A 144,179-nucleotide genomic window follows, 5' to 3' on the forward strand; every position below is an offset into this window, starting at 1 on the left:
GTTTTCTTCATTTCTATGAAATTTTCACGATTTTTAGGTTAAGGTACCAATAACTGATGCCAAAATGATATGGATAAGTAAAAATACGGTTATGACTATGGCGTTAGGGGTAAGCAAGCTTAATTGGCCCTTTAGGTTGAGTGATGCGTTACAGTATGAGCAGTGAAAAGAGTAATGATCTTCCAGCAGCGGTTCGACTACAAAAAGCCCTTTCTAGAGATCACAGAAATGTAATTGGCACATTGAAAAAAAACAGATGGAAGCTACACCACGCGGCCGGAAGAAACGAGCAAACTATTACTCGAAACATACTTCCCTGACTGCACAGCAGGCTATCAATCACCATCTATAATGGCAGATTTGCCAACCATCAGTGGTAATGAAAAAAGCCTATCAACAAAGCTCACCACTGGTAAACGAGTGCAATGGGCTCTGTCTAATTTCAGCCCATTCAAGTCACCAGATGGGGTCTACCCTTGTTTGTTACAGCAAGGGATAAAGCATATAGCCCCAGTCCTTTCCACTTTATATAATGCATCACTACTGCTCGGCCATATCCCGGGCAGGTGGGCAGAAGTTAAGGTAGTATTCTTACCAAAGCCAGGGAAACCCGAGCAACTGCCCTCGTCTTACCGACCAATAAGCCTGAGCTCGTTTCTCCTAACAGGTATGGGGAAAATCTTAGACCAGCATATCAGGGAGGTCAATATAAATAAACTCCCTCTGTGTACGAATCAGTCCGCCTACCAGTCAGGGAAATCCACGGAGACGGCTATTCATAGTCTCACGATAAAAATCGAAAAGGCTCTAGAGTCAAAAAATATAGCTCTCTGCGTTTTTATTGATATATAAGGGGCTTTCGATAACACAACACATCAAGCTATCGAACAAGCTATGATTGACAAGAACATAAGCCCTATAATAATACGATGGGTGCTGTCTATATTAAAGAGTAGAAAAATCCATTTGGAACTGGGAGGGACAACTGAATCAATTTCGGCCACAAGAGGCTGCCCACAAGGAGGTGTGCTCTCCCCTCTTCTGTGGACCCTGGTCATTGATGACCTCCTTCAGTTAATGAAGACCAAGGGATTTGAAACACAAGGATATGCAGATGACCTAGTTATTTGCATCACAGGGATGGACGAAGATGCAATATCAGATCGCATGCAACAAGCCATTTGCATCATAGAGACGTGGTGCGATACCAAAGGATTGTCTATAAATCCTAAAAAAACTGTTATAGTGCCTTTCACCCGGAGAAGCAAAGTACCCATCCCAGAACCATCCCTGGGTGGTACAAAAATACAATTCTCAATGGAGGCTAAATATCTACGGGTCACACTGGATAGAACCCCCACGTGGAATGCTCATTTGCATGCTATGCTAAAGAAGGCAACAAGAGCTTTCTTCGCCTGTATTCGTCTCTACGGCAAAAGATGGGAGATTTGTCCAAAAATGGTATATTGGCCATTTAATACTGTCGTAAGGCCAATAGTCACCTATGCTTCTCTAGTTTGGTGGCAGAAGGCCACGCAAAGAAAGGCAACGGCTAGACTAAGCAAACTGCATCGGTTAGTTTGCGCTGGCATAACGGGTGCGATGAGAACCGCCCCTGCTGACGCACTTAGTGCTTTAGTGGGAATACCTTCCTTCCCTATTCTGATAGAGAAAGAGGCAACACTAGGTGCACTAAGACTTCCAAATATTTCTGAATTGAAGGAAGGAAATATGATAGGGCATATGAAAGTAGTAAGAAAATTCATAGGAAATCCGTCATTACAACTGCGTGAAGTAATGCCCCCTAAGTTCAGAATCTCACGTAACTTTGAAGTGTCCATTGTGGACAGGACCTACTGGGAAACAGGTAATCCTTATAAGGACCCTGACTCAGAGGTCTAGTAGACGGATGGATCGAAATTCGATGACGGAAGAACGGGAGCTGGCATCTATGGGCCAAACTTCAAAAAATCAATACCAATGGGATGTTACCCTAGCATATTTCAGGCAGAAATTCATGCAATAGAGGTCTGTGGTAGAGAATGTCTGCGGAGAGGGGGCACTGCGTGCCTTGCAATCCTACACAGTTACATCTAAGCTAGTGTATGAATGCACTGAAATCCTTAATGCCCTGGGAGCCAGAAACAAGGTTTTGTTGGGGTGGGTTCCCGGACATCAGGGACATGAAGGTAATGAAAATGCAGATTGCCTAGCAAAGCAGTGTTCTACATTAGCATTCTATGGTCCAGAGCCCTTTTGTGGACTCACAAAAGCACACACCAGGGAAACTATAAGTAACTGGGAAACTAAACAATTCAGACAGCACTGGATTCATTGCCCAGGGCAAAGGCAGGCCAAACTGTTTATACATCCGGCAACGAAAGTATCAGCCAAACTCATTAACCTAAGCAGGGAGGACCTAAGAACTATTACTGGGTACTACATGGGACACTGCGGTCTACGATATCACCTAAGTAAATAAAATCTATCTGTTGCCCAAATTTGTCGTTTCTGTGAGATGGATGATGAAACACCGGTTAACATTCTCTGCGAATGCGTCGCTCTAGCTATGGAGAGACCATGATGTAATAACGACAAAGTGGTCTATGTAGTCACAGCTCATTTTGAAAACTCCCATACAATACGAATGATGAGAGAAAGGGGAAGAATAGAAGGCGCCGTTTTGTAAAATAGTATTAAATTTGGTACTTTTTTGTATAAAAGTATTCAAATAAAATTGGCGAAGAAACTGATTTTGTTTTCATTTGTTTATGAAAATTCCAATCATATTAAAATGCCTTGAGACAGAGGAAAGCTATTTCTTATAAAATATAAACCAAGTTAAATTGATTAAAATTCTTCAAGTTGCAGTTTTTATTTATAGGTATTCATCATATACTTTTTGCAATACTTTCTCTCAATTAATTAAATAAACGAAACATGATAATTGACATATATTGTAGAACATATTAAAAAAAAAAAAAAAACAAAGAACATTATGGAGTTATTTTGATTATTTACATTTATGCGAATTTCACTACTTATTTTTCATTGCTTTGTTAAAGCTTTTTATGCGAAAATACATTCGACTTTAAAAAAAAAATCTTTTTACTTCGATTTCGCAGTCGCAACCCTCACTTTTTTTTATTAAACCTTCAATAAATTTGCTCTTTGTCTTTATTATTGCTCCATTATTTTGATAAAAAAATTGTTTCCAACTCCATTATTTTATTTAAAAATTGACGACAAGGCTTTATTAAACCACCTTTGGATAACAAATCCATATATGAAGAGAAGCTTTCCTCACTCACATGCTGAGAGGTGGTTTCTTTACTGACATAATGAGAGAGTACCAACTTTCTTATTATGTAGCCTGCTACATATTCCAGACCATCCTCGTGCAAGCCTTCGATTTTAATAAGTTGTGATTCTGGAATCGTGCAGTTGACATCTTCGTGCTCAATGCTCTCATTATAAAATAACAATTCGTTGTCCAGATCGAAATCTAACCATTCCGTTTCGTCTATCTCAACGTTTCCAAGTGCAGCCAACGTCTCTGTATTTCGTGCTGTAATGTTATTAAAATTTGTATATATCAATATACGAGTAGATACCAAAATAAGTGATATTTTACCTAATAAATATTTTCGTAATCTGTATTTGAATTGCATCGCTGTTGGATGATCATATAAACCACCTTTCGCGCGCATTGCCGAAAAAATTTTTTCCACAATGTCCTGATTCAACCGGTATGTCAAAATGTTTTGCATACCAAAATATTCCTTAACATAAATGTATAAACCCCGTAGCGAACTGTTTGTAACTAAGACCCCTTTCTGAGAAGGCAACAACTTCTTATTTGTCCCATTGTGTATATTCCTAATATACTAGTCCATTTTCGAAAGAATAGCCAGCTGCTCCTCATAATTCATTCCAAAAGGTCGCTTTGATGGTAAAGTCTGCATGGTGGAAAGTTTGGAGTTCAAGAGGTCGAACCAGTCATTTACTGTATAAAAAAGCTCCGCAGTTCCATTAGCATTACAAACATCAAATCCCCATTCCTCACAGTGACGCAAAGCACTTGCTGTGCTGTGAGAAAACAATTGCGCTGCCGGTTTTACTTTTTGGTGCTCTGCATTGCGTACTGTTAGGTGGCGCTCCGACAGTCGATATACTATAGAAACGTCGGACACAGATGTATGTTTCAGTACGTCAGCAATACTCCACGGTGTCAAAAAGTCGTCTTGAATTTTCAGACCGGTGTTCAAATAATGGTTCCGAATGAGCTTTAGCAGATGTGGTGCATCAGCGATAACAAAAACTTTTCCACTATTCACCGGATTTGCAACCACGTTTGGTCTAATAAGAAAATAGAGCTATGTCAATAAAATGCACATTAATTCTAAGTTGAATTTTACCGATTTAAATATTCAGCTCTTTCCAGAGGCCTTGATTTTCAGGTCCCATATCCGAAACAACTCCAACAACGGTATACCCTGTTCCGTCTAGGATAGTAACTAAGTTCTCTAATATTGATTTGCTTATTTTACAATCATACGCGCAAAAGACAGGTTGCTTCCAGGATCGCCTGAGACCGCGAGCAATTACCACTTGCTGGGCGCTTTCATTGTATCCGTGTGTGAGTCATATTCATATGCAGGCTCTAAGTGCATTTCGTCGAACGAAAGGATGCATATCTTGTCTTCCACATCCATGTCCTGTACACTTCTCATTGCTTCGATCGAAAAATCCAAAACACCGTCCTCGAACTTCACTTTCTGTATCCATTTTGCTACATCGGACTCGCATGGAAGAGGATATCCAGTCTTTAATAAATGCCTGTACGCTTTAGGTCCAGCCGCATGAAGAGTTACATAAATGTATCCACACCCCTAATCCTACATATACTTACAGTATTAATACATAATTTACCTACTTACCGTCTTTGCATTCATTACCCTACAATTTCTAATTTCTTAATATACTATTCATTTCTTACTTACTATATAATATTTATCCTCTCATCAGACTTTGCTTATAAATTCCCTTTCTTCTTAGCTTTAATATTTATTACACTCTCAATCAGCTTACCAAATATGAATACATAGTTTTAACTCTTACCTTAGTTTTAAGAACAAGCACTAATAAATCAATGTTTAACTATTAACCTGTGCGGATCGTTTTGTAAAAATCAAAAATTTAAGCAATTAAAATATCTATTAAAAAAAACGTTAAAAAGTGAATTTTAAATAAACAAACAATATTTAACAGAAACAAAACTTTTCTTTGTGATTTAATTTATTTATGAATGTATGTATGTGTACAAACATCGTACACATGCATCAAACTGGCGCAGTCGGTTCTTGAACCTTGAAAATTGAAAACCATCAAAAAGAATAAATAGTGCTACCTATACAAACATTAATGTGTAGCTAAATATAAAAATAAGACAATTTTTTAATATCAAATGTGAAAAAATATTGTCATATACGAAACATTAACTTTTTATTTGAAGAAAATCTGTGCAAAAAAGTAACGGATAAAATTTTTTCCATATACGGTATACAATAATTAAGAGATCAAGCAAAATAAATTGTGACTTGTGCTAAATTTTAATTGAGCAGTCATCTTCTCTTAAGTACATATTTGCATCAAGTAGTTGCAATGCACTCATAGCTGCATTGAGTAGCTCAACACAACTCACTCATGAGATTAACATAAACAAAGAGCGGAAGCAAAAAGGTAACACAAACAAAAATATATAGAACAAGAGAGACTTTGTGAGCGTGATTAAAGAAAGCACAAACAAAAAAAAAAAACAATAATTATACCTATATATGTAATAACAAAAACAACAAACAACGTTTAAGAAAAATTCATCGACTAAAGAAAGCAAAAATAAAAACAATAGTCAACAATATATATGCAATAACAAAACTACAAAAAACTAGTAAAGCATTATTCATCAACGAACGTGGTAGTGAACCAGAAATAATCAACATGTCTCGACTCACAGTATTTGACTTATTAGCAGATGTTGAAGAATTCGGAGGAAAACCAGAAGAGCTGTCTCTATTTATCATAAACATTGACGAGTTAGGTGACATAACAATTTCAGCTGATCCGAATTTCTTAAGTTTATTTGATTTAAGGGTAAGATCTAAAATTAAGGATAGGGCAAACGTGGTGCTTATAAATAACAATAACCCTGTAGATTGGCAGAGCATAAAAACAATTTTACAAACTAATTTCAATATAAATGAAAGCTTCGAAACCCTTGTAAATAAAATTAAAATGGCTGAAATAAGGTCTAGTATTAGTGATTTGTTTGAGTACGTTACAGATCTTTTAACAAAGCTAAATTTAAAGTCGCAAGTCGAAGAAAATAGTTGGTACAGATGCGAAACCAATAAAAAAATGGTTTTGAAAATATTTAGTAGTAAATTACCCAGCGATGCAAAATTAGTGCTTCAAGCTAGAAATCCCAATAATTTACTGAAAGCTAAAGAAATGTTAATTGAAACCGAATATTTCTATAAAAACTTAAATTTAAGAAATACAAGAACTTCTGGTGCTTTCCAACAGAATTTGGCCAACAATAAGGAAAATTTAGCAATTAGTAAATATAATAGTACAGCAAGTACTAATAACTCTGCGAGAAATAGTAATAATAATCAAACTTTTACGGAGCGATGTTTAGGTAATCCCAGAGGCTCTGTGCAAACCAACATGAGAGGCTATAACTCACAAGCGACAGGCACCAATAGTAGTGCGCGCATGCCATCTAATATGACTAGGCAGCCTAGTATTTCCAACAGAACCGCCCCAATGGAAATAGATACCATTGAAATCGAAACGCAGCAAAATTTTCAATCAACAGCCACAGAAGTCTTCCCCATATAGTGGTCAGAACTCAGTCAATACCACTTAAACTTTTAATTGACTCCGGTGCAGATACATCATTAATAAAAAAAATCTTTTTCATTCTTCTTTTAGTTCAAAAATAGATCAACCTATTACAGTTACAACAATTAATTCAAAATCAACTCTAAACAGTAAAGTAACTATTCCCCTATTCAAAGAGTTTAACAACCCTAATATTAAAATAGAAATGCTAGAAGCAGACTTAAATACTGATTTCCACGGCATAATTGGTTGCAATATGTTAAGCCCCCTTAAAAGCTAAAATTGATTTTGATAAACAACAATTGATTACAAAGAATGCTACGATTAATTTAATTTTCTCAAACCCTAATAGTGAAATAAAATATCTTTCTAATGAGGATATTCTCAGTTTTAGTTCAAATGTATCAGATATAAAATTTATTAAGCCAGATATACAAATAATACAGGAGAAATTAATCACAGATGACCTGAATAAAGAAGAGGACGAAAAACTTACCGCGTTATTAAAAAAATTTAATTCAGTGTTTTATCACGAAGGTGAAAAATTATCTGTTATCAGTAAATACCAGCATAAAATCCCAGCTTTTAATAACACCCCGATTTATTCGAAAATATATAGATTAGCAGAGGTCCATAAAAAAGAAGTAGAAACGTAGATAAATGAGATGCTATACTCTGGAATTATTGTAAAATCCTCCAGTCCTTATAATGCCCCCATTTGGGTTGTACCCAAGAAATTAGATAATTCAAAAATCGAGAAATGGCGCTTGGTTATTGATTATCGAAACCTCAATACCGTAACAATTGAAGACAAATTTCCAATGCCGAATATGGAGGATATGTTTTCCAAATTAGGCAATTCTCAGTATTTTACTACCCTGGACTTGGCTAAAGGGTTCCACCAAATCCCCATAGCTCTTGAAGATAGGCATAAAAATGCTTTCTCAACCTCAACGGATCACTTCGAATTCACAAGAATGCCTTTCGGCTTAAAAAACGCCCCGGCATCATTTCAGCGGATGATGAACGAGGTCTTACATGATTACATTAATACGATTTGCGTAGTTTATCTAGATGATATCCTTATATTTTCAACGTCACTCAATAACTAGTTTGGTCAACAAAATATTTTAGGCCGTATCTCTTTGGCAGAAAGTTTCAAATACAAACTGATCACCGTCCGTAAGTTTGGCTAAGCTCACTGAAAGAACCAAATATGAAAATGCAACGATGGAAGTTTGAATGAATATGATTTCGATATACAATATATCAAAGGGAAATCCAATTGCGTTGCAGATTGTTTGAGCAGGATTGAAGTAAACGCTTTTGATAATGATTGTGGTGTACGAAGTGACTTAGCAACTATCTACAGTGGGCATGAAAATCTTGATGACCATGTTTATATAACCGAATCACCAGTAAATATTTAAAAACACCAAATTTTAATAGAAAAGGGAAAATCTAATAGCTATTTAAAAAAGATTATTTTTCAAAGAAGAATTAGGCATATAATAAAAATCGAAAATTACGAAGAGTGCTATGTATTAAGCGTTTTAAAAGATATATTCCCAATAAAAGGAACTGTTGGGGTATTTTGCGATGATTTCGACGTTTTTAAATTACTTCAAAAGACTTAAGTTAAATATTTCTCAAATATTGCAGGCATGCGTATTTTAAAATGTTGTAAATATTTAACGGACATTTGTGAAAAAGACCGTCTTCTTGAAGAAATTGAAAAATATCATTTAGGAAAAAATCATAGAGGAATCGAGGAAACATATGAGGAAATGAAAAACACAATATACTATCCAAATTTAAAACTAGAAATCCATAAATTTATTAATAATTGTATAATTTGTAATATGTGCAAATTTGATAGAAGTCCCAATAAGTTAAAATTATGTCTTACGGAAACCCCATCTGACTCTAATGAAGTATGTTATATCGATATATGGTATTTAAATAAAGTTAAAATGTTTTTAACGTGCATTGACAAGCTAACAAAAGACGTTTCTATTCACACACTTTCTGATCGAAATTCGATAACTATTGTAGACTCTCTTAATGAAAGATTTGCTATATTAGGTAAGCCTAAAAAAATTGTTGCAGACAATGAATTTAACACAGCTTTAATAAAAAATTTTCTTAGCTCTGAAAATGTGGAATATCACTTTACATCACCCAATACTCATACTGGAAATTCAGACATTGAGAGGTTTCTCCTAACCCTCAATGAACACATACGTATTTTTAGATTGAGCAAAATGCACACCGATCTAGATGATAAAACGCTTGTGTTAAAAGCTGTTCAAATATACAATAACACGATCCATTCGACGACTAAACAGAAGCCATTCGATCTGTTGCATAATCACGTTGACAAATCTGCTTGGAAAGAGTTAAAAGAAATTATTCATATTAAAAAAGAAAAATATATAGATAAAATTAACAAGAATAGAGCCGGCTCTATAGAATTTGGAGATCGCGAGCTTGTAAAAAATTTGGGATTTCAAAATTTGAAACAAAAACCGAAGTATATAATAAAGACTGTAAAGGAAAAACGAGTCACTAATTTTCTGTACAAAAAAGGGCTCAAAAGAGACAGACAAATTGTTAAAAGAAAATATAAGCATCAAAATGAAGTTGAAAATGTAAATTTTGATAGAAAAATTACTGGAAGAAATAGATCAAAGCGAAAATAAAATTTATTATTAAGAATATTTTATATACCTAAATAACTTAATTAACCAAAGTTTTTAAATTCCGTCAAATGCAGTATTTTTAGTTTTAAACATATTTATCGTTTACTAAATAGAAAAAAAAAACAATGTATATATTCAACATTCCAGGAGTAATGTTAATCAAAGATGGGGGAGTTACAGAAATGTATCCACACCCCTAATCCTACATATACTTACAGTACTAATACATAATTTACCAACTTACCGTCTTTGCATTTATTACCCTACAATTTCTAATTTCTTAATATACTATTCATTTATTAGTTACTATATAACAGTTATCCTCTCATCAGACTTTGCATATAAATACCCTTTCTTCTTAGCTTTAATATTTATTACACTCTCAATCAGCTTACCAAATATGAATACATAGTTTTAACTCTTACCTTAGTTTTAAGAACAAGCACTAATCAATCAATGTTTAACTATTAACCTGTGCGGATCGTTTTGTAACAATCAACAATTTAAGCAATTAAAATATCTATTAAAAAAACGTTAAAAAGTGAATTTTAAATAAACAAACAATATTTAACAGAAACAAAACGTTTCTTTGTGATTTAATTTATTTATGAATGTATGTATGTGTACAAACATCGTACACATGCATCAAACTGAAGGGCTATAGCCGATGACATGTCTTTCCACTTCCAATGTATTGTTCTAGAAGGATTATCAATATTCTTGAGCTGACCTTCAGTAAAATGCGCATAGAGGCTTTTCCGAAGGTTGTCTATTTCTTTTGCTGACCCCTCCAAGACTTTGAATCGAGCTTCAAGGAGCTCTTCGCGGTTCGTATTGGATCTAAATGGAACTTATGTGTAAAAATATTAAAAGCTTCACAAAACATGGCAAACTTACTCAGTTTGAGTTGATGCCTCAAGAAATTGTTGGTCATCATACACGAAATCAACTTTCCTGGGTATCGCATCACCGCAAAATTTAATGCGTTTGCGATCAGAGCTATACGTGAAATCTTCTATGGAAAAATTCTTTTTATAATGTTTTTAGGAACGTGATGTATCTTGAAACCTTCGTATTTCCAAGTTTTATGGCCTAGAGCACAACTTGCTTTAGGCATCTTGCAAACTAAAAACGTATATAATTTTATAAATCGGAGAGTGAAGAATTTGGGTATTTTCCTTGAAAATTTAATACTTAAACAATTTGTGTTGGCTTCAGTTATTTTTTAGTTAGAGTGTAAACAATCCCTGGAAAGAATAGGGATAAGCCGGAGCATACATCTGAGACTGCTGCTATATGAGTGATACAGCTGTCAGATTTAGAAGCAGGAAGTGGCATAGGTCCTAGAAAATTTCTACTATTTGCGAAGAGGATGGGGTTTGGCAGTATGGTCATTAAAACAACTTCTGGTAACACTCAGGTCTCGTTCAATCTATGTGAGGTGCTCACGTAGCTGCAAGCTCAACCTTACCTAATCTACTAGCACTCTCATTCTTACTCCACTCCCTCTACCTTTCTCTCCTGAATGTCCTCATTCATGGAATCTCTACACCAAACATGAAATATCTTTGTTTTTATAAATCACTAAAACTACATATATGAAATTAACGCGGTATAATTTCTAGAATCGTATTCATCTTTACATATAAGATATAGATATATAATTGAAACGTTCTCCTGTCCTATAATATTTCTCTATGGGATGTGTATACTTCCTCAGTAAACAAAGATATTTATCATATTGCAAAAAAAATGTGTATCTTCTTTCCTCGCGTTTTGCTCTCTTCTGTGCCAACTGGAGCCAATTGGTCACACCAAGGGAGTTTCGATCGTTTTTCCCCTGCCTTGTCCTCTTCTGCTCCCACTTAATTCCCAAACTTCCTGTTTTTATGTATCATCTTCCGTTCTCTAGGTCTCCCCTTCTTATCTTTCCCACCTTTTCTCCATTTCCTACTCCTAATTTATTTCTTCTCCGTCAACCTCTCTCCATTTTCATTCCTATCACTCTTCTCTTTCCCCTCCTTTGCCAAATCCCATTCCAATCTGTGATTTTCTTTTTCTCTTTTTAGCTTATGGCTTTTTGTATAACTCTCCATTTCCCTCTCGATCTTTTTCTTAGCCAAATAAAATTTTATAATAGGTCAACTCCTGGTCCTTTTCCCGGAAAGAATAGTTTATCAAATATTAACTTGGTCGATGAGTTGCACCTGTACCGGATTTTGAGCAAATTGAGTCATAACTTAGTTTTTTTGGAAGGGGTCGGCCCCTGGTTCACTTTTCAGAAAGATAAAAAGAAAACGGACCAAATTGTGAATCTAATGCATCCTCGAATCCCTTAAACACGTACACACAAAATTGCATCAAAATAGGTGTAGTCTTTAAGGATCAGTTCAGTCATATGCACACATACAAAAGAAATATCTATATTAAGATGTGTAATAAGTTGCCTTCATTTATTGAAAGATAATTTATTTCTCATTTAAAAATTTCATTAAATAATTTTATATTTATTCGAGTAAAATTCAAAAAACAGATTTGGAAGATTTATACTGTAGAAGAAGGGAGTCATTGCATTCTTAACAGTTGCGCAATCCTATTGTAATGATGCACCTACTCATAAATCTTAGAATATTATACGTTGTTCTTGTAACAGGTCCACCTAAATGCATATACAGTGTGTGTGCAGCGCATTGTGTACAAGTAAAAGTGTGTTGACTGACAGGCACTCGCTTAAGTGAGCATAACGGGAAAATCTGGGTTGCCATTGTTGTTTTGGTTGAAAACGGTTAATTAGGGTTCTGTGCAGAGACGTAAAGGATTGAAACAGGGTTTATGAAGTCAGAAAAGTGTTGCTCCTGTTCCAAAGCATTTTAATTTTATATCATGGCGAAAAGTGTTCAGTTCAGAGTTATTGATTTTCATTTAAACTTTAATTTATTACGGAGGGTTGCTCCTTTAAGTGTAAAAAGCAGAGAAAACGTAGAGTTTTTCAAATTGTTGTGAAAAACTTTTTATTTTTGAATGTCTGTACTCAAGTTTACTATATTTGTGTAACAAAAGAATCTGGTGGTCAATTCCTTAACTATGAAAAACTGAAAAATGTACACTTATTGAAAACTCATTTGCACACACAATCTACACTTTGAATTTAGTTGTGTTTTTATGCACAAAATTTTGAAACTAAAAACAAAATTTTCATTTGTCAGAAAAAATAAAGAAAAAAACGGCCTAATGGCAAAAAACCCTATCGAAATTCAAACTGGCTTGTTTGTTTTTAATGAACTACGTTGCATTTTTCTTGTATTTCGTTAGTTTTTTCAAATATAGTTCACACACTTACACCAGGGGCCCTATTCGCTAACTGTGAGTTTTAAAATGTACACAAGAGATTGTGTAAACTTTGAAATTCTGATTCTGTAAAGCAAAACTGTGAACAAAAAAACTCACTGTTAAAAACTTCGTTAGTTTTCTTGGCAACCAGTGTACACTATTCTGACATTCAAAACTCATACGCACTGTTGCAGAATGACTTTTTTGTTTTCATGGCGTTTGATGAGTATTTTCTCACTGACATAAGACTTTTACATTCAGCGCTCATTCAGCAAAACAATGTATACAATAATTTACAGAATCGCATGGAATTTTAAAGTGTAAATTGTGTGTGCAAATGAGTTTTCAATGAGTGTACATTTTTCAGTTTTTCACAGTTACGGAATTGACCCTCAGGGGCCCTATTCGCTAACTGTGAGTTTTAAAGTGTACACAAGAAATTGTGTAAACTTTGAAATTCTGATTCTGTAAAGCAAAACTCTGAACAAAAAAACTCACTGATAAAGACTTCGTGAGTTTTCTTGGCAGCCAGTGTACACTATTCTGACATTCAAAACTCATGCGCACTTTTGCAGAATGACTTTTTTGTTTTCATGGCGTTTGATGAGTATTTTCTCACTGACATAAGACTTTTACATTCAGCGCTCATTCAGCAAAACAATGTACACAATAATTTACAGAATCGCATGGTATTTTAAAGTGTAAATTGTGTGTGCAAATGAGTTTTCAATGAGTGTACATTTTTCAGTTTTTCACATTTACGGAATTGACCCTCAGGGGCCCTATTCGCTAACTGTGAGTTTTAAAGTGTACACAAGAAATTGTGTAAACTTTGAAATTCTGATTCTGTAAAGCAAAACTCTGAACAAAAAAACTCACTGATAAAGACTTCGTGAGTTTTCTTGGCAGCCAGTGTACACTATTCTGACATTCAAAACTCATACGCACTTTTGCAGAATGACTTTTTTGTTTTCATGGCGTTTGATGAATATTTTCTCACTGACATACGACTTTTTACATTCAGCGCTCATTCAACAAAACAATGTACACAATAATTTACAGAATCGCATGAAAATTTTAAGTGTAAATTGTGTGTGCAAATGAGTTTTCCATGAGTGTACATTTTTCAGTTCTTCACAGTTACAGAATTGACCCCCAGTACTGAAACCTTATTGGCTCCCTCGACAAAAAATTTAAGAGAAAATACAAGAAAAATACAGCGAAAATAAAGTAGTGTCATATAGGAGTTTGATTTGTTTGCACTTACAGCACCATTTTATTTGCAGGAGACTCACAGCTACAAAAATTAAGGCGGATTTACACAGACGCTTTGGTTTTGTTGCATTCATTAATTCATCTGCCGGGCGAAGTATTGAAAAATTTACATAAATGCTTTGGTTGCGTGCCTACGCTTTGACAACGCCACACGAAAAACAATGGAACGCCGTACGTTATCTTTGCTTTGAAGCGACCAAAGCGTTTATATAATTTTGCCCTTATGCATTGGTGTAAACGGCCTTAGAAGTGAAATTTTTCCATGTTACAGGTGTGGCGCTTTATATTTTGACTGTAATTTAAATAAATTTTGCTTTCCGTATGTTTCCGCATTGTTGGAAGCTACAAATCTTCTAGTATTCTTATTTCTGCGGAAATATATGCAACTATTTCATTTGTAAATACTACAAAGTTTTATTAAACTATCAAATGCAACTCAGCTTGGAGTACTCTTACGTACCAAAAATGCAACTCTAGACCTGAGATTTGCATCAGGTGAGCGAGACTGTTTGTAGTTTTGACGTTTATCGCTTAGTTGACACACCTGTATAGGCACACTATGGTGCAGCGTCTCATTTATTTATGTACAAAATCGTTTTCGCGTTGTATAACTTTGTAAGCACAAAATTAACTTACCACGAATGTACAAATGTTGAATTTGATGAACCTTTATAGAAGAGATTGCTGATATATACCGGAAGGGACTCAAACGATGGAAAAGCAGTAGCAAACAAACTTAAATAAAAAATTAAAGACATTATTTAGGATGCAATTTTCCCAAAAATTTAATTTACTAACACTTTTTATCATAGTTCACTCACCATAGGTTTAAAGGTAGAAATGTTGAAAACTCCACAGATTCGATAGGTTCAAATCTATGGATATATATATATATATAAATATTTAGCTATTTTACTAAAGATTTGATGGAGCTGATATTTTTAGAGAAATTTGGTAATTCTTTACTTTAGCTCAGAACTGCTAAAACTCGTTCAAAATATCGGAAGAAGTCATCACATCAGTATGAATAATCGGAAAAATGTTAGTGCGTTCAAAAGAAAAATTACTCCGGGACCCTCCGAAACCGGGTGGGATCCAAATTAAATCTATGCAAATCTCTTTGTACACAAAATTGTTTCCTGTGTAAAACATTACAACAACCACTTCAAAATTGCCAACTTTTTCAATTTCTGCTTTCGGATTCGTGGTCCTGGGTCCAAAGCGCGTCTTTTGACAACTCTCTATTTTGTTTACGCGTTTTAGAAGTTCTTATAATTTTTTGTAGAAAATCTATGTAAAAATAAAAGTAGTTTCGCAAAGAGGCAAATTGAATTTAAAAGTGGGAGTTCAAGATGGCGGATTAGAAAGAGAAGCTGCCAACGTCAGTCACCTTGTAATTACATCATGGGGAGAGACTATCCCATCTAGGTGGTGGCACTTTTAATCCCTATGTGATATGGAGTAAAAAGCCTGAAGAGGTATTTAGATACATCAAGAGCTTCCAGATACAGATCTGCACAAAGTTCGCAGTGCTTCCAGACCTATCAATAATAATAATAATACATTATGAGCTGCGGCTACTTTTTTCATACGTGGGAAAGCTTTCTAGTGCCAGTGTAGATTACTCGGTAGAGGTTTACGTCGATAGCTATATCGGCGGCGGCGATGTGGTCGACGCGCTACCCAAGGCAGTTGGTTCTATGTACCGGAGCGACTCGGGATTTTTCCCGACCAAGAACTGTCATTTCAATGTAACCCCATTTAATTCGTTATGTCCTTCCCACAAATTATCATCCATCCAGCAGCTCCTCGCAGCGGGACTGCTCCATACTCTCCTGCTCAGGGCAGGTATCGAACTCAATCCGGGTCCGTCTCCTGACCCCGGACCTGAGAAATGGTTTTGCTGCGTTTGCCGGAATATAATCTTTTTAGGACGGTCATACTCTTGTCAGTGTGTCTCGTGCAAGGGATGGTTGCACCGGAAAGGTTGTTCAAGGCTACACCCTAAAACCAGACGTCCCCGTAATTTCTATAAATCTTTTGTGGCTCCCTGCTGTTCACGCCCAATGGCGTCCCGTAGTCTGCGCCTTAGCGCCCCCCTCCCTCCTCCCCACCACTACATTCCAGCAGCTCCGCTGCTCAGCAAGCCACTATTAGTTCCCCCAGCTGCTCGCGCCCTATGGTGCCTCCAGCTCATACGGCCCCTCCAACTCATAACTACAATCTCCGTAGCAGAGTGGGCAGCAATGTGGGTATATCAGCCCCCGCACCCGTCTTCTTCCCCTTCTTTTCCGGCAGCAATCGTGTAGGTCAGGGAAACATACTCTTAGTCCCTACCACCTTTTGCACTGTCTGCAAGCACAGAATATATATGTTTGCGACATCCGCCCAATGCAGCTACTGCCGCAGTGCACTTCAGAATTCTGCAGTTAAACTGTAATGGATTAACTGGTAAGATCACGGAGAAAGTCGACTTCATGAAGCGGCACAACATCCACATTGCTGCGATTCAAGAGACTAAACTCACAGCAAGATCTGCTTTGCAGACCTGTTCTGGGTACAAGTCCACAGAAAAGATAGCAAGAGCGGGAATGGAGGCGGTCTCGCGTTTATCATACCCACTCAGTGCAATATCATATATTTGATCCGGACATCGGCCGCAGGGACAATGTCCTGGAACGTCATGGCTTATCTGTCCGGTCAGGCGATGTAAACTCAGAAATCATCAACATCTACATCCCTCCAGCTACCTGCTTCCTCAGTGGATACCGCCCTAATATTGGTGCGTTACTCACTGGCGACAATCGTATTATCTTAGGCGATTTCAATGCCCACCACGACCTATGGCATTCAAACTTGCAGGCGGACAGCAGAGGTAAGATGTTGGCGGGTCAAATAGAAGAAACGACGTTCTGCACAATAAACGGGGCCGCACCCACTCGTATGGTAGGAAGCTGTCACAGTTCGCTAGATATATCAATCGTGAGCGCAGGAATCGTAAATTGCGTCAACTGGCAGCCGATGGTAACTCTGGCATCCGATCACCTGCCAATACTCATTTCGCTCAAGAGTACCGCCGACTTCATCGTCTTTGAAAAGCGCAATTTCATAAACTTTAAAAAAGGAAAGTGGGAAGAATATAAATCCTTTACAGACAGCCGCTTTGCTGCCCTCCTTATCCCGACTGATGCTCCCTAAGGGGAGCGTGCTTCTCGCAAGCTAATTGAATCCGCCTCGGCTCGCTTTATTCCCTCTGGAAGAGTTCCCGAAATTCGGCCTCACTTTCCGCCGGAGGCCGCAAATTTAGCGAGAGAACGTGACCTTATAAGACAGCTCGAACACGGCGACCCCCAAATAAGGGACATAAACCAATACGTCAGATTGCTTGTGGATGAACACAAATGGGAGGAGCTTCTAAGAAGCTGTAACCTCTCTGCCGGTGTGGGTAAGCTTTGGTCCACCGTAAAGTCCCTATCGAATCCGTCCAAGCACAACGACAAAATTTCCATCCCTTTGGCAATAAAGTGCTGTCAGATGCGAACAAATGGGCGAGCGCATTTTGCCGGCAATATATAATGCATTCTACGGTTGACGAAGTTAGATTGAGGACCAACAGACACGCGCAGAAACATAAATTCAGCGCGTCCCCAATTACCATCACCGCCAAAGAGGTTGAGGATGCTATTGGTCAAGCTAAACCATCTAAAGCGGTGGGCCCTGACGGCATAGCCATGCCGATGCTTAAAAGCCTAGGAAATGGGGATTTGCTATATGCACATCTCTTCAACCTGTCTCTTTCCACCTTTGTCATTCCCGAAAAATGGAAAATGGCCAAGGCGGTCCCGCTACTAAAGCCTGGGAAACCAGCTAACATAGGAGATTCATATCGCCCGATATCTCTCCTATCGCCAGTAGCTAAGACGCTTGAAGCCATTTTACTGCCCCATTTCAAGGCAAATTTGCCACTAGCCTCTCATCAGCATAGCTTTAGAAAACTACACAGCATTACCACCGCGCTAAATGCCATTATCACCCAAATAAATTGCGGTTTAAATCAAAACCCCCACCAAAGAATAGTACTCGTTGCGCTAGACCTGTCAAAAGCTTTTGATGCGGTCAACCATGGCACGATACTGCAAGACCTGGAAGGGTCTACCCTTCCCCCAAGTCTTAAAAGGTGGACCGCAAATTATCTGGGTGGTCAGCAGGCATCGGTGCAATTTCGAAACGAAATATCTAAACCAAGGAGAGTTAAACAAGGGGTGCCACAGGGTGGTGTCCTCTCCCCACTTTTGTTTAACTTCTACATATCAAAGCTACCTTCGCCACCAGAAGGAGATACTATCGTTTCCTACGCCGATGACTGCACAATAATGGCCACAGGCCCATGCCTACAGATCGATGAGCTATGCAACAAAATAAACGGCTACCTCCCTGATCTTTCCAGTTTCTTCACCATGCGAAACCTGACAATATCACCGACTAAATCATCGGCGACCTTATTTACAACATGGACGTCCCAAATGTCGACCATTTTGAACGCCCACGTCAATGGCACTACGCTACCGACTGTCTTACACCCCAAAATCTTGGGTGTGACGTTCGATCAGGATCTACATTTTGGTGAGCATGCTGCCGCAATTGTACCGAAAATCCAGAGCCGTAATAAAATCCTCAGATCTCTTGCTGGCAGTACTTGGGGAAAAGCTAAAGAAACGCTCAATACCACTTACAAAGCAATTGGCCAGCCGATTGCATGCTTCGCGTCCCCGATATGGTCGTCAAGCCTAAAAATTACCCACTGACGCCCTAGCCAACCTTCGATCTGGATACGTATCAGGTTAAACTCTTACCTATCCAGAATCAACCCGACATACAAAATGTATGCCCAGCTTGCAATGTGTACCCATCTCTTCAATTGTAATATGGAACCAACGCCTCTAACACCCCTCTCATTATGGTCCACCCCTGTTGAAACAGCAAGTTTCCTCGGACTCCCGTTAGAGGACTTTGATGACAATTTGTGATCGGTCAGACCTGTTTGATGGGGCGAAGCACTGCTACAACAACAACAACAAGGCTGCATAATCTAGCACCTCAGCTCAACTAAAACTTAAATCCACACAACATAAATCAGATATCTTTCGAACCGTTAACACGGCACTATGTATCTAAAAACGGGGGATTTGGGACAATTACCAGCATCTATACAAGAACATTAACCCTAATGGAAAAGCAGCCATATACCCACGCAATATTCCCAAAAGATACGTTCAAAAATACTGTCGGATACGTTTGGGTCAAACGCGACTCACCCATTCCCACATATTTTCCCGAACATCACCTCTGATATGCAACCTCTGCGACCAAGCACAATTAACTGTACCACATCTAATATTTGATTGCAATACAATCTCTAACATTTGTACACTGAAAAAAGACTGGTAAAATGAACCGAAATACGGGTCAAATCAACTGAAGTTTCTGTCGATTATTATCCATCGCAACAAGATGTTGAATCAACTGCGCACAAATCGTTGATCCGTAATTGACCGTTTTAGTAGTCAAATGAACAAAAAAAGTTGTTGCGACAGCTTTTTACGAAAGTACCTATGTTGCCATATACACACATACGTAAATATTTGATACATAAATACGCATGCTTTCTACATATACATACATATGTACGCACTTACTAACCGAACTTCAATTGGGCGTACATCAAATATGCTGGCACACATTAAACATTATACACTTTATTATTTTCTTTTATTAAACGCATTTTCACAATATTTTATATTTTATAATTTATTTAATTTATAGTTTTGAACTTCGCTTTGCAAATAGAAATGAAAATATTAGTCAGAAACTGATTCTCAATTCTTTCAGTTGCAGCTCAGCTCATTCTCAATTTCTTCTCTCGCATGTATTTGCCATACTTAATTGTTTCGAACAAAACTTGTGGTATAAATGTTTGACATAACATTTTAAATAGAAAGCTTGTAAGTTATAGAAAAGTAAAGAAATAAATCGCAGGAAGGTAATTCATCATTGGAGTAATTTTACATGTAATTCGGCAAGTTTTATTTTCGTAACACTTTATGTTGAAACGATTCCAAAACTACTCAAACTTTTATGTTGTCGGAAACATCAACATTAAAAAAGGATGTTTTTTATTATCTTATTATATTCGTTCGCGTGAGTGAAAATTTGTAAAAACTTGAACAAAATATTACTAACTTTGGAAAAATCCTGTTCGTTCAAATAAAACTTTTGCAACAAGAAGGCGCAATTTTGCATTTCGCTTGGAGTAGAAGTTGCAAAATTGTACCCGATAAATAGGTGTCCCGTTATCTCATAAGTAAATTCAAAAAAGGGATTTTCGTTTTGTATTGATAACTAAAAAACTATTTTTTTTTTGTTTCCCCATTTTGTGTGTTTTTCGATTTGGTGGTTTTCTTATTTTGGTTTGTTTTTTTTTTAACAAGTGGTACCATCGTCATAAGTACAAAGCAGAGAGCACAATGAGCGTAAAATTCTCTTTGAAATTTGCTCATGTATTGACCGTTGATCGCTGTTGAAATGACCAGTGAGATCAGTTGTGTTAACAGAAAAATCAGTTAGATTGATTAGGAATCTGTCAATTTTACAATATTTTGTTAACTTAAGAGCGTCAATTTCTCTTCTGTTGAAATTACTAAACTAATTTGTTCGCTTGACAAAGAACTCGGTCGAATTAATCATAATTCGATCAATTTCACCGAATCTCCGTTAAGTCAAGAACAACAGAACCGATTTGTTGATTTTACTAGCACCATTCCTTTCAGTGTAATAACCACAATAAAACCATGGCAGAACTATTAACAATTACATCTGAAGAAAATATTAAAATTATTAAAAAATTACTGAGAACTTGTCAACTATATTTTGATATCTGACTTTTATAATTGCAGGCTGAAAACCTTGGTTTTTAGTGCCTAGCTTTAAGTTTATTGTATAATTTATTATGCAAAAAATAAATAATAATAATAATAATAACAATAATAATAATAATAATAATGTTCATTGTACAGACCTCGACCTTTTACAAATTTATTATACATTCATATGTTTAGATAATACCCCTAAACCACATTTTGACCTACATATATCTCGAAAAGGGGTTGATATATCGCAAAATAAACAAAGAAATTGTTAAAGCCCTCAGCAGCTGCCTTTATTTACTTTCAGTATTGAATATATACATTTGAAAAATATCCGAGACATCAACATAGTCCAGCGAATTAAAACGCAGCGGATGCGCGGGCTGGCGTTATGCGAATGAAAGGTGACGCTCCGGCCAAGAAAGTGTTTCTATCGGAACGCGCATATGGAAGCAGAGGTAGAGGGCGGCCCCACTCCGTTGGGAGGACCAGATGGAAAACGATTTAAACTCCCTTGGTGTGACCAATTGGCGCCGGTTGGCAGAGAGAAGGAGCGACTGGCGCGTCTTGTTGCACGGCCACAACCGTTTATACGGTTAAGCGCCAATTAAGTAAGTAATGTTTTTTGTTTCAAGTCCCCAGAGATCTATTGGTTTGGAATGTATCCTTAAGTTTAAGTTAGGCCTCGGCTGATGCAACAGTTGGTGTTTACTTGTATAAAAATGCATCTGAAAAATACCCAGGTCCGTTATTAGTATCCTAAGTTTTAACGCGTGATGAGTTGTCATGTCCTGCACGAGGTGTCCCTGCTTCGACTGATAATGGCGGGTCTAGATAGGATGACTCTATAAAAGCCGCAACCCTGAGCCATTGTGTCGAGTTCAGGGGAGGGAGGACTTTGTTAAGTTCAAAATCAGCACACAACTAGCGTGGCCAAATGTCCCGTATTGGACGGGACATCCCGTACTTTTCACAAATTTTAAAGTGTCCCTCCGGGAAATGTTATGTCCAGGCATTTCCATAATATCAAAATTATAATCTGCTATGAAACAAGGCCATTTTTGCGGCTTCGATTGTATTCAGGTCATTAGCATATTGCATGCAACTCTGAAAAGAAGAAAAGTTCATCCCGACTGTGGTTCTTAATATTGTCTATGTGTGATATTTCGCACACCTAAATATTTATTTTGCAAGGCAAGTGTTGTGTTGTGTTGTAAAATACCGTTTGCAAAATGAAACAGTAAACGTATTGCTCCCTAAATTCGTTACAATATTAATTGTTAGCCTGTTTCATAAAAATATTTGTTATAAATAAATGAGTTTAAAAAGTTTAATTCCATCTAAAAATTACTTACTTACTTAATTGGCGCTTATCCGTCTAAACGGTTATGGCCGTCCAACAAGCCGCGCCAGTCGCTCCTTCGTTCCGGCAACCGGCGCCAATTGGTCACACCAAGGGAGTTTAAATCGTTTTCCACCTGGTCCTTCCAACGGAGTGGGGGCCGCCCTCTACCTCTGCTTCCATAGGCGGGTTCCGATAGAAACACTTTCTTGGCCGGAGCATCATATTTCATTCGCATAACATGGCCTAGCCAGCGCAGCCGCTGCGTTTTAATTCGCTGGACTATGTTGATGTCTGCGTATAGCTCGTACAGCTCATCATTAAACCTTCTTCGGTACTCGCCATCGCCAACGCTTAGAGGTCCATAAATCTTTCGAAGAACTTTTCTCTCGAACACTCCCAAAGCCACTTCATCTGCTGTTGTCATGGTCCATGCTTCTGCCCCATATAGCAGGGCGGGTATGATATGTGACTGTGTATGATTTTCGTTCGACGAGAGAGGACTTTACTTTTCAATTGCCTACCTAGTCCAAAGTAGCATTTATTGGAAAGATTGATTCTTCGCTGGATTTCAGTTCTGATGTTGTTGCTAGTGTTGATTATGGTTCCCAAATAAACGAAGTATTTTACTATTTCGAAATTATGGCTGCCAGCAGTAGCGTGGTTGCCAAGGCGCGTATGCGCTGCCTCTTTGCTGGATGACAGCAGTACTTCGTTTTGTCCTCATTCACCATCAAACCCATCTTTACCGCTTCTTTTTCCAGTTTGGAGTAAGCAGAACTAACAGCGCGGGTGTTTAGGCCGATGATATCAATGTCATCAGCATATGCCAGTAATTGCACGCTTTTATAGTATATTGTTCCAGAGCGGTTAAGTTAAAGAATCGCACGAAACCTCGTTTAGTTTCGAACGGCTCGGAGAGGTCCTTCCCAATTCTGGCGGAGCTGATGGTGTTGCTCAACGTCATTTTGCACAGCCGTATAAGTTTTGCGGGGAAACCAAATTCAGACATAGCGGCATATTGGCAGCTCCTTTTCGTGCTGTCGAAGGCGGCTTTAAAGTCGACGAAGAGGTGATGTGTGTCGATTCTCTTTTCACGGGTTTTTTTTTCCAAGATTTGGCGCATTGTGAAAATCTGGTAGATGGTAGATTTACCAGGTCTGAAGCCGCACTGATAAGGTCCAATCAGGACCTTATATGCGACATTAAGAAGGCTGATTCCACGATAGTTGGTGCATTTTGCAGTATCCCCCTTCTTGTGGACTGGGCAAATAACACTTAGATTCCAACCGTCGGGCATGCACTCGTCCGCCCATATTTTGCTAAGAAGCTGCTACATGCGCCTTACCAACTCCTCGCCGCCGTACTTGAATAGCTCCGCGGGCAATCCATCAGCGCCCACGGCCTTGTTGTTTTTCAATCTGGTTATTGCTATTCTAACTTCGTTATAATCGGGCGGGGGGACATATATTCCATCATCATCGATTGCGGGATTGGGTTCTTCATCTCTGCGCGGTGAATTGCTGCCTCCATTTAGGAGAGCAGAGAAGTATTCCCTCCATAATCTAAGCACTCTCTGCACATCAGTTACAAGGTCGCGATTTTTATTCCTACAGGAGTTTGCCCCGGTCTTAAAACCTTCCGTCTGTCGCCGTATTTTTTGGTAGAATTTTCGGGCGTTATTCCTGTTGGCTAGCAGCTCAAGCTCCTCGCACTCACGCCTTTCTGCTTCTGCTTTTTTCTTCCTGAAAAGGCGTCTCGCTTCCCTTTTCAACTCACGGTAGCGTTCACACACTCCTCTTGTCGCGCTCGCTTTTAACGTAGGCCTGTATGCAGCGTATTTTCTTTCGGTTGCAACGCGGCATTCTTCATCGTACCAGTTGTTTTTTCGTGGCCGCCGGTAACCAATTTTTTCCTCGACGGCAGTACGAAGTGCTTTGGAGATATGCTCCCACTGCTCCTGTATTCCTTCAGGATGAGTTGTGCTCTCAGAGAGCACGTGTGAGAGTCGAGTTGCGAAATCGTTGGCAGTCTGTTGTGATTGAAGTTTTTCGACGTCTAGCTTTCCTTGTGTTTTTTGTTCCTTGGTTTTAGCCAATTTGAGGCGGGTGCCTATTTTGGCTGCAACGAGATAATGGTTCTCGGATCGTGCGCACATCTAAAACACTGGAGGCATGCCGTCCATCTATCACAACCTGATCGATCTGATTGCGAGTATTTCGATCTGGAGACAGCCATGTAGCTTGATGTATCTTTTTAGGCATGAACCTCGTGCTGGATATGACCATGTTTGGAGCACCGGCAAATCAATCAGCCTCAGTCCGTTAGGAGAAGTTTCATTGTGTAGGCTGAACTTTCCTACTGTAGGGCCAAAAACACCTTCTTTGCCCACCCTGGCGTTAAAGTCGCCAAGCACGACTTTTATATCATGACGGGGGCAGCGCTCGTATGTGCGTTCTAATTATTCATAAAAACTGTCTTTCACCTCATCGTCTTTCTCCTCTGTCGGCGCATGGGCGCAGATGAATGATATAATAAAAAAAAATTGCTTTTATTCGAATAGCGGCGAGACGCTCGTCCACAGGCGTGAACGCCAGCACTTCGCGACAAAGTCTCTCTCCCACCACGAATCCGACGCCGAAACTGTGCTTATTCGTATGGCCACTCCAATAGATGTCACAATTTTTGATCTTCTTTATTCCTTGCTTCGTCCAATGCATTTCTTGGATGGCGGTGATGTCAGATTTTGCTTTGACGAGGACATCAACCAGCCGGGCATCTGCACCAATCCCATTCAGGGAGCGGACGTTCCAGGTGCACGCCCTCAATTCATTTTCCTTCAAACGTTTGCCATGGTCGTCATCAATAGAGAGTGTATTTATCCGAGGCTTGTTGTTAAATTTCATTGGAGTATGGTTTTACGTGGCGGGTCCCAAGCCCAGCGCACAACCCGCTCAGCGGGGGTGTAAATATTACTTGCACGTTTATATAGCGAAACGCTTGCTCCAAGAAAGACGCCCACTTGCAGCCGCACCTAGAGGTGTACAGACGCTGCCGATGAGATCTCCCCCGGCTAGCCCTTAAACCGATTATGTCAGAGTGGCCTAGCCAGGTTGTCGCCTTCTCGCATTAGCTCACCTTTAAACGAATGTTTAGCGGCTACCCAGAGGATACTTGGCCGCAGGCGACCGGCAGTAGTGAGCTGATTGAACCGCATGCAAAAGAATCGATCTGGCCATTCCCAGGTGAATGGCGGTCAGAATTTCCCCACTTTCGTGGACTTCTACACACGGCTCCACCCTCCATCTAAAAGTTATTTCGCCGAAATGAGCAACCCATACAAATATATAGGTGTTTCTTATTTTTCAAATGTCCCGGAAAATTTTTAAAAATCCCGGAAATTTGGCTCAAATATGAGGTTTGTCCCGGGAACCCGAAATAAAAATCTGGCAACCCTACACACAACGGTGACTAACTGACGTGACACGGATTTGATTTTCATTTCGTTTTTTACTTGTTTACTTTTGGCTGGCAGGTGAGGTATTCTGCCACCTCAGTAGGTTGGGGTGAAACCCTATCAAAATGGCTGGTAGGTAAGGTAAAAAAATTACAATTTATAATAAAAAAAGAGGCAAAGGAACAATACCGAGGGTTGTGTATAAATCGGCACACCCTATTGTACCCGGTGTCAGACATATACTTTGCTTCTATTCGAAAATATTGTCATATATCTTATTTCGTGAATTAGCAAATAGATATGCATGTATGTAAAAAAGATACAAAGAGGACAAAATTAACATGAATCCCTGACCTGGGTTAAGATATTATGTGCATACATAGGTGTAAAGGGATCAATAAATGCATATGTATATATATATATATATATATATATGTATGAATATGTAAAGAGGACACAGACGGTATCGCGGCTAGCTACCTATTATGCTTATGAGTTTTGGTATTACTTAGTTAGTTTTAGTATGACAAGTGTACCACATTAGGTTAGGTTAGGTTGGGTGGTAGCTTCTCTGATAGGGGAAGCTCACTTGGACAACATGAAGGTCCGTTGTGATACCACATATCTATAAATCTTATAAAATAAAGTCGCTAAATGCCATGTACGCACATAACTTCACACAGAATACTCCGATTTTAAAACGGTTTTTTGTATTTGAAAGCTTAGCTACGTGAGATGGTACAGTTAATATAATTTGAAGGTATATGTTATAGGGGCGTGGCAAATTGCCAAAACGTAGTAAAAAATCATAAAATTTTTGTTTACACAGCTATAACTCATAAACGGATGGTTGGATTTAAAAAATTCTACTTTTCAGTAAAACTTTGAAATATTCACCTTCGACCTGCATAGAAAAAAATACTTGATTCCTTTCTTATATCAGTCAAATTGTTTAAACAAAAGTAACTTTTTAACAAAAAATGCGTGTGTGTGTTTGTTCGCTATGAGCTGTCCGCGCTAATTGCTTTTGAGTGAGGCTTGATGCGACACATACATACGAAAAATATATAGCATTTGCTGCGTTATTTAACTTCGGGCGTGGGTTTACAGGTATGTACTACTACATAGTATAAAACAAAGTCGCTTTTTCTGTGCCTATGTCCCTTTGAATGCTTTAACCTTTAAAAATACGCATCAAATTTTGATGTGCTTTTTTTAATAGATAAAGAGTGATTGAAGAGGAAGGAACGGATGAACATATTTGGCTGAAAATTGGTGGAGGGGTAGCTTAGAACCAGGAGACAGACATAGGCTAATTTTTATTCCGTTCTGGCTAGGGTCTTGAGATCAAAACGTGGACCTAGGTAATCCTGGGATATGTTTGTACAATATGGGTATCAAATGGAAGCTGTTTATGATTACTTTGATATGGGGTATGGGGTGGCTAGGATTTCGAAATATAAACGAAAACGTGGACGCGGGTACCCCTAGAATGTGCTTATAGAATATGGATATCAAATGAAAGCTGCTGATGAGTGCTTTAATACAGAGTAATTTTTATACCGCTGGGTGACTAGGGTCTCAATACATACGCCAAACCTGGACCCCTAGAATGTGCGTGTAATATGGATATCAAATGAAAGCTGTTGCTGAGAGCTTTAAAGTAATTTTCATTGTGATATTCGATTTATTCGCAAAAACCTGGCAAAACTGATAAATATGCATGCGAAGCCGAAATAAAGACATGAATTAATAATACCCACATACCTATTTACATACGTCCTATTCGAGTCGCCTGATGATGAAAAAGAATTGGAAAAACTTGAGAGAAGAGAAAAGAGGGAAAGAGAAGGAGACTGACAAAGAGATAGAGAGAGACGAAGATAGAGATAGATGAAGCGAAATGACGGAGGGAGGAGTGAATAAAAGGATTAAGAAAAAGTGTGGTGGGGGGAGGGGAAGGGGGGCAGAGTTAGACGGAAAACGCTTATCAAAATGTATGCAAATAGACCAAATTTAGGGCAGAACAACGTCTGCTAGTAATATACTAAAATAACGGTGACGTAGATACAACTACTTAGATAATCGTTGGATAGCAACGATAAAGTTCCGAATGATCCTGATCTCAACCTTGGATAGCTCCTCTGGAGATCCAAGTGAGTCGCGACCGAAATACTTTCGCCTAGTTCTGGCAAAACCTGGGCAATCACGCATAAAGTGATTTGGTGATTTCATCTCATCATCATCCATACAGCTGCAGCAGGATGGAGTTTCCAATATATTGAGACGTACCGCATGGATACCCATGGGACAGTGCCCTGTCAAAACCCCAATGACCATTGATAGGTAAGCCTTAGTGAACCCAATTATTTCAGCAGACCCCCAGCCATCCACTTTCGGCCAGAAAGATCTTGCTACCCTGCAAGACGCAGTGTCCGCCCAACGTTTGCTGAGCTGACTCGAGGCCCAGCTAAGGAGGAGCTATCCATAAGTGGCTAGCAGAATCCCGAAATCCCTACAGCCATCTTCATCCGGTTCAGTTGTACCGATTCGGGCTAAGAGATCCACTTGACAGTTTCCCGGAATGTCACTATGGCCCGGGACCCAGATAATGTTAATTGTAAAATAATTCGATGCAATCGCAAGTGAGGTCAGGCACTCCCAGACCACCCTCGAACGCACTGTAGTTGAGATCAAGGCCTTTATAACCGCTTGGCTATCAGAGTAGATGTTAAATTCCCTAACCGTAGTAGCACTGAATAGCATTACATCCACCGCAGCAACTTCCGCTTGGAATACCATGCAGTGATCAGCCAACTTAAACTTGCGGCTTACATTTATCTTTTGACAGAAGACCCCCCCCCCCCCTCGCCAACCTTTCCGTCCAACTTCGACCCAGCTGTGAACAAGTTATCCGGTCCCATGCCCCAGATAATTCCTCTTCCCCACTCCTCCCTCGGGGGATTGACTGGGGTGAAGGGTGCATAGGGAGCAGTTATCGACATGCAATAGTCCGTCCTGTCCGGGATAAAGTCGAAACTAGTAAGAAGGCTAGAGTATCCGAAGTCAGAAAGCCCATAACCCATATCACGAAGCCTGGCGAACGACAGGGCCGCGGCTGCCTTTCCCGCAATATCTACTGGATTTATGTTCAGCATGACATTCAGTGCCAAGGTAGGTGTTGTTCTCAGAGCGCCACTGATACCAATCGGCCTCGTCCATTGCACTGACACTAATATTTTGGAGGTGCTCACCATGTCCAGTGATTTCCACAAGTCCAGCACCACATAGAGCAGAATCGGTTTGACCACCATCTCATAAAGCCAGTGTACTACTCCTGGCGAGAGCCCCATTTCTTTCCGATAGCCCCCCTGCAGCAGTACAAGGCAACCGCGGCCTTTCTGGCCCTATCTTCCACATTGGATCTCCAGGACAGCTTCTTTTCCAGAACAATCCCCAAATATTTAACGCTGTCAGAAAGTACCAACGGTAACCCTCAAATCGAGGGAGTTCTGAAGTCGGGTATCTAATATCTCCTTGTAAAAAGAACCAATTCTGTTTTTCCCGGGTTGACCGCCAATCCATATGATTCAGCCCACTTAGCCACAATATCCAGGCAGCCCTGCAGAACATCGCGCAGGGTGTCCAGTAATTTGCCTGTGACTTGGATAGCGAAGTCATCTGCATAGGCAACCATCCTACAGCCATTGGCTTCCAGCTCTAGAAGAAGCTCGTTGACTACAACAACCCAGAGCAGAGGAGGTAGGACAACCACCTGTGGCGTGCCCCTGCACAGCTTCCTCTCAGTTATGGCCCCTCCCCACTTAGCTGCGAAAATTCTGCTGCATAGAAGTTTGCTAATAAATTCAACCAGAGCCGCCTCAACTGCTAAACCCACCAGAGCTCTTTCGATTGCTCCTGTGAAGACATTGTTAAAAGCCGCCTCGATGTCTAGAAAGGCACCCGGAGCAAACTCTTTGTGTTCTAGGGACCCCTCTATTTGCTCTACAATCGAATGGAGAGCCGTTTCCGTCGATATGCCCTTACAGTAGGCATGTTGTGTAGCCGACAGTAACCCCCGAGGAATCCTTTACCTTAGGTACAGGTCAATCAACCGCTCAAACGTCTTAAGAGGAAACGACGAGAGACTGATTGGCCTGAAATCCTTAGGTGATACATGAGAATTCCTGCCGGCCTTCGGAATGAAGATGACCCTAACCGTGTGCCACAATTTAGGGATACAGTTAAGCCTGAGGCAGTTAGTGTAGATGATGGCCAACTAGCGGCAGGAAATCCCTAATGACTTTTGAAGTTGCGCAGGAATGATGCCATCCGGGCCGGTAGACTTATAGGGCTTGAACGAACTTACAGCCCAGGATATTTGACTTTCCCGTAGTGGAAAGGCCGACATTTCTGAATGGCCAGCGACAGCGGACCATGCAGGCGAAGTTCCCTGCGCAGCTGGGACATCGGGAATATGATTGTCCAGTAAAAGCCTTAGGGACTCCTCGCTACTCATCGACCAGTCCCCACCATCATCTCTCAGATACCCCCGAGGAGCGGGATTCCTAGAGATTATTTTTCTAAGCCTCGCGGATTAATTGCAGCCTTCGCAGAAGATTCGCCATGAATCTCGTTTGGCTATCCTTATTTCATATTTATAAATCCTGGACGCTCTTAGGTCGTCAGGAGAATCAGACCACCAGGGCGGCTTGCCCTTCCCCCTGTAAATTTTCAATGAACAGGACATTGAAAGGCGCTATTGCTTGTCGAGGTGAAGTTTTCCACCAGACCGTCTATCTAAGAATCGGTCACGTCCGAACCAACGATAGGCACCTCAGAGAATAGGTCTCCCAGCTTCCTACAATACAAGTCCCAGTTGGTACTTTTAGTGTTCCTAAAATATATTTTACCGGTTCGTTCTTCGTTCACCGAGAACTGGATATATCGTTGATCAGAGAAGGAGTGCTCGTTTAGAACCCTCCAGCCAGATATCCGAACTTCCAGTTCTCTGCTAACCAGGGTGAGGTCCAGGACCTCCTCCCTTACCGCAGGAATAAAACTCGGGTCATTCCCCCTATTACATATACAAAGTCCCTCATCTAAAATAAAAGTAAATAAAGACCAAGCACTGTCATTTCAGAGTAACCCCATTTAATTCGTTATGTCCTTCCCACAAATTGTCATCCCTCCAGCAGCTCCTCGCAGCGGGTCTGCTCTATACTTTCCTGGTCCGTGCAGGTATCGAACCCAATCCGGGTCCGTCTCCTGACCCCGGACCTGAGAAATGGTTTTGCTGCGTTTGCCGGAAAAGAATCTTTTTAGGACGGTCATACTCTTGTCAGTGTGTCTCGTGCAAGGGATGGTTTCACCGGACAGGTTGTTCAGGGCTAGACCCTAAAACCAGACATCCCCGTAATTTCTATAAATCTTTTGTGGTTTCCTGCTGTTCACGCCCAAGGGCGTCCCGTAGTCTGCGCCCCCCTCCACCTCCACGACATTTCAGCAGCTCCGATGCTCAGCAAGCTACTACTAGTTCCCCCAACTGCTCGCGCCCTATGGTGCCTCCAGCTCATACGGCCCCTCCCACTCATAACTACAATCTCCGTAGCAGAGTGGGCAACGATGCCGTTTATCAGCCCCCGCCCCCGTCTTCTTCCCCTTCGTTTCCGGCAGCAATCGTGTAGGTCAGGGAAACATACTCCTAGTCCCTACCACCTTTTGCACTGTCTGCAAGCACAGAATATATATGTTTGCGATATCCGCCCAATGCAGCTCTTGCCGCGGTCAGTGCCACTTTCCTAGATGTACTGGTCTTCGCTACGGAAACCCCACGACGGGCTTTCCAGGTCACACCGTGCACCCCAATGCTTACCGAGGGACGATCAGTTCCAGGGCCACAACAGCAATTGCGTCCTAGCATCTCACAACCCAGGCGTAGTCACCCGTCACTTACTCCTAGAGTGACGACGTCTCCCCCATTGCACTTCAGAATTTTGCAGTTAAACTGTAATGGATTAACTGGTAAGATCACGGAGATATTCGACTTCATGAAGCGGCACAACGTCCGCATTGCTGCGATTCAAGAGACTAAACTCACACCAAGATCTGCTCTGCAGACCTGTTCTGGGTACAAGGTCCACAAAAAAGATCGCGAGAGCGGGAATGGAGGCGGTCTCGCGTTTATCATACCCACTCAGTGCAATATCATATATTTGATCCAGACATCGGCCGCAGGGACTATGTCCTGGAACGTCATGGCTTATCTGTCCGGTCAGGCGATGTAAACCTAGAAATCATCAACATCTACATCCCTCCTGCCACCTGCTTCCCCAGTGGATACCGCCCTAATATTGGTGCGTTACTCACTGGCGACAATCGCATTATCTTAGGCGATTTCAATTCCCACCACGACATATGGCATTCAAACTTGCAGGCGGACAGCAGAGGTGAGATGTTGGCGGATCAAATAGAAGAAACGACGTTCTGCACAATAAACGGAGACGCCCCCACTCGTATGCTAGGAAGCTGTCACAGTTCGCCAGATATATCAATCGTGAGCGCAGGACTCGTAAATTGCGTCAACTGGCAGCCAATGGTAACATTGGCATCCGACCACCTGCCAATACTCATCTCGCTCGAGCGTACCGCCGACTTCATCGTCTTTGAAAAATGCACTTTCATAAACTGTAAAAAAGGAAAGTGGGAAGAATATAAATCCTTTGCAGACAGCCGCTTTGCTGCCCTCCTTATCCCGACTGATGCTCGCCAAGGGGAGCGTGCTTTCCGCAAGCTAATTGAATCCGCCTCGGCTCGCTTTATTCCCTCCGGAAGAGTTCCCAAATTCGGCCCCACTTTCCGCCGGAGGCCGCAAACTTAGCGAGAGAACGTGACCTTATAAGACAGCTCGAACACGGCGACCCCCAAATAAGGGACATAAACCAACACGTCAGATTGCTTGTGGATGAACACAAATGGGAGGCGCTTCTAAGAAGCTGTAACCTCTCTGCCGGTGTGGGTAAGTTTTGGTCCACCGTAAAGTCCCTATCGAATCCGTCCAAGCACAACGACAAAATTTCCATCACCTTTGGCGATAAAGTGCTGTCGGATGCGAAAAAATGCGCGGGCGCCTTTTGCCGCATTTGCATTATATATGCATTCTACGGTTGACAAAGCTAGACGGAGGACCATTAGATACGCGCACAAACATAAATTCAGCGCATCCCCAATTACAATCACCGCGAAAGAGGTTGAGGATGCCATCGGTCAAGCTAAACCATCTAAAGCGGTGGGCCCTGACGGCATAGCCATGCCGATGCTTAAAAGCCTAGGAAATGAGGATTTGCTATATGCACATGTCTTCAACCTGTCTCTTTCCGCCTTTGTCATTCCCGAAAAATGGAAAATGGGCGAGGTGGTCCCGCTTCTAAAGCCTGGGAAACCAGCTAACATAGGAGAGTCATATCGCCCGATATCTCTCCTATCGCCAGTAGCTAAGACGCTTGAAGCCATTTTACTGCCCCATTTCAAGGCAAATTTGCCACTAGCCTCTCATCAGCATAGCTTTAGAAAACTACACAGCATTACCACCGCGCTAAATGCCATTATCACCCAAATAAATTGCGGTTTAAATCAAAACCCCCACCAAAGAACAGTACTCGTTGCGCTAGATCTATCAAAAGCTTTTGATACGGTCAACCATGGCACGTTACTACAAGACCTGGAAGGGTCTATCCTTCCCCCAAGTCTTAAAAGGTGGACCGCAAATTACCTGGGTGGACTACAGGCATCGGTGTAATTTCGAAACGAAACATCTAAACCAAGGAGATTTAAACAAGGGTGCCACAGGGTGGTGTCCTATCCCCACTTTTGTTTAACTTCTACATGTCAAAGCTACCTTCGCCACCAGAAGGAGATACTATCGTTTCCTACGCCGATGACTGCACATTAATGGCCACAGACCCAGGCCCACAGATCGATGAGCTATGCAACAAAATAAACGGCTACCTCCCTGATCTCTCCAGTTTCTTCACCATGCGAAACCTGACATTATCACCGACTAAATCATCGGTGACCTTATTTACAACATGAACGTCCCAAACGTCGACCATTTTGAACGTCCACTTCAATGGCACTGCGCTACCGACTGTCTTCCACCCCAAAACCAAGGGTGTGACGTTCGATCAGGATCTACATTTTGGTGAGCATGCTGCCGCAATTGTACCGAAAATACAGAGCCGTAAAAAAATCCTCAGATCTCTTGCTGGCAGTACTTGGGGAAAAGATTAAGAAACGCTCATTACCATTTACAAAGCAATTGGCCAGCCGATTCCATGCTTCGCGTCCCCGATACGGTAGCCAAGCCTAAAGATTACCCACTGACACCCTAAAAACGCGAGTCACTCTAGCCCAACTTCGATCTGGATACTGTATCAGGTTAAACTCTTACCTATCCGGAATCAACCCCGACATACAAAATGTATGCCCTGCTTGCAATGTGTCCCCACATGACACCAACCATCTCTTTAATTGTAATGTGGAACCAACGCCTCTAACACCCTCTCATTATGGTCATACAAAATTTATGCCCTGCGTGCAATGCGTCCCAACATGACACCAACCATCTCTTCAATTGTAATGTGGAACCAACGCCTCTAACACCCCTCTCATTATGGTCCACCCCTGTTGAAACAGCATGTTTCCTCGAACTCCCGTTAGAGGACTTTGATGACAATTTGTGATCGGTCGGACCTAACGGATGGGCGAAACACTGCTACAAAAACAACAACAAGGCTGCAAAATCTAGTACCTCAGCTCCACTAAAACTTAAATCCACACAGCATAGATCAGATATCCTTCGAACTGTTAACACGGCACTGTGTACCTACAAACGGGGGATTTGGGACAATTACCAGCTTCTATACAAAAATATTAACCCTAATGGAAAAGCAGCCATATACCCACGCAATATTACCAAAAGAGACCTTCAAAATACTGTCGGATACGTTTGGGTCATACACGACCCACCCATTCGCATATATTTTCCCGAACATCACCGCTGATATGCAACCTCTGCGACCAAGCACAATTAACTGCACCAGATCTAATATTTGATTGCAATACAATCTCTAACATTTGTACACTGAAAAAAAAAAGACTGGCAAAATCAACCGAAATACGGGTCAAATCAACGAAAATTTCTGTAAATTTGTATCCATCGCAACAAGATGTTGAATCAACTGCGCACAAATCGTTGATTCGTAAGTGACCGTTTTAGTAGTCAAATGAAAAAAAAAAGTTGTTGCGACAGCTTTGTACGAAAGTGCCTATGTTGCCACATACACACGTAAGTAAATGTGTGAATACATAAATACGCATGCTTGCTACATACACATACATATGTACGCTTTTACTAACCGAACTTCAATTGGGCGTACATCAAATATGCTGGCACACATTAAACATTATACACTTTATTATTTTCTTTTATTAAACGCATTTTAACAAAATTTTATATTTTATAATTTATTTAATTTATAGTTTTGAACTTCGCTTTGCAAATAGAAATGAAAATAGTAGTCAGAAACTGATTCTCTTTCAGTTGTAGCTCAGCTCACTATCAATTTTTTCTCTCGCATGTAGTTGCCATACTTGATTGTTTCGAACAAAACTTGTAGTATAAATGTTTGACATAACATTTTAAATATAGAGCTTGTATGTTATAGAAAAGTAAAGAAACAAATCGCAGGAAGGTAATTCACTACTGGAGTAATTTTACATGTAATTCGGCAAGTTTAATTTTCGTAACACTTTAAGTTCAACTGATTCCAAAACAAATCAAACTTTTATGTTTGCGGAAACATCAACATTAAAAAAGGATGCTTTTTATTATCTTATTAGGTTCGTTCGCGTGAGTGAAAATTCGTAAAAACTTGAACAAAATATTACTAACTTTGGAAAAATCCTGTTCATTCAAACAAAACTTTTGCAACAAGAAGGCGCAATTTTGCATTTCGCTTGGAGGAGAAGTTGCAAAATTGTATCCGATAAATAGGTGTCCCGTTATCTCATAATTTTTTGCACAGTAAATTCAAAAAAGGGTTTTTCGTTTTGTATTGATAACTGAAAAACTATTTTTTTTGTTTTCCCATTTTGTGTGTTTTTTCGATTTGGTGGTTTTCTTAGTTTGTTTTTTTTTTTAACAAGTGGTACCATCGTCGTAAGTACAAAGCAGAGAGCGCAGTGAGCGTAAAATTCTCTTTGAAATTTGCTCATGTATTGGCCGTTGATCGCTGTTGAAATGACAAGTGCGATCAGTTGTGTTAACAGAAAAATCAGTTAGATTGGTTAGGAATTTGTCAATTTTACAATATTTTGTAAAACAAAAAATTTCTCTTCTGTTGAAATTACTAAACTAATTTGTTCGCTTGACAAAGAACTCGGTCGAATTAATCATAATTCGATCAATTTCACCGAATCTCCGTTAAGTCAAGAACAACAGAACCGATTTATTGATTTTACTAGCACCATTCCTTTCAGTGTAATAACCACAATAAAACCATGGCAGAACTATTAACAATTACATCTGAAGAAAATATTAAAATTATTAAAAAATTACTGAGAACTTGTCAACTATATTTTGATATCTGACTTTTATAATTGCAGGCTGAAAACCTTGGTTTTTAGTGCCTAGCTTTAAGTTTATTGTATAATTTATTATGCAAAAAATAAATAATAATAATAATAATAACAATAATAATAATAATAATAATGTTCATTGTACAGACATCGACCTTTTACAAATTTATTATACATTAATATGTTTAGATAATACTCCTGAACCACATGTTGACCTACATATATCTCGAAAAGGGGTTGATATATCGCAAAATAAAAAAAGAAATTGTTAAAGCCCTCAGCAGCTGCCTTTATTTATTTTCAGTATTGAATATATACATGAATATATACATAGTGTTATGCGAATGAAAGATGACGCTTTGGCCAACAAAGTGTTTCTATCGGAACCCGCCTATGGAAGCAGAGGTAGAGGGCTTCCCCACTCCGTTGGGAGGACTAGGTGGAAAATGATTTAAACTCCCTTGGTATGACCAAGTGGCGCCGGTTGGCAGAGAGAAGGAGCGACTGGCGCGTCTTGTTGGACGGCCACAACCGTTTATACGGTTAAGCGCCAATTAAGTAAGTAATGTTTTTTTGTTTCAAGTAAGTTTGCATCCTTAAGTTTAAGTGAGGCCTCGGCTGATGCAAAACTTGGTGTTTACTTGTATAAAAATGCATTTGAAAAATACCCGGGTCCATTATTAGTATCCTAAGTTTTAAGTTAGACCGCTGCTGATGTAACCGTCAAAGTTGTACTCAATTCTATGGAGTGGTTTTTGAGTGATGCGAGTACAAACATGCAGACAGGCATACAAAATTTTTACAAACTGCTGATTTGGGCTCAGAGAGTCCATTAACGACCTCACCCGTAAATTTTTCCGAAATATTTTCAATGTACAGACGTCGACCTATTAGAATTTTACTATGGGTAATATAATACCCCCCGAGGGGTAAAATGCTCGGCTTGGATTGGACTGTTATCAGTCTTAGACCGACCATAGTGACGAATTGTCACGCGTGATCAGTTGTCACGTCCTGCACGAGGTGTCCCTGCTTCGACTGATAATGGCGGGTCTAGATAGGATGACTCTATAAAAGCCGCAACCCTGAGGGGGGTGCGGGTTCAAACCCTCCCCGTAGGACTCGATTTTTTATGGAAAAAGACAAAAAAAGGCAATTTTACTGGCAAGAGAACTCTTTGAAAGCCAAATACCACCAAATACCACGCAAATGCTCTTTCGAAACAACAAATTGTTCCATATGGATCACATTGTTATTAAATTTTCATGTTAAATGTTCATCCGTCAGTGGCGCCACTTTCTGTATTAGAACAACAACGCAACGCAGTGCAGCTTTATACAGAAATATAGCCCGGCTACATTCAAAACGACGACTGCGAACGACAACGGCGAAAAACTGAAGCTTGACGATAATTGCCGCCAAGCACCGACGACTGATTATAATGAAAGCGACAACGGCAGTTCTGCATTAGCTCAAACAACAACAAAAAATTAAGAAAAAAGTATTGCATGTGTTAAAAAAATTTATAACAAATCAATTTCAACACATATTTAAGGCTATTTGCATTTATTTTGATTTTTATTCACAAAAAGAAAAAAGGACGCCACGACCGTCGCCTGTCAAAATAGAAATAGATCTAATCTAGCGACAGCGGCATTCATGATTAATTGCCGCTTTGTCGTGTCGTACCCAAAAAATTCCTCCCCATAAGAACATGTGTAAAAATAATTTGACAGATGCCGCACCGTCGTTGTCGTCTTGAATCTGTTTTCCCTAATACGCTAGCTTTTTCCAAATAAAAACAATTTGATAATATTAGGCCAACTGATTTGGTGGCGTTTCTTATTAATAGAAAAAAATTTCTACATAACTGTTCGTTCAAATAAGACGTGCACGGATTATTATTCTTGAGTTGTCGGGTTTTTCATTTCGAAAATGTCAGTGGAACTAAGAAGCAATAAAAACAGTATATTTATGGTGGGTGAGATTAATCACCAAATAACAGGCGCAAAATTACCGTCGAATCGTCAAATTCTTGCGGTTCTGTTTTTCAACATTCGCGAAATAAAGTTAAATATTAAAGTGCAAATCTTGTGGCTCGGGAGTGCATTATATTCTGGGAAAAAGCTAGAATACCCACCAGAGCTTTCCCTAATTGTGTTAAAAAAATTGTGGATCTTTATCAGTTCTGGCGAGAGCTGCAAAAAAATTGTAAAAAGATACCGGATTTTTATAAACGTCGCGAGGAGGAGTTTCAACAGGATTTGGATAATTTATTCGATATCGCACATGCTGATGCTCTCAACAGAATTAAAATAGAAGAAGATAAAGTATTCTTACGTAAACAGAGAGAGCCAGGCCGCCCAGGTTGCTTAATGGGTGTAGACGAAAAGTTGGCTGTAATTGAAGAAAAGGCAAGGTTAAGACAACTAGCAAAAGAGAAATATAGATTAAAACAAATGCCCTCAGATGCCGTATCGACATCTGTTGCTGCTTACAAGGATATGACACATACAGAATTACATGACCAATCTGCAAGCTCTGAAGAAAGTCTGAACGAACCGGCTCCTTCCACTTCTCAATCAATTCGTTCTTTAAGTGCAGTAGCAAAAAGAGGAAGAAAAAATTTCATCACGCCAAAATTGGTTGCGACTTTAGACAGATGTCAACTCAGCATTCGAGATTCTGTTTATGTAGTTCAAGCTGTAGTGGAAGCACTAGGTCTTAACTGTGACGATTACCCAATCAACAAATCCTCTATTCAACGCATTCGAACGCAATTGAGAAAACATAGAGCAGAATCCATTAAATCTGGTTTTCAGAATAACATACACGAAGTTGTTGCTGTTCATTGGGATGGAAAACTGTTACCTAGTCTCAACGTAAAAAGCTCTAAAGAAGAACGCTTGCCAATCGTTATTTCGTTTGAAGAGAAAGAACAAATTCTTGCAGTCCCGAAATTAGAGAGCTCTTCCGGCAAAAATCAAGCAAATGCAGTACTAAATACGCTAAATGATTGGAACCTTAATGATAAGGTACAAATAATGTGCTGTGATACGACAGCATCTAATACAGGTCGCTTGAATGGAGCTTGTGTGCTTTTGGAGCAAGCATTAGAAAGAGAATTGTTACTTTTTGCTTGTCGTCATCATGTTTACGAACTTGTGCTCAAAAGTGTATTTCAAACTAAAATCCAAGAGGACAGTACCAGTCCCGAGATTCCACTATTTAAAAAGTTCAAAGATAACTGGAAGAATATTAATCCTAATGCTATCGAACCCTGCTCTAATTTCGTAAAACAACACTTTTGTGAGACGATGATAAATGAATTGGTGGAGTTTTATTACAACGAACTGGAGAAGTCAATTGTACGAGATGATTATCGGGAACTGATTGAACAAGCTATTATTTTTTTGGGAGGAAACTCTGAGAATAAAATTAAAATCAGACCTCCAGGCACATTGCATCAAGCTCGGTGGATGGCAAGAGCTATTTACTCTATAAATATATGTTTGTTGCAGTCTCAATTTAAAATGAGCGTCAAGGACGAACAAGCGCTTAGAGATATTTCTTTATTCATTGTGACAGTTTATGTTAAGCCCTGGCTAAGATGCAGTTTAGCAGTAAAAGCGCCGAATCAAGACTTACTCTTTTTAAAGACCCTGAAGGATTACGAAAGATTTGACAAGTTGATTTCCAAAGCAGCTTTGGGAAAATTCAGTCACCACCTGTGGTATTTATCAGAAGAAATAACCCTGCTATCAATTTTTGACGAAGACGTTGATGAACAAACCAAGAAGAACATTGTAATTAACTTAAAAAGAGAAAGCTTTGATGATTCCGGAAAGAGATACGTTCCATCGAAGGATGAAACGTCGATATCTTTATATGTTGAATATTTATTCATATGTATTAAGCTATGCTCACTATTTACTAAACGCTAAACTTTTGTTCTTGTTTTAGAAAAATCTTTGAGTGATTTCATCACTATTAGAAGCAAAAATATATTTTCGAGGCTAAAAGTTGACTGCAGTTTCCTTCAGGAAAATATATCTTCGTGGGAAGAAAACGTGGCCTATATAGAAGCAAAAAAGAAGATTTTGTGCTTAAAAGCCGTTAATGACACAGCTGAAAGAGCTGTTAAACTTATGCAAGACTTTCATGGTTTGATAACCGCAGAAGAAGAACAAAAGCAGTTCCTTTTACGCTGTGTGCAAGAACATAGAGATATGTATCCAGATTGTAAAAAACAGACTTTAAAAAGAAAATGTTCTGAGTTATCCTATTAACAATATTTAAATTAAACAATCTTTAATACAAATTTCTATTATTAAACAAAGCAATGAACATTTTCGTTGATCTAGCTACTAGATGAAGAAAGAAACTGCTATTTTTGAGGCCCTGTCGGCACGGGTTAAAGTTTACGTGGAAAGTTAAAATTTGTTATTTAAACAGAGGTTTGTATACTGAACCGAATTAGAGGGTATGCGTTTTGATAATTGCAAAACGAAATATTTCGTTCATATAAGGGACACCCTAATGTATATACATATATATATATATATATATATATATATATATATATATATATATGTATGTATATGTAAAGAGAAGAGTATAATTTTTTTCTCACTCACCTGATCTCAGCACATCAGCATTGTAGGTGCCTTCAAGCTGTGAGGGAGGGAAATTTATATACACATGTCTTTTCCTACTCATACAAATACCAACATGTTTTTTAAGGTTTCCCGAAGTAGATATTTTGCTTACTAAATGCTGATTATTTGTTTACAAAACGTTTGAAAGGAAACGTAAAAATAATCGAAATGGAACTTTGGTTAGGAGCTTAAAAATCGTTAACAAACCTTCGGCAACCATAATATAATTTAAAAAAAATTAAATTGCTTAAATATTGAAAGCGTTTAACCATCGCTTATTATATAAACTTACTTCAAGCTATTTCCAAAAACAAAAAACATTTACAGAAATGCCTGTTGGTAACTGGGTTGAAAGTGTATGATGAATATGACCATGATGTAATAACGACAAGGTGGTCTATGTAGTGACAGCTCATTTTGAAAGCTCCCAATTAATACGAATGATGAGAGAAAGGGGAAGAACAGAAGAGGCCGCTTTGTGAAACAGTATTAAATCGAGTACTTTTTTTATAGCAAAGCACTTAATCCAAAATAGTAACAAAACTAATATCTTGTCGTTTGTTTATAAAAATTAAAAAGTGAATATGAGTCACTGCGACTTCCGCCATGTATAGGCGTGTTTACCATAAAGAAATTGTGGAAGCCAGCTCAAAATACTTTAGAAACAATTTTTTTCTTTTTTTACTTAACGGATTGGTTCTCGCGGTAAATGAAGACAATACGAAGTACTTGCTGTCACCCAAGGAAGAATCTGCCCATTTGCACCTTGATAGCCACGTCACTGTTGACGGGTATAATTTCGACACTGTAAAGGATTTCGTCTATTTTGAAACCAGCATTAACAGAAAAAAACAATGTCAGATTAGAAATCAATCGGAAAATGCCTTAAGCAAACAAGTGCTACTTTGAACTGAGTAGGTATTTGAAAAGTAAAGTCCCATCCCGACGAACAAAAATCACTCTGTATAAGTCACTCATCATGCCTGTCGTGCTCTATGGCTAGGGAATCATTGACGGTGTCGAGAGAAGGTGGCTCTTGGAGTGTTGAGAGGCGTTTTCCGGAAGATTTATGGTCGGGCACGTGATGCCGACGGCGAGTGTCGAAGGATAATCCAGCGGGATAGGGGGTTAGAATATACCCGCGGTAGGTATGCCTGTCGTATGAGGCGACTAAAATACCAAATAGATTCAAGGGGTTGTATAGCGCAACCATTTCAAGGGGTTGCCAGCGTAATATATAGCTTCTCCAAACCCAATTGTCAACCTCACCTATACGTGGCCAATCCTGTTTCATTAACAGCCGAGGCTCTGGCGACCCCGGATTCCTCATAGATCTAGGGGATGGGAGGGCGGAATGGCCTAGAAGGTCCCATGTGCTCATAACAAATCGTTCCCGAGGTGGTACCGGAACGTACAGGATCTGCATCCGGCAAAGGACCATTAACATCGATAGCACTCCCCAAGGCCTTCGGGGAGTGTCCTTATCACTACAACAACATACGAAAAAGGTATTGTGATGACTTGTATGAGCTTTAACACTTTTTCATGCCGAGCGAGTTTTGAGCTGCATAGGCAACTGTTACATAAAAACACATTTGTACTGAATTAAAGAATTATTAAAGGATGCGATGGAAGCAGCATCATGCGATGTTTATTGCAGTGTGCATGAAAGGAATTGTTCTGGTGCAGATAGTGTGATTCCTGGCTCTATTTGAATGTTTCGCTATAAAGAGGTGAAATGTGTACATTGTTCTTCAATGTTGTGTTCATCTGCGCCGCCAAACATCAGGCATATAAAACAACACAGCCAGATCGACCATGTCGCGACACGCGAAAGGCACATGCTTTAATTCTTTTTGATATGCGCAGGATTCGAGAATCAAAATCAAAACGGGTCACTATCTCGTCATAGCCAAAGTCAGCCCTTGCTATTGAGCTGCAAAACGTGCATCCTGAAACAGCAGTTAAGCAGAAACATAAAATAGTTAAAACATGTATTAGAATTATTATTAGAAAATATCTTGCTATTATTTTCGACGGAAATATTAAAATTCAAACAATTTCGTTAAATATAAAATGTTTTATATAAAAATTTTACGCATTTGAGTTATAGAAAAGTCAACTCAAAATAGAATTGGAGAAAAAAGTGATGTCTTTGCATACTTTTCAAGGAAAATTGATTTGAATGGTTTTTACTACAATTTTTCCTCTGAATGAAAAAGTAGTTTCGCAAAGAGGCAAATTGAGTTTCAGAGTTGGAGTTCAAGATGGCGGATTAGAAAGAGAAGCTGCCAACGTCAGTCACCTTGTAATTGCATCATGGAATATGACTACACCAAAAAAATTTTACTCACAAAAAATTACTAAACTAAAAAGTTGCTTATAAGCACAAAAAATGCAGTTATGTAACTAAGAAAGATTGTGTAAAGTACGTGTGTGTATATATGCGATAAACAACAAAAATTTTCAAAAGCAAATATATCTCAGAGAAAGTATGATACGTGTTTTATATGCATAAACAATACTTAGTAACACAAAAAAAATACATGTTATGTGATAAGGTTGTTCTGCGTCGGCGTTACTGATGGTGACCTCGCTGATTCAATTCAATTCAATTTTATTAAACATTTTGCTTACACCTATGTACATAGTGAATCAAATTCCAAAAAACAAAAGTAAAAACAATATTACAGCGAATATAAAAATACTATAGGTATAAGAAAAGTTCAGGCATTTTATATGTTAAGCTTAACATAACGCTAAATGCCAATATCTACTAGTTAAAAAAATACAGTGGGGTGGCTTTAAAAAGTTAAATAAATTGTAAAATTAAAATTAAAATTTAAAGTAAAAAAAGAAGGAAAAACAAACTTAAAAATAAAAAATTAAAAATGACGTGCTGCTGAGTGCAGGCCGTGATTGTTCGCTCTTGCCTGGAATTCTCTCTCTCTCTATGAAATTCCACAACAATCCAGTGCGCTACATATGTCGTCGGAACATACATATGTGTTCTGATATTTCCAATTACTCCCTTTAACATTTACGTAAATACGGGTAGGTGCGGTTTTAGCTCCTTCCTAGGTCCTGCCCCAAAAATCTAGAAAAGCAAGAAACAGAAAAAAACGAAAAACTTTCTAGAACCTGCATCTGACAAATCTAGTCGATTCCTTTATTGCTTCATGTACATATGTATGCACAGACATGCCCCATACATAGCTTTCCAATTCCATTTCAGTATGGATTTACATACATATGTGCATGAAATGACAAAAACCTTTAAACATGTTCTTCCTTTTTCTCTTGACTTCACTTTAATTTTAACTTAAATATGTTTAGTTTTATTTTATTTCAACCAGGCCCTTTACTTAAACCCTATTATAATTTTATTTTGCGTAAGTAAGATTAGAAATGAACTCTTTAGTGTGTATTTTTAAGCTAGTTCGATCTAACTGGGTTGAGTGCAAATAAAACGAGTTCTTTCACCTTACTATAATCAGTTGAGCAGAGCTCATAGAGTATATTAAGTTTGATTGGATAACGGTTCGTTGTACATATATAAAGGAATCGAGATAGATATAGACTTCCATATATCAAAACAATCAGGATCGAAAAAAAATTTGATTGAGCCATGTCCGTCCGTCCGTTAACACGATAACTTGAGTAAATTTTGAGGTATCTTGATGAAATTTGGTATGTATGTTCCTGAGCATCTTGTAACCAATCACAAATAGGAAGGATACAGAAACTACAAAACAAATGTATGAGATCAATAATAAAATGCCACAAATACACCCCAATAAGTCACATGCTTGAAACATTGAAATGGCTAAATATTGAGCAAAAACTGATGCTCAATACACTAATAATGATTTTTAAAATTAAACAGAACAGGGCGCCGATGTATTTAACAAGTTGCATTCAGTATGTTAGAGATACACACCAATATGCTGTGCGGAATGCGAATGACTTTCGACTAGAATTACAGCGGACTACTGCAGCCCAAAACACATTATTATATAAGGGCCTTAACATATTTAACTCGTTACCTGATTATATCAAACGAGAGAATAATATTATGAATTTTAAACGGCTATGTATAGATCTTATTCGAGGCTAAAATACTTTTTATTACTTTTTACTTTTTATTACTTAATATATATATATATATCATACACGTCTGTGAATTGAAAATGAATTTGTGATATTTAAAATTTATTGTGAAATCAAAAAATATGTAAACATATTAATAATAAATATCAATCTATCTATCTATCTAGCACTCATCTCTGCTCGCTATTTAAAATGAACAATATCGGACTATAACCACGCCCACTTTTTCGATATCGAAAATTTCGAAAAACCGAAAAAGTGCGATAATTCATTACAAACGACAGATAAAGCGACGAAACTTGGTAGATGAGTTGAACTTATGACGCAGAATAGAAAGTTAGTAAAATTTTGGACAATGGGCGTGGCACCACCCACTTTTAAAAGAAGGTAATTTAAAATTTTTGCAAGCTGTAATTTGGCAGTCGTTGAAGATATCATGATGAAATTTGGCAGGAACGTTACTCCTATTACTATATGTACGCTTAATAAAAATTAGCAAAATCGGAGAAGGACCACGCCTACTTAAAAAAAAATTTTTTTTTTAAGTAAAATTTTAACAAAAAATTTAATATCTTTACAGTATATAAGTAAATTATATCAACATTCAATTCCAGTAATGATATGGTGCAACAAAATACAAAAATAAAACAAAATTTCAAAATGGGAGTGGCTCCGCCCTTTTTCATTTAATTTGTCTAGGATACTTTTAACGCCATAAGTCGAACACAAATTAACCAATCCTTTTGAAATTTGGTAGGGGCATAGATTTTATGACGTTAACTGTTTTCTGTGAAAATGGGCGAAAGCGGTTGATGCCATGCCCAGTTTTTATACACAGTATTCCGTCTGTCCTTCCGCATGGTCGTTAACACGATAACTTGAGCAAAAATCGACATATCTTTAATGCACTTAGTCCACGTTCTTACTGCAAAAAGAACGAAATCCGCCTATGACCGCGCCCACTTTTTCGATATCGAAAATTACGAAAAATGAAAAAATTCCATAATTCTATACCAAATACAAAAAAAGGGATGAAACATGGTATTTGGATTAGTTTATTGACGCAAAATATAACTTTAGAAAAAACTTTGTAAAATGGGTGTGACACCTACCATATTAAGTAGAAGAAAATGAAAAAGTTCTGCAGGGCGAAATAAAAAAAACCCTTAAAATCTTGGCAGGTATTACTTATATAAATAAATTAGCGGTATCCAACAGATGATGTTCTGGGTCACCCTGGTCCACATTTTGGTCGATATCTGGAAAACGCCTTCACATATACAACTACCACCACTCCCTTTTAAAACTCTAAAACCCTTAAAATCTTGGCAGGTATTACTTATATAAATAAATTAGCGGTATCCAACAGGCGTCCACCTATAGAACTAAGGCCCAATCCCTTTTAAAATACTCATTAACTCCTTTCGTTTGATACCCATATTGCAAAAACGAATTCTAGAGTCACCCCTGGCCCACCTTTATGGCGATATCTCGAAACGGCGTCCACCTATGGAACTAAGGATTACTCCCTTTTAAAATACTCATTAACGCCTTTCATTTGATACCCATATCGTACAAACACATTCTAGAGTCACCCCTGGTCCACCTTTATGGCGATATTTCGAAACGGCATCCACCTATAGAACTAAGGCCCACTCCCTTTTAAAATACTCATTAACACCATTCGTTTGATGCCCATATTGTACAAACAAATTCTAGGGTCACCCCTGGTCCACCTTTGTGGCGATATCTCGAAACGGCGTCCACCTATGGAACTAAGGATTACTCCCTTTTAAAATACTCATTAACGCCTTTCATTTGATACCCATATCGTGCAAACGCATTCTAGAGTCACCCCTGGTCCACCTTTATGGCGATATCTCGAAACGGCGTCCACCTATGGAACTAAGGATTACTCCCTTTTAAGATACTCATTAACGCCTTTCATTTGATACCCATATCGTACAAACGCATTCTAGAGTCACCCCTGGTCCACCTTTATGGCGATATCTCGAAACGGCGTCCACCTATGGAACTAAGGATTACTCCCTTTTAAGATACTCATTAACGCCTTTCATTTGATACCCATATCGTACAAACGCATTCTAGAGTCACCCCTGGTCCACCTTTATGGCGATATCTCGAAAAGGCGACCACCTATACAACAACCACCACTCCCTTTTAAAACCCTCATTAATACCTTTAATTTGATACCCATATCGTACAAACACATTCTAGAGTCACCCCTGGTCCACCTTTATGGCGATATCTCGAAACGGCGTCCACCTATGGAACTAAGGATTACTCCCTTTTAAAATACTCATTAACACCTTTCTTTTGATACCCATATTGTACAAACAAATTCTAGGGTCAACCCTGGTCCACCTTTATGGCGATATCTCGAAACGGCGTCCATCTATGGAACTAAGGATTACTCCCTTTTAAAATAATCATTAGCACCTCTCATTTGATACCCATATCGTACAAACGCATTCTAGAGTCACCCCTGGTCCACCTTTATGGCGATATCTCGAAACGGCGTCCACCTATGGAACTAAGGATTACTCCCTTTTAAGATACTCATTAACGCCTTTCATTTGATACCCATATCGTACAAACGCATTCTAGAGTCACCCCTGGTCCACCTTTATGGCGATATCTCGAAAAGGCGACCACCTATACAACAACCACCACTCCCTTTTAAAACCCGCATTAATACCTTTAATTTGATAACCATATCGTACAAACACATTCTAGAGTCACATCTGGTCCACCTTTATGGCGATATCTCGAAACGGCGTCCACCTATGGAACTAAGGATTACTCCCTTTTAAAATACTCATTAACGCCTTTCATTTGATACCCATATCGTACAAACGCAATCTAGAGTCACCCCTGGTCCACCTTTATGGCGGTATCTCGAAAAGGCGACCACCTATACAACAACCACCACTCCCTTTTAAAACCCTCATTAATACCTTTAATTTGATACCCATATCGTACAAACACATTCTAGAGTCACCCCTGGTCCACCTTTATGGCGATATTTCGAAACGGCATCCACCTATAGTACTAAGGGCCACTCCCTTTTAAAATACTCATTAACACCATTCGTTTGATGCCCATATTGTACAAACAAATTCTAGGGTCACCCCTGGTCCACCTTTGTGGCGATATCTCAAAACGGCATCCACCTATAGAACTAAGGCCCACTCCCTTTTCAAATACTCATTAGCTCCTTTCGTTTGATACCCATATTGCAAAAACGAATTCTAGAGTCACCCCTGGCCCACCTTTATGGCGATATCTCGAAACGGGGTCCACCTATGGAAATAAGGATTACTCCCTTTTAAAATACTCATTAACACCTTTCTTTTTATACCCATATCGTACAAACAAATTCTAGGGTCACCCCTGGTCCACCTTTATGGCAATATCTCGAAAATGCGACCACCTATACAACAACCACCACTCCCTTTTAAAACCCTTATTAATACCTTTAATTTGATACCCATATCATACAAACGCATTCTAGATTCACCCCTGGTCCACCTTTATGGCGATATCTCGAAAAGGCGACCAACTATACAACAACCACAACTCCCTTTTAAAACCCCCATTAATACCTTTAATTTGATACCCATATCGTACAAACACATTCTAGAGTCTCCCCTGGTCCACCTTTATGGCGGTATTTCGAAACGGCATCCACTCCCTTTTAAAATACTCATTAACACCATTCGTTTGATGCCCATATTGTACAAACAAATTCTAGGGTCACCCCTGGTCCACCTTTGTGGCGATATCTCGAAACGGCATCCACCTATAGAACTAAGGCCCACTCCCTTTTCAAATACTCATTAACACCATTCGTTTGATGCCCATATCGTACAAACGCATTCTAGAGTCAACCCTGATCCACCTTTATGGCTATATCCCTAAATGGCGTCCACCTATAGAACTATGGCCCACTCCCTCATAAAATACTCTTTAATGCCTTTAATTTGATACACATGTCATACAAACACATTCCAGGGTTTCCCTCGGTTCATTTTCCTACATGGTTATTTTCCCTTATGTTGTCACCATAGCTCTCAACTGAGTATGTAATGTTCGGTTACACCCGAACTTAACCTTCCTTACTTGTTAACAATAAAATATACCAAACAACAACAGTTAATGATTCAAATAATCACGAAAAAACATAATTTCATACACCAATAAATTAATATTTAAACATTGAAGGTAAAATACGAATTTAGACATTGATTTTTGTTATTAAACTAAACAAACAGATTTTTACAATTAAAAACGATACTAACTAATGTGGTACACTTGTCATACTAAAACTAACTAAGGAATATTCAAACTCATAAGCATAATATGTAGCTAGCCGCGATACCGTCTGTGTCCTCCTTCTTATTCATCGTTTCATCTCTGATTTGCAAAATCCGTAAGCTCTCTAATGTGTATCGTGTTTTTTATTTGGCTTCCTTGTCTATAATTTTTGTGTTTGCAAAATCAGTCATATGCTTGTGTGTTGTTACGTGTTGTGAGAGGGCTGTATTTTGTTTTTGCTTCCTAATATCAGCTTCATATTCGGCTATTCGTGTGCCCAATGCGCGCTTAGTTGTGCTTATGTAAACTTTATTGCAATTTTCATTGTTGTTTCCTTTACATTCTATTTCATAAACCACGTTGTTTTGTTGTTCTAAATTGAGTGGGGTTTTTGTTTTTGTAAAACATCTCGATAACGTTTGGTTAGATCGGTAGGCTATTGTGATATTTTGCTGTTTAATCATGTCTTGTGTGAAAATAGAATGTAAAGGAAACAACGATGAAAATTGCAATAAAATTTACATAGGCACAACTAAACGCGCATTGGGCACACGAATAGCCGAACATGAAGCTGATATTAGGAAGCAAAAACAAAACACAGCTCTCTCACAACACGCAACAAAACACATACATATGACTGGTTTTGCAAACACAAAAATTATAGATAAGGAAGCCAAAGAAAAACAAGTAAGGAAGGCTAAGTTCGGGTGTAACCGAACATTACATACTCAGTTGCGAGCTATGGAGACAAAATAAGGAAAATGAACCTGGGGTAACCCTGGAATGTGGTTGTATGACATGTGTATCAAATGAAAGGTATTAAAGATTATTTTAAGAGAGAGTAGGCCATAGTTCTATGAATGGACGCCATTTAGGGATATCGCCATAAAGGTGGACCAGAGCTGACTCTAGAATTTGTTTGTACGATATGGGTATCAAATGAAAGGTGTTACTGAGCATTTTAAGAGGGAGTGGGCCTTAGATCTATCGGTGGACGCCTTTTCGAGATATCCCCATTAAGGTGGACCAGGGGTGACTCTAGAATGTGTTTGTACGATATGGGTATCAAATGAAAGGTGGTAATGAGTATTTTAAAAGGGAATGGGCTTTAGTTCTATCGGTGAACGCCTTTTCGAGAAATCGCCATAAAGGTGGACCAGGGGTGACTCTAGAATATGTTTGTACGATATGGGTATCAAATGAAAGCTGTTAATGAGTATTTTGAAAAGGAGTGATCCTTAGTTCCATAGGTGGACGCCGTTTCGAGATATCGCCATAAAGGTGGACCAGGGGTGTCTCTAGAATGTGTTTGTACGATATGGGTATCAAACGAAAAGTTTTACTGAGCATTTTAAGAGGGAGTGGGCATTAGGTCTATAGGTGGACGCCTTTTCGAAATGTCGACATTAGGGTGGGCCAGGGGTGACTCTAGAATGTGTTTGTATGATATGGGTATCAAATGAAAGATGGTAATGAGTATTTTAAAAGGGAGTAATCCTTAGTTCTATAGGTGGACGCCTTTTCGAGATATCGCCATAAAGGTGGACCAAGGGTGACTCTAGAATGTTTGTACGATATGGGTATCAAACGAAAGGTGTTACTGAGCATTTTAAGAGGGAGTGGGCATGAGGTCTATAGGTGGACGCCTTTTCGAGATATCGTCATTAGGGTGGGCCAGGGGTGACTCTAGAATGTGTTTGTACGATTCAAACGAAAGGTGTTACTGAGCATTTTAAGAGGGAGTGGGCACTAGGTCTATAGGTGGACCCCCTTTCGAGATTTCGCCATTAGGGTGGGCCAGGGGTGACTCTAGAATGTTTGTACGATATGGGTATCAAATGAAAGGTGTTACTGAGCATTTTGAGAGGGAGTGGGCATTAGGTCTATAGGTGGACGCCCTTTCGAGATATCGGCATTAGGGTGGGCCAGGGGTGACTCTAGAATGTTTGTACGATATGGGTATCAAACGAAAGGTGTTACTGAGCATTTTAAGAGGGAGTGGCCATTAGGTCTATAGGTGGACGCCTTTTCGAGATATCGCCATTAGGGTGGGCCAGCGTGACTCTAGAATGTGTTTGTACGATATGGGTATCAAATGAAAGGTGGTAATGAGTATTTTAAAAGGGAGTAATCATTAGTTCTATAGGTGGACGCCTTTTCGAGATATCGCCATAAAGGTGGACCAAGGGTGACTCTAGAATGTTTGTACGATATGGGTATCAAACGAAAGGTGTTACTGAGCATTTTAAGAGGGAGTGGGAATTAGGTCTATAGGTGGACGCCTTTTCGAGATATCGCCATTAGGGTGGGCCAGGTGTGACTCTAGAATGTTTGTACGATATGGGTATCCAACGAAAGGTGTTACTGAGCATTTTAAGAGGGAGTGGGCATTAGGTCTATAGGTGGACGCCTTTTCGAGATATCGCCATTAGGGTGGGCCAGGGGTGACTATAAAATGTTTGTACGATATGGGTATCAAACGAAAGGTGTTACTGAGCATTTTAAGAGGGAGTGGGTATTAGGTATATAGGTGGACGCCTTTTCGAGATATCGCCATTAGGGTGGGACAGGGGTGGCTCTAGTATGTGTTTGTACGATATGGATATCAAATTAAAGGTATTAATGAGGGTTTTAAAAGCGAGTGGCCCTTAGATGTATATGTGAAGGCGTTCTCGCGATATCGACCAAAATGTGGACCAGGTGATCCAGAAAATCATCTGTCGGGTACTGCTAATTTATTTATATATGCAATACCACTAACAGTATTCCTGCCAAGATTCCAAGGGCTGTTGATTTCGCCTTGTAGAACTTTTTCATTTTCTTCTACTTAAGTGGTAGGTGTCACACCCATTTTACAAAGTTTTTTCCAAAGTTATATTTTGCGTCAATAAACCAATCCAGTTACCATGTTTCATCCCTTTTTTCGTATTTGGTATAGAATTATGGCATTTTTTCATTTTTCGTAATTTTCGATATCGATAAAATGGGCGTGGTTATGGTCGGATTTCGGCAATTTTTCGTACCAAGATAAAGTGAGTTCAGATAAGTACGTGGGCTTAGTTTAGTAAAGATATATCGGATTTTGCTCAAGTTATTGTGTTAACGGCCGAGCGGAAGGACAGACGGTGGACTGTGTATAAAAACTGGGCGTGACTTCCACCGATTTCGCCCATTTTCACAGAGAACAGTTACCGTCATAGAATCTATGCTCTTACCAAATTTGAGAAGGATTGGTAAATTTTTGTTCGACTTATGGCAATAAAAGTATTCTAGACAAACTAAATGAAAATGGGCGGAGCCACGCCCATTTTGAAATTTTCTTTTATTTTTGTATTTTGTTGCATCATATCATTACTGGAGTTGAATTTTGACTTAATTTACTTATATACAGTAAAGATATTGAATTTTTTGTTAAAATTTGAATTTAAAAAAATTTTTTTTTAAAAAGTGGGCGTGTTCTTCATCCAATTTTGCTAATTTTTATTTAGAACATATATAGTAATAGTAGTAACGTTCCTGCTAAATTTCATCATGATATCTTGAACGACTGCCAAATTACAGCTTGCAAAACTTTTAAATTACCTTCTTGTAAAAGTGGGCGGTGCCACGCCCATTGTCCAAACTCTTACTAATTTTCTATTCTACGTCATAACGTCAACCCATCTACTAAGTTTCGTCGCTTTATCTGTCTTTCGTAATGAATTATCGCACTTTTTCGGTTTTCGAAATTTTCGATATCGAAAAAGTGGGCGTGGTTATAGTCCGATATCGTTCATTTTAAATAGCGATCTGAGATGAGTACTCAGGAACCTACATACCAAATTTCATCAAGATACCTCAAAATTTACTCAAGTTATCGTGTTAACGGACGGACGGACGGACGGACATGGCTCAATCAAATTTTTTTTCGATCCTGATTATTTTGATATATGGAAGTCTATATCTATCTCGATTCCTTTATATATGTACAACCAACCGTTATCCAATCAAACTTAATATACTCTGTGAGCTCTGCTCAACTGAGTATAAATACGATACACGTTGGAGAGCTTACGGATTTTGCAAATCAGAGATAAAACGATGAACAAGAAGGAAGACACATACGGTATCGCGGATAGCTACCTATTATGCTTATGAGTTTTAATATTACTGAGTTAGTTTTAGTATGACAAGTGTACCACATTAGGTTAGGTTGGGTGGTAGCTTCTCTGATAGGGGAAGCTCACTAGGACAACATGAAGGTCCGTTGTGATACCACATATAATATAATAAAATAACGGTAACGTAGATATAGCTACTTAGAGAATCGTTGGAGAGCAACGATAAATTTCCTAATGATCCCGATCTCAACCTTGGATAGCTCCTCGGGAGATACAAGTGAGTTGCGACCGAAATAATTTCGCCTAATTCTGGCAAAAGCTGGGTAATCACGCATAAAGTGATTTGGTGATTCCACCTCATCATCCTCCATACAGCTGCAGCAGGATGGAGTTTCCAATATATGGGACAGTGCCCTGTCAAAACCCAAATGACCATTGATAGGTGAGCCTTAGTGAACCCAATTATTTCAGCAGACCTCCTGCCATCCACTTTCGGCCAGAAATATCTTGCTACCCTGCAAGACGCAGTGTCCGCCCAACGTTTGCTGAGCTGACTCGAGGCCCAGCTATGGAATAGAAATCCACAGGTGGCCAGCGGGATCCCGAAATCCTTATATCCATCTTCATCCGGTTCAGTTGCACCGATTCGGGCTAAGATATAAGCTTGACAGTTTAACATTAATTGTAAAATAATTCGATGCAATCGCAAGTGAAGTTAGGCACTCCCAGACAACCCTCGATCGCACTGTAGTTGAGCTTAAGGCCTTTATAGCCGCTTGGCTATCAGAGTAGATGTGAAATTTCCTAAACGTAGTAACACTGGATAGCATTTCATCCATCCTTAATCGCAGCAACTTCCGCTTGAAATACACTGCAGTGATAAGCCAACTTAAACTTGCGACATTTAGCTCTTGACAAAAGACCCCCCGGCAAACTTTCCGTCCAACTTCGACCCATATGTGAACAATTTAACCGGCCCCATTTCCCAGATAATTCCTTTTCCCCACTCCTCCCTCGGTGGAATGATTGGGGTGAAGCTTGCATAGGGAGCGGTTATCGGAATACAATTGTCCGTCCTGTCCGGGATAAAGTCGAAAGTAGTAAGAAGGCTAGATTGTCCGAAATCAGAAAGCCCATAACCCATATCACGAAGCCTGACCAACGACAGAGCCGCGGCTGCTTTTCCCGCAATATCTACTGGATTTATGTTCAGCATGACATTCAGTGCCAAGATAGGTGTTGTTCTCAGAGCGCCACTGATACCAATCAGTGCCGTCCATTGCACTGACACTAATATTTTGGAGGTGCTCACCATTTCCAGTGATTTCCACAAGTTCAACAGTAGAGCAGAATCGGTTTGACCACCATCTCATAAAGCCAGTGTACTACTCCTGGCGAGAGCGCCCATCTCTTTCCGATACCCCCCCCTGCAGCAGTACAAGGCAACCACGGCCTTCCTGGCCCTATCTTCCACATTGGCTCTCCAGGACAGCTTCTTGCCCAGATCAATCCCCAAACATTTAATCCTGTCAGAAAGTACCAACGGGACCCCTCCAATCGAGGGAGTTCTGAAGTCGGGTATCTTATATCTCCTTGTAAAAAGAACCAATTATGTTTTTCCTTGTTGACCGCCAATCCATATTGTGAGGACCCAAATCCACCGGCTTTGGGGCCCACACATTCGAACCTATACAAATTTGTCAGAACTCATTTGAGCACGTATAAATCATATTTGAATTACAAATTCTACATAATTTTTCGAAACACCCTAATGTATATGACAATGAGTTCATATCAGCGCATTAAGCATGTAAAACATATAAACCTGAATTATATAAATTGAATTTACACACATAAAATAATCATTTTTCTGAAACACCCTAATATACACTTATATATTTATTATTTCGCAGAAACATAATTTTCTCTGCCCGCATATGGCAAATATTTTGGTTGGATATTATATTTTGCATAGAGATCAAACGGGAAAAACTTTGGCTTTGCATTGAGATCAACGAACCGGCTGGAATTCTAAATAACGAAGGGAATACAGAAACGCAATAAACAACACACATAAGCTCCCACTGCAAGAGCACCAAAAACGTACAAACATACGTATACAAAGCAATTGCGACCAAGCACAGCTGGCATTGAAGCGAACCGTCAAGGCGGACATCGCACAAAGAGGAAACAAAAAAAATGCAATGTACTAGAAAGACGTCACCTCAGCATACTAACAACACAGCGTGGATACTAGGCAGCCATAAACATTACACTTGCATGTTATTTACGAAGGGCAACCGACTCGTTGACAACAACAAGACACAATAAGCAGGCAGCAGAGGGAAATTGAAAGTAACTATGCTAACTAACTGGAGATGCGTACCAATGAACTCGCTTGCTAGGGGCAGTCCAAGGGGAATTACTATACATGTAATTTAGAAATAAATACTTATATGCAAGTAAATCATTGAATATGTGGGTAGAATAATACCGTTAAACGTAGGATACCTTATGTAAATACATATAATAAGTAACATTTATTGTTGCAGGATAACTGTCCACCTGCGCGTAGACAAGTATAAAAGGGCTACAAATTTTGCGAATTTGAGTAGTAGCCAGCTAGGTATAGTAGCCTGCTAACGCCGCAACCTTCAGGCAGAGCAGGGTATCTTTAAGTTTTATACTCGGTGGGTGTTTTATCAACTCCACCGACTGGGAAGAAGTGGTGGCTCTCCACCTCCGCTTTGTTTGTGAATAGATTGAGATATTAGTTTAAGCGTAGTCCCGGTGGGGGTTTTCCCAACCCCATCGGCGTAGAACCGACGGTGGCTTCCCACCTCCGTCGCCGCAACCTTAGGGGTAGCTTTGCAATTTATTTGAATAAAGTGTTTATAACGTTTAACCAACAAACAGTATCTTTCTCTTTAAAAGGAGACCATAGGGATCCTTCTCTAGTCCCACAGGGATCCTGGACGGACTGAGCATACTCCGGCATAAGGAAAAGTCCGTCACAAATGGCGCCCGAGCAGGCACCCTGAATACATAGACTCAAGGTAAACAAGTAACAACACGAGGATAACTACAGAGGATAGGCAGGATATAAGCATACAGAAACCAACGAGGGACACATAGATACGATGGCAAGAGTCACGTGGGTATATTACCTCAACCGCGAGAAGCTGGTGAAGTACGCGGTAGAATTTGAACTAGAGAGCAGTGGAAAAGTGGATGAGTTACGAAAGAGCTTGGCGAGCTTCATCCAAAGCAAAGTAGCGAGTCAAACCTCGAAGCCCGTTTCATCGAATTAGAGACCCAACATCCAAGACCAACAACTCCAAGGCCTGGCGACCAGCTAACGTTACCAGGCAGCAGCGGCGTTTCAGCCGCGAATCAAACGATGGGGCAGAAGAAGAATCCGGTCGATACACCCATAAACGAGAAGCAGCAGATATACGCGATGTACCAACCAGCATCACATACAAATATAATGGATCGAGTACGTAAGTGGGGTCTGAAATATGACGGTGTTAAGGACCCGCTAGGTTTTATTGAACGGGTGGAGGAGCTGGCCGACAGTTACGAAGTTGGTCGCGATTCCATCCCACAAACGTTACCTGAGTTTATGAAGGACAAGGCCTTGGTGTGCTACCGGAACAACAACAGGCAGTGGCAAGAGTGGGACAGGCAGTGGCAAGAAGGACTTTCTAAAATTTTTCCTGAGCTCAAGGTATTTCGAGCAGCAAGATGATGAGATCCGGCAGCGTATGCAACGAGCAGGTGAGCAGTTTAAAGATTAAGTTTTACCGTTACAGGCGCTCATGCGTTACGCTGACTACAACGGCGAGCACAAGCTGAACCGGATTTACCGAAATTGTCGACGAGAATACCAGCTTACCATCAAACGGAACTGGAACTGGTAAGCATGGCCGAGGACTACGAGAACATCATATCGGAGAAAGAACCGCTGAAGCCAGCGGCGAAACATTTTGTGCCGCGACGGCCAGCCGAGAATTATCGCTATATGCACGAATATGAGAGACAAGGAGATCGGAGACCGGAGGCGCAACGAGCACGCCAGAGCTTGTGACGATACCACACCAAGGGCCCATCGATCCACGGAACGCATGCAGGCGATGCAGAGGAAGCGGACACTACGCACATGGGTGTCGCAACGAACGAAGAGATTTCTGCTGCCAGTGTGACCGAGTAGGTATACTAATGCGTGACTGCTGTCGTGGACAGCAGGGAAACGGGCAGAGACCTCATTGGTATCGAGGGGTGGCATCTCAACAAACTCAACCTGGTACTCAGTAAGCACATTTAGGCAGACTCAAGGGCGAATCTTGGCTGCAGTAAACCTGGATGGAGAAGAAGTCATGGCGTCAGTAGATACGGGGGTGACACGAAGTTTCGTCAGCGAGAAGACAGCGGCGAAAATAGTCGCAGGGAGGTTCAAGAAGATACATACACGAGTGGTGATGGGCGATGGCAGCACAGCATGGATAGCGGAGGCAGTAGACGCAGAGGTAAAACTGGTGGATCAAGCGCATCAGAGTGAGTTGTTAGTCCTGCCTGGGTTAGTCGACAGCGTGGTGATCGGGAAAGACTACCTGGCAAAGGCTGAATTTGAGCTGAGGTGTGGCAACGATACAATAACGCTACGAGCAGAAGAGAGAGCGCAGGAGATGGTAACGTGTACAACCATAATGGAGGACGAAGGTAGCGCAAGTATCGAGAAAGACGCGAGGAGTGACGTGGCGGTGAGTACCTTTCTAAAGCGTGAATTACAGATTTTCCAAGAGATGACAGGAATATCCAACGTTGCCACGCATAAGATAGTGATGCGAGATAACCGTTCTTCAAACAGCGGTATTTCCCTAAGAATCCAAAGATGCAGGAGATCATAAACAAGGAGATAGACGAGCTGATACAGAAAGGTTGAATCGAACCATCTCACAGCCCACACAGTACACCAATAGTTCTAGCCCGGCAGAAGAACGACAAATGGAGACTCTGCGTTTACTATCGGCAGCTCAACGCTCGCTCATTGCCAGATGCGTACCCACTCCGAAGAATACAACATATATTGGATAGACTACGTAGCGCGCGTTTTATCAGCAGTAAATGGTTATTGGCAAATCCCGATGGAAGAAGATAGCAAGAAGTATACAGCATTCACCGTGCCCTGCCGAGGGCTGTATCAATGGAAAGTGATGCCGTTCGGTCTACATTCAGCTCCGGCTACATTTCAGCGAGCACTCGACCGTGTTATTGGACCAGAGTTGGAACCAAATGCGTTTGCCTACCTGGATGATATCATCATCACCAGCACAACCTTTGAAGAGCACATAAAACACCGGCGGCTACGGAGAGCGAATCTGAAGATCAACCCAGAGAAATGTGAGTTTTTTAAGAAAAGTTTGAAATATCTAAGACACGTCGTCAGCGAGGAAGAAATACACGCGGATCCCGACAAAGTTGCGGCTATCAAGGAGCTGACGCCACCACACAACATACGAGAGTTAAGGCGATTTATGGGGATAGTTTCATGGTACCGGAGGTTCGTACCCGACTTTTCACAAGATGCGCACACTTTGACGTCATTGTTGAAGAATGAAGTAGGTGGAAATGGTCCGAAGAACAACAGTCGGCATTCAAAGCGTTGAAGAATGCACTAATACAAGCACTGGCACTAGCTTGCCCAGATTTTACTAAAATATTTCGATTACAGACGGACGCGAGCGATTATGGTCTCGGAGTAGTTCTCCCACAGGGGTTGCATGACGAGGAGCGAGTGATAGCGTATGCAAGCCGCCGGTTGAATAAAGCCGAGATGAACTACTCACCAACTGAGAAGGAATGTTTAGCAATCGTGTGGGCAATATGGAAAATGAGACCGTATTTAGAAGTGTACAATTTCACGGTGATCACCGATCACCTGGCTTTGAAATGGTTGAACGCGTTCGAAAGACCGTCAGGCCAGATTGCTAGATGGGCGCTCGAGTTACAGCAGTATTCGCTCGACGTACAGTATAGGAAGGGTAAGACGAACGTGGTCGCAGATGCATTGTCAAGGCAGCCACAAGAGGAACAGCTGGGTAGCCTTACGACACATGAAGACAGTTTGAGTTGCAAGTGGTACACGTCAAAGATGGCTGAAGTAACGAGGACACCAGAGAAGTTTCCCAAATACGTCATAGAGGAAGGAAGACTATACAGACGAATTGGAAGTCAAATGGATGGTAAGGATGCGGTACCGTGGAAGTTATGCGTGCCGACATTGTAGAGGCGAAAAGTGCTTAACGAGATTCACAACACACCAAGCTCAGTGCACATGGGGATACGGAAATCCATCGCGCGTGCAATGGTGCGGTATTACTGGCCAGGGATGTTCAGGGACGTACGGAAGTACGTGCAACAGTGCCACGCATGCCAAGTCTACAAACCCAGCTAGCAAAAAGCTGCAGGTAAGATGCTCACGCAGATTTCAGATGAACCTTTTGCTACCGTTTGTGCAGATTTCGCTGGACCACTCCCTCGTTCGGAGCATGGTGATACAATGGCATTAGTTTTCGTGGATCGATTCTCGAAATGGGTAGAGGTCATAGCAATACGGAAAGCAACGACGGATAATCTAATCAGGGGAATGAGAGAGAGGATCTTGGCACGATTTGGCGCACCAAAAGTTCTAATAACAGACAATGGAGCACAGTTCACGAGCAGGCATTTTAAGAATTTTTTACAAGCGGCTGGCATAAAGCACCAGCTAACGGCACCGTACACACCGCAAGAGAACCCGATGGAGAGAGCGAATCGTAACATCAAGAGGATGATAGCGCAGTTCACTGGGAAGGAGCATAAGGCATGGGATGAGTTGTTGCCAGAGATGACACTAGCACTGAATACAAGCGTATGCGAGTCAACAGGGTACAGCCCAGCATTCGTGGTACAGGGTAGGGAACCGAGGATCCTCAACGCCCTCTACGATGAGCAAACATTTAGCACAGGCGAGGAGAAGGTGGCTCTCAGTGAAAAGATGGCGAAGATGAAAGAGGTATATCAGATGGCACGTCGTAGACAACAGCAAGCATCAGCGGAGCAGGCAAGGCATTATAATTTACGTAGGAGACAGTGGCAACCGGCGGTGGGCGACTTGGTACTAGTAAAAGAGCATCAGCTGTCCAAGGCAGTGGCAACTTCGCAGCAAAGTTAGTCCCAAGGTACAGTGGGCCGTGTAACGAACTTCGTATCGCCCGTAATCGTCGAACTAGTCAAGGTGGATAACGGCAAAAGAAGAACGGCACATATAAGCGAGCTAAAAGCACACCATCAGGCGACAGTCGAAGAAGAAGCAAGTCCGGAAACATAAAGAAAAATACGTTCAACCCGCGAGCGTGGTAAGTCAAAAGCGCCTCGCCAAGCCCCGAATGGGAGCTTCACCGAAGTTCCCATCGGGAAACAAACGAGACGACCGACGACGATAGCAACAACACAACACGCACCATCATCAGCATCGTGTAGTAGAACCCCGAAACAACATTTCACCGAGATATCCACCGAGGAAAACACAGAGCAACTGGCCGTAGTAAGAGCAATGCCACGCGCGTCAACATCGCAAACAGTCCAGGTCACGGAAGAAGATCAGACGGATTACAGCACGGTAGCGATATATGGTTCACTAGCACTCGCCAATTCAGGTGCAAATGGTTCCAGAACCGAGCGCGCAGACATAAGCAACAATCAACAGGTGTTAGATGGAGACCGGAGTGGGTGGCACACAGCATAAGCGACAGCCCCAACCCTGGACAACGGGATCCAGACGGCGATGAACTACGCCAACCACATAGCTAGCCAACGCTATAACCTGATGACCGAATTCTGCATAACATTTCATTTTAGAACAAGGCCCAGATCGCGAGAGATTACCCCATAAAGAACGCAAGCATTGACCGCTACGAAAAATTGAATTTTAAAATGGTGAGAGTAAGTCACATTGCGGCAGGTGAGGGGGCAGTGTGAGGACCCAAATCCACCGGTTTTGGGGCCCACATATTCGAACCTATAAAAATTTGTCAGAACTCATTTGAGCACGTATAAATCATATTTGAATTACAAATTATACATAATTTTTCGAAACACCCTAATGTATATGACAATGAATTTATATCAGCGCATAAAGCATATAAAACATATAAACCTGAATTATATAAATTGAATTTACACACATAAAATAATCATTTTTCTGAAACACCCTAATATACACTTATATATTTATTATTTCGCAAAAACATAATTTTCTCTGCCCGCATATGGCAAATATTTTGGTTGGATATTATATTTTGCATAGAGATCAAACGGGAAAAATTTTGGCTTTGCATTGAGATCAACGAACCGGCTGGAATTCTAAATAACGATGGGAATACAGAAACGCAATAAACAACACACATAAGCTCCCACTGCAAGAGCACCAAAAACGTACAAACATACGTATACAAAGCAATTGCGACCAAGCCCAGCAGGCATTGAAGCGAACCGTCAAGGCGGACATCGCACAAAGAGGAAACAAAAAAAAAATGCTATGTACTAGAAAGACGTCACCTCAGCATACCAACAACACAGCGTGGATACTAGGCAGCCATAAACATTACACTTGCATGTTATTTATGAAGGGCAACCAACTCTTTGGCAACAACAAGACACAATAAGCAGGCAGCAGAGGGAAATTGAAAGTAACTATGCTAACTAACTGGAGATGCGTACCAATGAACTCGCTTGCTAGGGGGCAGTCCAAGGGGAATTAATACATATGTAATTTAGAAATAAATACTTAAATGCAAGTAAATCAATGAATATATGGGTAGAATAATACCGTTAAACGTAGGATACCTTATGTAAATACATATAATAAGCAAGATTTATTGTTGCAGGATAACTGTCCACCTGCGCGTGGACAAGTATTAAAGGGCTACAAATTTTGCGAATTTGAGTAGTAGCCAGCTAAGTGTAGTAGCCTGCTAACGCCTTGTTTAGCGGTGAATAGGACTCCTGGGATTTTTCCATACCACGAGTTATTTATTTTAGTAACTTTGGGGGTTTTTCCAACCCCATCGTTATAGGGATTGTGGTGGTTTTTCCACTTCCGCAACCTTCAGCAGAGCAGGGTATCTTTAAGTTTTATACTCGGAGGGGGTTTTACCAACTCCACCGACTGGGAGGGGAAGAAATGACGAGAGACTGATTGGCCTGAAATCCTTAGGTGATACATGAGAACTCCTGCCGGCCTTCGGAATGAAGATGACCCTAACCGTGTGCCACAACTTAGGGATATAGTTAAGCCTGAGGCAGTAAGTGTAGATGATGGCCAACCAGCGGCAGGAAATCCCTAAAGACTTTTGAAGTTGCGCAGTAATGATGCCATTCGGGCCGGGAGACTTATAGGGCTTGAACGAACTTACAGCCCAGGCTATTTGACTTTCCCCTAGTGGAATGGCCGTCATTTCTGAATGGCCAGCGACAGCCGACCATGCAGGCGAAGATCCCTGCTTAACTGGGACATCGGGAAAATGATTGTCCAGTAAAAGCCTTAGGGACTCCTCGCTACTCATCGACCAGTCCCCACCATCCTCTCACAGATACCCTCGAGGAGTGGGATTTCTAGAGAGTATTTTTCTAAGCCTCGCGGATTAATTGCAGCCTTCGAAGAAGCTTCGCCATGAATCTCGCTTGGCTATCCTTATTTCATATTTATACATCCTGGACGCTCTTAGGTCGTCAAGAGAATCAGACCACCAGGGCGTCTTGCCCTTCCCCCTGTAAATTTTCAATGAACAGGACAGTTGAAAGGCGCTGTTGCTTGTCGAGGTGAAGTTTTCCACCAGACCGTCTATCTCAGATTCGGACAGGTCCGAACGAACGATAGGCGCCTCAGGCAATAGCTCTCCCAGCTTCCTACAATACAAGTCCCAGTTGGTACTTTTAGGGTTCCTAAAATATATTTTTTACGGTGATCAGAGCAAGAGTGCTCGTTGACAACCCTCCAGCCAGATATCCGAACTTCCAGTTCTCTGCTAACCAGGGTGAGGTCCAGGACCTCCTCCCTTACCGCAGTAATAAAAGTCGCATCATTCCCCCTATTACATACACAAAGTCCCTTATCTACAATGAAAGTAAATGAAGACTCACATCTAATGTTCGTATCCGAGCTACCCCATATGCTATGGTGGGCATTAGCATCGGCACCTATGATTACGCCAACACCTCTCCGTCTTGCCTCAGTGGTTATTTAACCGAGTATCACAGGTGGCGGTCCCGTTATGTCCCCATGGGGCATGTACGCTGAGACCACCCATATTTCGTTACTGCCCCGCTCGAGGCAGACCGTTGTTAAGTCAGCATTGCTGAAATTAGAGAGAATAAAAGCTTTAAATTTCTTTTTAATAAGCATACAGGATCTAGGCCTACCTGCCTCCCCATGCACCAAGGTGTTGAATTTTCCCGTCCTTAATCCAGAAATTGTTCCGCCATTACTACTCAGCCACGGCTCCTGGAAAAGGACTATATCCAACCCGCCTTTTTCAAGAAAGCAACAAGTGTGCGGAAGCCGCCTTAGAATGCTGAGGATTGATTGGACGGATTTCCATCAACACCACTCTTCTTCTTCTGCACCCCATCCTTGGCGGATTCGCTCTCGGGACTAGGAGATCCTCCTCACCCCCAAACAGACGATTTACACTGATGAGGGATCCCGCCAGCGATGATCCGCCCTCGGAGGCGAGGACCTCCTCCTGTGCCCTATTAGCCAGACGACTAGCACTGATGACAGATATCGGAATTGACGGGACGTGAACAGCGCTTTCGCTGTCCAAATTAGTGGGTTCAGCATCCTGGCTACCCTGCGGACGCCTCCACCTCCCGAACAGTGTCTGGGGGAGAGGAACCATCTCCCCTGGAATCGGCGTCGTAGATTTTGAAAACCACACGCTCGAGACCATAGGAGATAACCCCCTCATGTCGGAGAGAGGACCGATGGTAGATGGTATCGTTTTTAATTGTAAAAATTATTTTTTTAGTTTAATGACAAAAATCAATGTCTAAATTCTTGTTCAATGTTTAAATATCAATGTAAGTGAATGGTTTTCAATTTATTGGTGTATGAAATTATGTTTTCCTCGTGAATATTTTAAACTGTTGTTAAAAATACAGACTCGCCCCTGAAGATGCCAAGGAAAGTTGGCGAAACGTTGGGCCGTAAAGTGAAATAACTCGTTTTATTTGCACTCAACCCATTTAGATCTAACTAGCTTAAAAATACCCAGAAAATCTACAAATCGATCGGAATCCAATATAAAATGAACTCTTTAGTTTAATTTATATTTGGGTAGCCTTTATTTTAATTACATTTTTATTTTAGCTGACTTTTATTTAAACTCGATTTTATTTCAAATTTGTTTTAAAGTGAAAATGCCATCCGTATTTGAGGGAATTTTTCATATAATTTGACTTTAAACAAATTTCGGATTTAATTAAATTTTTTTTTTTTATTTACATTTATATACTTTAATTTTTGAACACATTTTATCTTCGAATGCATTTCATCTCATTGAAACTTTATTAAATTTAATTAAAATATTTTTTTTGTTTTAAATAGGTTTCATTTGAATTCCTTTTGAGTAATTTTCATTTTTAATTTACCTGGATTTCTTATTAGTCATCCATATACTGTTAAATATTTTTTCAAGTAAATTTTATTTCATTTAACTTTTGTGTTTTTCCCCAAATTTCAGATTTATTTTTTTTGCTACATTTAATTTTATTGTTATTTTATCTAGAAGATTTTATTCTACCTCTTTTATTTCAACTTCAATGTAATTAAACGATTTTATTTAGCTTGACTTGACAGGCCGGCCGGCTGGCTGGCCGGCACGAATTTTGTAATTGAAATTTAAGTAACTTCCCGTTAATCTGGGGGCTAAGATACTTGGCTTGGATATCGTAAGTGGTTCCAGGCTCTGGATCAGGGACTGTTATCAGTCTTAGACCGGCCATAGTTACGAATGTCACGCGTGATTAGTTATCACGTCCTGCACGAGGTGTCCCTGCTTCTACTGATAATGGCGGATCTAGAGAGGACAACTCGATAAAACTCGCACCCATGAGTCATTGTGAGCTCAGGTGAGCGAGGACTCTTTAAGAGTCAAGATCGGTACAAAACGGTGACGAACTGGATTGTTTAGGGCTTTTGATTATTGATATTAAATTTTGAATTGATGACTTTTGGCTGGCCGGTGCGGTCTTCTGCCACCTTAGTAAGTCGGGGTGAAACCCTACCGAAATGGCTGGTAGGCTAATGCTGCACCTGCCCACGTTCCGTTAAAACCGTCGCCGTTAAATTGGTGGTGTAGGTGCGGTTGAAAATTTTCCCGCTTCGCGTCCGGCCTGGCTCTGAACGCATTACTCATAAGGTAATGCGTCAACCCTCGCGTGGCCTCCCTGCGTAGCATAGATAACCATGAGACCGTTGAAGGGCGTCTACACAATCGACTCCGGATAGCGGCCTTGAGGGGGGACTTTTTAGAATGGACACGACTAACACGAATCCGCCAAGGATGTGGTGCGGAAGAAGAGCGGTTTTGATGGAAATTCGTCAAATAAATCTTCAGCACTCTAAGGCCGCTTCCGCAAATTTGTTGCTCTGCCTTGAAAAAGGCGGAGTGGATATAGTCCTTGTCCAGGAGCCGTGGCTTAGTAGTAACGGCAGTAAGATTTCTGGATTAAGGACTGGAAAATTCAATACCTTGGTGCATGGGGAGGCAAGTAGGCCTATATTCTGTGTGCTTGTTAAAAAAGAGAATAAACTTTTATTCTCTCTAATTTCAGCAATGCTGACGTAACCACGGTCTGCCTCGAGCGAGGAAGTAATGAAATGTGGGTGGTCTCAGCGTACATGCCCCACGGGGACGTAGCGGGACCACCACCTGCGATACTGGGCGAAATAACCGCTGAAGCAAGGCGGAGAGGTGTTGGCGTTATCATCGGTGCCGATGCTAATGCCATCATAGCATCTGGGGAAGCTCAGATACCAACACTAGAGGGGAGTCTTTATTTACTTTTATTGTAGATGAGGGACTTTGTATATGTAATAGGGGAAATGACCCGACTTTTATTACTGCGGTAAGGGAGGAGGTCCTGGACCTCACCCTGGTTAGTAGAGAAATGGAAGGTAAGATATCTGGCTGGAGGATTCTCAACGAGCACTCCTTCTCGGATCACCGATATATTCAGTTCTCGGTGAACGAAGACTGTACTGGTAAAATATATTTTAGGAACCCTAAAAATACCAACTGGGACTTGTATTGTAGGAAGCTGGGAGAGCTATTGCCTGAGGCGCCTATCGTTGGTTCGGATCTGTCCGAATCTGTCCGAATCTGGGATAGACGGTCTGGTGGAAAACTTCACCTCGACAAGCAACAGCGCCTTTCAACTGTCCTGTTCATTGAAAATTTACAGGGGGAAGGGCAAGACGCCCTGGTGGTCTGATTCTCTTGACGACCTAAGAGCGTCCAGAATGTATAAATATGAAATAAGGGTAGCCAAGCGAGATTCATGGCGAAGCTTCTTCGAAGGCTGCAATTGATCCGCGAGGCTTAGAAAAATACTTTATAGGAATCCCGCTCCTCTGGGGTATCTGAGAGATGATGGTGGGGACTGGTCGTTGAGTAGCGAGGAGTCCCTAAAGCTTTTACTGGACAATCATTTTCCCGATGTCCAGGTTGCGCAGGCATCTTCGCCTGCATGGTCGGCGGTCGTTGGCCATGCAGAAGTGCCTGCCATTTCAATACGGGAAAGTCAAATAACCTGGGCTATAGAGTCGTTCATGCCCTATAAGTCTCCGGGCCCGGATGAAATCATTCCTGCGCAACTTCAAAAGTCTTTGGGGATTTCCTGCCGCTAGTTGGCCATCATCTATACTAACTGCCTCAGGCTTAACTATATACCGAAGTCTTGGCACACGGTTAGCGTTATTTTCATTCCGAAGGCCGGCAGAAGCTCTCATGTATCACCTAAGGATTTCAGGACAATCAGTCTCGTCGTTTCTTCTTAAGACGTTTGAGCGGTTGATTGACCTGAACCTACGGGAAAGGATACCTCGGGGGTTACTGTCGGCTTCACAGCATGCGCACTGCAATTGCATATCGACGGAAACGGCTCTCCATTCGATTGTAAGGCAAATAGAGCGGTCCCTAGGAAACAAAGAGTATGCCCTGGGTGCCTTTCTAGACATCGAGGGGGCTTTTAACAATGTCTTACGGGGGCAATCGAAAGAGCTCTGGTGGTTTTAGGAGCCGAATCGGCTCTGGTTGAATTTATTAGTGGGGAGGGGCCATAATTAAGAGGAAGATGTGCAGGTGCGCGCCAGAGGTGGGTGTCCTATCTCCTCTCCTCTGGGTTGTGGTTGTCACGAGCTACTTGTGGAGCTGGAAGCCAATGGTAGTCGGGTGGTTGCCTATGCAGATGACCTCGCTATCCTAGTCAGAGGCAAATTTCTGGACACCGTGCGCGATATGGGCTTTCTGACCGCGGACACTCTAGCTTTCTTACCAGTTTCTACTTTATCCCGGACAGAACGGACTATTGTATGCCGATAACTGCTCCTTATACAACCTTCACCTCAGTCATTCCACCGAGAGAGGAGTGGGGAAGAGGAATTATCTGGGGCATGGGACCGGTTAACTTGTTCACGGATGGTTCGAAGCTGGATGGAAAGTTTGGTGGAGGGGTCTTTTGTCAAGAGTAAATTTAAGCCGCAAGTTTAAGTTGGCTGATCACTGCAGTGTATTCCAAGCGGATTTACTGCGATTAAGGATGCGGTGGATGGAATGCTATCCAGTGCTACTACAGTTAGGGAATTTAACATCTACTCTGATAGCCGAGCGGCTATAAAGGCCTTGAGCTCAACTACAGTGCGATCGAGGGTGGTCTGGGAGTGCCTGACCTTGCTTGTGATTGCATCGAATTATTTTACAATTAAGATTATCTGGGTCCCGGGCCATAGTGATATCCCAGGTAACTGTCAAGCGGATCTCATAGCCCGCATCGGTACAACTGAACCGGATGAAGGTGGCTGTAGGGATTTCGGGATTCCGCTGGCCACGTGTGGATTGTTCCTCCATAGCTGGGCCTCGAGTCAGCTCAGCAAACGTTGGGCGGACACCACGTCTTGCAGGGTAGCAAGATCTTTCTGGTCGAAAGTGGATGGCAGGAGGTCTGCTGAAATAATTGGGTTCACTAAGGCTCACCTGGGTCATTGGGGGTTTGACATGGCACTGTCCCATGGGTATCCATGCGGTACATCTCAATATACTGGAAACTCCATCCTGCTGCAGATGTATGGAGGATAATAAAGTGGAATCACCAAATCACTTTATGCTTGATTGCCTAGCTTTTGCCAGAACTAGGCGAAAGTATTTCGGTTGCGACTCACTTGAATTTCCCGAGGATTTATCCAAAGTTGAGATCGGTATCATTCGGAGCTTTATCGTTGCTACCCAAAGATTCTCTGAGTAGCTAGATCTAAGTCACCGTTATTTTTGGTGTATGTGGTATCACAACGGACCTTCGTGTTGTAAAAGTGAGCTATCCTTATCAGGGCAGCTACCACCTAACCTAACCTAACCAACCCGATAAGCTACAAGCTTGAAACTTGGAAAAAGTTCAGAACCCGATGACAATGCAATAATAAGAAAAAAACTCCGATAGGTGGCGCATGGATCGAAATATTTCAAAAAATCATATATGTGGTCCGATTTGCTTCATATTTGGAACACATAATATATGCATGAATAGAAAGTGGCCTGTGAAAAAAATCGCCGCTAGGTGGCGCAAGGATCGAGATATTCAAAAAGATCGTATTTGTGGTCCGATTTGGTCCATATTTGGAACACATAATACATACATGAATAGAAAGCGACCTATGATGTCCGATTTAGCTCATATTTGGAACTAATATTACATACAGGTTGGTAGAAGTGACATCAAAATATTTTGGAGCTCGAGTAGGGACAAGTATACATGGCGCAAAGTCGGGTAAAGTGTTTGGAAGGATTATATTTTGAGAACAAATTTTCAGGAAAGAGTCCTTGTAATAATGAGTTACTAAATGTACTAAATAGAATGATAATTAGGTAGGTCCTAGGTACTAGTCATCACACTCCTCATCAATCTAGGGCAGGGATAGGCCTATTTTCGGCTCCCAAATCAGTTTCAGTGCCAGCGAGTGCTTGGTGAGACGTTTATGTGTTTTGGGGTGTTAGGGGAGAAAATACGTTGGAAATATCGTACGCTCCACCTTAAACGATATTCATCGCAAAAAGGTTGCGGAAATACTAAAAAACTGAAATGAAAATATTCTCTCTCAACCTCGAAAAGCAATTCCCAAACTGTGTTACAATAGTACGAAAACAAAAACATAAATTTTTTGACAAGAAATACGAAAAACGGAATAACCATAGACTGAAGTCGACTTTATGTCAGCAGCGCATTATTGACATTCATTTCGCCTTCACATACATTTAATTATATCCAAGCCGATTCATTTTGCAATATATACATAAAAGCATTTAAAAAAGTATTTTTAAAGTAGTAGCATGAGAGGAAGTAGTAGTAGAAAAACGTACTAATGCACGTTTCCTATGCAATCGTGGGAAAACGAAACCCTTTTCAGACTTGTTGACAGTGTTGCCGTGAGCCTAGAAAGAAATGTATCAGTTTAGAAATAAAAAAGGTACCATCGCATAAACAACGACTAATTTTACCAGTTTTATTATAAACATAACTGCTTTCATTTATAAATTTCAAATTATGGAGGAATTTTCAAATTTCTTCAGCTCACATACATATATCGTTAAATCCACACTGCAAAAATTGTTGCAGCATGTATTGCATGTATGTTTAATTTACGGCGACCATTTTTCTAATTTTAAAACTTGCTTTGTTGATGATTTGAATCATAAAGGAACTTTTAAAATTACAACTGAAAATTCAGTTCGAGTTGTGAATCACAAAAGCGACATTACATATTTGTGGCCTTTAGAGCGAGCTAAGCCGCTTATTAATTTGAACATAATAAGAGCGTTGGCAGCTCTATTTTCCACATGTGTATAAGGCCAAATACTCTCTCTTTATCAATCTTATGTGTGTTTGTATATTATTCTCTTCCTGTCTTCTTCGCCCCACATACCTGCACTTGATCGTCCCACACCAAGCACTTAAATGTGCAAAGCGTGCCCGTATGAGCAAAAGGCTCATATGAGCCATTTTGCCCATCGCTGATCTAGGGCGTTGATAAGACAATTAAATAAATGCATTGGACGCGTCAAATTTCTATTGATAGTCATATATAAGACCAACTGAATCTTAGTAAGGTTATGCTACGCCTCACATTTTTAGAAATTCCAGGCGCCTAACGCGTTTATTTAATTGTCTGATCAACGCCCTAGATTGATGAGGAGTGTGATGACTAGTACCTAGGACCTACCTAATTATTTTCTAGCTTTTAGTATTACTATTACTTTATGTAAGTATTGTTTTCAATAAACCCGTTTAACTTAAAAATTTTTTTAAATTATTTTTTGAATACATTTCATTACATTTCAATACAATTCCCTTTACAGATACAATGTCAAATATATCACAGAGCATGTTCTTTGCTACCACTGCCAGATAGCGACTACAAGTTTTTGCAAATTTATTTTATGGGCAATTCTCCACTAGAAATCAATATACGTTCTGCACATAATAATTTAGTGAAAAGGTCAATAGTTGGACAATTACAAAACTTATTTCACGAACACGATAAATTACTTATATTATTTAAAAGTGCAATGGATATGATGCCATCTGATGATCACAAAATTGTTATCCTGTGGTCCAACATGTAGGACTTTTTAATGCACCTACTATCGATGAAGTTGCCATTGTAGTAGTTGGAGAAAATTTGGAGTTACGTGATATTGTCTTACATCGTCAAAATAATCAATTACAACGTATTAAGGAAACACATCGCTTATATGATGCACTGCAATATCCCCTCAGAGTTTGGCAAGGTGAATATGGCTATAATTTCTCAATCAAGGTGATAAATCCCATTACAGGTAATTGAAATATTGTTCTATGAGATGAGTCGTCAACTACTATATAAAATACTAAATAGTTTAATTTGTTATTCAACTGTCATCATTACAACAAAATATATTTACAAGTTCTGAAATCAACAAAAGAGTTAGTTGAATTAACTTTTATTCATACCGTCTAATGATCAGAGAAAATGAAGATAATCATTTTTTGAAATTTCGGCGATTATGTCAGAGATATGTAGTACGTAAAGATTGAAACGGAGAGCTTAACATTCATCAGGTTGAATCAGACCAAACTTCGATCTGAAGAGTATATTCACCCTCGAGATGCAATTAATTTTGATGGAAATGCATACATGATGACTATTCTTCTAGCAACCTACATCGGAAGTCCCCGGCATATTCATGAATATGCTCAAGATGCCATGTCCTATTTTCGGCATTATGGCACAGAAGACATACTCATTACATTTACGTGCAATCCACAAAGGACAGAAACTAAACAAGCGTTATTCCCTGGCGATTCACCTATTGATCGTCATGACATTACAGCAAGAGTCCTCAGACAAACATTTAACTCTTTAATGGCTTTAATTGTTAAACATTGTGTGTTTGGTGAAACACGATGCTGGATGTATTCTGCAGAGTGGCAGAAACGTGGGTTGCCGCATGCCCATATTTTGATTTGGTTGGTTGAAAAAATTAGGCAAAATGAAGTTGGTGTAGTGATATCAGCTGAAATCCTTAATGAACAAGTTGATCCTGGCTTGCATGAGGTAGTTATCAAAAACATGTTACATGGTCCATGCGGAACACTTAATCAAAATGCACCGTGTATGGTAGATGGTAAATGTTCAAAGCGCTATCCACGGACATTAATATCGGAAAATATTACTGGAAATGATGATTATTCACTCTATCTTCTGCGATCTCTAGCAGGCAATGGAAGATCAACAGTTGTGAAAGTAAATCAACAAAATATTGAAATAGATAATCGGTGGATTGTTCCATATTCACCGATCTTATCAAAAACTTTCAAAGCGCACATCAATGTTGAATCTTGCCATTCAGTAAAATCTATTATAGTACATATGTAAATATGTAAACACAGGAAGTGATATGGCTGTGATTGGATTTGGAGTAGAGAATTCAAATGATGAAGTAGCCCAATACAAAATGGGCCGCTATGTGAGCAATAATGAAGCACTTTGGCGAATTTTTATTTTCCAAACCATGAAAGACACCCCCCCGCCATGCATTTGGAGAATGGAAAAATAGTGTATTCCGCAGCCCAGAATGCAGTACAGAGATCTCACCAGCGATTTTCTATTACCTTAACCAGTTTTTTTGAGACGTGCCAAAATAATCATACTCAATCAACAAAGAAACTTATGCGAAGGAAACAAGAAAACCCAGTTCCGGAATACCCAGGTATATATTCAACAGATGCAATAGGTCGAATTTATTCCGTTCATCCAAGCAACGATGAATGTTTTTATTTACGGCTACTATTAGTCAATGTACGTGGCCCAGCATCATACCAACATTTAAGAATAGTTGATGGTGAATTGTGTGGATCTTACAGAGAAGCATGTCATCGCTTACAGCTGTTAGAAAACAATGCACATTGGGATCAAACTCTCAATGATGCTGTAATTTTATCACAAGCTCATCAAATACCAACATTGTTTTCCATTATCATATGTACATGCTACCCATCAAAACCAATTGATTTGTAGATAAAATAAAAAGATTTAATAAACGAAATAGAACAGGGAATCCGAATTTACAAATAAGCGTAGAAATTTACAATTAAGCATTGACTTCCATTGTGAATATGTGCTTGATGATGTCAAACAAGCTATTCAGCCCAATTCTAAACAAAAATTCCTTGCGAGGTTTTCCTAAATAAAAATTCATTGTGAGTTCTTTCACTTCTCTCTTTCCTCTCATTCTGAACAATGTTCGAATAAGCAGAAACCGGTTATGGGAGAAAAGTAGGTATTATGAATGTGAGTGAGAGGGAGATTTCTCTGCCATTTGTTAGGAGCTTTTTCACTTTTTAAATTGAAGAGAATCCATCAAAATAGTTAAAGTAAATTGGTTCTTTTAAGAAAGAACACTTATTTGTGCAAATTTGTGCTAAAATCTGCACATTCTACCAAAATATTCTTTATTTTAAGTCGAAAAGTATATCATAAGCAACGGAAAAGCTCTTGGTATATTTGATGCAGCCATCCAGAAATTGTGCAAGGATTTTTTAAGATTTTTTAAAATAGATTTTGGCAAAGGACGAAAGACGAATTCAACTCGACTTGGCCGCACCAGAAAATTGCTTTGCTGAATGGAAGCAGTCAACTCCAGCGGACTTGTGTTATCCCGCCGTCTTCTTCTTCTTATGCTCCTCCGTTGATGTTGCTGTGGCACTAATTCATTAATCCTCATTTTAGTGAATACCATATGAAATGCAATACTGTGCATTGTTTATATTTTATTTCTCAATTTCAAAAAAATTTGCAACAATAATTAAACTTTTAAATTTTTGAAACAAAATAATATATGTGCAACGAAATTTCAATTGACAAAACAGCTGACTTCCAAATTTCGAAATTCCTATTCCACAATTATTTTTCTCCCTAGGACAAAAGAATTGGTGGAATTTTTCCGCGGGAATGAAAAATCCGCGAGAACAAAATTCCGAGGGAATATTTAGAATCGAGCTGTGCTATCAATTGGGGATGGTCGCACCCAATCGCCAAATACACGGTGCTTTTTATCAAGAGTTACAACGAGGAAAATCGTATGAGATAAATGCTTTGAAATAGGCGGTTCAAATAAATCTTCCACTATTAACGAAGAACAAAGGTATGTATTGATACTCTTATGAAAGTAATAAATGATGGAACTGGAGGGTAATTCTTGGACGTTCCTGGTGGTACAGGAAAACCTTTTTTGATTACTTTAATATTGAAAAAAATTTGGTAAAAAAATGAAATTGCTGTTGCTCTTGCTTCGTCGGGCATTGCAGCAAATTTGCGTGAAGGCGGTCGAACAGCCCATTCGGCTCTAAAATTGCCATTGAATATGCAAGGCAACGAAACTCCAACCTGCAGCATTTCTAAGAATTCTGCAGTGGCAAAGGTTTTGCAGCTACATATGTAAAGTAATAGTGTGGGATGAATGCACGATGGTGCATAAAAAATCTTTAGAGGTTTTAGATAGAACCTTAAAGAACTACGGAGCTCTAAACCAATTTGGTGGGGCAATGATTTTATTATCAGGATATTTTCGCCAAACGTTGCCAGTCGGTCCACGTTCAACGCCAGGTGATGAAATGAATTCATGTTTAAAGTCCTCAAGTTTTTTTGAAACATGTCGAGGTATTATATTTAAGACAGAATATGCGTGCAATGTTGCAAAATGATCAATCTGGAGACATATTATCTAAACAACTCATTGATATTGGTAATTGCAGATTTCCTACAGACGTGCTGACTGGCTGCATCACCTTTCCTGAGAATTTTTATCAGTTAACGAAAGCAAAAGCTGAACTCATTCAAAAAGTGTTTCCAAAAGTTGCACAAAATTACCTATTACATGATTGGTTGAGCTAACGAGCTATACTGGCTGCCAAAAATACTGATGTGAATAACTTAATTTTCAAAATTCATGATGATATTCCTGGCAAAATGAAAACAAACAACTAATGAAGATGATGTCGTGAACTATTCACCGGAATTTTTAAATTCATTAGATTTTCAAGGATTACCGCCTCACAATCTTCAACTAAAAGTTGGATCTGTAGTTATAATGTTGCGAAATATGAACCAACCACGACTTTGCAACGGCTCATGGTTAGCGATAAAAAAAATTACTGAATAACGTTATAGAAGCAACCATATTGAAGGGAAAGTATAAAGGAGAGGGCATTTTGATACCCCGCATCCCAATGATTCGAACTGACGTACCATTCAGTTTAAGCGACTGTAGTTTCAAATACGGCTTGCTTTCGCTATGACTATAAACAAATCACAGGGGCAGTCATTAAGTGTTTGTGGTATTAATCTAGAAAACCCGTGGTTCTCGCATGGTCAATTCTATGTTGCCTCTTCCCGTCTGCTCTGTTTGTTTTCGAGCCAGATAATCAAACAAAAAATATTGTGCACCGTAAAGTACTGCAATGAAAATGAAGCTTAAATTAGAATAAGTAAAAATAAAATAAAATATACTTAGTAAGTAGATATCATAATAAAAAATCTGAATGTGTAACTTTCATTGTGATTTTTTTAAATTTTTCACATAATATAATTCTTGACTTATTAGCTAACTTTTTTCTTTTTATTAGCTGACCCAATGTCCCGAATAACAGAAAATGTATTAAAACAAGTAAAGCTGTCTAAGTTCGGGTGTAACCGAACATTATATACTCAGAGTGAGCTTCAATTGTACATTTCCTTTCAGATAATTTACTTTTCTACATAGCACGTGGCACCGCCCGTTTAAATAAATGTCTCCCCATTTCCTCTAACAATAAAACTTGATAAGTAAAATATCATTGATTCAAAACTATTTTTTGCTAAGTTATAGCTTATTATTCTAGTCTAGTCTTTAAACTTGTTTTATATCTAATTTGCCGCGGTCTTTAACCGATCCCGTCCATATTTACTAGAAATATTTTCTGCTATAAGGAAAATATGTGTACACAATTTCATTACGATATGTTAATTTTTCTTCGAGTTATGGCTCCCGAAACACAGAAAATTGCTTAGTCATAAAAGGATCGGTGCCACAACCATTTTCAAAAATTTTAGTGTTTTCGAATTTAATGTTATAATTCAATTAACAAAGTACAATTCTATTGATACAAAGCTTTTGTTCGCTAAGATATAGCTTATTATTTTCGTCTACGACTGTTTAGGTCAGAACCTAAATATTTATATCTATTTTACACGGCCACCCCAATGCATAATTCATTTAGTTTCACATATGTATTTACATAAATACACTGTCATGTATTGCTAACACGCATGCATACACTCTCATATAGTCAGTCACACATATAAGCAGCATAACACGGGTAAATGAGTTTTCCATCGGATAACAAATATCCCTTGGAAAACCCCCACACGATATCTGGTCCGACACAACGGAGATAATTTTCTTGTTTTCTGTTCTATTTCAACCACGGAGGAAGAAAGTCGCTGCTGCTGTCACGCCACATCAAATATCAAAGGTAAAATATTGTACCATTTTAACATCAAATAAACAAATTATTGTCATCATTACTAATACAACTATTTGCCTTTTATTTCTTTTTCCATATCCACATATATATTCTCCGTGCTACCACGCACCGTGCGAGAATATACATTGGTTCTTTCTCACCGAGAAATTTTACAAGCGACCAGAACTTAAACCTACAGTCCACAATAAAGGCAAATCATTATAATTTTTGGGCACAACAAACAAGACCTTGGAGAACTTTTAATCCCAACACTCAAGAACTTCGAGATTTTTGGCAAAAACAACAAGACCTTCGAGAGTTTTAAAATTTTATTTCAACAAAAACCACCACCACAACAAAGAAAGTGGCAAAAGCAACGCAACAACAAAACAAGGTACGTGGTTACATATTCTAACGCACAGTGACAAATATTTTTTTAAAGTGAATTGTATTCATACGGCCTTTTTTCTATCAGCTATATCCCCCACCCGCGGTAAGGTATATCTGACACAGCTTAAGACGGGCCCATACACGACACAAAAACCATGCGCAAATATAAAACGACGAAATTTGTGCAAATGAAAATTTTGACATACACGGCTCAAAAACACTGTGCAATATTCATTTTTAAAGAAGCGCAACAAATGAAACATGTGTTTTAAATGTATAAAAAAGGCACTAACTGTATAAAGAATCACTAGTTATTTTCCACAGTGCTGGTAATTCACGGTATAAGTCGAAAAACTCGCACCAGAAGCGTTTATTTTCCATTGTACTTATAAAATATATATTTTAATTGCAAGACCAGCTCAACTTATTGCAGCACTGCGCAATATTAATTTTTCAACTAGCGCAACAAATGAAACATGTGTTCTAATTGTATTATTTTATATTATTAAATTTGTGTGAATGCCTGTTACAAGCTAGAGATGGTCCTTACGCCTTCGATATTAACATTTTTAAGCAATAATTACTGATGTTATATTATCAGGAACCACAGGTAAACTGTGTAAGATTCACCACACACGAAGAAAAAAGCATGTGCAATATTTGCAGACATGCGTAAATATCAAAATCGTTTTGATTTTAGCGCAGTTCTCTGCGCAAATAGCGCAACCAGTGCACACACCGGTCAAATCCTTGTGCAAATAGGTAATTGGCACAAGGATACTTGAGCCGTGTAACTGGCGTATAACGTAACATAGTGCAGTTTTTTCCAAGTAAATTTTCTTTTAATACTGCACTATTTTCTGATTCACATAACCGCACTTTCCTTTGGATACCTCACTTTTGTTTATTTTCAACAAAAACAGCGCCACACTTTATTTTATGTGCATATGTACCCAACAAAAAATTCACTGGTACTTGTAGCTATTGAATTTTTTCTTATATTTTTTTACACTTTCGCTTATTGTTCACTTTCGCATATTTTCTTTAATTTTGCCCATAAAATCACTAGAATAGCGATATATTTGTCACAATCGCTACGAAGTCTAGTTATTTTGTTGAAATATATATAAATACAAACAAATTCATTTATTCCTGTCAAATTTGGGTGGCGAACCTGCGTACATATTTAATTTACACTGAAACAAATAAAAGTTCATATTAGAAAAATTTTTCTCATTTATTACGGTGTTAATTAATTTGCGTTGGTCATATAGGTGGTTGCTATTTGTTTTGTTGCAAATTAAATTTAAAGTACACATTAAATTGCCTTAATTTCTGTATTTATAATGGAATTAAAATGGAATCTTTCATACAAAAAGCTGAAGCGATATTGGAATTCGAAACGGATTTCAATGATCAACCCACAGCTGACCACTCCATAATCGCCCTCAGTATTCAGCAGGGTGAATTTAAAATTATGTTGGAAAAGCTAAGGACTGCATATGAAGAAGCTACCTCAACTCAGGGGCTGCAAGCAAAAGAACTTTCTTCAATTAAAAAGAAATACAAATTTTCATACCAATCGTATGTACGATGCTTGACTGCAATGGGTAAGCTGTCTGACAAGTTTTCCATGGGCACCAAGTAGACTGAAGCTCCAACCACCCGAACACACAATATGCGTCTTCCTCCGTGCGATACAGCTGTTTTTAAGGGTGACTATTTATCGTGGCCAATATTCCGAGATATGTTCACGGCCATTTACATATCGAACAAGGACCTTGCCCCGATTGCGAAGCTATTCCATCTCAATCAAACAACTCAAGGGGAGGCGAACGATATTGTAAGCAATGCACCTGTCACTAATGAAGGTTTTGATATTGCCTGGAAGAGTTTAACTGAAAGGTATGAAAATAAGCGTAGTTTAGTGAAGGCTCAATTCGACACCGTCTTCGGCATAAAGCCCATAGAGTCTGATTGTGGTAAATCAATAAAGGATTTACAATTAAAATTGAATAATTGTATGACATCATTAAAAGGTCATAAAATAAATCTGTGGGACGCCCTCTTTGTATACCTGTGTGCTGAAAAATTGCCCGAAAGCAGCCTCTCGCTTTGGGAACAGTCTTTGGGGAACAAGACAGAGATAACTAAATGGGAGGACACGAATAAATTTCTTTCTGACCGATTTCTTGCTTTGGAAAACGTGTCTGGCCATAGATGCAATAAGACTTCAAAAAGTTTTATGCCTCATATTACAAAACCAACTCGTGAACTCCAACAAAAAAAGTTGGCAGCTTCCACACAAGCGTCAAGGAATTTAATTGTAAAATGTGTCACACAAATGAGTCATACAAAACTTTCACCTGCTCGTAGAGTCGATTTTATTAAGAGCAGTAATAGGTGCCTGAGTTGTTTATCTTCTGGATATACTGTGTCGAAATGTACAAGCTCATACAACTGCAGCACTTGTCATTCTCGACACAATATGCTCCTACATATACAAAAATTTCAACAAAAGGCAGCAGCGCATACAAAGCATTCGGATGATGATGCCCCATCAACATCAAAACAGGCAAGGGAGAGACAAAATTCAAAGTCCCATGAGAAGCAAGTCTCGAATGTGCAATCTTGTCATGCGCATACAACCACAGGTGTACTGCTAGGCACTGCTCGTGTTAACATTAATTACAATAATACCAATTTTTCAGCTAGAGCCCTAATTGACTCTGGTTCACCGAACGTCTCAAACGTCGAATTAACCTGTCATCCAAGAAAATTCGCGCTCAAGTTTCCGGTATTACCAACTCATTCTCTGCACAGATCAAAGAATCCTGTTCAATAGAGTTGCGGTCCCTAATTGACCCATTATTCTCTTTGAACGCAACGGTCCTTGTCCTGCCTCAACTAACAGGAAATCTTCCAACGTGCCAGATCAGTGCGATGACAAAGCAATCATTCCCAGATCTCGAGTTGGCAGAAAAAAGATTCTTTGTAAATGAGCAAGTGGATCTAGTTCTCGGAGGGGACATTTACCCTCAAATAATTCAGAACGGATTGCAGAAGAATGTGCTTGGTACACTCTTAGCACAAGAAACTGTTTTCGGATGGATTCTTACAGGCCGTGCAGATTCTCAAGAGCAAATAAATATAATAGTCTCTTACTACAGTGACGTATCATTGGATAAACAACTATCCGCCTTCTGGGAGCTCGAAGAACTCCCAAAAAACAAACGCCTAAATCCAGACGAACAATACTGCGAGGAATTGTATAGAAATACAACCACAGGGGATAATACGGGAAATATACTCTCTCACTACCATTTAAATGGGATCTTCCATCAAACATCTCTCTAGGACCATCTCTTAAAAGAGCCTGCTCTCAGTTCTTCCCGAACGAGACACGCCTCGCAAAAAATCCTACCCTACAAACGGAGTACAATCGAGTTGTGACCGAATACGAGGAATATAAGCACATATGTCAAGGATCAACAGCATCGTGCCACCCGCCTTCTCTGACCATTATTTCCTACCTCATCACGCCGTAATCAAAGAAGAAAGTATCTCCACTAAAGTTCGCGTCGTATTTAACGCATCTAGTCCGACTGCAAACGGAGTAAGCCTAAGCGACGTTCTTTATACGGGCCCTATCCTATAAGCGGACTTGACGATTCTCATTCTTCCCTGGAGACTATACAAGTACGTCTTCAACAGCGATATTGAGAAAATGTACCGACAAATTATGGTACATCCGAACTAAACAAAATATCAGCGCATAGTATTCCGTACTAGCCCTGAAAACCCCATAGGCATTTATGAACTGAAGACTGTGACATTCGGGGTAAACTGCGCTCCCTATCTCGCAATAAGGACGCTTTTACAATTGACAAAGGACGTCGAAGACACCTTTCCAATTGCATCCACAATACTAAGGGAATATATGTATGTTGATGATATTCTTGCTGGTGGACACTGCATCCAATCAGCAATTACTGCCAGAGATCAAATATCTCAAGCATTGCAATCAGCCAGCTTTCCACTACGAAAGTGGACTGCCAATTCCGACCAAATACTAAAGGATATCCCTAAACAACATCTCGTTAACAAAAATTTGCTGGAATTCAAAGACGCAAGTTCAGTGCAGGGACTAGGAATCAGGTGGAATGCACATAATGATGAGTTTTACTTCATCGCAAAACCAATGGAAAATTGCGACACTAACCAAAAGAGCGATCTTATCGGCAATCGCTAAATTGTTCGACCAATTAGGATGGCTTGCTCCAATAATAGTGGTAGCCAAAATAATCATGCAAAACATTTGGCTTGAAGGTACAAAATTGGATAAAGATGTATCACCAACTACTAGGGAACGTTGGAACACCTTTATGGAAAAGTATCAAGAAATTAATAAAATTCGGATACCGCGATGGACACACTTTTCCCCGCACAACAAAGTGGAAATTCACGGTTTTTGTGACGCCTCTAGAAAGCGTATTCCGCGGCGGTATACCTGCGAGTGGAAAACAACGACCAAGTTCTGACCAATTTTCTATTGGCAAAAACAAAAGTAGCTCCGGTAAAAGCTATCTCGCTTCCCCGACTGGAATTATGCCGAGCCGTACTACTCTCCGAAATGATGGAAACAATTCTAACAAATCTCAACTTAGGGAATCCAAAAACCTACTTATGGACCGATTCAACGATTGTACTGGCATGGATACGAAAACCCCCTTGTTCGGGGTCAAATTTCGTAGTGCACCGTATTACGAAAATCGTCAAAAAGGTTGGAAAGGATAACTGGCGCCATGTGGATTCGGGATCAAATCCAGCCGACATGGCTAGCAGAGGACTCGCAGCACATGAACTGGTCAAAAATTCGCTGTGGTGGCAGGACCTTCTTGGTTACAAAAAGACATCTCAAAATGGCCGATACAAGATACAAATTACAACACGGTGATAGAGGAAAAAAGGGTGCAAGCTCATACAGCACGACCAAAATGAATTGTGAAATTCTGGATAGATTTTCGAATCTACCCAGAGCTTTGAGGGTGATATCTTATGTCTTGAGATTCTTCGAAACAACTCATCCAAAGACAAAAGATTCCTTTAAGATGGCCTCATGTCTGGTTTAGAAATACAAACCACGACACAACTTTTGGTGAGATTATCTCAACTGCAATTTTTACTACAGAATATAAAAATCTCAAATCAGGTAAACCGGTCGATTCTAAAAGCGAAGCGCTTCCTCTTAACCCTTTCTTAGATAAGGATAACATCATAAGGACTGGTGGTCGCTTACGGGCGTCTCTTGACTTACCCTATAACGAACGCCATCCAATCATCTTACCATATAAATGCAAATTGCCTCGCCTTTTGGTTAAGTTTATCCAAGAAATCTCTTTGCATGGGGAAAATCAACTAATGTTTAAGCTTATTAGAACCCAATACTGGATTCCTAGTATTAAAAATATGATACAGTCCATTATTCATAGCTGTAAGGTCTGCAAGATCTATAAGAAACGGGTACAAACCCAACTTATGTGGAATCTTCCTCAGGAACGTACCACATTTTCACGACCATTTACCAACACCGGGGTAGATTTTGCAGGACCATTCGACATAAAAGTTATAGAGGTAGAGGGTGCGGTATTTCAAGAGGTTATGTCTGTCTGTTTGTCTGCTTTAGTACGAAAGCCACGACCGACCTCAGCACCCAATCCTTCCTTGCGGCATTCTCACCGTTCATTTCCAGGAGAGGATGCCCAAAAAATATCTATTCCGATAATATAACTAACTTTGACGGAGCTTCACCATCACTTAGATCTGAGTTTAGGGCATTTATAGCTGATTCGCGTGAGAACGTATTGTCTAAATATGCTCATCAACTTCTGCAATGGCATTTCATCCCTACTGCCTCTCCTCATATGGGAGGTCTGTGGGAAGCCGGAGTAAAAAGTTTCAAAAGCCACTTTCGAAAAGTGGCAGGTAGGGATAAATATACCTTTGAGGAATTCACAACCCTACCTTGTCGAATAGAGGCTTGCCTCAACTCGCGACCATTAAGTCCAGCGTCGAACGAATCGACCGACTTAGAACCCTTAACCCCTGGTCATTTCCTGGTAGGCGGACATCTTCTCGCTCCTCCAGAAATAGATTCCAATGAGAATCCTGCCTCCATAGTCAATAGGTGGCATAAATTAAAAGCTTTGAATCAAACGTTTTGCAAAAGATGGATATCTTAGAAAAGCAAAAGCGGGTTAAATGGAAACACCCGAAAGAAAACATCAAAATAGGGTATTTCGTCGTCGTGAAAGACGACAATGTAGCTCCAAACGAATGGAGACTTGGATGAGTGGTCAAACTCCACCCGGGAGCAGACGACCGTGTACAAGTTGTCGACATCACGACTGAAAAAGGTCAAATTACAAGGCCCTTGGCCAAGCTGGTTCTACTTCCACCAGCCAATGAAACAAGTGGAGAGGTATCCACCGATGACCAAACCGATCCTTAAATCAGGACATTCCACTTATTTAGAATAGGTAATGCCATTTCTAATTATCGGCGTACAAAGTAAACAACTTTTATTTCAAAATTAAAAAGCAAAGATAACAGGGTGCAGATACCAAGTCTATGAAAACTACAAACGATATCCCTGAAAAATAACCTATATCCCCAGCGGAAACATATATAAAATACATATATTCACTACAAAACTAACTACCAAACTAACTTCAAGCACATTACCACGTACAAACGTTCAGTAGCCGCAGGGAAATACATTCATTTAGTCACTTGGGATTCCTTCTTCGTTTCAAAATCCTTCTCAGCCACCTGTTCCTAAATATAACAAGTAAGGAAGGCTAAGTTCGGGTGTAACCGAACATTACATACTCAGTTGAGAGCTATGGAGACAAAATAAGGAAAATCACCATGTAGGAAAATGAACCTAGGGTAACCTTGGAATGTGGTTGTATGACATGTGTATCAAATGGAAGGTATTAAAGAGTATTTTAAGAGAGAGTAGGCCATAGTTCTATGGATGGAGGCCATTTAGGAATATCGCCATAAAGGTGGACCAGGGCTGACTCTAGAATTTGTTTGTACGATATGGGTATCAAATGAAAGGTGTTACTGAGCATTTTAAGAGGGAGTGGGCCTTAGGTCTATCGGTGGACGCCCTTTCGAGATATCGCCATTAAGGTGGACCAGGGGTGACTCTAGAATGTGTTTGTAGGATATGGGTATCAAATGAAAGGTGGTAATGAGTATTTTAAAAGGGAATGGGCTTTAGTTCTATAGGTGAACGCCTTTTCGAGAAATCGCCATAAAGGTGGACCAGGGGTGACTCTAGAATATGTTTGTACGATATGGGTATCAAAGGAAAGCTGTTAATGAGTATTTTGAAAAGGAGTGATCCTTAGTCCATAGGTGGCCGCCGTTTCGAGATATCGCCATAAAGGTGGACCAGGGGTGTCTCTAGAATGTGTTTGTACGATATGGGAATCAAATGAAAGGTGTTACTGAGCATTTTAAGACGGAGTGGGCATTAGGTCTATAGGTGGACGCCTTTTCGAGATATTGCCATTAGGGTGGGCCAGGGGTGACTCTAGAATGTTTGTACGATATGGGTATAAAACGAAAAGTGTTACTGAGCATTTTAAGAGGGAGTGGGCAATAGGTCTATAGGTGGACGCCTTTTCGAAATGTCGCCATTAGGGTGGGCCAGGGGTGACTCTAGAATGTGTTTGTATGATATGGGTATCAAATGAAAGATGGTAATGAGTATCTTAAAAGGGAGTAATCCTTAGTTCTATAGGTGGACGCCTTTTCGATATATCGCCATAAAGGTGGACCAAGGGTGACTCTAGAATGTTTGTACGATATGGGTATCAAACGAAAGGTGTTACTGAGCCTTTTAAGAGGGAGTGGGCATTAGGTCTATAAGTGGACGCCTTTTCGAGATATCGTCATTAGGGTGGGCCAGGGGTGACTCTAGAATGTGTTTGTACGATATGGGTATCAAACGAAAGGTGTTACTGAGCATTTTAAGAGGGAGTGGGCATTAGGTCTATAGGTGGACGTCTTTTCGAGATATCGCCATTAGTGTGGGCCAGGGGTGACTCTATAATGTTTGTGCGATATGGGTATCAAACGAAAGGTGTTACTGAGCATTTTAAGAGGGAGTGGGCATTAGGTCTATAGGTGGACGCCTTTTCGAGATATCGCCATTAGGGTGGGCCAGGGGTGACTCTAGAATGTGTTTGTACGATATGGGTATCAAATGAAAGGTGGTAATGAGTATTTTAAAAGGGAGTAATCCTTAGTTCTATATGTGGACGCCTTTTCGAGATATCGCCATAAAGGTGGACCAAGGGTGACTCTAGAATGTTTGTACGATATGGGTATCAAACGAAAGGTGTTACTGAGCATTTTAAGAGGGAGTGGGCATTAGGTCTATAGGTGGACGCCTTTTCGAGATATCGCCATAAAGGTGGACCAAGGGTGACTCTAGAATGTTTGTACGATATGGGTATCAAACGAAAGGTGTGACTGAGCATTTTAAGAGGGAGTGGGCATTAGGTCTATAGGTGGACGCCTTTTCGAGATATCGCCATTAGGGTGGGCCAGGGGGACTCTAGAATGTTTGTACGATATGGGTATCAAACGAAATGTGTTACTGAGCATTTTAAGAGGGAGTGGGCATTAGGTCTATAGGTGGCCTTTTCGAGACATCGCCAATAGGGTGGGCCAGGGGTGACTCTAGAATGTTTGTACGATATGGGTATCAAACGAAAGGTGTTACTGAGCATTTTAAGAGGGAGTGGACATTAGGTCTATAGGTGGACGCCTTTTCGAGATATCGCCATTAGGGTGGGCCAGAGGTGACTCTAGAATGTTTGTACGATATGGGTATCAAACGAAAGGTGTTACTGAGCATTTTAAGAGGGAGTGGGCATTAGGTCTATAGGTGGACGCCTTTTCGAGATATCGCCATTAGGGTGGGCCAGGGGTGACTCTAGAATGTGTTTGTACGATATGGATATCAAATTAAAGGTATTAATGAGGGTTTTAAAAGCGAGTGGCCCTTAGATGTATATGTGAAGGTGTTCTCGCGATATCGACCAAAATGTGGACCAGGTGATCCAGAAAATCATCTGTCGGGTACTGCTAATTTATTTATATATGCAATACCACTAACAGTATTCCTGCCAAGATTCCAAGGGCTGTTGATTTTGCCTTGTAGAACTTTTTCATTTTCTTCTACTTAATATGATAGGTGTCACACCCATTTTACAAAATTTTTTCCAAAGTTATATTTTGCGTCAATAAACCAATCCAGTTACCATGTTTCATCCCTTTTTTCGTATTTGGTATAGAATTATGGCATTTTTTTCATTTTTCGTAATTTTCGATATCGATAAAGTGGGCGTGGTTATGGTCGGATTTCGGCTATTTTTTATACCGAGATAAAGTGAGTTCAGATAAGTCGGTGGGCTAAGTTTAGTAAAGATATATCGGTTTTTGCTCAAGTTATTGTGTTAACAGCCGAGCGGAAGGACAGACGGTGGACTGTGTATAAAAACTGGGCGTGGCTTCCACCGATTTCGGCCATTTTCACAGAGAACAGTTACTGTCATAGAATCTATGTACCTACCAAATTTGAGAAGGATTGGTAAATTTTTGTTCGACTTATGGCATTAAAAGTATTCTAGACAAACTAAATGAAAATGGGCGGAGCCACGCCCATTTTGAAATTTTCTTTTATTTTTGTATTTTGTTGCATCATATCATTACAGGAGTTGAATTTTGACTTAATTTACTTATATACAGTAAAGATATTAAATTTTTTGTTAAAATTTGAATTAAAAAAATTTTTTTTTTTTAAAAAGTGGGCGTGTTCTTCATCCAATTTTGCTAATTTTTATTTAGCACATATATAGTAATAGTAGCAGCGTTCCTGCCAAATTTCATCATGATATCTTCAACGACTGCCAAATTACAGCTTGCAAAACTTTTAAATTACCTTCTTGTAAAAGTGGGCGGTGCCACGCCCATTGTCCAAAATCTTACTAATTTTCTATTCTGCGTCATAACGTCAACCCATCTGCCAAGTTTCATCGCTTTAATTGCCTTTGGCAATGAATTATCGCATTTTTTCGGTTTTTCGAAATGTTCGATATCGAAAAAGTGGGCGTGGTTATAGTCCGATATCGTTCATTTTAAATAGCGATCTGAGATGAGTGCTCAGGAATCTACATACCAAATTTCATCAAGATAGCTCAAAATTTACTCAAGTTATCGTGTTAACGGACGGACGGACGGACGAACGGACGGACGGACGGACGGACGGACGGACATGGCTCAATCAAATTTTTTTTCGATCCTGATTATTTTGATATATGGAACTCTATATCTATCTCGATTCCTTTATATATGTACAACCAACCGTTATCCAATCAAACTTAATATACTCTGTGAGCTCTGCTCAACTGAGTATAAAAAGGTTTAATATTGTTTCAGACAAATAACAGTCCAACTACAATAACTTGACAAAGCTTTGGTTAACACAACCTGCATAATTAATTACCACGTTAATTTATCATGTTAAGTCAAGTTGGTGTAATTGGACTAACTTCATAAGAAACCTAAACCGCAAAAACAAAAAATTCATATTATACCCATTAAAACTACTCAATAAGAGCATAAATTATGCCTTGCATTGCGTTTTGTACAATGGTGAGACAAAATAAGGGAAAATCACCATGTAGGAAAATGAACCTAGGGAAACCCTGGAATGTGTTTGTATGACATGTGTATCAAATGGGAGGTATTAAATAGTATTTTAAGAGGGAGTGGGCCATAGTTCTATAGGTGGACGCCATTTAGGGATATGGCCATAAAGGTGGACCAGGGCTGACTCTAGAATTTGTTTGTACGATATGGGTATCAAATGAAAGGTGTTAATCATTATTTTAAAAGGGAGTGGGCCTTAGTTCTATAGGTGGACACCTTTTCGAGATATCGTTGACTCTAGAATGCGTTTGTACCATATGGGTATCAAATGAAAGGTGTTAATGAGTATTTTAAAAGGGAGTGGGCCTTAGTTCTATAGGTGGACACCTTTTCTAGATATCGTTATAAAGGTGGAACAGGGGTGACTCTAGAATTTGTTTGTAAGATATGGGTATCAAATGGAAGGTGTTAATGAGTATCTTAAAAGGGAGTGGGCCTTGGTTCTATAGGTGGACGCCTTTTCGAGATATCGCCATAGAGATGGACCAGGGGTGACTCTAGAATTTGTTTGTACGATATGGGTATTATATGAAAGGTGTTAATGAGCATTTTAAAAGGGCGTAGGCCTTAGTTCTATAGGTGGACGCCTTTTCGAGATATCGCCATAAAGGTGGACAACGGGTGACTCCCGAATTTGTTTGTACGATATGGGTATCAAATGAAAAGTGTTAATGATTATTTTAAAAGGGAGTGGGCCTTAGTTCCATGGGTGGACGCCTTTTCGAGATATTGCCATAAAGGTGGCCCAGGAGTGACTCTAGAATTTGTTTGTATGATATGTTAATGAGTACTTTAAAAGGGAGTGGGCCTTAGTTCTATAGGTGGACGCCTTTTCGAGATATCGTTATAAAGGTGGACCAGGGTTGACTCTATAATGCGTTTGTACGATATGGGTATCAAATGAAAGGTGTTAATGAGTATTTTAAAAGGGAGTGGGCCTTAGTTCAATAGGTGGACACCTTTTCTAGATATCGTTATAAAGGTGGACCAGGGGTGACTCTATAATTTGTTTGTACGATATGGGTATCAAATGAAAGGTGTTAATGAGTATTTTAAAAGGGCGTGGGCCTTAGTTCTATAGGTGGACGCCTTTTCGAGATATCGCCATAAAGGTGGACGACTGGTGACTCTCGAATTTGTTTGTACGATATGGGTATCAAATGAAAGGTGTTAATGAGTATTTTAAAAGGGAGTGGGCCTTAGTTCTACAGGTGGATGCCTTTTCGGGATATCGCCATAAACGTGGACCAGACGTGACTCTAGAATGCGTTTGTACAATATGGGTATCAAATGAAAGCTATAATTTTGGGGTCTTCACAATGCGATGTTTATTGCTTATTTAAGCTGAAAAAATCTAAACATCCAGTTTTTACAGACCCACTAGAAATTTGTAGTGGTGTGTTCACCGCAAAGTGTATCGTTGACACTAACAATCCGATTTGGTAATCGTCACTGATGAGGTAAAATACGTAAGAAATTGTAACATAGTTACGGATGAAATCACCAACTATAACGTGTATAAAATCAATGATATTTCAAAAGATTCGAAAAGGTCAGATGAATTAAAATCAATTTTAGAAAAAAAAATGTCAAATTATGCCAAACCAAAAATTCTCGATTTATGTGACATGTTTGCACTAAAGACCGATCGAATGACGCTTAACAACTTTTATGAACAGAAATTACGATTGACAGATACAAATCCTGTTTACATAAAAAATTACCGCTTACCATATTGTCAGAGAGAGGAAATTAATAGACAAGTTGATAACTTATTACAAAATGATCTTATAGAACACAGTTATTCCAATTATAATAGCCCATTGATACTTGTGCCAAAGAAAAATCCAAATGGACAGAAATCCTACAGGATGTGTGTCGACTTTAGAGCCGTAAACAAAAAATTGATAGCAGACAAATTCCCACTTGCACGAATAGACAATATTCTTGATAATCTAGGCAGAGCCAAATATTTTTCTACATTGGATTTGTATTCAGGTTTCCACCAAATCCCATTAAATAAAGATTCTAGAGACATCACTTCATTCAGCACTGATCGTGGTGCTTTTCGATGGAAAGTTTTACCATTCGGTTTAAACGTAGCTCCGAATTCATTCTCAAGAATGATGTCAATTGCCTTTTCAGGAATTTCTCCAAACCAACCCTTTTTATATGTCGATGATCTTATAGTCATTGGGTGTAGCGAAGCTCACCATCTTAAAAATTTAGAACAAGTCTTTCAAACATGCAAAAAATTTAATTTGCGTCTAAATCCCGAAAAATGCAACTTCATGCGTTCAGAGGTCACTTTCCAAGGACACAAATGCTCATCAAAAGGTCTACTTCCCGACGATTCCAAAATAATTGCAATAAAGAAATATCCGAAACCTTGTGATAAAGATGCAGTAAGACGATTCGTGGCATTCGCCAATTACTATCGAAGGTTTATACCACATTTTGCTTCAATAGCAGCACCTTTAAATAAACTTAGCAGGAAAAGAGTAGAATTTAAATGGAATGAGTCATGTGATATAGCATTTGAAAAACTTCGAAAATCTTTAATTTCTCCTCAAATTCTCCAATACCCAGACTTCAAAAAGGAATTTATAATTACTGTCGACGCTTCAAAAATTGGTTGTGGTGCCATTTTAAGTCAAAATAAAGATGACATTGCCTTACCAATTTGTTTCGCGTCCAAATCATTTAATAATTTAGAACAAAATAAATCAATAAGCTTCTAGCTATATTTTTTGCAATAAAACAGTTCAGACCATACGTATATGGCACACACTTTACCGTCAAGTCCGATCATCGTCCATTAGTTTACTTGTTTAATATGAAAGATCCCTCTTCAAAACTTTCACGTATCAGACTTGAACTGGCAGAATACAACTTCACTATTGAATACATAAAAGGTAAAACGAAGGTAGGAGCAGATGCACTCTCTCGCATCACAATGGAAGAAATTAAAAATTCAGGCAAATCAATTTTAGCAGTACAGACAAGATCACAGACAAAACAAAAACAATTAACGCAACAACAAATAGTTAAAGAAGAAAAAGTAAAAGAAAACATAAAATTACAAGTTTATGATAATTTTTCAAACAGATTTTCAAAGAAAATACCCAGAGTAAAATCCCAAATAAATTATGATAAAAGTGGTAAAATTATGAATTTTGAGATAAATGCGCATTTAAAACACAAAAAAATTTAGTTAATTAAGGTTGCGTGTGCTAACAAAATAATACATTTAGATGAATTACTTTTGAAGCTCCAAAAAGAAGCAGGCAAACGCAATATTAATATAATCGAATTGCAAAAAAATGATAATCTTTTTAAATATTTTTCGATATCAGATCTGAAAACCACTGGGAATAAAATTTTAAAACGTTTAGAAATCATCCTAACCGAACCCGTAGAAACTGTGACAGACGAAGACAAAAAACAACAATTAATAACAATTTACCATGCCGACCCAATTTTAGGAGAACATTTCGGTAGCAAAAAAGTTTATGCAAAACTCAGAACCAAATATTATTGGAAAGGCATGACGCGCGATATAGCGAAATTTGTTAAAAACTGCGAAAAATGTCTTTTGAATAAGGTTAAGCCAAAAACAAAAGAAAATTTAGTCCTAACCGAAACATCCTGTAAGCCATTCGACATTGTTGTTATTGACACTATAGGACCTCTACCTCAGTCCGATAATGGTAACAAGTTCGCTGTAACCCAGGCATGCTTAACGAACGAAACGATATCATTTCGTTACGATAATCAACGTTAATAAACGAAACGAAGTCATTTCGTTCGAAATGATATCGTTTCGTTCGTTAAGCATGCCTGCTGTAACCATTATATGCGATCTTAGCAAATACTTAGTAACGGTTGCAATACCTGATAAAAGTGCGAAAACGGTTGCATCAGCTATTTTTGAAAATTTCATACTAACATATGGCATTATGAAAACAATTAAAACTGATTTAGGTACCGAATACAAAAATGAAATTTTTTCAGAGTTAACAAAATTATTAAAAATAGAACATAAATTTTCCACAGCGTACCATCATGAAACTCTTGGCACAGTAGAGCGAAACCACAGAGTTTTCAATGAATATTTAAGATCTTTTCTAAATCCCAATTTTTCCGACTGCGATGTTTACTTGAAATATTTCACTTTTCTTCATAACACAACAACAAACACAGTATTCGATAATAAATTCTCACCATATGAATTATTCTTTGGCAAAGCAGCTAATTTACCAAAGGAACTGCAAACCGATAAAATAGACCCGATTTACAACATAGAAAACTATTCGAAAGAAGTTAAACTTCGTTTTCAAAAAACTCACGAATTAGCAAATAAAACAGTTACAGAACACAAATTAAAAAATCAAACCGGATATAACAAAAGTTCACAACCAATATCTGTCAAGGTATTTGACAAGGTATTGCTTGAAAAAGAGCCCCGCGACAAGCATAGTAATATCTACACTCAGAAAAAAAATACAGTAGAATCAAGCGGATTACAGGTCAAAACAACAGATTTCACAGGTAAATCACATCCAAAGAATAAATCCGTTAAACCAACAAATGCTCATCTGTTGAAAATACGTTTACAGATTTGCTGTTGAATTTAAAAAATCTCCGTCAAATTAACTGTTCCCCATTCTGTTAATTTAATAAGGTATCTCTTATTAATAACAATGGATGTTGTTCTTTTACCTTATATTTCTGTTCATTAATAACCGATTCGAATGTTGTTTTGCCACATATTTATGTCAAAATTAATTGTTCAATCTGTTGACCCAACTACAAAATTACTGTTGGTTTAATAGAAAAGACAGTTTTGTTGACAGAGTAAACGCTATTATTTTTTTATTTCAGCAAATAAAAATACAGTTTTAAATACATTTTTGTAATTATTTATTTAATATATGTAAATTATAAGTAGAGGGAAATCTATGGCTTGAACATCCACACATGTGGATATCACATTAAATAAAAATTTATAATCCTGTCTCATCAATATCTACATAAAAAAAATATTCATTTTTACAAAGTTTCTTTACATATGCATATATAGTACATAGAAAGTGCTTTACAAATTCAGTCCTTTTTTGAACCATAATTAGTAAATAAAATTTAAGTACATAAAAAACTTCATTTTACAGAATTGTGTTCGTTTGTACATAAACATATACTCGTATTATTGTAGATCATTTGTACTAAAAGCATATGTTATTTATTCAGTTTACTTTTTTTTAACAATAAATTAAAGACGGCTAAAAATATCTGAAGTGAGCCGCTTTTTTTTGATAGTGATACTTTAACAATAAAAGTTACTAATGGTTTTTGTAATTGATATTAGAGAAAAATTGTAAGTTTACAAACGGCGATGGTTACTAGGACATGTTTCTGAATTTCACTTCTTCATCAGCTAGCTTTTCGGGAGCTGAGCGTTGAACTCGAGTCTCCAACATTCACATCAGTGCAAGCCTTTTTAGCTGCTACGCCATATGAATGTTCCGTTGTTCGCTGTACAATTGGTCTCTAAGAGTTGCCTTTTTTTTGTTTATATTCCTTTTGATCACCATGTAGGCACATACACTCTGTATGTAATTTATTCCTAATGGTGTGGATATGATTTTTAGGCGTGCTTTTGAAAGTTACTAAGCTGATGTGAATGTTGGAGACTCGAGTTCAACGCTCAGCTCCCGAAAAGCTAGCTGATGAAGAAGTGAAATTCAGAAACATGTCCTAGTAACCATCGCCGTTTGTAAACTTACAATTTTTCTCTAATATCAATTACAAAAACCATTGTATAAAGCAATATGAGCAAAGATCGCTAATTAAATACATATGAAAGTTACTAATGTTGTATATTTGGTGTAATCAATAAACAATAATCACATTAAGTAATAAGTTAAATAATTAGCTTTAAAGTAATTGGATTTTAAATATTGATTAATCAATATCTTATATAATAATAACTTTTTTTTCAAAAAATACTTTAGAATCTGATTTTGCAGTCCAAAATCTACAACACTAGTAACTATTGTTAAAGTAGGACTATAAAAAAATGGCTCACTTCAGATATTTTTAGCCAAACACCAAATTGAAATAGTTACAAAATTTTATTTCTTAGATAAACTAAACCGTCTGTCATACTATATATATGCATAGGAGGACTAGTGAAGAATTCAATTTTATTAAAACACATTTCCTTGGTATTAATTCCAACAACAAAGGATTGGTATTGTTCATCAAAATTGCTCAATTCGATTTTGGAAGAAACTATAAACAATTTATTTTGTTTATCAATTAAAAGTCCTTCGATTTTGAACAATTGTAAATTTTGCGATAATCTTGAGAGATAAAACTGCTTTTTATATACACTTCCCTTGAATGTCACTGAGTTAACCAAAGTGAAATTTTCTATTGCTAAGTTATATGACTGCAAGAAAAATTCAATTGTATGTGTGGTATCCTCACTGACTTGTTTTTTATGTGCGTTATGAATTAAAGATAGCCTTAGCTCGTTAAATTTTAAAATAAAATTAGGGAACTGATAAGAAGCTTTAACTGCCAATGAATAACAAATATTTTTGCGAGAATAACTAACTGACGTATATTTTTTCAAGTCCTTATGTTTCGCTTCAAATCTTAAACACCAAATATACTTTAAATGTCCAGAAGCCTTTATTGCTGTTCCATAGTGAACCAAGAAGTGATGTTTTGGCTTGAGTGGTCCAAATGTCTTTAAATAAAGATTGTGATGACGGAATATCGTATCTGTAAGAAGCTCAATGTCGTTTTCAGTGAACGACCAATATACACAAATATCTATGATTTTAATTAATAGCGTGACAAGCTTCCATACTTCATCATTTCGTGGCACTTTGTCTCCTATAATTAGTGGTAGAAAATGCGTGAAAGTTCGAGCTTCACTTGCAGACATTTTTAAGTTGAAGTTAAGAAGACTGTGCATTTGTAAAGGGCCTGAAAAATTACCTATTTCCGTTTCCCCGTACATAAAATTCTGTTTGCGTGTATTTAAAAACTCTAGAGAAAAGTACTTTTTCTTTATAAAGTATACGAGTGATTGAGATAATTCATAACGACAAACTACTTCAAAAATGTCATGCATTATATCAACGCTGAAATTATCAGTTACATGAAAAGTGCTGATATCATTAAATATGCTACTTTCAATTATTCCTGTGACCCTGTAATTTTTTAATTTAAGATCTTCTGAATAATTTTGAGTATTTCTAACACAATCGTTCACTTCTATGGCATCTTTTTGTAAATATACTTTGCCTCTTCTGCAAAGACGACAAAATCCTTCTATTCGAAATGATTTACAAAAGCCAAATATTGTTTTCAAGCCTAAGTTATCCCCTAGAACAAGTCCCAATGTAAAAAAAACATGATAGGTATTTCCGTCAGCATTTATTTTTAACCCCGTTTCTTCCAAAAATCGAATTTCTTCAATAAGGCCGTACAATGCTGAGTTACATCCAAAATCCTTCACATAACAAGATTTGACAAATGCGGCAACGAAAATAAATTCTAAACTAGACAACAAATATTGCGGCATAGTCGGAAAAGAATAATAGAATGCGCATATGGAGTCTTTTGCTGTATGACTTCCTAAAGGGTTGCTTGTTTCGAAATCATCAGAGTAAAGAAAATATGGGATAATTATTTTCCCTTTACCAATTCTTTGCTCCTTTGACTCAAAAATTGATCCATTTACAAAATTTGAATATTGCGTTTGATTTTGTAAGAATTTTATGTTTTCTAATGTCTCTCGATAAATAGAATTTAATTCGAAAATTTGTTAAATTGAAATCGTAATGACATAATATATGCCTTTGAATTACATTCAGCCAAAGAAGGATTTCCAAATCGAATACGTGGCACAATTTCATTGTTTATAGTATGTTCAGAAAAAGTGTGAAACAAATTTTTACAAAATTTATATTCAGTGTTTATTTGTTGCAATGGATCAGAGCATAATTCAAAAACTTCGCACATTTTTTTAGTAAAGGTAAAATCAATCTCATTCTTAAGACTATTTTTAATATTATTAACTAAGCTTTTACATATATTCAAAATATTCTTTTGGATAGTAAGAGCATCTCTTCGACTTAAATTGTTTTTTGAATATAGTTCACTTGAAAATATTACAGCAGATTCTATAGGTTTATAATTTTGACAACTCTCTGTTTCAAACATATTACTTTCTGTTTCACTACAGATATTTGATGACCGGCTATTGTGTTTGGAACTTTAAGAATTTGATTTTACAATATCTAAACTCAAGTTATAATCATTTACATCTTTTTCGTTCCTATGAAGGTGTTTGACAAATGACCTTTTACTTGAAAAATGCCTGAAGCAATTTTTTTGCTGGCATTTATAAACACCAAAATGTTTAAGCTTATGTTCACAACTAAAATGAGATGTTAACTTCTTAACCGAATCAATTTTGTATTCACAAACAAAACAAACATACATTATATTTTTTTAAATAACCTGTTTTTTAATTAAGGAATCCAAATGAGATATCAAGCCACTCACTTTGGGCTGAGGTTCATCGTATTTCGTGACAATTTCAAAAAAAAAAACTGTTGAATAAAAAGCCAAACACCGTTACAGTACTGAGGATAATGTGCATCAAAAACTTGAAAAATTTTAAAACATAAGTCCAATGCTGCCAAAAATGATGAGCACTTAAATTTTGTTCCATCCAAATATACAAAAAATTTTCTAACGACTTAATACTAGAACCAGGAGCTATTACAACAGGTTGCAAAGTATTATTCTCTTGTGAAAATCGTTCTTTTATTTTAACCAATGTTTCCTCTAAATTCGATGTCGAGTTTATATGGACTAAAAAACTGTCCATTCCCTCCTGAATGGTTACCTGTAGATGCGTTTTTCTTGTACCTTGCAACAGGTGTAATACCAGCATTTATCAGTATAGAAGTTATATAATTTCTGGTATCTGGAAATACAAACATACCCATTAATATATGCATATGTACTTCAAAATAAAAGTTTGTCATTTGTTTACCTGCAGTGATATTTTCATTTTCCAATTGATTCAATAACTCTCGACATAGTTTGTCCTTTATATTCGTCTTATAATAATTGTGTATTAATGGCAGAAAATCATCCCATTTTGTCAATAAATGTGTTCCTTTCTTAGGATAGAGTATTTCAAAGTCGCAATTGATCTGAAACATTGAAAAAATGTGCATAAAAATATTCAGGGCATTCACACATGTCTGTTAGTTCGTTAATCGGTAGTCGGTACTTTTTTCTTAATTGGGTTTTGCTTTTAATAAATTCAAATTCGACAATTTTATAAAAAAAAGTATATGTTAAAAATATCGACTACAAACTAACAAGAAAGCTGTGATATATTTATTAATATGTTTGTAGTCAGAAACAATAACTATGTGCGTCGACCTAGCGAAGGGGCGACTTTCATAAATTTTGTTTCTTTTGTTTGCAAATCTCGCAAGAACTCTTACTGAAGATAGTAGCGATTTAAAAAAAAATGCAGAAATTAAATGAATGTGCTTCATTTGCTAAGTCATTGTGACCACAAACATCCATATGCTGGTGGCCAACAAATTAGAAACAAAAATTATTATCAAACTGTACCCGTTGTTATTGACATAAAGATGTCGATAGTAAACAAAATAAAGACATATGTAAGTAGTAAAATCTTATAATATTTACATTTTGGTTATATTTTGTTGACCACCATTAGAAGTATTATTGAAAAACAAAAAAAAAAAAAATTTAAATTACAAGCTTTGGTCCAAGACGTAATGTTTGTACAAGGGCCATTCGTTCATAAATGAGGATATCGTTTCTCCTCTTTTCAATGAATTCTTGAGACTGAGTTTTCTATAAGGATGTGTAGTTTTCCACTTATCCTCAATTTCTTCTAGTGGGTTGCCGTTATATTTTAACCATATTTGCAGCTTTTTTGATAAAACTTCGTCCACTTCAGTATTTTCGCATATTGTATTATCGCCTCTTTGTGTGTTTGAACACGAAGTCAAAGTTTTTCCTTTTCGACTATTAAAATACCGATCATATAATTTACCACAGGGTCTTTTAAAATCTCCACGGCGACCAAAATAAGTTGCCTGAAGGTAGAAATCGGGTAGTTTAGCAATTAAGAATGCACCTTCCGTGGGCACTGTTCATACACGTTAAGTTTTATTTGGAAAGTTTTACGAGCACTTATTTATAGAAGTTATTCCCTTCTTTAATAATTTAATTAAAAATATAAAAACTAAATTCAGCGATGAATAAACAAGCCAAAGAGACCCGCATTAAATTCGGCTACTATTTTTATGAACAGTGCTGTGTTTAAAGTGGTGATTATGCTCCAACCCATGCACATAAAATATTCATCCGAATACTTACCGAACGCTCTCCAGGAAAGCATTTGCATATACTGTCAGCAATTTTGTCCAAATCGTTCAATGACAGCTTCTTTCTGGATGCCAAGTAGTGGTCAATAACACAGTTTGCTATGCTTTGCTGGTGGTAAGGTGTGAGCGTTTTTTGATCTTCATAATACTCCAGGGAATCTCTTCCTCGAGGATAATGTGGTAAGATGGTTTGAATATCACACTACAAGGATAAGTTATATAACGACATATATTATATACAAATATCAAAAATACACGGTGACACATATACTTACTTCAAATGAACACTGTGAACACGGTGTCTCAATAGAAGGCGAAGTAGAAGATTGATGTTTATCGTTATGCTTTAACCACTCATTCACTTTTTGGAGCGCTGCCGTCAGATCTTCACCTTCACCAAACTAATAATTAAGATGTGTGCACATCAAATTTGTTAATATATACATATCATATAACTATTACCTCGTCCTTTTTCCACAATTTAATTTTTTCACGCAATTTTGCTTTAGTGCCCACTACTGCTACGGAAGGAAATATTTGACAAAGGTCCGTTTCAGTGAGATATCGTAATTCTTCAATTCCAACGGTGGCATCTGTATATTTAAAAATAAGTGCATTAAAATAAAAGGAAAGGTATTATAGACCTTATGTACATATGCACATGCATACATATGTGCGTATGTATGTAGGCATACATATGTATATTGCTGGTGCAATATTATCCCCGCCAGTATTGAATTCAAATAAACCTTACATTTCACCACACCATTGATATTAATCCAATATTTTTGTAGTATTAATTCGATGTATATGTACTTACGTCTTAGTATAAGGTAAATTTTTTCCAAATCCCATTCCTTCAGCAACAATAGCAGTTTCTCGTCTTCCTCTACTTCTTTGCTTTGGTATACAAATATATCAAAATCACTATTTTCCGGGTCCATTTTATAGAAAAGTTACAGATATTTACCGGCACACACTTTATTTAGTGATTAAATTAAAAATTCATCAAATTACCAGCAACACGCAGCTTCAAAATTCATCAAATAGTTACGTTTACGTCATATATTTTTGAAATACGTGATTCGTAGTCATAGTTTTTACATGCAGACCACAAAAACCGTGAAGTTTTGCATCCTCACACAAAGTACCTACCTATTTTTATACCTTTCATGATAATTAAATGGTATATTAATTTCGTCACGAAACCCAAAATTGTAAGTCTTTAAAGGAAAATAGATAGACCCACCATTAAATATACCGAAATAATCAGGATGAAGAGCTTAGTTGATTTAGCCATGTCCGTCTGTCTGTTTGTATGCAAACTAGTCCCTCAATTTTTGAGATATCTTGATAAAATTTGGTGAGCAAGTGTATTTGGGTGTCCGATTAGACATTTGTCGGAACCGGCCGGATCGGACCACTATAGCATATATCCTCCATACAACCGATTTTTCAGAAAAAGAGGATTTTTGTCATATTATATTATATTACTCAATTTAACAGATTGAAGCTTCAAACTTCACCATATAATTTCGTATATTGTACATATTGTTGCCTGAAAAAATTTATGAGATCGGTCATATATATAGTATATATCCCCTACAACCGAATGTTCAGATAAGAAACTTTTCGTAATTACTGCCCTATTTTAAGAGCTAGAGGCTTTAAATTTAAACGAATGCTTACGCATATAGCATATATTGTTGTCTGAAAAAATCATGAAGATCGGTGGTATATATATTATATATGTGGTGGTATATATAGTACATATATATATTTTCGTAATTTTAGCCCCATTTTAACAGATAGAATTTTCAAATTTCACCGAATGCTTACGTATATAGCATATATTGTTGTCTGAAAAAATCATAGCGATCGGTTGTATATATAGTATATATCTCATACAACCGATTGTGCAGATAAGAAACTTTGCGCAATTTCTTCCCAATTTTAACAGCTAGAAGCTTCAAATTTCACCAAATGCTTACGTGTATAGCATATATTGTTGTCTGAAAAACTCATTGAGATCGGTGGTATATATAGTATATATCTCATACAACCGATTGTGCAGATAAGAAACTTTGCGCAATTTCTTCCCCATTTTAACAGCTAGAAGCTTCAAATTTCACCAAATGCTTACGTGTATAGCATATATTGTTGTCTGAAAATATCATTGAGATCGGTGGTATATATAGTATATATCTCATACAACCGATTGCTCAGATAAGAAACTTTGCGCAATTTCTGCCCCATTTTAACAGCTAGAAGCTTCAAATTTCACCAAATGCTTACGTATATAGCATATATTGTTGTCTGAAAAAATCATAGAGATTGGTGGTATATATATTATATACTTCATATAAAATATCATTTTTGCCCCTTTTTTACGGCTAGAAGCTTCAAAATTCATCAAATTTCATCAAATAGTTACGTTTACCTCATATATTGTTGAAATACGTGATTCGTAGTCATAGTTTTTACACGCAGACCACAAAAAACCTGAAACTTTGCATCCTCACACAAATTACCTACCTGTTTTTATACTCAGTTGAGCAGAGCTCACAGAGTATATTAACTTTGATTGGATAACGGTTGGTTGTACAGGTATAAAGGAATCGAGATAGATATACACTTCCATATATCAAAATCATCAGTATCGAAAAAAAATTCGATTGAGCCATGTCCGTCCGTCGTCTGTCCGTTAACACGATAACTTGAGTAAATTTTGAGGTATCTTGATGAAATTTGGTACGTAGGTTCCTGGCCGCTCATCTCAGATCGCTATTTAAAATGAACGATATCGGACTATAACCACGCCCACTTTTTCGATATGGAAAATTTCGAAAAATCGAAAAAGTGCGATAGTTCATTACCAAATACGGATTAAGCGATGAAACTTGCTAGGTGAGTTGAACTTATGACGTGGAATAGAAAAATAGTAAAATGTTGGACAATGGGCGTGGCACCGCCCACTTTAAAAAAAAGGTAATTTAGAAGTTTTGCAAGCTGTAACTTGGCAGTCGTTGAAGGTATCATGATGAAATTTGGCAGAAACGTTACTCTTATTACTATATGTATGCTTAATAAAAATTATCAAAATCGGAGAACGATCACGCCCACTTTTTAAAATAAAATTTTTTTAAGTCAAATTTTAAAAGAAAAGTTAATATCTTTACAGTATATAAGTAAATTATGTCAACATTTAACTCCAGTAATGATATGGTGCAACAAAATACAAAAATAAAAGAAAATTTCAAAATGGGCGCGGCTCCGCCCTTTTTCATTTAATTTGTCAAGGATACTTTTAATGCCATAAGTCGAACAAAAATTTACCAATCCTTGTAAAATTTGGTAGAGGCTTAGATTCTACGACGATAACTGTTTTCTGTGAAAAGGAGCGAAATCGGTTGAAGCCACGCCCAGTTTTAATACACAATCGACCGTAGTCCTTCCGCTCTGCCGTTAACACGATAACTTGAGCAAAAATCGATATATCTTTACTAAACTCAGTTCACGTACTTATCTGAACTCCCTTTGTATTGGTGTAAAAAATGGCCGAAATCAGACTATGACCACGCCCCCTTTTTCGATATCGAAAATTACGAAAAATGAAAAAAATGCCATAATTATATACCAAATACGAAAAAGGGATGAAACATGGTAATTGGATTGGTCTATTGACGCAAAATATAACTTTAGAAAAAAACTTTGTAAAATGGGTGCGACACCTACCATATTAAGTAGAAGAAAATGAAAAAGTTTTGCAGGGCGAAATCAAAAGGCCTTGGAATCTTGGAAGGAATACTATTCGTGGTATTACATATATAAATAAATTAGCGGTACCCGACAGATGATGTTTATGGGTCACCCTGGTCCACATTTTGGTCGATATCTCGAAAACGCCTTCACATATACAACTAAGGGCCACTCCCTTTTAAAACCCTCATAATACTTTTAATTTGATACCTATATCGTACAAACACATTCTAGGGTCACCCCTGGTCCACGTTTATGGCTATATCTCGAAAAGGCGTCCACTTATAGAACTAAGGCCCTCTCCCTTTTAAAATACTCAATACCTTTCATTTGATACCCATATCGTACAAAAAAATTCTAGAGTCACCCCTGGTCCACGTTTATGGCGATATCCCGAAAAGGCGTCCACTCATAGAACTATGGCTGACTCCCTTTTAAAATACTTATTAACACCTTTCATTTGATACTCATATTGTACAAACACATTCTAGATTCAACTCTGGTCCACCCTTATAACGATATTCCGCAAAGGCGTCCACCTATAGAACTAAGGCCCACTCCCTTTTAAAATGCTCATTAAAACCTTTCATTTGATACCCATATAGTACAAACAAATTCTAGAGTCACCCCTGGTCCACCTTTATGGCGATATCTCGAAAAGGCGTGCACCTATGAAACTAAGGCACACGCCCTTTTAAAATACTCATTATCACCTTTCATTTGATACCCATATCGTACAAACAAATTCTAGAGTCACCCCTTGTCTATCTTTATGGCGATATCTCGAAAAGGCGTCCACCTATAGAACTTAGGCACACTCCCTTTTAAAATACTCATTAACACCTTTCATTTGATACCCGTATCGTACAAACTAATTCTAGAGTCACCCCTGGTCCACCTTTATGGCGATATTCCTAAATGGCGTCTATCTATAGAACTATGGCCCACTCCCTCTTAAAATACTCTTTAATACCTTCCATTTGATACACATGTCATACAAACAAATTCCAGGGTTACTCTGGGTTTTTTTTACTACATGGTGATTTATTTTATATCTATCTTAAAAATCGTTTAGGTATGTAGACCTGTTCGCTATATATTTCTTATCTTATACATCCGATTATTCGGAGATTACGAGCGGGATAAGATTATTGTTCAGCCCCATTCATGAAAGGTATGAAGTCTTCGGCACAGCCGAAGACAGTCTCGTTCTTACTTGTTGAATTTAAAGCAAATACTAGAGGCTTGTGATCTGTGAAAACTGTAAATTGACGTCCTTCTAGAAGGTAGCGAAAATGTTTAATGTTCAAATAAATAGTAATAGTTCCCTATCAAATGCACTATATTTAATTTCTGATGGATGCAGTTTCTTTGAAAAGAATGCAAGTGGTTCAGATTTATTATTAAACGTTTGGTGTATGACACCACCTATTGCCGTATTGGATGCATCTACATTTAGGGAAAGTTTTACATTTTTGTTAAAATGATTTAACAATATCGCAGATGCAAACTTTTCTTTAATGCATTCGAAGGCTTTATTAGATGTATCGTCCCAAATTAAAATTTTGTCTCGCTTGTTATTTGTTCTATTAATTAAATCATAGATAACTGTCGTAAACTGTGCTAATTTTGGTATATATCGTTGGTAATAATTAACCATACCAATAAATTTTTGTGCCTGCTTAATAGATTTTGGACGACCAAAATTTCGAATGGCTAAAACTTTTTCTTCCGAGAGCCTAATTACCGTTTCAGAAATATTATTTCCTAAAAAGTCAACATTTGATACGCCAAAAGTACATTTACTTGGTTTTATATTTGAACCGTACTTCGTGAGGCGCTGAAATAGTACGCGAAGATCTTTGAAATGTTGTTCCCCATTTTCGCTTGCCACTAAGAGATCATCAATATATGTAAAAAAAAAAGTCTAAATCATTAACTATTTCATTAATAAACCGTTGAAAAGTTTGCGCGGAGTTTCTAAGCCCGAAAGGCATTCGTACCAGTTCAAACATGCCAAAAGGCATAGTGATTGCAGTTTTATAGATATCCTCTTCTGCCATTGGAATTTGGTGATATGCTCTTACCAAATCTAGCTTCGAAAATACTTTCTTATTTCTGAGATTCATGTTGAAGTGAATGAACATGGGGCAAAGGATAACGATCAGGGACTGTTACAACGTTTAATCCTCTAAAATATCCACAAGAACGCCAATCATTTATCTCCTTCTTGGAATTAGAAGGCCTGCATATCCCTGTCTTTACTAAAAAATTGAATTCAGTTTTAGCTACTTTGTATTTAACAGGGTCTAAACGCCTTGGTTTAGAAAATGGCAAATTTCCTTCAGTGACTAGTCTGTGAACTGTTGTATGTCTAACTGGTTGTGAATAATCTGGTTCAGAAAATAAAGAAGGAAATTCTTTCAATAACTTTGTAAATTTGTTATCAACAGCGAAAACTTTTGGTTGCGAAATATTACAAACACTTGAAATTGTGTTAACTGAAAGACTTGTTACCGGATCTACTAAGCATTTGCGTTTAACATCAACTAAGAGACCATATACAGAAAATCAGTACCGATAATTGGTTTGGCTATATCTGCTATTAAAAACGTGAACGGAAGTTCGCAACGCAGTCCTAAATTTATATTTAAAAGTTTTTTCCGTATGTCGAAATCGTTGAACCGTTAGCTGCCGTTAAAATAATATCTGATAACTTTTTCCAACATGAAGATTTTGAAACCGGAAGCACTGAAATTTTAGCTCCACTATCTAGTAAAAAATTCAATTAGTTTGTTTTATCTAAAATAAATAAGCGACGTGTAAAAGGGTCTAAATTTCCGTTGTTTGTCGCCGAAACAACGGATGACTTTAGTTTGACGAACTATTGTTATTTTTAAAAGCGCATGGTTGTTCGCACTTCAAAGCCTGATTACCAAACTTATAATGATACCTACAGAGCCAATTTGAGTTGTCCCGAGATTTTGATCGATATCTAGAGGGACTTCTAAAACGATTCCTACTAAAAGATCGGGACCTTGAATAATTTTGACTCATTTGATTTTTAATTTCACTGATCTCTAATGATAATTTTTCAAAATTTTTGCAAAGAATGTTAGTTGTTTGAACCAAATTTGAAATAATTGCATTTTCGCTTTTAGAATTTGGAAAATTACTAACTGAAGCTATTTTATTTTTGTTATAAGCTTCCCAAATATTATCGGCTAATTTAACTAATTTACTTATTTCAGTCGAATTCGAACTAGCAAGAATAATACTTAAATTTTTTTGGCAACTTCCTTATCCAAAGCTTTTTAAGAATTTCCTTGCTAAAATTGTTTCCAGAGAGTAAGACTAGAGACCGATAAAACTCAGAAGGTTTACGATCTCCCATTTCTGAATCGGATAACACTAGATCTAACTTGGCATTCTCACTTAATGAGTGCCGTTCAATTAAAATTTTCTTTAATGAAGAAAATTTGTCATCTTCAGGAGGATTTTGAATAAAATCAAGAATTGTCATAATTACATCCAGCGGAAGTGCAGTTATGACATATTCATATTTTGTCCCTTCCTGAGTAGTGTTCTTTCGACTAAATTGCATTTCAGCATGGATGAACCATGCTTCAGGGCATTTGGTCCAAAATTGGGGAAGATTTACAGATGTAGCAAACATTTCGTTATTTCGATTCGCATATGGATTTGGTAAATCATTCTGATAATTTTCATTATCTAAATCGATTTCGTGGTGTAGATGTGTGTGTGTGTGGTGAACGAAACATTGTTAATTAAAATAACTACAAAAATTATATTATAAGAAAAATTTCTGGAAAGGAGCGTTTACAAATTATTTTGATACGTATACATATACATATAAATAATATAAATTTATATAAACTAAATGTTAAATACAGCTCACCAAATCCCTTTATTTGTTGTTGATAGTTGTCGCAATTGTATATTTTTTACAGATTTTGAAATAAGGTGTTTGTTCAGAAGACCCAAAACTTCGTAACAAATTTCCTAAGTTCATTCTCCACACGTTCTCTGTACTCACGGGTGAGCTGTTGTTTCTATTACATTTGTTGTTGGTGTTGTGTGTTCCTGCTTTCTATTGTAGTTGTTGTAGTTCACTGCTCTTTATTTCAAATGAATTCTTTAGTTGAATTTAGATTGTAGTTTGGAGTTATTGTAATTGTATACAGGAGTTATAATAATAATAAATCGCACTGCTTATTGCGCGTATCTAATTTATGTCTTTTAATAAAATTTTGGCTTAAAATGCACAAGGATAACGCACTCAGCTAAATATGTATTGTTCGGCTCCAACTATTTTGTTTTACTGTTATTTGATATCATATAAAAAATGCAAATTTTGTATGGACCAAACGTTTAGCCATAGCTGAGATGTTTTTTTTTTTTTTAATTGTTATTCTAGCAATTTACATCAACTAGGAGCGTATTTTTTCTTCTTGCTGTTGTTGTTACTACTGCTGTTGCTGCTACTGCTTTTGCTTTTGTTGCTGCTTGCTTTTCTTGCACGGTTTTTGTGTTGTTATTATTTAATGTTTGCTTGGTTGTTTTCTATCTTTTAATACATTCATCATTCAGGATCTCAACAAGATGACCAAGTAATGGCACTGAGCATTTTTAAATTTTCTGCTAATCTTTTTATATTTGGAGTTGTTTCGTACGCTTTCAAAATGCTGGCTGATCGCCAATGTGGTAGTTGATAAATATACCACTATTTAATTGTACGCACACTATTTTATTTTTTATAAAATATCTTTATTTTAATGACTCCTAAATGTATGTTACAATACGTTTATAGAATTCATAACCGAATGAAAACTTTTTGAAAGAATAATTTCAAAATTGAAATATAAAAAATTAACAAGAACAAAAATTGAATTTATTTAAAGTGGGTTCATTTAAAGTTGAATATAAATATAACCCTACACCGGTTATGGGAGAAAAGTAGGTATTATGAATGTGAGTGAGAGGGAAATTTCTCTGCCATTTCTTAGGAGTTTTTTCACTTTTTAAATTGAAGAGAATGCATCAAAATAGTTAAAGTAAATTGGTTCTTTTAAGAAAGAACACTTATTTGTGCTAAAATCTGCACATTCTAGGCTTAAATAGATTTTGGCATAGGACGAAAAACGAATTCTACTCGACTTGTCCGAGCCAGAAAATTGCTTTGCTGAAGGGAAGCAGTAAACTCCAGCGGACTTGTGTTATCCCGCCGTCTTCTTCTTCTTATGCTCCTCCGTTGATATTGCTGTGGAACTAATTCATTACTCCCCATTTCAGTGAATACCATATGAAATGCAATACTGTGCATTGTTTATATTTTATTTCTTAATTTCAAAAAAATTCGCAACAATAAATTAACTTTTAAATTTTTGAAACAAAATAAGACATGCGGAACGAAATTTCAATTGACAAAACAGCTGACTTTCAAAATTCGAAATTCCTATTCCTCAATTATTGTTCTCCCTAGGAGAAAAGAATTGGAGGAATTTTGTTTTTTTTTTTTTCTCGGACGTTGTGGCATCGCACTGCCCTCAAGTAATTCATACATACTTTTTTTTTTTTTTGGATTTTTTTTTGTATCCTAATACTTATTTATGTTTTATTTATAATTTTTTTGTTACCGAGTCTTTGAGAGGCAGTGGCTTCTTAAGCGCCGAGATCCAAAACCGCTCAGCTACAGAGAAATTTATCAGCTGAGAAATATAGATTCACAAAATACAATAGACTAAAAGTATAAACATTATTTTTTAATTATTAAGAGAAGATAGAACCGTCTTTTTTATGGCAAAGAGCGAGTCCGAGACATCAATAATTCTCCAGTGAGAGTTATAATCTTCACACAAACATAGAAAAGGTTCGTGTAGTTGGAAATTTCTTCTGCATTGTTTAAGAATTATAGGTTTATAATGCCTTGAAACTCGGCATGGAACATTCAAGTTTACTTCGTTCAATAGAAATGGGCTTGAAATTGATCCGGGAATTAAAAATCCGCTAGAACAAAATTCTGAGGGAATATTTAGAATCGAGCTGTGCTGTCAATTGGGGATGGTCGCACCCAATCGCCCAGTGCACGGTGCTTTTTATCAAGAGTTACAACGAGGAAAATCGTATGAGATAAATATTTTGAAATAGGCGGTTCAAATAAATCTTCCACTATTGAACGAAGAACAAAGGTATGTATTGATACTCTCATGAAAGTAATAAATGATGGAACTGGAGGATAACTCTTAGACGCTTCTGGTGGTACAGGAAAAACTTTTTTGATTACTTTAATTTTGGCAAAAATTTGGTCAAAAAATGAAATTGCTGTTGATCTTGCTTCGTCGGGCATTGCAGCAAATTTGCTTGAAGGCGGCCGAATAGCCCATTCAGCTCTAAAATTGCCGTTGAATATGCAAGGCAACGAAACTCCAACCTGCAGCATTTCCAAGAATTCTGCAGTGGCAAAGGTTTTGCAGCTACATATGTAAAGTAATAGTGTGGGATGAATGCACGATGGCGCATAAAAAATCTTTAGAGGCTTTAGATAGAAATTTAAATAACTACGGGGCATCTAAACCAATTTGGTGGCGCAATGATTTTATTATCAGGATATTTTCGCCAAACACTGCCAGCCACGTTCAACGCCAGGTGATGAACTGAATTCATGCTTAAAGTCCTCAAGTTTTTTTGAAACATGTCGAGGTATTACATTTAAGCCAGAATATGCGTGCAATGTTGCAAAATGATCAATCTGGAGACATACTCTCTAAACTACTCATTGATATTGGTAATTGCAGATTTCCTACAGACGTGCTGATTGGCTGCATCACCTTTCCTGAGAATTTTTATCAGGTAACGGAAGCAAAAGCTGAACTCATTCAAAAAGTGTTTCCAAAAGTTGCTCAAAATTACCTATTACATGATTGGTTGAGCAAACGAACTATACTGGCTGCCAAAAATACTGATGTGAATAACTTAAATTTCAAAATTCAAGATGATATTCCTGGCAAAATTAAGACTAACAACAAATGAAGATGATGTCGTGAACTATTCACCGGAATTTTTAAGTTCATTAGATTTTCAAGGATTACCGCCTCACAATCTGCAACTAAAAGTTGGATGTGTAGTTATAATGTTGCGAAATATGAACCAACCACGAATTTGCAATGGCTCACGGTTAGCGATAAAAAAAAAATTACTGAATAACGTTATAGAAGCAACCATATTAAATATTTGTAGTATTAAGATAGAAAACCCGTGGTTTTCGCATGGTCAATTCTATGTTGCCTCTTCCCGTCTGCTCTGTTTGTTTACGCGCCAGATAACCAAACAAAAAATATCTTGTACCGTAAAGTACTGCAATGAAAATGAAGCTTAAATTAGAATAAGTAAAAATAAAACAAAATATAGTAAGTAGATATCATAATAAAAAATCTGAATGTGTAACCTTCATTCTGATTTTTTCAAATTTTTCACATAATATAATTCTTGACTTATTAACTTCCTTTTTTCTTTTTATTAGCTGACCCAATGTCCCGAATAACAGAAAATGTATTAAAACAAGTAAAGGAGTCTAAGTTCGGGTGTAACCGAACATTATATACTCAGCGTGAGATTCAATTGTACATTTACTTTCAGATAAATTACTTTTCTACATAACACGTGGCACCGCCCGTTTAAATAAATGTCTCCCCATTTCCTCTAACAATAAAACTTGATAAGTGAAATATCATTGATTCAAAACTATTTTTTGCTAAGTTATAACTTATTATTCTAGTCTAGGACCCTTTTAAATTTGTTTTATATCTAAGTTGCCGTGGTCTTTCACCGATCCCGTCCATTTTTACTAGAAATATTTTCTGCTATAAGGAAAATATGTGTACCCAATTTCATTACGATATGTTAATTTTCTTCGAGTTATGGCTCCCGAAACATAGAAAATTGCTTAGTCATAAAAGGTGCGGTGCCACAACCATTTTCAAAAATTTTAGTGTTTTCCAATTTAATGTTATAATTCAATTAACAAAGTAAAATTCTATTGATACAAAGCTCTGTTTCGCTAAGATATAGCTTATTATTTTCGTCTACGACCCTTAAAAAATCTTTTATATAAAATTAGGCGTGGTCTTTAATCGATCTCGCCCATTTTTTCTAGAAATATTTCCCGCTTCAGGGAAAATTTGTGTACCAAATTTTATTACGATATGTTAATTTTTCTTCGAGTTATGGCTCCCGAAACATAGAAAATTGCTTAGTCATAAAAGGGGCGGTGCCATGCCCGTTTTTTTAAATTTGAAGTTTTTCCTATTTACCGTTATAAATACACTTGGAAAATGAAACACCATTGATATAAAGCTCTTTTTCCCCAAGATACAGCTTATTTTATTCGTCCACGACCCTTTAAAAAATCTTTTATATAAAAGTGGGTGTGGTCCTTAACCGATTTCGTTACTTTTTCTTCAAAGTATTCCTTATAGTAAAGGCAACCTCTCTGCCGAATTTTGTTACAAAAGGTTTAACGATTTTTGATTTATGATTAATAATATTTGTAAAATTGATTTTATCACAAGCGGGCGGTGCCACGCCCATTTTAAAATTTTTTTTCAAATTTTTATCAAGAGTCTCAATGTCAGTCCACACGCTAAATTTCAATATTCTAGGTGTATTATTTACTAAATAAACAGGTTTTTTGTGTTTTCCAAAATGTTATGTATATAAAAAGGGGCGTGGTTATCATCCGATTTCGCTCATTTTCAATACCAATCTATTCTGGGTCCAGATAGGCTCGTGTGCCAAATTTGGTGAAGATATCTCAATATTTACTCAAGTTATCGTGTTAACTGACAGGCCGACGGACGGACGGACGGACATGGCTCAATCAAATTTTTTTCGATATTGATGATTTTGATATGTGGAAGTCTATATCTATCTCGATTCCTATATACCTGTAGAACCAACCGTTACCCAATCAAAGTTAATATACTCTGTGTGCAAAGCATTCTGAATATAAAACATTTAAGGATCCACTGTTAGACGGTATAAAGTTCGACGGGTTAGCTAGTTTATAATATAAATAATTAATTTGCCATTGGTTGATATATTTATTTCAGAAAATTCAAGCGCTGTATTTAAGTTTATAAATGGAATGTTATTTTTATCAAATTTTTCTTTGGCAATATCTATTTCTTCTTACTTACTTACTTCATTGGCGCTTAACCATTTAAACGGTTATGGCCGTCCAACAAGCCGCGCCAGTCGCTCCTTCGTTCCGGCAGCCGGCGCCAATTGGTCACACCAAGGGAGTTTAAATCGTTTTTCACCTAGTCCTTCCAGCGGAGTGGGGAGCGCCCTCTACCTCTGCTTCCATAGGCGTGTACCGATAAAACACTTTCTTGGCCGGAGCGTCATCTTTCATTGGCATAACATGGAATAGCCTGCGCAGCCGCTGCGTTTTAATTCGCTGGACTATGTTGATGTCTGCTTAGAGCTCGTACATATCATCTTTAAATCTTCTTCGGTACTCGCCATCGCTAACGCTTAGAGGTCCATAAATTTTTGGAAGAACTTTCCTCTCGAACACTCCCAGAGCCACTTCATCTGATGTTGTCATGGTCCATGCTATAGCAGTACGGGTACGATAAGTGACTTGTAGAGTATGATTTTCGTTTTCCAAGAGAACACATTACTTTTCAATTGCCTACCTATTATATTTCTTCACTTGACATAATATAAGAATTGACTACATCAGCTATTGCCGAGTGTTTTTGCGTATGCGATATTTACAATTTCTTCCTAAAAAATTTCTAGTTTATATTTTAGTTTTAAGAATGATTCGATTTCTTTGCTTTTATATTTTTGCGATCCGTAATATTTGTAATTTCGTTAACTTTTTCTATGATGAATTTGTTAATAATGACTTGGTTATTACTATTTTCGAAAATGTTGTTTAAATTATTTAGAAATATTTCGTGATATTCTTGATGTGGATTTCCTGCGATTCATTTCCACACACTTCCTATAAAATTAAATGATCTTTTCGATCTTCCTTCTATATTAAGATTTCTGAGGTGAACTTTTATTTGGGATATAAGGAGAGTTATAAAAGAATAGTTTGGGGTTTTGTAGAGTGCTTCTGATTGTATTGTTAGTTCAATGAGTTCCAAAATTTCGTCGTATTTATCAGTGTCTATTTGATGTATTATTTTGAATGTTTCGGTCTGCGGTTTAGCTGTCCCTTTTTCTATCGTAACTAATTGTGAGTGAGAGTAGTCGAGAACACAGTGGTAGAAGAAGTCTGTAAGATAAATCTTTGGTTAGTTCTTTTTTATGCTTTTGTGTATTATTTGCCCTTTTTCAGTTATGACTGTACTATTCCTATTTTCCTTAACTACCTCCTTATTGTATAACTTACTTAGTTTATTTCCTAATCTTTTATTTCTTACGTAAATTAGCTGTCCTGGCAAGTAAGATTTTGCAATTTTTTTTTTTTGTGATATCCAATATCTTTACTCTGCTTTCGCGATAGCTTCAGTAGATTTTCGTGTCTTGTCTTTTCTATGTCCTCGGGTGTAAATGTAACATTTCTTCCGAAAAACAAGTCGACTTGTCTTTATACTCAGATACTGCTCTTTCCAACAATTCTTCGAAATTTCGTTGACTACCATTTTACTTAATGCAACGCATTATTTCGCTTAAAGTGGAGCGACCTGGCTGTTGGCCTGGCTCTTATACGGTGGAGCAGTGTGGACTTTTATTCCGAGCTCGTCTTTCAACATGAATTGGATTGACGTGGAATTCAGTGCAGGTTAGTTGTCAATCACTATAATTTTAGGAACTCCAAAAAAAAACAATATTTCCCTAAGAGGTCTTCTAACGTCCTCTATAGCTCTGCCATTCATGATTTTTGTTACTGCAAATTTAGTGGCGGCCACCGTGGTGTGATGGTAGCGTGCTCCGCCTACCGCACCGTATCCCCTGGATTCACACCCCGGGAAAGCAACATCAAAATTTTAGAAATAAGGTTTTTCAATTAGAAGAAAATTTTTCTAAGCGGGGTCGCCCCTCGCCAGTGTTTGGCAAGCGCTCCGGGTGTATTTCTGCCATGAAAAGCTCTCAGTGAAAACTCCTCTCCCTTGCAGATGCTGTTCGGAGTCGGCATAAAACATGTATGTCCCGTCCGGCTAATATGTAGGGAAAATCAAGAGGAGCACGACGCAAATTGGAAGAGAAGCTCGGCCTTAGATCTCTTCGGAGGTTATCGCGCCTTACATTTATTTTTTTTTTATCTACCGTTTTTCCTGCAGTCAGGAAAATATCTATGTGAATGGTGTGTCCCAGAAAGGTTGGTAATGGGGTTACGGCTAATTTTGGCTGGTTAGGGTGTCTTTCGTATTTATTTTCCTTACGGACTGTGCAGATGGCTATCACACGCGTAATTTTGTTCGTTATTCCAACGAAATAGTTCTTTTCAAGAATTTGCCTTTTGTTTTCCATCGTGTTTCTATGAGCTCGTAAGTGTTCCTTTAGAATAACCTCTTCTTGCTCTTGTTCTTCTACTTATCTTGAACTAACTGTGTTCCGACACTTAATGCTGCTGAAATGATGTAGGCAAATACTCTGGATCAGGCCCGACGAGAGGGGAGGGGGAATGGGGGATTCACCCCGGGTCCAGGGTTTCTGAGGGGGCCCGCGATTTAGATGTACTAAGAAATTTTTTTTAATTCAGGAGGGTTTTTAATTGTTCCATGCGCAATTTTTAAGCTGAATTTCAAAAGCAACGAATATCTGCATTTCGTTTTAATTTCACTCGAAAACTAAAGGCTATTTTTCAAGCGAAATAAAAAAACTTGAAAACAACTGACATTTTCTGAGCGGCAATTAAAAATTACCGTAATTCGTAATCAACGGATTAATGTAAACTAAAGTGACTGTGTAAATGCACACTGTTCTGATATCACGCACAATTGTGTTCACCATTCAGGTTCAGCATCCGATTGGACTATTGATAACAATTTTTTGCCTGGACCTTCGAACAGTAAGGAGACAATGAAAACATCAAACAAAAATGTATGTTTACATGAATCCGAAATCATAAAGTTTCGTGGTGACACTGATGAAGATTCATCTTCAAAAATTCTTCCAACAATACCACCAACTCTGTATCAAAGTCCAGATTATTTAAACAACTTCGACATCGGTACCGTGAATTATGAATTTTTGCGATCTGAAGAAGTCAACGAAATAATTCGTCGAGGTCATCAAAAGTGTCCTGTTATTTTTCGACGTGCTCGTCATGACGAGGCATTTCCTACCTCGTTGTTAAACAGAATCTTGCCAAATGGAGAAAGTGGAGCGTGACTGGAAGGTGTGGAGTGCCAGTAGCAATGCTTTTTATTGCCTACCATGTCGTCTGTTAAGCACCAATACTTTAAATCGACCTAAAATTTGTTGTCCTGGCGGATTCTCGAAACTCCAGGTGTGGAAGAAGCTATACGATAAACTTCCATCACACGAAAATACTCAAGATCACATTAAATGTTACATTCAATGGCGATCTTTACAAAATCTAATTCAAAAGAAGGCTACGATTGATACACTTATCAATGAACAGCTAATCACTGAATCTCGAAAGTGGAAAGAAATTTTATATAGAATTTGGACGCTATTTTATTTTTGGGTGAAAGAGGCATAGCTTCAGAAGCGAAAGTATATATCTTGGTGAACGAAGCAATGAAAATTTTTTGAGCATCTTAGAACTCATAAGCCATTATGATCCGATACTTAGAGATCATTTGGAGAAAGTTAGGATTTCACAACAGCAGCACAAACGTTTACAAGTTCACTATCTTTCTGTATACATTCAGAACTAGTTTATAGAAATTTGTGCAAAGCACGTGAGGGAAACTATATTAGATCAAGGCAAGAAAGCCAAGTATTTTGCTATTATCGTTGATACTACACCTGATGCTAGTCACGTTGACTACGTTCATTTTGCGCTACCTCCATTTCAATTCGAAAGTTTGGCTTTCGCGGATCGTAACCAAAAGCCTGGTTAGGAAATCGCTGACTTAATGTACCATACTCTAGGTAAACATGAAATCCCATTAAAAGATTGTCGTGCACAAGGGTGCGATAACGGCGCCAATGATAACACTCTCCAAGGCCTTCTGGGAGTGTCCTTATTGCTACAACAAAAACAACATGGAACATCCTAAAAAAAAAAATAAAAATTTACCGAGTTCTCTTCACAGCCTTTCAGACATTAGGTGGTCGGCTAGAATTGAGGCAATCATGACCATTCGCAAACCATGTTCCAAAAGTAACACAAGCAATAAACGCATTAATTAAGCTAAATTTGACTGCATACGGAGATATACATCAACAAATTCGAATGTATCTTGCTATCCTCAATTTGGTCCAAAATACTGACTATCATTAATGAAAAAAACCTGGTCCTCCAAGCTAAAGACGTCACCATAGCTGTTAAGGTCCGACATATAGATGCCTTATTACCTGATTTGAAGTTGGTCAGGAACCAATGGGAAACAATTTTAAACGAAAGCAAAACAGTTGCTATTCAATTGAACATTTCGCCAAAGTTTCCGGACATACGAAAGAGAAAACCCAAAAGACTTTTTGAGGATAATGGAAATGAGATGATTACGGATGATCCAGAGTCTGATTTTAAAAACAATACATTCTTGGTGATCGTTGTTTCGGTAATCACTGGCATTACTGAGCGATTTGCAGCTATGAGAAATTTGAACGAGACGTTTTCGTTTTTGTGGCAATTTGAAGACATGGATGAAACTACGGTTCGGGAGAGCGGTGCAAAATTTGTCGAAAAATACAAGTCGGACGTTTCTCAAAGTTTAGAATGCGAAATAATTCACTTGAAACACATTTACGAAGCAAATTTTGATTAAGGTCTGTCACCATTGGAATTGCTAAATTCCATCTATGTTCAAAATCTGTATACAATTTTCCCAAACATTTGTGTTGCTTTACGTATCTTTTGCATTATACCTGCCATTGTAGCTAGTGCAGAACGTTTTTTCAGCGTCCTTGCAAGAATCAAAAGCTTTCATAAATCGTGTTCATCTCAAGAGCGGGTTTCAGGACTTACCACGCTTTACGGTGAATCCGTTTTGGCAAGACAGTTAAATTTTGATATTACTATAACCTTCTATATTGAATAATTAAAATTGATAATCATCATTATATTTATCAGAAATGTTCTAATATGTTACCAAATATATAACTAGAAAAGATTATTTAAAATAATAGGTGGCTGTTAATAGAGAATTTTGTAGGTTTTTTTGCTGTTGGGCCAATATTTTAAATTTATGTGTTGATATTTATTGAGCTTTACGGCCGATTTCAAATTATAAGGCAAAACGCTGAGTTTTCCTTTTTCTCCTATGCATTTCGGTGATATTTTGCACCTTCTTCAGGTAGCCTAGTTTATTTGACAAAACATAAAACAATTACAAAACATTGAACAATTTCACATTAAAATTTCACTTACGTACATATAACATTAAATTATAACATATAAACAAACAACATTGAAAACAATTCACAATTTACTAATAATAACTTCCGACTACTGCCGTGCTAAATTCGGCTGAATGTTTGTTGGTTGTAAGGTGGTCAGCTAAAGCTGTTTCGTTTTGTTATTTCTCGCGTCTACTTTGTGCTCATTGACTCGAATTCCCAATGCACGTTTTGTTGTACCAATGTATATTTTGTTGCAGTTTTCGCCAACTTTACTATTGCATTTTATTTCGTATATGACATTGGGTTGTTGTTCTTTGTCTATTTTGTCTTTTGTTTGTGTAAATATTTTATTTAGGGTACAGTGCGGTTTGTATGCAAAGCTTGTGTTGTTGTTGTTGTTCATAATTTTGTTTAATGTTTTTTTGTCCGTTAAGCCGGGTATATATGTGACTCCTTTGTACATTTTATTTTCCCGTTCTTGGTTTTTTATACTCATTTAAGCAGAGCTCACAGAGTATATTAACTTTGATTGGATAACGGTTGGTTGTACAGGTATAAAGGAAGCGAGATAGATTTGATTGAGCCATGTCCGTCCGTCCGTCCGTCCGTTAACACAATAACTTGAGTAAATTTTGAGGTATCTTAATGAAATTTGGTATGTAGGTGTCTGGGCACTCATCTCAGATCGCTATTTAAAATGAACGATATCGGACTATAACCACGCCCACTTTTTCGATATCGAAAATTTCGAAAAACCGAGAAAGTGCGATAATTTTTTACCAAAGACGGATAAAGCGATGAAACTTGCTAGGTGAGTTGAACTTATGACGCAGAATAGAAAATTAGTAAAATTTTGGACAATGGGCCTGGCGCCGCCCACTTTTAAAAGAAGGTAATTTAAAAGTTTTGCCAGCTGTAATTTGGCAGTCGTTGAAGCTATCATGACGAAATTTGGCAGGATTGTTACTCCTATTACTGTATGTATGCCTAATAAAAATTAGCAAAATTAGATAACGACCACGCCTACTTTAAAAAAAAAATTGTAAAGTCAAATTTTAACACAAAATTTAATATCTTTACAGTATATTAGCAGACTCGGCAGACGTTGTTCTGCCCTAAATTTTGTCTATCTGCATACATTTTAATAAGCTTTTTCTGTCGAACTCTGCCCTATCCCTCTACACTTTTTCCTAATCTTTTTATTCACTCCTTCCTCCGTCTTTTTCGCTTCATCTCCATCTTCGTCTCATTCTATCTCGTTCTCAGTCTCCTCTCTTCTCTCAAGTTTTTCTCCTTCTTCTTCATCTCTTATTGCCAGTCACAGAGTGTGGTATGTATTTTGTTCCAGTCCCATTCCGAGTCTCAGTCCCAGTCCCACTCCGAGTCTCAGTCTCAGTCCCAGTCTTAGTCCTAATCCCAGTCCCAGCCCGTCTCTGGTATACTTCCCGGAAAAAAGCATCGTAAATACTAATATAGGCAAATTTATATACGAAATTTCAGGCAAATCGAATAGGACGTATGTAAATAGGTATGTGGGTATTATTAATTCTTGTCTTTATTTCGGCTTCGCATGCATATTTATCAGTTTTGCCAGGTTGATGCGACTAAATAGAATATCAAAATGAACTTTAGCCACTCAGCGGTGTAAAACTTACTCTGTATTATAGCACACATCAACAGCTTCAATTTGATACCCATAATATAAAAACACATTCTAGGTGTATCCGGGTCCAAGTTTTGGCCTATACATCGAGACCGTAGTCACCCAGCTGTGTAAAACTTACTCTGTACTAAAGCATACATACACCAACAGCTTCAATTTGATACCCATAATGTTAAAATACATGCTAGGTGTATCCGGGTCCACGTTTTGGGCTATATCTCGAGACCCTAGCCTCCCAGTTGTATGAAAATTATCCTGTACTATAGCACTCATCAACAGCTTTGATTTGATATCCATATTGTATAAACACATTCTAGGGGTACCCGGGTCCACGTTTTGGCCTATATCTCGAGACCCTAGTCACCCAGGGGTATGAAAATTATTCTGTACTATAGCATTCATCAACAGATTTCATTTGATATCCATATTGTATAAACACATTCCAGGCGTACCCGGGTCCACGTTTTGATCTCAAGACCCTACGCACGTAGCGCAAAAAAAGGTAGACGTTGGCCGAATCTCAGACCTACCCAATATGCTCACAAAATTTCATGAGAATTGGATCAGCCATTTCGGAGGAGTTCAGTCTCTAAAACCGTGACAGAAGAATTTTATATATTAGATAGATAAGTAAATTATGTCAACATTCGACGCCAATAATGATATGGTTTAATAAAATACAAAAATAAAATAAAATTTCCAAATGGGCGTGGCTCCGCCCTTTTTCATATAATTTGTCTAGGATACTTTTAATGCCATAAGTCGAACAAAAGTTTACCAATCCTTGTGAAATTTGGTAGGGGCTTAGATTCTAGGACGATAACTGTTTTCTGTGAAAAAGGGCGAAATCGGCTAAAGCCACGCCCAGTTTTTATACACACTCGACCGCCTGTCCTTCCGCGCGGCCGTTAACACGATAACTTGAGCAAAAATCGATATATCTTTACTAAACTCAGTTCACGTACTTACCTGAACTCGCTTTATTTTGGTGTAAAAAATGGCAGAAATCCGATTATGTCCATGTCCACTTTTTCGATATCGAAAATTACGAAAAATGAAAAAAGCCATTCTATACCGAATACGAAAAAAGGGATGAAACATGGTAATTGGATTGGTTTATTAACGCAAAATATAACTTTAGAAAAAAACTTTGTAAAATGGGTGTGACACCTACCATATTAAGTAGAAGAAAATGAAAAAGTTCTGCAGGGCGAAATCAAAAGCCCTTGAAATCTTGGCAGGAATACTGTTCGTGGTTTACATATATAAACCTTTATGGCGATATCATGAAGGGGCGTCCACCTATAGAACTAAGGCCCACGTCCTTTCAAAATACTCATTAATACCTTCCATTTGATACCCATATCGTACAAACAAATTCTAGAGTCAGCCCTGGTCCACCTTTATGTTGATATCCCTAAATCGCGTCCACCCATAGAACTATGGCCCACTCCCTCTTAAAATACTTTTTAATACTTTGCATTTGATACATATGTCATACAAACAAATTCTAGGGTTACCCTAGGTTCATTTTCCTACATCGTGATTTTCCCTTATTTTGCCTCCATAGCTCTTAGCTGAGTATGTAATGTTCGGTGACACCCGAAATTAGCCTTCCTTACTTGTTTGTTTTTATACTCAGTTGAGCAGAGCTCACAGTGCATATTAACTTTGATTGGAAAACGGTTGGTTGTACAGGTATAAAGGAATCGAGATAGATATAAACTTCCATATATCAAAATCATCAGTATCGAAAAAAAATTTTATTGAGCCATGTCCGTCCGTCCGTCCGTCTGTCCGTTAACACGATAACTTGAGTAAATTTTGAGGTATCTTAATGAAATTTGGTATGCAGGTTCCTGGGCACTCATCTCAGATCACTATTTAAAATGAACGACATCGGACTAAAACCACGCCCACATTTTCGATATCGAAAATTTCGAAATACCGAAAAAGTGCGATAATTCATTACCAAAGACGGATAAAGCGATGAAACTTGGTAGGTGAGTTGAACTTATGACGCAGAATAGAAAATTAGTAAAATTTTGGACAATGGACGTGGCACCGCCCACTTTTAAAAGAATGTAATTTAGAAGTTTTGCACGCTGTAATTTGGCAGTCGTTGAAGATATCATGTTGAAATTTGGCAGGAACGTTACTCCTATTACTATATGTGTGCTTAATAAAAATTTGTAAAATCGGAGAACTACCACGCCCACTTAAAAAACAATTTTTTTAAAGACAAATTAAAAAAAAAAATTAATATCTTTCCAGTATATAAGTAAATTATGTCAACACTCAACTCCAGTAATGATATTGTGCAACAAAATACAAAAATAAAATAAAATTTCAAAATGGGCGTGGCTTCGCCCTTTTTCATATAATTTGTCTAGGATACTTTTAATGCCATAAGTCGAACAAAAATTTTCCAATCCTTGTGAAATTTGGTAGGGGCTTAGATTCTAGGACGGTAACTGTTTTCTGTGAAAAAGGGCGAAATGGGTTGAAGCCACGCCCAGTTTTTATACAAAGTCGGCCGTCTGTTCTTCCGCTCGGCCGTTAACACGATAACTTGAGCAAATATCGATATATCTTTAGTAAACTCAGTTCACGTAATTATCTGAACTCACTTTGTGTTGGTATAAAGAATGGCCGAAATCCGACTATGACCACGCCTACTTTTTCGATATCGAAAATTACGAAAAATGAAAAAAATGCCATAATTCTATACCAAATACGAAAAAAGGGATGGAACATGGTAATTGGATTGGTTTACTGACGCAAAATATAACTTTAGAAAAAAACTTTGTAAAATGGGTGTGACACCTACCATATTAAGTAGATGAAAATGAAAAAGTTCTGCAAGGTGAAATCAAAAGCACTTGGAATCTTGGCAGGAATAGTGTTCGTGGTATTAAATCTAATCTAATATATATTATAAATGGCAAAGTTTGGATGTGAAGATGTTTGGATGTTTGGATGTTTTTCCAGACGTTTGTCTTTGTGCCTCAATCACGCAAGAACGGCTGGACCGATTTGGATGAAATTTTGCACACATATAGCCAATAGTCTAGAAGGATCTACTAACTATATATTTTTGAAAAGGGGCGTGGTCCCCGCCCCCTAGGAACAGTTATAATTTAATTATTATATTTTTTCGTCTTTGCGACTGAATCACGCCAGAATGGGTACACGGATTTTGATGAAATTTGGGACACAGACAGTAGTCTACTAGCGAAATTTTTTTCGAACATGGAAAGAGGGGTTATTTTTCAATAATTTTTACACATTATAACTTTACGTATACTGGCCTTCACCAATATCACAGACTCAAGGGGTCAAATAAGTCGAGGGCTTACAAAGTAAGCAGTGACACCCTCCGCCCGCCCCCCCCCCGCCCCCCCTTTATCACCCCTCTGGTGTAAAATCTATAAATTGTTATAACTCAATATAAATTTTCTCCTAAATCAATAGTTTTTGGTATCTGGTACATACAGAACGAGATCTAGACAATTTTGGAGGAACGATCAGTGGTCCTCTCCTCTACTCCCGCCATCCGCCCTCCATCAATTGTTTTTATTAGCACGCTTTTATTACCTTTACCTGTATGTTTCTATGTAACTTTTTATTCGCTCCAATGCGCCTGCTGCCTTATTAACATGGTTTTATAATTAGCTTCACCTTATTTGTAATCCCGTAAGGGTCATATCGAGACCCTCCGGGATCATTTCTGGATGGCTTTCGGGATCGGTCCGGGATTACGCCGGGGTAATTTCGGAACTTTTTCGGGACTATTTCGGAATCATTTTCGGGCCCTTCCGGGATCATTTCTGTATAGTTTTCGGGATCCGTCCGGGATCCCGTCGGGGTTATTTTGGGACATTTTCGGGACTATTCCGGAATAATTTCGGGACTATTTCGCGATCATTTGGAGACCCTTCCAGCATCATTTCTGGATGGTTTTCGGGATCCGTCCGGGATCCCGTCGGGGTACTTTCGGGATCATTTGCGTACCTTCGAGATATAAATTCTTGATGGTTTCCGGGATCATTACGGGACTTTTTCGGGGTCAGTTTGGGTCCTTTCCGTAATCATTCCTGGATTGTTTTAGGGATCCGTCCGGGATCCCGTCGGGACCATTTCGGGGCTATTTCGGGATCATTAGGGGTATATTCCGGCGTCATTTCTGGATGGTTTTCGGTATATGTCCGGGATCCCGCCGGTGTCATTTCGGGACCATTTGGGGTCCATTCCGGCATCATTTCTGGATGGTTTTCGGGATCCGTCCGGGATCCTGTCGGGGTCATTTTGGGACTTTTGCGGGATCATTTGGGGTCTCTTCCGGCATCATTTCTGGATGGATTTCGGGATCCGTCCGGGATCCCGTCGATGTCATTTCGGGACTATTACGGCATCATTTGGAGTACCTTCCGGCATCATTTCTAGATCGTTTTCGGGATCCATCCGGGGTCCCGTCGGGGTCATTTCGGAACTTTTTCTCGACTAATACAGGATCATTTGGGGAACCTTTCGGCATCATTTCTGGATGGTTTACGGGATCCGTCCGGGATCCCGTCGGCGTCATTTTGGGACTTTTGCGGGATCATTTGGGGTCTCTTCCGGCATCATTTCTGGATGGTTTTCGGGATCCGTCCGGGATCCTGTCGGGGTCATTTTGGGACTTTTGTGGGATCATTTGGGGTCTCCTCCGGCATCATTTCTGGATGGTTTTCGGGATCCGTCCGGGATCCTGTCGGGGTCATTTCGGAATTTTTTCTCGACTAATACAGGATCATTTGGGGACCCTATCGGCAGCATTTCTGGATGGTTTTCGGGATCCGTCCGGGATCCCGTCGATGTCATTTCGGGACTATTTCGGCATCATTTGGGGTCTCTTCCGGCATCATTTCTGGATGGTTTACGGGATCCGTCTGGGATCCTGTCGGGGTAATTTTGGGACTTTTGCGGGATCATTTGGGGTCTCTTCCAGCATCATTTCTGGATGGTTTTCGGAATCCGTCCGGGATCCTGTCGGGGTCATTTTGAGACTTTTGCGGGATCATTTGGGGTCTCCTCCGGCATCATTTCTGGATGGTTTACGGGATCCGTCCGGGATCCTGTCGGGGTCATTTTGAGACTTTTGCGGGATCATTTGGGGTCTCTTCCGGCATCATTTCTGGATGGTTTACGGGATCCGTCCGGGACCCTGTCGGGGTCATTTTGGGACTTTAGTGGGATCATTTGGGGTCTCTTCCGGCATCATTTCTGGATGGTTTACAGGATCCGTCCAGGATCCTGTTGGGGTCATTTTGAGACTTTGCGGGATCATTTGGGGTCTCTTCCGGCATCATTTCTGGATGGTTTACAGGATCCGTCCAGGATCCTGTTGGGGTCATTTTGAGACTTTTGCGGGATCATTTGGGGTCTCTTCCGGCCATCATTTCTGGATGGTTTACGGGATCCGTCCGGGACCCTGTCGGGGTCATTTTGGGACTTTTGCGGGATCATTTGGGGTCTCTTCCGGCATCATTTATGGATGGTTTACAGGATCCATCCAGGATCCTGTCGGGGTCATTTTGAGACTTTTGCGGGATCATTTGGGGTCTCTTCCGGCATCATTTCTGGATGGTTTACGGGATCCGTCCGGGACCCTGTCGGGGTCATTTTGGGACTTTAGCGGGATCATTTGGGGTATCCTCCGGCATCATTTCTGGATGGTTTACGGGATCCGTCCGGGATCCTGTCGGGGTCATTTTGGGACTTTTGCGGGATCATTTGGGGTCTCTTCCGGCATCATTTCTGGATGGTTTTCGGGATCCGTCCGGGATCCTGTCGGGGTCATTTTGGGACTTTTGCGGGATCATTTGGGGTCTCCTCCGGTATCATTTCTGGATGGTTTACGGGATCCGACCGGGATCCTGTCGGGGTCATTTTGGGACTTTTGCGGGATCATTTGGGGTCTCTTCCGGCATCATTTCTGGATGGTTTACGGGATCCGTCCGGGACCCTGTCGGGGTCATTTTGGGACTTTAGCGGGATCATTTGGGGTCTCCTCCGGCATCATTTCTGGATGGTTTTCGGGATCCGTCCGGGATCCCGTCGATGTCATCTCGGGGCTATTTCGGCATCATTTGGGGTACCTTCCGGTATCAATTCTAGACGGTTTTCGGGATCCGTCCGGGATCCCGTCGGAGTCATTTCGGAATTTTTTCTCGACTAATACAGGATCATTTGGGGACCCTATCGGCATCATTTCTGGATGGTTTTCGGGATCCGTCCGCGATCCCGTCAGGGTAATTTCGGGACTATTTCGGGATAATTTGGGGTACCTGCCGGCATCATTTCTGGATGGTTTTCGGTATCCGTCCGGGATCCCATCGGTGTCATTTCGGGACCATTTGGGGTCCATTCCGGCATCATTTCTGGATGGTTTTCGGGATCCGTCCGGGATCCTGTCGGGGTCATTTTGGGACTTTTGCGGGATCATTTGGGGTCTCTTCTGGCATCATTTCTGGATGGTTTTCGGGATCCGTCCGGGATCCTGTCGGGGTCATTTTGGGACTTTTGCGGGATTATTTGGGGTCTCTTCCGGCATCATTTCTGGATGGTTTACGGGATCCGATCGGGATCCTGTCGGGGTCATTTTGGGACTTTTGCGGGATCATTTGGGGTCTCTTCCGGCATAATTTCTGGATGGTTTACGGGATCCGTCCGGGACCCTGTCGGGGTCATTTTGGGACTTTTGCGGGATCATTTGGGGTCTCTTCCGGCATCATTTCTGGATGGTTTACGGGATCCGTCCGGGATGCTGTCGGGGTCATTTTGGGCCTTTTGCGGGAACATTTGGGTTCTCTTCCGGCATCATTTCTGGATGGTTTACGGGATCCGTCCGGGATCCTGTCGGGGTCATTTTGGGACTTTTGCGGGATCATTTGGGGTCTCTCCCTGCATCATTTCTGGATGGTTTTCGGGATCCGTCCGGGATCCTGTAGGGGTAATTTTGGGACTTTTGCGGGATCATTTGGGGTCTCTTCCGGCATCATTTCTGGATGGTTTTCGGGATCCGTCCGGGACCCTGTCGGGGTCATTTTGGGACTTTTGCGGGATCATTTGGGGTCTCTTCCGGCATCATTTCTGGATGGTTTACGGGATCCGTCCGGGATGCTGTCGAGGTCATTTTGGGCCTTTTGCGGGAACATTTGGGTTCTCTTCCGGCATCATTTCTGGATGGTTTTCGGGATCCGTCCGGGATCCCGTCGATGTCATTTCGGGCCTATTTCGGCATCATTTGGGGTACCTTCCGGTATCAATTCTAGATGGTTTTCGGGATCCGTCCGGGATCCCGTCGGAGTCATTTCGGAACTTTTTCTCGACTAATACAGGATCATTTGGGGACCCTTTCGGCATCATTTCTGGATAGTTTTAGGGATCCGTTCGGGATCCCGACGGGGTCATATCGGGACCATTTGGGGGTACCTACCGGCATCATTTCTGGTTGGTTTTCGGGATCCGTCCGGGATCCCGTCGGGATCATTTCGGGACTATTTCGGGATCATTTGGGGTCTCTCCCTGCATCATTTCTGGATGGTTTTCGGGATCCGTCCGGGATCCTGTCGGGGTCATTTTGGGACTATAGCGAGATCATTTGGGGTCTCCTCCGGCATCATTTCTGGATGGTTTCCGGATCCGTCCGGGATTCCGTCGGCGTAATTTCGGGACTATTAGGAGGTTATTTGGGGACCTTTCCGGCAGCATTTCTGGATAGTTTTAGGGATCCGTACGGGATCCCGACGTGGTCATATCGGGACCATTTGGGGTACCTACCGGCATCATTTCTGGTTGGTTTTCGGGATCCGTCCGGGATCCCGTCGGGGTCATTTCAGGACTTTTTCGGGATCCGCCCGTGATCCCGGCGGGGTCATTTCGGGACTATTTCGGGATCATTTGGGGTACCCAGATGGATAGTTTTCGGGATTCGTCCGGGATCCCGTCTGGATCATTTCAGGACTTTTTCGGGATCATTTGGGGTATCTTCCGGCCACTTTTCTAGATGGTTTTCGGTATCCGTCCGGGATACCGTCAGGGTAATTTCGGGACTATTTGGGGATAACTTGGGAACCTTTCCGGCATCATTTCTGGATAGTTTCCGGGATCCGTCGGGAATCCCGTCAGGATCATTTCGGAACTATATCATCATTTCACCTTCCAGCATCATTTCTGTATACTTTTGGGGATCCGTCCGGGATCCCATCGGGGGAATTTCGGGAATTTTTCGGGATCATTTGCGGTCCCTTCCGGCATCATTTCTGGATCGTTTTCGGGATCCGTCCGAGATCCCGTCGGGTTTATTTTTTTACTTTTTCGGGAAAATATCAGGGAATTTCGAGACTGTTCTTGGATCATTTGGGGATCCTTCAGGGATAATTTCTGGATGGTTTTCGGGATCCCGTCGGGGTAATTTCGGGACTTTTTCACGACTATTTCGGGGTCAGTTGCCCTTAAAGATCATTTCTGGGTGGACTTTTTCCGGACTATTTCTGGATTATTTGCGGACGTTTCAGAGCTCAGTTCTGGATGATTTTCGGGATCTGTCCGGGATCCCGTCGGAGTTATTTCGGGGTAATTTTGGGACCCTTCCAGGATAATTTCTTCATGATTTTCGGGATGGGTCTGAGTTTTTCGTGACTTTCCGGACTATTTCGGGATCATTTGCGGAACCTTCAGAGATCAATTCTGGATGGTTTGTGGACTTTTCCGGGATCATTTGGGGATCCCTCCAGAGTCATTTCTGGATGGTTTTCGGGATCCCGTCAGGGTCATTTCGGGCCTTTTTCGTGACTACTATTTCGGAATCATTTTGGGCCTCCTCCGGGATAATTTCTGGGCGATTTTCGGTATTTGTCCGGGATCCCGTCAGAGTTTTTCGGGACTTTTTCGGACTATATCGGGATCATTTGCGGACCGTTCAGGAATCAAATATGGATGGTTTTCGGGATCCGTCCAGGATCCCGTCAGGGTCATTTCGGGACTTTTCGTGACTACTTCGGGATTATTTTGGGACCCTTCCGGCATCATTTCTGGATAGTTTTCGAGATCCAGGATCCCGTCGGCATCATTTCGTGACTATTTGGTGTCATTTAGGGACACTTCCGGGATCATTTTAGGTCTCTTCGAAACCGGTAATTCAGCACACGTGGCCGTGGATTTACGGCAAATTATTCGTAATTAAAATTCGGTATGTTTTATCTTTAATATATCACAGCTTTTTCCTTCTATTTTTAAATGAATCCTGTAACGAACTATTACAACTATAATTAAAATTTTTGTAATATTTTAACCAACTAAATACCCGAAAAAGCAACACTGCTTTCATTTAAAAACTTCTTTTTGGTTTTAGCTAATTGTAGTTTCACTCCTTTGTTCTATGAGTAGTAATTCTTTCACCCCTGTCATATCAATTAATTTAACTTAGAAACAAAATGTATTTTTTTTAATTCGAAAAAAGTGTATTGTACTATTCATGTAAGCGTGCCCATCAGCTCAGTTAGTTCTTTTTTTACTGTATTAAAAAACAAGTAAGGAAGGCTAAGTTCGGGTGTAACCGAACATAACATACTCAGTTGAGAGCTATGGAGACAAAATAAGGAAAATCAATCTGGGGTAACCCTGGAATGTGGTTGTATAACATGTGTATCAAATGAAAGGTATTAAAGAGTATTTTAAGAGAGAATAGGCCATAGTTCTATGGATGAACGCCATTTAGGGATATCGCCATAAAGGTAGAAGACCAGGGCTGACTCTAGAATTTGTTTGTACGATATGGTATCAAATGAAAGGTGTTACTGAGCATTTTAAGAGGGAGTGGGCCTTAGGTCTATCGGTGGACGCCTTTTCGAGATGTCCCCATTAAGGTGGACCAGGGGTGATTCTATAATGTGTTTGTACGATATGGGTATCAAATGAAAGCTGTTAATGAGTATTTTGAAAAGGAGTGATCCTTAGTTCCATAGGTGGACGCCGTTTCGAGATATCGCCATAAAGGTGGACCAGGGGTGTCTCTAGAATGTGTTTGTACGATATGGGAATCAAATGAAAGGTGTTACTGAGCATTTTAAGAGGGAGTGGGCATTAGGTCTATAGGTGGACGCCTTTTCGAGATATCGCCATTAGGGTGGGCCAGGGGTGACTCTAGAATGTTTGTACGGTATGGGTATCAAACGAAAGGTGTTACTGAGCATTTTAAGAGGGAGTGGGCATGAGGTCTATAGGTGGACGCCTTTTCGAGATATCGTCATTAGGGTGGGCCAGGGGTGACTCTAGAATGTGTTTGTACGATATGTGCATCAAACGAAAGGTGTTACTGAGCATTTTAAGAGGGAGTGGGCATTAGGTCTATAGGTGGACGCCCTTTCGAGATATCGCCATTAGGGTGGGCCAGGGGTGACTCTAGAATGTTTGTACGATATGGGTATCAAACGAAAGGTGTTACTGAGCATTTTAAGAGGGAGTGGGCATTAGGTCTATAGGTGGATGCCTTTTCGAGATATCGCCATTAGGGTGGGCCAGGGTGACTCTAGAATGTGTTTGTACGATATGGGTATCAAATGAAAGGTGGTAATGAGTATTTTAAAAGGGAGTAATCCTTAGTTCTATAGGTGGACGCCTTTTCGAGATATCGCCATAAAGCTGGACCAAGGGCGACTCTAGAATGTTTGTACGGTATGGGTATCAAACGAAAGGTGTTACTGAGCATTTTAAGAGGGAGTGGGCATTAGGTCTATAGGTGGACGCCTTTTCGAGATATCGCCATTAGGGTGGGCCAGGGTGACTCTAGAATGTGTATGTACGATATGGGTATCAAATGAAAGGTGGTAATGAGTATTTTAAAAGGGAGTAATCCTTTGTTCTATAGGTGGACGCCTTTTCGAGATATCGCCATTAGGGTGGGCCAGGTGTGACTCTAGAATGTTTGTACGATATGGGTATCAAACGAAAGGTGTTACTGAGCATTTTAAGAGGGAGTGGGCATTAGGTCTATAGGTGGACGCCTTTTCGAGATATCGCCATTAGGGTGGGACAGGGGTGACTCTAGAATGTTTGTATGATATGGGTATCAAACGAAAGGTGTTACTGAGCATTTTAAGAGGGAGTGTACATTAGGTCTATAGGTGGACGCCTTTTCGAGATATCGCCATTAGGGTGGGCCAGGGGTGACTCTAGAATGTTTGTACGATATGGGTATCAAACGAAAGGTGTTACTGAGCATTTTAAGATGGAGTGGACATTAGGTCTATAGGTGGACGCCTTTTCGAGATATCGCCATTAGGGTGGGCCAGGGTGACTCTAGAATGTGTTTGTACGATATGGGTATCAAATGAAAGGTGGTAATGAGTATTTTAAAAGGGAGTAATCCTTAGTTCTATAGGTGGACGCCTTTTCGAGATATTGCCATTAGGGTGGGCCAGGGGTGACTCTAGAATGTTTGTACGATATGGGTATCAAACGAAAGGTGTTACTGAGCATTTTAAGAGGGAGTGGACACTAGGTCTATAGGTGGACGCCTTTTCGAGATATCGCCATTAGGGTGGGCCAGGGGTTACTCTAGAATGTTTGTACGATATGGGTATCAAACGAAAGGTGTTACTGAGCATTTTAAGAGAGAGGGGGCATTAGTTCTATAGGTGGACGCCTTTTCGAGATATCGCCATTAGGGTGGGACAGGGGTGACTCTGGTATGTTTTTGTACGATATGGATATCAAATTAAAGGTATTAATGAGGGTTTTAAAAGCGAGTGGCCCTTAGATGTATATGTGAAGGCGTTCTCGTGATATCCACAAAATGTGGACCAGGTGATCCAGAAAATCATCTGTCGGGTACTGCTAATTTATTTATATATGCAATACCACTAACAGTATTCCTGCCAAGATTCCAAGGGCTGTTGATTTCGCCTTGTAGAACTTTTCATTTTCTTCTACTTAATATGGTAGGTGTCACACCCATTTTACAAAGATTTTTCCAAAGTTATATTTTGCGTCAACAAACCAATCCAGTTACCATGTTTCATCCCTTTTTTCGTATTTGGTATAGAATTATGGCATTTTTTTCATTTTTCGTAATTTTCGATATCGATAAAGTGGGCGTGGTTATGGTCAGATTTCGCCCATTTTTTATACCAAGAAAAAGTGAGCTGAGGTAAGTACGTGGGGCTAAGTTTAGTAAAGATATATCGGATTTTGCTCAAGTTATTGTGTTAATGGCCGAGCGGCAGGACAGACGGTGGACTGTGTATAAAAACTGGGCGTGGCTTCCATCGATTTCGCCCATTTTCACAGAGAACAGTTACCGTCATAGAATCTATACTCCTACCAAATTTGAGATGGATTGGTAAATTTTTGTTCGACTTATGGCAATAAAAGTATTCTAGACAAACTAAATGAAAATGGGCGGAGCCACGCCCATTTTGAAATTTTCTTTTCTTTTTGTATTTTGTTGCATCATATCATTACTGGAGTTGAATTTTGACTTAATTTACTTATATACAGTAAAGATATTAAATTTTTTGTTAAACTTTGAATTAAAAAAATTTTTTTTTTAAAAAGTGGGCGTGTTCTTAATCCAATTTTGCTAATTTTTATTTAGCACATATAGAGTAATAGTAGTAACGTTCCTGCCAAATTTCATCATGATATCTTCAACGACTGCCAAATTACAGCTTGCAAAACTTTTAAATTACCTTCTTGTAAAAGTGGGCGGGGCCACGCCCATTGTCCAAAATCTTACTAATTTTCTATTCTGCGTCATAACGTCAACCTATCTACCAAGTTTCGTCGCTTTATCTGTCTTTTGTAATGAGTTATCGCACTTTTTCGGTTTTTCGAAATTTTCGATATCGAAAAAGTGGGCGTGGTTATAGTCCGATATCGTTCATTTTAAATAGCGATCTGAGATGAGTGCTCAGGAACCTACATACCAAATTTCATCAAGATAACTCAAAATTTACTCAAGTTATCGTGTTAACGGACGGACGGACGGACGGACATGGCTCAATCAAATTTTTTTTCGATCCTGATTATTTTGATATATGGAAGTCTATATCTATCTCGATTCCTTTATATATGTACAACCAACCGTTATCCAATCAAACTTAATATACTCTGTGAGCTCTGCTCAACTGAGTATAATAAAATACATTGACAGAAAAAATTTTTAAACAGACAACTTGATAAGCAGGCTAACGTGAATAGCTCATATATTTTATTTTCTCCTTGCGGACGGGGCCGCGGGTAAAGGCTAGTTTATATTATAAATGGGAAAGTTTGGATGTTTGAATGTTTTTCCAGACGTTTGCCTTTGTGATTCAATCACGTAAGAACGGCTGGACGGATTTGGATGAAATTTGGCACACATATAGCCAATAGCCCAGAAGGATCTACTAGCTATATTTTTTTTGAAAAGGGGGGAGGCCCCGCCCCCTAGGAACAGTTATAATTTAATTATTGTATTTTTTCGTATATGTGACTGAATCACGCCAAAACGGCTTCACGGATTTTGATGAAATTTGGAACACAGACAATACTCTACTGCCGAAATTTTTTTCGAACATGGAAAGGGGGCGGAGGTCCCACGACCCCTTCGAATAATTACTTTTTAATAATTTTTACACAGTATAACTTAACGTATATTGACCTTCACCAATATTACAAACTCAATGGGTCAAATAAGTCGAGGGCTTACAAAATGAGCAGTGATACACCCCCCCCCCCCCCCCTCCTTTCCCCCTCGCGTGCAAAATCTATAAATTGTTATAACTCAATGTAAATTTTCTCCTAAATCAATAATTTTTGGTATCTGGCTCATACAGATCGAGATCTAAACAATTTTGGAAAAACGATCAGTGGTACTCTCCTCCTCTCGCCATCCGCCCTCCTTCAATTGTTTTTATTAGCACGCTTTTATTGGCTTTACCTGTATGTTTCTTTGTAACTCTTCATTCGCTCCAACGCGCCTGCTGCCTTATTAACATTGTTTTATAATTATCTTCACCCTATTTGTAATCCCGTTTGGGTCATATCGAGACCATTCCGGGATCATTTCTGGATGGTTTTCGGGATCCCGCCGGGGTCATTTCGGTACTATTTCGGGATCATTTTGGGACCCTTCCGGGATTATTTCTGTATAGTTTTCGAGATCCGTCCGGGATCCCATCGGGGTTATTTTGGGACATTTTCGGGACTATTTCGCGATCATTTGGGGACCCTTCCGGCATCATTTCTGGACGGTTTTCGGGATCCGTCCGGGATCCCGTCGGGGTCATCTCGGAACTTTTTCTCGACTAAGATGGGATCATTTGAGGACCCTTTCGGCATCATTTCTGGATGGCTTTCGGGATCCGTCCGGGATCCCGTCAAGGTCATTTGGGGTGCCCTCCGGCATCATTTCTAGATGGTTTTCGGGATCCATCAGGGATCCCGTCGGGTCATTTCGGGACTTTTTCTCGACCAATACGGGATCATTTGGGGTAGCTTCCGGCATCATTGCTAGATGGTTTTCGGGATCCGTCCGTGGTCCCGTCAGGGTCATTTCGGGACTATTTCGGGATCATTTGGGGGTACCTACCGGCTTCATTTCTAGATGGTTTTCTGGATCCATCCGGGATCCCGTCGGGGTAATTTCGGGACTTTTTTTCGACTAATACAGGATCATTTGGGGACGCTTTCGGCATCATTTCTGGATGGTTTTCGGGACCCGTCCGGGATCCCGTCGGGGTCATTTCGGGACTATTTCGGGATCATTTGGGGTACCTTCCGGCATCATTTCTAGATGGTTTTCGGGATCCGTCTGGGATCCCGTCAGAGTCATTTCGGTCCTATTTCGGGATCATTTGAGGTACCTTCCGGCACCATTTCTAGATGGTTTTCGGGATCCGTCCGGGATCCCGTCAGGGTCCTTTCGGGACTATTTCGGGATCCTTTGGGGTACCTTCCATCATTTCTATATGGGTTTGAGGATCCGTCCGGGATCCCGTCGGGGTCATTTCGGGAATTTTTCTCGACTAATACGGGATTATTTGGGGACGCATTCGGCATCATTTCTGGATGGTTTTCGGGATTCGTCCGGGATCCCGTCGGGGTCATTTCGGGACTATTTCGGGATCATTTGGGGTACCTTCCGCCATCATTTCTAGATGGTTTTCGAGATCCGTCCGGGATCCCGTCGGGGTCATTTCGGTACTATTTCGCGATCATTTGAGGTACCTTCTGGCACCATTTCTAGATGGTTTTCGGGATCCGTCCGGGATCCCGTCAGGGTCATTTCGGGACTTTTTCGGGACTAATACGGGATAATTAGGGGAGCCTTTCGGCATCATTTCTGGATGGTTTTCGGGATCCGTACGGGATCCTGCCAGATTAATTTCGGGACTATTTCGGGATCATTTGGGGTACCTTCCGGCATCATTTCTATATGGTTTTGAAGATCCGTCCGGGATCCCGTCGGAGTTATTTCGGGACTTTTTATCGACTGGTATCGGATCATTTGGGGACCCTTTCGGCATAATTTCTGGATGGTTTTCGGGATTCGCCTGGGATCCCTTCGGGGTCATTTCGGAACTTTTTCGGGATCATTTGGGGTCACTTGCGGCATAATTTCTGGATGGTTTTCGGTCATTTCGGAACTATTAGGGGATCATTTGAGGACCATTCTGGCATCATTACCGGATAGTTTTTGGGATCCGTGCGGGATACCGTCGGGGTAATTTCTGGACTTTTCCGAGATTATTTCGGCATTATTTTGGGGCCCTTCCAGGATCATTTCTGGATGGATTTCGAAATCCGTCTAGGATCCCGTCGGGGTACTTTCGGGATCATTTGCGTACCTTCGAGATATAAATTCTTGATGGTTTCCGGGATCATTACGGGACTTTTTCGGGGTCAGTTTGGGTCCTTTCCGTAATCATTCCTGGATGGTTTTAGGGATCCGTCCGGGATCCCGTCGGGACCATTTCGGGGCTATTTCGGGATCATTAGGGGTATATTCCGGCGTCATTTCTGGATGGTTTTCGGTATATGTCCGGGATCCCGCCGGTGTCATTTCGGGACCATTTGGGGTCCATTCCGGCATCATTTCTGGATGGTTTTCGGGATCCGTCCGGGATCCTGTCGGGGTCATTTTGGGACTTTTGCGGGATCATTTGGGGTCTCTTCCGGCATCATTTCTGGATGGATTTCGTGATCCGTCCGGGATCCCGTCGATGTCATTTCGGGACTATTACGGCATCATTTGGAGTACCTTCCGGCATCATTTCTAGATCGTTTTCGGGATCCATCCGGGATCCCGTCGGGGTCATTTCGGAACTTTTTCTCGACTAATACAGAATCATTTGGGGAACCTTTCGGCATCATTTCTGGATGGTTTACGGGATCCGTCCGGGATCCCGTCGGCGTCATTTTGGGACTTTTGCGGGATCATTTGGGGTCTCTTCCGGCATCATTTCTGGATGGTTTTCGGGATCCGTCCGGGATACTGTCGGGGTCATTTTGGGACTTTTGCGGGATCATTTGGGGTCTCTTCCGGTATCATTTCTGGATGGTTTACGGGATCCGACCGGGATCCTGTCGGGGTCATTTTGGGACTTTTGCGGGATCATTTGGGGTCTCTTCCGGCATCATTTCTGGATGGTTTACGGGATCCGTCCGGGACCCTGTCGGGGTCATTTCGGGACTTTAGCGGGATCATTTGGGGTCTCCTCCGGCATCATTTCTGGATGGTTTTCGGGATCCGTCCGGGATCCCGTCGATGTCATTTCGGGACTATTTCGGCATCATTTGGGGTACCTTCCGGTATCAATTCTAGACGGTATTCGGGATCCGTCCGGGATCCCGTCGGAGTCATTTCGGAATTTTTTCTCGACTAATACAGGATCATTTGGGGACCCTATCGGCATCATTTCTGGATGGTTTTCGGGATCCGTCCGGGATCCTGTCGGGGTCATTTTGAGACTTTTGCGGGATCATTTGGGGTCTCCTCCGGCATCATTTCTGGATGGTTTACGGGATCCGTCCGGGATCCTGTCAGGGTCATTTTGAGACTTTTGCGGGATCATTTGGGGTCTCCTCAGGCATCATTTCTGGATGGTTTACGGGATCCGTCCGGGATCCTGTCGGGGTCATTTCGGAATTTTTTCTCGACTAATACAGGATCATTTGGGGACCCTATCGGCAGCATTTCTGGATGGTTTTCGGGATCCGTCCGGGATCCCGTCGATGTCATTTCGGGACTATTTCGGCATCATTTGGGGTCTCTTCCGGCATCATTTCTGGATGGTTTACGGGATTCGTCTGGGATCCTGTCGGGGTAATTTTGGGACTTTTGCGGGATCATTTGGGGTCTCTTCCAGCATCATTTCTGGATGGTTTTCGGAATCCGTCCGGGATCCTGTCGGGGTCATTTTGAGACTTTTGCGGGATCATTTGGGGTCTCCTCCGGCATCATTTCTGAATGGTTTACGGGATCCGTCCGGGATCCTGTCGGGGTCATTTTGAGACTTTTGCGGGATCATTTGGGGTCTCTTCCGGCATCATTTCTGGATGGTTTACGGGATCCGTCCGGGACCCTGTCGGGGTCATTTTGGGACTTTAGTGGGATCATTTGGGGTCTCTTCCGGCATCATTTGTGGATGGTTTACAGGATCCGTCCAGGATCCTGTTGGGGTCATTTTGAGACTTTTGCGGGATCATTTGGGGTCTCTTCCGGCATCGTTTCTGGATGGTTTACAGGATCCGTCCAGGATCCTGTTGGGGTCATTTTGAGACTTTTGCGGGATCATTTGGGGTCTCTTCCGGCATCATTTCTGGATGGTTTACGGGATCCGTCCGGGACCCTGTCGGGGTCATTTTGGGACTTTTGCGGGATCATTTGGGGTCTCTTCCGGCATCATTTATGGATGGTTTACAGGATCCATCCAGGATCCTGTCGGGGTCATTTTGAGACTTTTGCGGGATCATTTGGGGTCTCTTCCGGCATCATTTCTGGATGGTTTACGTGATCCGTCCGGGACCCTGTCGGGGTCATTTTGGGACTTTAGCGGGATCATTTGGGGTCTCTTCCGGCATCATTTCTGGATGGTTTTCGGGATCCGTCCGGGATCCTGTCGGGGTCATTTTGGGACTTTTGCGGGATCATTTGGGGTCTCCTCCGGTATCATTTCTGGATGGTTTACGGGATCCGACCGGGATCCTGTCGGGGTCATTTTGGGACTTTTGCGGGATCATTTGGGGTCTCTTCTGGCATCATTTCTGGATGGTTTACGGGATCCGTCCGGGACCCTGTCGGGGTCATTTTGGGACTTTAGCGGGATCATTTGGGGTCTCCTCCGGCATCATTTCTGGATGGTTTTCGGGATCCGTCCGGGATCCCGTCGATGTCATCTCGGGACTATTTCGGCATCATTTGGGGTACCTTCCGGTATCAATTCTAGACGGTTTTCGGGATCCGTCCGGGATCCCGTCGGAGTCATTTCGGAATTTTTTCTCGACTAATACAGGATCATTTGGGGACCCTATCGGCATCATTTCTGGATGGTTTTCGGGAACCGTCCGCGATCCCGTCAGGGTAATTTCGGGACTATTTCGGGATAATTTGGGGTACCTGCCGGCATCATTTCTGGATGGTTTTCGGTATCCGTCCGGGATCCCATCGGTGTCATTTCGGGACCATTTGGGGTCCATTCCGGCATCATTTCTGGATGGTTTTCGGGATCCGTCCGGGATCCTGTCGGGGTCATTTTGGGACTTTTGCGGGATCATTTGGGGTCTCTTCTGGCATCATTTCTGGATGGTTTTCGGGATCCGTCCGGGATCCTGTCGGGGTCATTTTGGGACTTTTGCGGGATTATTTGGGGTCTCTTCCGGCATCATTTCTGGATGGTTTACGGGATCCGATCGGGATCCTGTGGGGGTCATTTTGGGACTTTTGCGGGATCATTTGGGGTCTCTTCCGGCATAATTTCTGGATGGTTTACGGGATCCGTCCGGGACCCTGTCGGGGTCTTTTTGGGACTTTTGCGGGATCATTTGGGGTCTCTTCCGGCATCATTTCTGGATGGTTTACGGGATCCGTCCGCGATGCTGTCGGGGTCATTTTGGGCCTTTTGCGGGAACATTTGGGTTCTCTTCCGGCATCATTTCTGGATGGTTTACGGGATCCGTCCGGGATCCTGTCGGGGTCATTTTGGGACTTTTGCGGGATCATTTGGGGTCTCTCCCTGCATCATTTCTGGATGGTTTTCGGGATCCGTCCGGGATCCTGTAGGGGTCATTTTGGGACTTTTGCGGGATCATTTGGGGTCTCTTCCGGCATCATTTCTGGATGGTTTTCGGGATCCGTCCGGGACCCTGTCGGGGTCATTTTGGGACTTTTGCGGGATCATTTGGGGTCTCTTCCGGCATCATTTCTGGATGGTTTACGGGATCCGTCCGGGATGCTGTCGGGGTCATTTTGGGCCTTTTGCGGGAACATTTGGGTTCTCTTCCGGCATCATTTCTGGATGGTTTTCGGGATCCGTCCGGGATCCCGTCGATGTCATTTCGGGCCTATTTCGGCATCATTTGGGGTACCTTCCGGTATCAATTCTAGATGGTTTTCGGGATCCGTCCGGGATCCCGTCGGAGTCATTTCGGAACTTTTTCTCGACTAATACAGGATCATTTGGGGACCCTTTCGGCATCATTTCCGGATAGTTTTAGGGATCCGTTCGGGATCCCGACGGGGTCATATCGGGACCATTTGGGGTACCTACCGGCATCATTTCTGGATGGTTTACGGGATCCGTCCGGGACCCTGTCGGGGTCATTTTGGGACTATAGCTAGATCATTTGGGGTCTCCTCCGGCATCATTTCTGGATGTTTCCGGATCCGTCCGGGATTCCGTCGGCGTAATTTCGGGACTATTAGGGGGTTATTTGGGGACCTTTCCGGCAGCATTTCTGGATAGTTTTAGGGATCCGTTCGGGATCCCGACGTGGTCATATCGGGACCATTTGGGGTACCTACCGGCATCATTTCTGGTTGGTTTTCGGGATCCGTCCGGGATCCCGTCGGGATCATTTCGGGACTATTTCGGGATCATTTTGGTACCTACCTTCATCATTTCTGGATGATTTTCGGGATCCGTACGGGATCCCGTCGGGGTCATTTCAGGACTTTTTCGGGATCCGCCCGTGATCCCGGCGGGGTCATTTCGGGACTATTTCGGGATCATTTGGGGTACCCAGATGGATAGTTTTCGGGATTCGTCCGGGATCCCGTCTGGATCATTTCAGAACTTTTTCGGGATCATTTGGGGTATCTTCCGGCCACTTTTCTAGATGGTTTTCGGTATCCGTCCGGGATACCGTCAGGGTAATTTCGGGACTATTTGGGGATAACTTGGGAACCTTTCCGGCATCATTTCTGGATAGTTTCCGGGATCCGTCGGGAATCCCGTCAGGATCATTTCGGAACTATAAGGGGATCATTTCATTTTTCATCTTTCTTTAAGGGGATCATTTCACCTTCCAGCATCATTTCTGTATACTTTTGGGGATCCGTCCGGGATCCCATCGGGGGAATTTCGGGAATTTTTCGGGATCATTTGCGGTCCCTTCCGGCATCATTTCTGGATCGTTTTCGGGATCCGTCCGAGATCCCGTCGGGTTTATTTTTTTACTTTTTCGGGAAAATATCAGGGAATTTCGAGACTGTTCTTGGATCATTTGGGGATCCTTCAGGGATAATTTCTGGATGGTTTTCGGGATCCCGTCGGGGTAATTTCGGGACTTTTTCACGACTATTTCGGGGTCAGTTGCCCTTAAAGATCATTTCTGGGTGGACTTTTTCCGGACTATTTCTGGATTATTTGCGGACGTTTCAGAGCTCAGTTCTGGATGATTTTCATGATCTGTCCGGGATCCCGTCGGAGTTATTTCGGGGTAATTTTGGGACCCTTCCAGGATAATTTCTTCATGATTTTCGGGATGGGTCTGAGTTTTTCGTGACTTTCGGGACTATTTCGGGATCATTTGCGGAACCTTCAGAGATCAATTCTGGATGGTTTGTGGACTTTTCCGGGATCATTTGGGGATCCCTCCAGAGTCATTTCTGGATGGTTTTCGCGATCCCGTCAGGGTCATTTCGGGCCTTTTTCGTGACTACTATTTCGGAATCATTTTGGGCCTCCTCCGGGATAATTTCTGGGCGATTTTCGGGATTTGTCCGGGATCCCGTCAGAGTTTTTTCGGGACTTTTTCGGACTATATCGGGATCATTTGCGGACCGTTCAGGAATCAAATATGGATGGTTTTCGGGATCCGTCCAGGATCCCGTCAGGGTCATTTCGGGACTTTTCGTGACTACTTCGGGATTATTTTGGGACCCTTCCGGCATCATTTCTGGATAGTTTTCGAGATCCAGGATCCCGTCGGCATCATTTCGTGACTATTTGGTGTCATTTAGGGACACTTCCGGGATCATTTTAGGTCTCTTCGAAACCGGTAATTCAGCACACGTGGCCGTGGATTTACGGCAAATTATTCGTAATTAAAATTCGGTATGTTTTATCTTTAATATATCACAGCTTTTTCCTTCTATTTTTAAATGAATCCTGTAACGAACTATTACAACTATAATTAAAATTTTTGTAATATTTTAACCAACTAAATACCCGAAAAAGCAACACTGCTTTCATTTAAAAACTTCTTTTTGGTTTTAGCTAATTGTAGTTTCACTCCTTTGTTCTATGAGTAGTAATTCTTTCACCCCTGTCATATCAATTAATTTAACTTAGAAACAAAATGTATTTTTTTTAATTCGAAAAAAGTGTATTGTACTATTCATGTAAGCGTGCCCATCAGCTCAGTTAGTTCTTTTTTTTACTGTATTAAAAAATAAAATACATTGACAGAAAAAATTTTTAAACAGACAACTTGATAAGCAGGCTAACGTGAATAGCTCATATATTTTATTTTCTCCTTGCGGACGGGGCCGCGGGTAAAGGCTAGTTTATATTATAAATGGGAAAGTTTGGATGTTTGAATGTTTTTCCAGACGTTTGCCTTTGTGATTCAATCACGTAAGAACGGCTGGACGGATTTGGATGAAATTTGGCACACATATAGCCAATAGCCCAGAAGGATCTACTAGCTATATTTTTTTGAAAAGGGGGGAGGCCCCGCCCCCTAGGAACAGTTATAATTTAATTATTGTATTTTTTCGTATATGTGACTGAATCACGCCAAAACGGCTTCACGGATTTTGATGAAATTTGGAACACAGACAATACTCTACTGCCAGATTTTTGGTATCTGGCTCATACAGATCGAGATCTAAACAATTTTGGAAAAACGATCAGTGGTACTCTCCTCCTCTCGCCATCCGCCCTCCTTCAATTGTTTTTATTAGCACGCTTTTATTGGCTTTACCTGTATGTTTCTTTGTAACTCTTCATTCGCTCCAACGCGCCTGCTGCCTTATTAACATTGTTTTATAATTATCTTCACCCTATTTGTAATCCCGTTTGGGTCATATCGAGACCATTCCGGGATCATTTCTGGATGGTTTTCGGGATCCCGCCGGGGTCATTTCGGTACTATTTCGGGATCATTTTGGGACCCTTCCGGGATCATTTCTGTATAGTTTTCGAGATCCGTCCGGGATCCCATCGGGGTTATTTTGGGACATTTTCGGGACTATTTCGCGATCATTTGGGGACCCTTCCGGCATCATTTCTGGACGGTTTTCGGGATCCGTCCGGGATCCCGTCGGGGTCATCTCGGAACTTTTTCTCGACTAAGATGGGATCATTTGAGGACCATTTCGGCATCATTTCTGGATGGCTTTCGGGATCCGTCCGGGATCCCGTCAAGGTCATTTGGGGTGCCCTCCGGCATCATTTCTAGATGGTTTTCGGGATCCATCAGGGATCCCGTCGGGTCATTTCGGGACTTTTTCTCGACCAATACGGGATCATTTGGGGTAGCTTCCGGCATCATTGCTAGATGGTTTTCGGGATCCGTCCGTGGTCCCGTCAGGGTCATTTCGGGACTATTTCGGGATCATTTGGGGTACCTACCGGCTTCATTTCTAGATGGTTTTCTGGATCCGTCCGGGATCCCGTCGGGGTAATTTCGGGACTTTTTTTCGACTAATACAGGATCATTTGGGGACGCTTTCGGCATCATTTCTGGATGGTTTTCGGGACCCGTCCGGGATCCCGTCGGGGTCATTTCGGGACTATTTCGGGATCATTTGGGGTACCTTCCGGCATCATTTCTAGATGGTTTTCGGGATCCGTCTGGGATCCCGTCAGAGTCATTTCGGTCCTATTTCGGGATCATTTGAGGTACCTTCCGGCACCATTTCTAGATGGTTTTCGGGATCCGTCCGGGATCCCGTCAGGGTCCTTTCGGGACTATTTCGGGATCCTTTGGGGTACCTTCCGGCATCATTTCTATATGGGTTTGAGGATCCGTCCGGGATCCCGTCGGGGTCATTTCGGGAATTTTTCTCGACTAATACGGGATTATTTGGGGACGCATTCGGCATCATTTCTGGATGGTTTTCGGGATTCGTCCGGGATCCCGTCGGGGTCATTTCGGGACTATTTCGGGATCATTTGGGGTACCTTCCGCCATCATTTCTAGATGGTTTTCGAGATCCGTCCGGGATCCCGTCGGGGTCATTTCGGTACTATTTCGCGATCATTTGAGGTACCTTCTGGCACCATTTCTAGATGGTTTTCGGGATCCGTCCGGGATCCCGTCAGGGTCATTTCGGGACTTTTTCGGGACTAATACGGGATAATTAGGGGAGCCTTTCGGCATCATTTCTGGATGGTTTTCGGGATCCGTACGGGATCCTGCCAGATTAATTTCGGGACTATTTCGGGATCATTTGGGGTACCTTCCGGCATCATTTCTATATGGTTTTGAAGATCCGTCCGGGATCCCGTCGGAGTTATTTCGGGACTTTTTATCGACTGGTATCGGATCATTTGGGGACCCTTTCGGCATAATTTCTGGATGGTTTTCGGGATTCGCCTGGGATCCCTTCGGGGTCATTTCGGAACTTTTTCGGGATCATTTGGGGTCACTTGCGGCATAATTTCTGGATGGTTTTCGGTCATTTCGGGACTATTAGGGGATCATTTGAGGACCATTCTGGCATCATTACCGGATAGTTTTTGGGATCCGTGCGGGATACCGTCGGGGTAATTTCTGGACTTTTCCGAGATTATTTCGGCATTATTTTGGGGCCCTTCCAGGATCATTTCTGGATGGATTTCGAAATCCGTCTAGGATCCCGTCGTGGTCATTTCAGGACTTTTTCGAGACTATTTCGGGATCATTTTAGTACCCTTCAGGCATCATTTCTTTGTGGTTCTCTGGATAAGTCTATAATCGTATCGTTGTCATTTCGGGTTTTTTGGGACTATTCCGGGAATTTTTGGAGACCCTTCTGTGGCATTTCTGTATAGTTTTCGATATCCGTCCGGTATCCCGTCGAGGTTATTTTGGGACATTTTCGGGACTATTCCGGGATCATTTCGGGACTATGTCGCGATCATTTGGGGACCCTTCCGCCATCATTTCTAGATGATTTTCGGGATCCGTCCGGGATCCCGTCAGAGTCATTTCGCTACTATTTCGGGATCATTTGAGGTACCTTCCGGCATCATTTCTAGATGGTTTTCGGGATCCATCAGGGATCCCGTCGGCGTAATTTCGGGAATTCTTCTCGACTAATACGGGATCAATTGGGGACTCTTTCGGCATCATCTCTGGATGGTTTTCGGGATCCGTCCGGGATCCCGTCAGCGTTATTTCGAGACTATTAAGGGATCATTTGAGGACCTTTCCGGTATCATTTCTGCATAGTTTTCGGGATCCGTCCGGCATCCCGAGGGGGTCATTTGGGTACTATTTTGGGATCATTTGGGGTACCTACCGGCATCATTTCTGGATGGTTTTCTGGTGGATATGTGAATAGCCTATATATCTAAATTTATCCTTGCGGACGGGGCCGCGGGTAAAGGCTAGTTATATTATAAATGGAAAAGTTTGGATGTTTGTATATTTGTCCAGACGTTTGTCTTTGTGACTCAATCACGCAAGAACGGCTGGACGGATTTGGATGGAATTAGGCACACATATAGCCAATAGTTTAGAAGGATTTACTAGCTATATTTTTTTTAAAAGGGGAGAGATCCCCGCCCCCTAGGAACAGTTATAATTTAATTATTGTATTTTTTCGTTTTTGTGACTGAATCACGCCAGAACGGCTACACGGATTTTGATGAAATTTGGGACACAGACAATAGTCCTACTAGCGAAATTTTTTTCGAACATGGAAAGGGGGGAGGAGGCCCCCGACCCCTTTGAATAATTACCTTTTAACAATTTTTACACATTATAACTTTACGTA

Source organism: Eurosta solidaginis, chromosome 2 (assembly GCF_040869045.1).
Source record: "Eurosta solidaginis isolate ZX-2024a chromosome 2, ASM4086904v1, whole genome shotgun sequence".
Lineage (NCBI taxonomy): Eukaryota > Metazoa > Arthropoda > Insecta > Diptera > Tephritidae > Eurosta > Eurosta solidaginis.